A 144,179-nucleotide genomic window follows, 5' to 3' on the forward strand; every position below is an offset into this window, starting at 1 on the left:
TCAATTTCATCTCCATTTCCTCTTTTCTCTCCTATGCATCTCAATGAGCTTGACACAATATTAAAATATGGCAGGGATGAGAGGAGAAAAAATGAGCCTGATGCCCATCTGGACCGCTGCTGGTTTCTTCCTCACATGTTTTGATTGCAATGAGCATACAGTAAGCAAAATCCCACACAAACAAACTGACACAAATGCATGTCCATGCACACACACACACACAAATCAGATGCATCTTACATTGAGGTCAAAAAGGTCAAGTGTTGCATATTTCCAATTATTGGGAAGCGTAATGGGATTAAATGTTTTATCTACTAAATATGCTTCGTTATTGATGCCTTTCTGGTTGTTATAATTTATTTTCTACTTTCATGCCTCTGTTAAAGGCCTTTGAGAATCTGAAATATTGTACTTTCTTCCTACAAAAATCTTTTTTTTTATCAAGAAGACATCAAGCATTTTCTTGGGGTATGTACTATACACAGATGGCAAGATAACAAAACAAATCAGGAAGAAGTCAGAAAGAAAGGGAGCACTGTGTTACATAAAGTGATCTGGAGGATTTGTTCCAGAAGAATTCGCCTAATCCAATCAACTGGGCTTTTTGCGGATGAGTTCCCAAGCAATTCCAGCATCTCTCAGGAGCAAGTGTTCAAGTTAACCTGTCTCCTTGGCAGTGAGTTGAAGATATTCAAAAATGTGTGTTCATCTTACCTTCCTCTGTTTCTCTTAAATAGGATGCTCAAAGGACAATATGGCAAGCAAAACATCTAAATCTAACATGCATTGGCTGCTGTTATTCATTTAAATGACAACATATCGCTCTATTTCTCTAATTTTCCAATAGCTGAAGTTGTCTCTCACTGTAGACTTGGACATCTCTGATTATCAATTTGATGAACAGAGTTCATCCAAATGACATCTAGCCACCATGTGGACATGTCAGAGGGAACAGAAGAAACGCTGAACGGTACTATCAGACTGTTGTGAGTTTGTGTCTGTCTCTGTTTACAGTATGACAATCAGTTCCTCTGTCAATTCACCTGAATCAATCCACCTCAATTATTTAATGGATACAAAAGAACTAAGGTCCTATTGAGTAAATCTCTTCAATTCCATGACTGTCATTATTTCACAGTACCATTTGAATTCCTTCATTTGTTTAAGTGTGAATTAGAAAACTCCACCACACCTTGATGACAAATAGTTTTAAAACGTGCCTTAATCTACAAACTGACAAGTGGTTAAAATATCTGATTACCCCGGACTGCCAAGTGCCCCAATCAGACAATGTTTTGACAATGTCTCTATATTTTTCATTTGGGTGACAAATGAACAAATACTTATTGGCACACAAAAGTAGGAGAATGAAGTAGCATGAAAGGAGAATTTGAATTAAGCAATGAGGCCAGAGAGGCCAGGTTTTATTAGGGATTATAAAGGATTGTTAGAGCCATTATCGAAATCTGATTGGTTGACAGTTGTGAAATACTTACAGGCCTACAGTATATCACTGGTAAAAACCTATTCACTGTTGCATTATAAATATTACTGTCCCACTATTTTCTATTCATAGCTTAGAGTAGCTGCTGCTAGCTAAATTATCATTAGATTATACACCAATATCCGCATGGCAAGTAAGTTGTAAGGCAGCTAAATAAAAGCAGAAGACTAAAATAGGGCTACACTACTTGAACTATGCTACTAGCTGAGACTGTCAGTCGCTCATCTGACCATGAGTGACAAGTATATCCAAATAACAGAAATAAGCTTGAAATTGATTTGGAAAGCCTAGTATATCCAATTTCCTACCAATTTAGTTTGACAACTAGACAATTATGTGTTGCATTGCAAGTGAAAGAGACAAGTTTGTTTGTGGACAGGTTTCTATCCGAACTTTCCCAGGTATTCTGCCTTCTTATTCTGTAGTGTTTAACAACACTGGACTCCAACATAATTGTGTGTTGCTGCCACCTACCGTGTTGGGGTCTCAACCGTCGTGACAAACGGAAACGTAACACCGATTGGATGCTTTCCCAGAACACATACCATAGTTTAATTTGACTTACTATACATTGCATTTAAGGCTATTTAAATGCAACATGAACCTAACCTGCATCTCCACCTGTCAGGTGGTACCAGGTGGTACGTCACTTGTCCTTGTTGGGCCGTCACTGCTAGCCATTGTCATCTTAGATGCAGTGGCATCGCCCCCATCTCTAACAATAACACTGCCACAGGGGAAGTCCCCATACACGATTTAAGGGCCTGTGTCTGAAGTTCATCAAGTTGACAGCTCGTATTCTGTCCTGGATCTGGCAGAGGCACTGGTCATGCGGTTGAGACTTTTTACCCTCCACGAGTCAAGAATGAGGACATTGACAATGTTCTCAGAGGGCTATATCCATACTGAAGTACCTCAATACACGTCCAGAACACTTCATTGCCTGAAGATATTCTATAAGGCATGTGGACAATAGGCCTACTGCTTTAGGGGTTCACAAGGACATATTGATGGTGTCGAATATGCTGAAGACCTTGGCCTCAGTCATGTCAGTGATCTCTTATTCGACCCTTTGCATGGGAGTTTGGGGTCTAAAGAGCTCTTTGATAAGATTAACTGGAATGATGGTCTCCAATCTTCCACACGGGCAACTTTGACTATTATCTCGCTAACTTTCTGGTTTGTGGCATTAAAATGTTTGTCCACTGTGATTTTCATTGATAAAATCAAACATCTATAATCAATTAAAATGTTTTTAGTATTTCAAAATAAGCATGTCACATGTATCCAGGGTCTCCGAACAGGCCCAGCTTCATAGTGTAGAAGTGTATAAGAATTTGATGAGTGAAACTTTTATCTGTCATTTCAAGAACATTATGAGGCAGGATGAACAGTAACCAGCATGTCTATAAACGTGTCTATAAAGATTGTTGTATATAAACAATCTTAACGTTTTAATCATTTTCATAAACTTTCCAGAGAAAACGTGTTTCAAATCTTCTGGATCAAATTACAAAACTTCTCAGCTGTGCCACTCCTTGGATTAAGACAACAGCTATTTAATGACCTGCTAAATCATAATGACTGCTCGAATCTGATTTAGTAAGGGCCACTCTCTAGATTACTAATTAGCACAATTAATGGTAATTAGAAGATGTCAAAATGAAAAGTGTGATTTGCTGTACCTGAATGCCTTGTGCAGGTCTCACTGTTTCACTGTACTGCCCGTTGATGATATGGGTGTGCTTCTTATAAAAGGTTACTAAGAAGGTGTCATAGTGTGACAGTGTAAAATATACTGTACATGGAATTCTAACAAGTCTATTCTGCAATAGCTGTGAAAGTGATGAATTCAAAGTGAAATCAATAGTAAACTAAAAACTCAGTAGTTGGGTTAAGGGTCAGCACCCTTATCAGTGAGTTTCTTCATACTCCACCCTAAGTATTTGAAGTATGAACAAATCCAGTTCCAGTAGCAAGCATAAGAAAAACATTAAATATAGCATGGAGAGTTTGTGAAGTTTAATGTTAAACTGCATGACTTTCTTTTCACACATCAGAGATACAGTACATTGTTATATTTACATCAAACATAATTCCAAGTAAAAAATACAAGTTAAAATCTCTCACTTAGTTTCCTACTGCAGCAGTGGCGAGACACACAGAGACCATAAGCTCAGGTTTCCACAAATCAGATATTTTCCTTCTACAGATGTGACAAAAGAAATAAACTTAATGTTAAAAAATAAACCAAAATCCTTCAATTTACACATAAAAAATAAATTGGGAAAAACTGCAAATAAATTCAGAGCAATCATCTCCAGTTGGACATTAAAAAGTATTCAGTGCTGTGGAAAACAGGATGCAACTACATTTTTTTCTACTGAATATTGTACAGTATGCAAATGAAAAGGTATGCACAAGTAAGCATATTCAGTAATAATAATAATAATAATAGTAATAATAATAATAATAAGATTACAAGGAAGAAGGAAAGCAGAAATAGTAAACGTGTCACAAAAGGACAAATGTGTTTCAGTGTTTTCATACAGCGGGTACAGCAAAAATACACTTCTTCAGTAGTCCTGAAACTACTGATAAACCTAATTAAATACTAGCACACATATCGAGCCAATGCAAGACAAAGTGAGCACAGGAGGAAGTCTCACAAGTTTAACTCTATCCCAAGAACCACTGTAAAAGTTACATTTTATTACCTTCAACACCTCTACGGTTAATCTTTTTTTCTTTCACATTGAGCACAAACACAAGTAGTTTCATTTTTTTACCTGAACATATATCTGGCATGGCAAAACAATGTGAACCTTCGGTTTTTATAGAATGGCTGTGAGGAGGATGGTTGTGTTTAGGTGGCAGAAACCTAAAACATGTTCTACAAACCTATCTGCTCGTGGTTTGCATTGACTGTCACAGTGTAAAGTTGTGTCAAAGATTTTGATTACTCTAGTTTTTGTGATTATTCTCTAAAAAAATACAATAACTATGCTATTCTCTGTACGGTTAATGTTAAATTGTTTGATCGGAAATTCTTTATATCAATATCATTAAAAAAAACACATTTAAAAATACTTAAAAGAAAAGATGTGGGTTGTCCTGGAAAAAAAGTCAATTCACTTTGCTCATTATATAGGCATGTTTAGTACAATTTAACACAAATAACGCCTTCAAGTTTTTCAAGGACAACCCGATTATATGATTGTCATAATCGGTCTAGGGAAGAGGCTTTGTTTCTTAAGAATACTTTGTTCCACATCATCATGGACCTACACTTAATGTGATGGAGCTTAAGTAGAACTCTTTGTGGATCCACAGTAATTAACTTACAGATATGAATAATAGTATGGCAAAGAAGCAATGACGTAAACTTGGAAAGTATAGACACACATTAGTCATTTCCAAAACCTTCCATCCAACATAATTGTGGTTGAACGTAAACATTGTCAAAAAAACAAATTAACATCAACTGTATGGTTTGCTATATTTCTTTGGCAACTACCCATTAGGAAAAAAAGAAAAAAAGAAATGAAATTGATCAAGCAAAGTTTGTGTAGAGCAAATATTCTCTAGAGTCTAGAGCCCTTTTCTTTTCATACTGTTTAATAGTGAGGTCAACATTCATTGTTTGTAATCCAAAATAATCTTATCAGAGCCCAAATAAGTGATGACTGCCAATTCATTTACTGTCAATATAAGGATAGTACATGCCAATATTATTCTGATTGCATGATTAGCAACAGAAAATAAATTATATCACACACTCAATCACACATACAGTATGTAAGTTCTTGAAAGATACAAGAACAAAACAAAATAAATCATTACATATAAAAGTGCAACAATCAATGAAAGGTCACGACCACTGAGGAAAACATAAATAAAATGGAATGGAGAAATCTTGAGAGACACAATGGTGCATACTGCCCACGGTCGGACACTCGGCAAAAAAAACATACTAAAGGAAGAGGAATCAATCAAGACAGGGCGGATCACAGGGCACATTTTAGGGAGGAAGGGCAGAGCTACACGTGGGGTAGTGGAGTGAGATGGCGGTGGTTTGAACTCTAACAACACAAGACGAGGGGTCCTACAGACAGCCTCTGTGGAGCATGCAGTGCACTATACACATGGTTTCAGATCCACACACTACTGATACTTTCATTGTGGCAGGGGATTCTCACTCTGTAATGAATCTAACAGGACAAAGGGAAGCAAGGTGGGATGGTGTGCACCCTTTCAGCATAGCTTAGATTTTTGAAAGCATTGTGGCACTATCATGAGGCCTGAGATCTTTCAGGACGTCACACAGACTGCTCCTTGGGGAATGTAAAGGTGGGGCGAGGAGAGTGAGGTGGGACGTTGGTGTACATTGGGTCATTGGATGGATGCTGCTTGTAAGGGTTTTGGGGTAAGAAAGTAACAGGAGGGTAGGCCTGAGCGGCCTGCGACTCTGGACAATGTCCCTCGTTGAAGACGCGATGACAGCTCACATATTCAGCCGGGTTTGATAGTTCTTCGTGGCGCCCCCCACAGTTCTGTAAAGACAGGAACATGAAACAGACAAGGAAATACTTCTGGAAAGTAGGCATTTTCTTATCAAAGAGAGAGCTGGGTTGATCAAAATAAGGGTGTGTGTCGTGTCAGCATTCAACATGATTGGGCACAAAGAACATTAGAAGCATGTTGACAATAAGAACAACTTATTGTAGGTCATCTGACAACATTGACATTTTCTTCTTGGTAAATCATTACTTGTGCTACTGTACTTTGCTTGAATTTTAGGTTGGAATGTGATGAGGGACTCAATTAAGAGAGTTTTTTCTACTATGGCAGTACTGTCTGTGTGTTTTTGTGTTTGTTATCCCACAAGTTTAACTTAAAATGGCAATCAACCTGTACACTAATCATTTTAAGAAATTAAAAACGGATTCACATTAAACTCTATGCAGACATACAAATAAGAATGGATTACAAATTATACATGGAGATGAAAGTGAAAATGAACTTACTCTCCAAGCATCTTTAGATCTAGGATAAGGATGATCCCAATTCTGCAAGTATGTGTAAGGGGCAGCACAATAAAATATATATTCGGAAAAAATGTGAACACACCTAATGCTTACTAATAGCAAGGGTGGAGTCAAAGGGAGGTTTGCAAGTTGACTAGTAAGTGTAAAGGTCTGTTACAAATATGCAAAGCATGGACAATGTGGTGGGCACCATGAACAAGGGATATTAGACAGACAGGCCATTAGGGCTGAGGTCACTTCCTGAAATAAAGTGCTTGTAGAATACATTTCATTGTAACTAATACATTATAAAATGGCTGAAATTTTTTGTCTCAAATCTTAACAAAGATTCAGATTTATGTGTGCTACTCTGCCTATTCTAGCATTAGAGATACTGAATGCATCAAGTTATTCCTTGTTAGCATGCAAGTTTGTGGAGAGTGTCTTAAAACATGAATATTATAAAAAGGCCATAGATGAACAGATACAAAACAGATAAAATGAACACTTAACTTGCAAACCTTAACTTTGTCAGGTGATAAATGTATTAATTTTGTTGTAAGATCTAAGGTGCTTTTGGAGCACGACTGCAAGGAACATAGAATTGAGTGGTCCCTGTTGTTAATGTGTGCAACTAAAATGTTTTGTGAAAAGCGGTGAGGTCCACAACACGTAATGTAGAGTAAGTCTTTCATGAAAAATAAATAAATAAACACAAGTCAGTCTGACCATAACAGAAGCATTGACAAAGCTAATAAATAATTGTCAGCTATATTTAGAGCAGGCCCAAAGAAACAACTCTAGTTGTGAAAATTGTGAAGAAGACTGATTTTTGAAACAACTTTCAGGCTTCATTTATGAGACAGAAAACACAAACAGCTGCTTCTTGAGATAACTGACTTACATTTTAAAAACTATGAATGTAAGAAAACATCCAGAGGACGTTTTTCTACCCTCAGCACCTCTTCCTAGATGAAAACACGAGGCAGTGATATTCAATAGAGAATAAAACTGAAGCCAAATCTAAATGTAAATCCTTTAAAACTACAGTACAGAAAAAGAGTGGAGCCTAGGCATCATTTAAGTTTTTCTTAAAATGCCATCCTTTTAAGTCAAGTATAATCTCTTTGTGGGGAGAATAACGCCTTTCTATACCACTGAGAAAAAGATGTCTGAGAAGTCTAAAGTTAGTGCAAATTGAATTGCAATTGTTCTATCAATCCAGATTGACAGCAATCAAACCTTCCCACAAAATTGACACATTTCCATAAAGTGTGGTGTGTACCATAAGAATGGTTCATTCCTAGATCCATGTTACAAATCTCTGCTCTTCCGATTATATGTTGTAGGTTCAACTTTCTGCTCTTCCGATTATATGTATCGAGTGACATCATTGAACAAGTTTGTGATTTGATATTCAAGAGAATGTGTTGGCTAGTGGTGGAATTAATGTGATAATTAAATGAGCTTTGTGTGTTTTTCTTCAATCATGTGTATTGGGTTTGTAATGCAGCTGGTAACATTCCCAAATCCCCAGTTGTTGTCTGAAAAGGACCAGTTTTGGATTTGGGGCTAGTATTTTGCCTGTTTTACTGTAACAGTGAGTGGCCCTCCTTCCCAAGAAAGTTATTTATCATCATAGATGGGTGAAGAGTTTCTGAGAATTGTAAATTGTTTGTGTTTTTAAGGTACCTTGCGAGCCACAGCCAGCCATGGACAAATCATATAATGTATGGAGTAACCTTTCCAACATGAATGTGTTTTGGACTTGGTTTGATGAAAAAACAATAAAAAAAGGATGTACATGTTTGCCTTATTTTATAACCTTTCTTTTTTTCTGGTTTCATATATACATAAAAAAGCCATTTCAATCATTTTGTGGGTCAGATATCATTCTGGGTTTCTTAAAATAAATGTACGTTGGCGCAAAGAATTACATTTATATTGCTTCACATGCCTTCAAGATCACCATGCAAAAGGCATGCAACGTCTTTTGTCGTCATGCAACAATACCTTCACTTTTATATCTGCTCTCAAATACAAGACCCTGAATGCCACTAAACGTTTATATAGAAGTCTACTGACAGATTCAGACACAAGTCATGCAGAAATTAAAAGGACAGGGAGGATTTGACAACACTCTTGACTCTTAACACTGTTGAATGTGCTAGGTTTGTGCCATAGAATGTAAGTAAACGGTGACATACTGAAATTGTATTGCCATAATCAAAATGTACATGCCTATTTATTTGTTAAAGATTAAGATCAAATGTCCAAATCTCTTATCCACTACCTGTTTATTATTGTAGGAATTCAAAGAGAGGTATATAGTCCTACCAGACATTGCTGATTGCATTTTACATACCACTCCTCTTGGTGAGAATTAATAATCCTGTATTCGCAGCAATCCTGCTCTATGATATGAAAATAACTGCTGTCATCTCCAAGTCAATCTAACATTTTGGAGAAGTGTTATGGACAGTGTGACAGGAGACACAAAATGGCAAGCAAAATGGCGGGGGGGGGGGGTATAGGGAGCCAGGGAGCCAGGGAGTGAGACAGAAGACAGAAAGTGAGCTCAGTGCAGTGTGTAGCAGTGAAGGAGTTATCTACTCTAGATGACGGGAAGGGAGGAGAGTGCATCAGTCTGTGTACCTTTAGGCCAGAGTCTGAGGGAAAAAGGCCTACAATGGCATGCGCTAGTGTGAGCTAGGCTGGATGGTTGCATACTCGACAAGGTCCCCGCCAGTGTGAACAGAGCTTCGTGGGCTGGGAGAGGAGGTCAAAGCTGCAGTATCCAGCTCCGCATACTGGACATCACAGTCCTTGTGGCCAGAGTTCTGGAGACAAGAGAGGCGAGAGGTGTGTGAGGAGTGAGATTGAAGGGGACGATGGAAAGATGGAGAAATATTTATATGGAGAGACATAGTGGGAAGAAGAGTGAGTACTTATATATATAAATATATATATAAAGAGAGAGAGAGAGAGAGAGAGGGGGAGAGAGAGAGAGAGAGAGAGAGAGAGAGAGAGAGAGAGAGAGAGAGAGAGAGAGAGAGAGAGAGAGAGAGAGAGAGAGAGAGAGAGAGAGAGAGAGAGAGAGAGAGTGACTTCAGATGTGTGGATGTACTTTACTTGCAGGTTGCTATTACAATGAGAACAGGCACAAACAGGTATGTGAAAAAAAGGTGAAAAGGTGAAAGGGAAAAGATTCCACAAATAGATAACAGATAAAACATAGTCAGATAAAACGCTGTGAATGCACAAAGAAGACATGACGACATACAGTTTTGGTGGACCATAAGACACAATGAAACTTCATATAAAAACATTACTACACAGTAAAATAACATAGACACACAACTGATGTCTCAGACTGTCAGATACACTTGAACACAGAAAAGGAAAGACACATGTAAACAACCATTCAACTGGGTATAACAAAGACATAGAGCTGAGTGTGATGTTTTGCATTGATGTTACATAAAGATCCCCTTAGATTTCAGTCATCATATATTGACAATCTGAAAGGCTGATAATAACCTCAATCAGTCTCTATAAAATATGTTTACAGTCTGCTCAGCAATGCACACCAACAGACTCAATGACTACAGGTCAAAGGCTGAATATATGCCAAGACAAACATGAAATGAGGACAGTTGGAGATACGACAACCACATATAAATGTAGGGACGTGGACACTGGAGACCATCAACAAGTTCCAATGTATTATCACTGAAGTAAGACTGCTAAATGTTATGTGTGTAACATAAAATCGGATCGGTAACATAAAACAGATAGCAAGGTAATACACTAACATTGTAAGAAACATAACTTTTGATTTCCTTGGTCCATTAATATTTTTTTCTGACAACATCAATCAAGAAATTGAAATTCAAACTGAAAAGTTGACACCTGAAAACGTATCAAAATATTATTGTTTAGTTTATATGACCAAAGAAGTCAAAAATACTTTAGGAATAGTTGTAGGAATCAGAGTACACAATGACACAATGAGATATTCTATATTGTCCCCACAACATGAGAGGCAGTACATTATATTACCGATGAGGTATAGTAAATCCTGAAGATAAAGATTGAATTGGAAAATTCCCAATTGTTTTACTAAATCAGGCATAATTGCCACAAACCGTTATTCATGTGTGCTTGTCATGTAGTACATGTTGTCAGGTAGTGACGTTTACAGAATCACACTTTGCTGTTTTGCCTTGTCTATGTTCAATGCTTTGTGAAAAGCCCAGAGCTTCTTTTACGAATGGCATTTTGTAGTTCTACTGAAAGCAAAGCTATGAGATGATATTGATTGGAGAGGATGGCAATGGCTCTGCTCTGAATCTGTCAGCTTGTCTTTTGTGATGGTCTTAATGAAGGAAAGTAGGGAGAGAGGGAGTTGTTGACAAAGAAAATTTAGGGGAAGGAAAATTCAGGTAAATCTATCCAAGTCCTCTGGAATGGGGATACAATTGAAAAGAATTCAAACCCCTCTGCAGAAAGTGACATTCATTGTTTAAACCTGGTATTTTACCTTCTCTTTATACAGAACGTTCTGTTCTTCTTTGTACTGAATTTTAGTATGACACCAAACACCAAGACAGAGATCTCTGATCTCTCATAACAACAGAGCAATCACCATTACAACTGAGCAGTTGTAGTCCAATTACAGCCACATAACGCCAGAGAACTCGATGATTCCTCAAGAGACAGGGGGCTTGATCCTAGAGAAGCTCACTCATTAGTGTCACTCCTTTAATCAGTCGTCTTGCAAAAGCTACCCAAGCACTTTCTTAGCAAAATCGGTTATATCCTATGTCCTATATTATTGTGAGGTATCCTCCTTTAATGTGAAGTCTTTAGAAGACAAAGCAAGGGTCTAGAAGATTTAAGCAAATAATATTTTATAGTCACACATCAGAACACAGAAATGAAACTTTTCTTTTTTCAGACCTTCATTATCAGCATGGAGAATTGATTATTCATGGAATAGAGTGATAATAATTAGGTTATGCTTGACAGATCAATTAAAAAATATGAGTATTTTGAAGGCCTGGCATGATCAAACCAGTATTTGCTTGATGTTTACATGTGGAATAAATACAAATATATTTGGCACAGTTTGTGAGAAGACTGACTGATGCAATATTATATGTTAAAATATACAGATACAAACACAGATACAACTTAAGGCACATGGCTTCTGGTTTTAGTTCATACATTTGACCTGAGTATGTGGTTAAGCTTTAGGCATGTGTACAAGCCATGAGCGCCAAACACACAAAAAAGAAATGATTTAACGCGACTTAACTTGAAAACTGAACATTACACCCATGACAACACTCTTCCTTCAGTACATAACTGCAGGTAAATCCTTTGCATATAGGGGTAATAGTAAATGTACCTCCACCTTGCAACAAACAAGACATCCAACAGTGTTGATTGCCCAACCTATGGAGCACTATATTCTTCAGCAAATCACATGGTTCGCATCCAATGGTTGGACATCACAATTTGCTATGAAGGAATTTGTTTTGCATTCACAGGAAATGTTTATTATAGGTATTACATGGTCTTGGACCTTGTCCGTAATGCAAAAGGCAATTACAGTAACTTCTGCAAATTCTAGTGCATAACTGTGTGATACTGCTGAGATTCAGAGTTAAAGTTGTGAAACTGAAATACAATTGCTGCCAGTTATAGTTTTTTAACATACTTTGGTTCAACAGTGAGCTTGTTTCTTTGTTGGCTACTGTACAAATGGTAAAAATGTGTTTTCTTTCAAATTTCTGATATCATTTCTAATCACAATGCAACTAAATGAAAGGGAGCAGTGAACCCCAGGAATTCATTTATATTTGTGTATCTTAATCAACTCAAACTATTTTCACTGTGATTATAGTTTGACCAACATGGACAGTTTGGATGAATTCCAGGATGGAATGAACTACTTGCATTTAGAGGCGCCTGGTGCAAAACGAACCAACCATGCTGTCAATCCAAGTTGAGAAACATTTGTCAACACAATGCAGTATTTGTAACAATGTAAGAAACAAACACCTGGAATCAGTTTGTCACTGTGCAAAACCCACAGCCAGCAGAGACATCCATACAGATAAACATGGCAAGCAGTTTCTAGTGAACAATGACACTGGAGACTGATAATATATTACAGTGCAGTGCAGGAGAGCTGTGTAATTACTGCAGGATTACTAACTGATTTGAGGGGAGGGGAGGTGGAGAGAAGAGTGGGTGGTTAGGGGAAGGGTCAGAGTCGGAATTAGCATGCACCCAAATGCACACTCACACTTACATACACGCACACACACACATGCACACGCACACACCCGCACACACACACCCACAAGCAGAGGACAATGGATGGACATAAGAGTTGTGTTAGGAGGTGAACGGTGCTGATGCGAAGGATGAGATGAGAAAACGTCAAACTACTTATGAGATTTGCACACTGTGTGAGGCCTTGGGCACTGCCCGACACGTCAGCGGGGGGACCTCTTAATAAGGAGACGGTAGTGGTCAAGACGTGCTCTGTAATCATCCATGAAATGTGCCATGCAAAGGATCCTCTGCCTCTGCCTGACGGGAAAAGGACTTTGAAAGAATCCATCTTTCTCCTACTGATACACCCACCAATGTACATAGAAGTTCTAATTCCTGTGATCCTCCCTCTCTTTCCATCCATATATGACCTTAGCCAGAGGCACTGCTGTCTAGAGAGGAGCCAGGAGAGAGCGGGGGCAGGGGGCCTTCCAACCTGCCCAAGACAGAGCTACTCACCGGCTTATCAGTGAAGGGGGTGGACTCAGAGGGCGCCATGTCGTAATAAGGAGGCTGAAGAGGAAGCTTCTGCATTTCCTCATCCTTGTCCAGATGAACCACCTACAGGAAACACCAGAGCTCAGGCAGGAAGTGACCATGTAATGAGCTCAATGCGATCCACCACTAATACTCTGAACAGTTATGGGATTAAACCATGTACTAATGGTGTTTCATCCACCTTCCTAACCTCTCGACTAACTTTGTGGTGGGACCAGTATAAATGACACCATCGATGTATCCTTTAGACTAGGGGAGGGTGCAGTCTGTCACAGGAAGTTTATTTTCACATGTTGGATTTAATTGTCAACAAGCAGCAATGTGACACCACACTGTTGTAGATTAGTATTTTTCATTATATTTATTAAGGTGTGATATACTGTACTGTGAATTGGTATAGTGATTTACAAACTTGTTCATACAGCTGTTTGCTCTAGTGGCAAACACAAGCCTTTATGATATTTGTCACACTTGTATATTGACAAGTATATTGTTGGATTCAGTTACTGTTTCTCAATGAAAATAAATTGGCATGTGAAGACTCTAAATAGCTCTAAATAGCTGCTTAGAAGATTAAACAAAAACTAAAATGTTTATTGATTGTAGTGAAAATGAAGTACAAATAAGGAAAAAGTGAACTTATAAAGACAAAAATACAGTGTTTTGTTTTTGATTTTGGAGAAAAAGGAACAAATAAAAACAAACTTTCTTGATATGAGAGACCCTGTAGTCGTTTGCTTAGAGGGGAGTTTAAATGGTTTGATGTGACTGAATTGAAATGTTAAAATGTAGGATAATCCCTTTGAAGAAGCATCCTTTGAATAAATATTTCCAACAATCGTGCCTTCCTATGCAATTTTTTTTAAGTATATCTATTCACAGTAGAGGATTTGAAGTTTACAGGACATATCTTGCGACACAAAACATTTCACTTAAAATTCATCAAATGCATCCTATCATCGGCACTGTTTGTGTTTGGTGTGTACTTATATATGTAAAAGTCCACAATTCAACTTCCTGTTTCAGCTAAAACAAAGTTCCTAGAATGGTATACACATTGATCATTATTGAGCAACACAGCACCATCCATCTCCACAGTGATGAAAAGGCACGTCTAGTTTATACACAGAGCACTGTTAAGAACACATGCATAACGTATGAGAGAGCCATCAGGGTTGGCACAGGGCCGACGGTCATTTTCGCTCAAATGTCATATGTTCAATGACAAGGATTTCATACACTTGTAGCCTTTATACACCCTTCTGTTTAGAATTCAAGGTATTTATAGAGAAGTGATGTGCTGGAACAAAAACGTCAACGAGAAGAACAAGCTGCAAAAAAAAAAGTTGGATGTAAACAAAAGTGGAAAACATAGAGAAACATCCCAGACAGTTTTGTGAAGAGGAGTATACAAGATCCCAGATAGATGCTTCCTGGTTGTCAATAATAAAGGGTCTGATCTCCGCATCACTACGTTCCAATACCAAAGCAGGGTTTGGCTTTGATTTGATCCAAGAGGATTGTGAAGGATTCAGGGCACTTTTTTGGGGTGCTGATGCACCAGACACAGTACTATCACCTGTTTTGTTGTGCGACTCACAGAAAACATGATGATGCAATTAGACAGCTCTCTGTTCTATCAAGATGAACTTTGACTGCATAAATCCAACACCGAGCATTAGATAGAAATACATACATGAACATCATAATACAGTGCTTTGTGGCATACAATATTATACTATGACATTATAGATATATTGCATAGTCTATGTAAAGCAGGAATGAGCTCAAATGATGTCCTCAAATGATGAAATCAGGAGTGGGAGAGATTATGTAGTTTGCTTCTACTGCTATTGCCTTAATGCAAAACTAGCTGTATTTGCAAGATATTTGAGGTGTTTTTCCTCTATGCAACAGTTAAAAAGTTTACACAGAAAGTTGGCAAGCTGTCAAGCTACATGTCAGCCCGGCCAAATCCATGCAGAGAGGTTGAGAGAGAAAGACAGAGGGAATGACCTACCTGGATGTCATCAGATGTTAAATGGCCCTTCATGTCACTGTTCTTCTTTTTGGGTGGGGGAGGGGCCGGCTTGTGGGCTGGCGGGAGGTCGGTCCTGTTAGGAGAGGGAAAGGATAACATGACACTCAGCACAGTAAGGGCTCTCCTCTTTCCATGGCCCTCACCTTCCACAGCACTCTATAATGAGAAGTCCTGCCTGCACTTGCCTTTTTCCACTCTTTCCTTGGATTTTGATAGACATCCTGTTCGTGGCTTTGTTGCAGCTGCAGCCATTTCCCCTGCCCTTTCAATGGCTCTCGCTGGGGAGAGACTGCACTAATGAGAGCGGGCTGTAATTGGACACTGAGTTAAGGAGATGGAGGGGGTGTGGGGGCAGAGAGGGGGCAGTGTAAGTCAAGTCCTCTCGGCGGCTCTGCCTGGTCCAGAGTGCCACGAGGACAAACATGCCGCCCACTGTGCTGCCAGCGTTTGTTTGACATGTCCTCCTGAGCAGTGAGTCAGAGAGCACAGTGGGAGACAGGAAGAAGGCACTCCTTTCCCCCTGTGCCTGGATCTCCAGCACTAACATGCCCCCAGGCTCCCCAGGCTGTCGCCCAACGCAAGGCCCAACACCTGCGGTAGAGCGACGCCCGCCACTCTGGCACTACCTCCCTCTATCTGGTTCACCTGTGCTGATTCTCAATGCATGCCTTTATTAAGACGTTAGCAAACCACTGATATTTATTCATGTTGATTTCTGTAATCAACAAGTGAATTTTCGGGTAAAAGAAATGTCATAAAACCACAAGAGAATGCAACAGAAAGAGAAATAAACAAAACATGAAAGGACAAACTGGGAAAAATAATTGAAAGCTCATCGTTCAAATTGTTTGAAGAGTATCCAAATAATTATTTCAGACAAGAACGCAAAAGGGACGTTGCAATGTAATTGCAACAAAGGAAATTCCCTCCCCTCAAACATGTTAACAGTCAGATGTCATCTGCCACATTCTGACACCACATCATGAGTGATCAAAGATAATGAATCTGAGTAGACACACAGAGCTGTGTACCTCCACACATTATCTCCAGCACCTCCTGCCTCTCAGTTGCACTGGTCCATGTCCTTATTGAATAATATGACCTTTCCACCAGGCCAACCGAGGTTTTGATGTTGGGGGCAATTTGTGCATGAGTGCTCCCCTTAACTCTTTCATTCATGCACATTATTTCCAGTTCATATCACCTGGTCTCCAGACAGGGCTTCTCTGGCTCTTGCCAGAGATTCATGTGTCCCTGTCTTCAGACAGGCAGCACCAGGGGCATAGCATCACAACCACTACAGCACAGCACACTGGCAATAACAAAGACACACACACAAGCTGTTCAATGGGCTCCCATCGGAAGGAAATATCCATTTACTCGGAGGAAGGCTTGATAATGTAATGCTTCAGCACATTTAGCAGCATGCTCACTACGTTATAAAATGTTGGGATTCATTGCCTTGGTGATTGATAGCATTTTGCCTTCACTGGGAACATTTAACAACGTTAAAAGTGAAATAAATAATGATGCTAAGATGATGCCATCTGCTTGTAAATCTAAATTAAGATTCATTGTTCTCAATTTAATGTTGAGATTAGAAATTCTGAAGTATCAGTCATTTTTCATGTTTTTATTGTAACTTATTAAAATATATGAAGGGAAGGTAGGTAGTACAGAGGAAAGGTAATGTCATGTTATGGGGCCCAATAAAAAAAAATCTAACTAAGGTCATTGTCAAATTGTTTTTCACTCATACTTATATCAGTATTTATTTCAAGACCTCTCTGAGCTCGCTGTCCACTTAAGTAATTTCATTGTTCATGCATGTTTGAAACAGACACTGCTAACGTATGATGCACAGAGCAGAGTTGGATATTTGTTGCTTTCCAAAGATAATTCAAAAGTAGCAGCCGTAGTATTACCAGTCCTCACCAATTCTTCCGTGTAATTTTAGCTGTTTGGTTTACTCAGTTCTGCACTCTACGATGAATAAATATAATTTTTTACACAGTGAAAACTGTGAAAAATTCAACTCTTAAGCCTTCAATTATTGTTATTACTCAGGTTCTGGATGTAATAGCTACAGTAGTGTTGTAATCATGCTATGCCTAAGGAGAAACCTTGAGGGAAGGAAATCTGAGAGAGGGAGGCTATCCAACATTTTATACAGACTAAGATACACAGACAAATAGAGATACAGACAGACACAGACAGATATTTCAAAATAGGTGTCTGCTTTGCTCAGTTAACATCATGGAGAGTGCTGTCAGGACCCAGAGAGGCTCCACTTCAGCATATCTCTTCTTAATGGCCTCTATGCTATTTTGATGAAAAGCAACAGCACTGCCCCAAATGAGTCTGTCATCAATTATCATGTTGGATGGTAGGAAGTTTGTATTTTATCAAATAACAGAAAGTGTTCCTTGTGTGAGGGAGGGAACCACAGTGATTGCAATTGGCAGAAACAGCTTCAGCCATATATTACATTATCCTGCTTCAAAGGAACACAACAATGCAAGCCAACTAAATAATACAATATTTTTTCAATTTTCAGTCAAGACTGTTTTACTATTCTATGAAGCTGTGGTGCCACAGGTTCTGATGTGATTTTTATGTATTTCTTCTCATGTGAACTTCATTGAGATTAATGAATTCAATAGATATACAAGATGCAATGGATTGTAGTATTTTCATTTGGTAAATCATTATTTTGATGTATGATCTTGATGGTTGAAAACAATGATCATGGATCACAGGTCTGGACAATGGATTGAAAACAGTCTTTGAGCAATAAATCGATGGTTATCAATGTCAGTAAGGTGTAACACCAACACAACTTGTTGCATGTACCATGTTGAATCAATTCTGTGTCTTCAGCTTAACCAATATCTAGCTAAAGCGGTTTAAATCGCATTTCACAAAACGTAAAAAAAACAAACAGAAAACTAATATAACAGTTCTAAGAATAGTCTCTACTGTACCTGGCTTGTGCCCAATGTTTGTTTAGAGTCTCCTTAATAAGACACACCATTGCTACAACAGGGTTCTCTGCTCCTGCATTACCACAGCAATGTTCTTTCTGCTGTGTGATTGCATGTAAACCAGCTTGTTACATCAGAGCTGGATGTGATGCAGGCAGGGTGTGGGCGTTGGCTTTGTGAAACGTTAATGAAAGCCGACAAGCACCTCAGGCCTGCAGGGAAGATGAAGCACTGGGCAAAGAAGACAGGGCCATGAGTTCCATTCAGGTTGCACCACTTGCTACTTAAACATCCACCTTGAAGACCTTGCTCTTCCTCGGTCTGCTGACTACAAAAGGCTCAGGGCAGCTTAGAGGGGAGATTTAAAGGGGATAGCGAAGAGAAAACATAACTAATCCTTAAACTGAAAAGTGTAATCTGTAAGAGAAGGTTTATATATAAAAATATATAAAAAATAAAGGACTTTTAGGCTGCTTTGACAAAAGGGAACCTATTAGCCCGATATTTGGCTTAAGGAAAGCAGATTTTTGAATGGAAAATATTCAAGTGAAGATGTCTCTTAGTTTGACAAACTTTGAATTGATATTTTTGTCTCCAACCTCTTTTGCATCGGAACGTGGCCATGCTTCCAGCTTCCGTATAAGAGAGCTGGATTGTGGACATCGTCCTCCCAATAGAAAGCAACATGAAGTACTGGAGCTGATCCTTGGTGCTCCCATTGATTTCGGTTGATCACAATCTTATTTAGCAATTTAAATGCTAATGATACTTTTAATTGCATGATGAGATCAATGTAATCTGATGTTGAAGAGCCAATTACCACCATGTCTTGTCTGGGGTTCCAATCTCTTCAAAGGCGAGACCACAATTCCTTTTTTTCCATTCAGTTGTCACAAGTGCCCAATTTATCTGATTCTGACCAAAGAGAATAAAAAAAGAACACTACATGATTGGCTCCTGAAATGTTTATCAATCATATTTCCAGTTTTGTAAAGCAAAGTATGTTGTGTCCAGACATCTTTGAGCAGGTTTGAAGTCCAATGTAGTATACAAAGCATAATATTTAAGATATGTTGTAATAGTGAGACATTTTGATGTTACAGTCGACAATATACTGCACATGACTGTACTATGAGATACTAAGCATTGTATCTACTCATATACAATACTCAAAAACAGAGAACAATTCATATTCACTCTCAATACAACAATAATTATCCATGAGGAGAGGCACAAGATAATAAAGATATAATCCTTAAATTTACGGATAATTAATGTCCAACATCAATAACCATTTATCAGCTTTTATAGGTCTCCAAAGATTGCCTGGGGAGAACAGCCGATGACTGCTCTGTAGATATTCTCTAACGCACACCAATTCCTCTGGTAAACACAGAGGATAGTAGATGCACGTCCAAGCTGGCAATACAAAACTATGTATATATAATTATATTTAAAACTGACTCTCTCAACCCACAATGGATAATGTATATCTTTAATACTTTCATGGGTCCTTTAAATCACAAAGTTGCTGTTGGCAGCAGCAACAAAAATGCATTTTCCACAGTTAAACTGAGTATTCCCTTTTTTCCCTAAAGGTAATTTTCAGAGACAAGTGCCTAATCCCAGGAGAGACAACGAGATACAAATGCACTCCTCAATCAACGTGTCTGTTGTTGACACTGACATCTAACTCACATTTCAAGGCTGTATTACATTCTGCATGTGATTTGTCATATACAGTCAGGGAGTTGACATCAGAATTATTCATACTGACTGTTTTGCAACTCTGTCAATACAGACTGCACTAGTCTTTGGGATGAGTTGGACATTTTGGAAATGATCCATCAAATTGCACCAACAAGCAAAGCGATGGACACATTATACTGAGAACACCAGTTTTGACGATGCACATCTATTCTGATTAGAGGATGACTGCTGTGCCAGTGCAGCCTCCAAAGGGGCAATGATTTATTGGAATTGACCAATTTTGAGTCTCATCATGTGCTGCCGTTTGAGGGCAAACACAGGCGTGACTACGGGAGCATTCAGGCATGCTATCAAATGCCCAGGCATGATTAACAGCTTCTCAACATGCAGAATGAAATAACATGGCTAAATACTCCCTATTAATCTGACATTATACACTCTGATGGAACTTAGATTGTCTTATCACACTTTCTTTTGATTTCACATTGTCTGCATTTACATACAGTTGTTCAACATTTTAAAATGCTATTTGATCACTTCTCCGTAAGAAAACGACTTGTCTGTCTTTATGGCAATCTCTTACATATTGACAGTGATACAAAATCATTACATTGACAACAAGCATAAAACATACTGAGATCACAGATCATTCCATGAAGTATCACCATACCATGCGAATCACAAATATTACAATAATAACAATGGAAAACTCTTTGACATGCTTATTAGACAACAACCATGCAAACAGATAGGAGGAGAGAGGTGATTGGTACAATAGACAGTGGTGGTAGACTGCACTGTTAACGAGGACCAAAAACGGTTCTAATTAGCAATGAAGATTTAATGTTACGATATGTACAATAATCTTTTAAACATACGTTCCGTTCTTAAAATGATTTGGCATTATTTATTTTCCTTTAATTCAGTTTCCTTTTTTTTTCTTATCTCAGAAGATTAGGATGTGTTTTGTTCTACACATTAGGCTTAGCAAAACTGATAAACTGGGTATTTTCCATTTAATCAGACACCATTTTAATGAATTTTGGTTTATCTTGGCACTATTTTCTCAGGGGTTGCTCTCTACTGTGGATTCTTATTATCAATTATATTTCACTGTGTTTCATCATCAAAACGTATTTGAGTAACATCTGGAGCAACACAGACTGAAATAACAATAAAAAATGTTTACACTTATTTCAAGTAAGCATCTTCATGGTAGGCATGATATTATACGTATTGGCTCTGGTTTGGTGCTACAGGATCTGCTCATACTTGTTGATTTTCACAAAGGTGTGCTCAAGTATGTCAGTTGTACACCACCATTACATGCAGGCAGCAAAATGGAGGAACCAGTGGGAGAGCAGGGTTCAGTAGGGGATTGACTAGGGGTAGATGCCTCTACTTTCCTGGTGGGGGATTCTGGCTTCTCGGGAGCCTGTGTCACACAACTATCAGCCACAGCAGCAACAGCAATGCTGAGAGGGGGGGAGTGGGAAACAGAAAGCAGTTACTTTGGCAGCAGACTTAGAAAGAGAGATAGATTGGCAAAGGAGAGAGAAAGAGACAGAAAGCAATAGGATGGGTGAAGCGTGTATTTGCTTCATTTGTCTTAAAAAGCACTCTAGAGAGCTGAAAACAGGTTGGTCTGTTCTTCACCCTATGGGTCTGCTATAGACATACTTATAGCTTAAGGGAAAGTTCTCAAGCCGAACATACTGTTGCACATATTATGTGTATCCAATATCATGTTCTAATACGATCTCCATGAATATCAAATTTATTGTATGGTTCGAGGCCACCTACAATAATAATTCTTAATCAAGTTTATTAGAGATACAAGTACATTCAGGCACCCCCTCCACCAGTCATTCTGGTGATAGTCCCTGTGTGGAGGAGAGCCGACCTCTGTACACAGCAGAATCATTCCCCTGAGTCAACGGTGTAAATTCAGAGAGCAAGGGATTATGGGATTCCTGGCAACCTGACACCACACATAGCCAGGTGTTCTAGACAAAAGCAATTAGTATGATAGTCCTGCCATGTCTCCTGCTTTTTGTTCGAGAAAACATCTCCCAAGACTCTTGCCAGATGGCTGACAGGATATAGACACCATGGGAGAGCTGGAGGAGAGCATGTGAATTCCCTTTCTTTGTTTCGGAACTTTCCTCCTATTGTCATAACTACTGCTTTACACTACTTCTCTCTCTAGTCGGTGTGTGGGCCACAGCAGGTCATCTCTAAATTCTCATGGTTCCAGGAGGCAGTTTGAAATTACCTGGCTAGGGGGTGGCTAGCAAAGCAAGTTAAATACAGGGTATCTCCCCATATCTCTCTTTAATATCTTTCCACTGTCTTAATTAAAAGGAAACCTCCTTCCGAGAATAATTATACAGTACCGTTTGCCATCTGATGAGAAATGTCTCTAAAGGTATGACAAGACGCACTGACTTCCAAACATTAGGCAATGTTTTCAAATCCACGCATATATTCAGAAAAACGATGACAGCTGAAAACATTTACAAGTATTCAACTGCTCATTAATATGAAAAACCTTTATTCAGCACCCCCATACCACAAAGCTACCATAAGTAGCTTTGTGAATCTCTCCTCGTGCTAAAACAGCTCTGAAGGGCCAAGCATTACCCAGAGTGCCCATGGTGTAGGCCATGCAATCAGTCATGATTGAAACACCTGTTTTTCAATGGGAAATGGTCAAATCAAGCTCACATCGCAATCAAGTAACAATTTAATAGATGGCTGTGAGCACTTGTATGTAATCAAGCCAATCTATGAACCAACAAAATGGAGACGATCCCCAGTTTAACAATCGTTTTTTAAAGCATAAAACCCCATTTTCCTCAGCTGACCAATTCTTGTTGACACTGAACCTTATGAACTCCATGACTGACCAAGATTTTCACACTTGAAGTATTGCAGACACAAGCCCCTGGAGATGTGTGTATATACTGTATGTTACAATGTTTGGTCTTTCGGGAGAGTCCTCTCCAGTGTGCTGACAGATTCGTTCTAATCTAACCTCCGTCCCGCCCACTCAAGCTCCTTCAGATGGCCCCTCGTACTCACAGGTCATTATCTGTCTCGGTCCTGGTCTTCTGCTGTCGTCGGTAGACCAAGAAAACTGTAACAGCCACTCCAATGATGAGTCCTGCGGCAACTACACCTCCCAGGATTCCAATGACGCCGCCTGGGGGACCCCGTGCCATAGGCTTCTCTGCAGAGAGAGAGAGAGAGAAAATTAGTTTAGAACATCTGTTCTAAGGAATACTGCACTAAACAGCCCTTTCCAAACACAAAACTAAACAAGGAAAAGAAAGGTAATACAGAACTGTCACCATGATGGAAATGATGTGCTACGCGTAGCACATCAAAACGGAAGCAAACCTAGAACATTATTTGACTGTCATCACATTGTGAGAGACAGTCACAATTGTCAAATTCGCACCTCCCACACACATACAATAAGCATGTATTTCACAGACACACAGGACACACAGGCATTTGTTTTCTTTATTTGGATTTTGCTGGATGAGAGCATTGTCCTTGGCCCCATATGAATGGCACAGTGTTGTGGAGCCTGCTGCAGCTGTTGCAGAGTTCATGATGTCTATTCCATTGGGGGGAAAACAGCACACATTGGCAAGGATTTAAATACTGAACCCAACTGCCCTCTCAATGGCATTGTAAAATGTATGCTTTTTAGGTACTCACCAGTAGGGGGTAATCATGTAAAATGACATGGGACTAAATACCAAGTCCCAGTGACAGCAATTTAAGTCTGTGAGAACATACAATAATACTCACAAAACTAGCATTGCTTTGCTCTAGTCAATGGATTAGGTAAAAACATATCAAATACAAATAAAAGGACAAGGCGGCAACTTTCTTTTCTTTTCAAATCTTCACAAGGCCATATGAACAGCTGAATGACCAATGAGCAGACGGCATCCCTGATATTTTCCACTCAAGATATGGATCATTAGAGTATTTCTCTAACTGCTGAAGAATCCAAGTGTTTGAATCACTAGGTTTGCATCTGAAAAAACTCATTAGGTTTATTGATTCATGTTTATTTATAAGTGGATTCATTGGGATATTGTGATCCGGCAGATCCATTCAAAGTGAACTTTGACTTCCTTTTATAACTATCTGTTCTAAAAGGAACATTTCTCAAAGACTCTGAGAGTTATCTGAAAGAGTGTCAAACATAATCTAGACTAGTGCCAAAAAAGACATTTGAAGCACAAAGAAATGGGTATTTTGGAAAATATGTTTAATGCTTGCTTAAAGTGTACAAATTATACTTATATAGTAAAACTTTATGATCCTTTTAGTGACAATTTAGGGACATTTCTTATCTGATATGATTATAATACAAACCTGAGGAAACAAGAACCAATGACAACAGCTTTATGCTTTAAGTGAACTATTATATTTGATATTCGATTTGATTTCCAAAGTAGCCAGTGTGTTGCCACTTTGACAACTTCATCACACTTAAAAACAGAAAGAAAGAAGAAAAAGACTAACAAAGAGACACCCTAGTGTTGCAATCTGCCACAATAAGAGTGTACCTGTACACCTTAATTATATCTGCCTGTTGCTCTGAAATAACCTGATGCTGTCATTCAGAAAAAAACACACAAATAACGACAACACTCCAATCAAAGACAGTACATGTGATTCTGGCGAGCAGAGAAAGAGAACAGTTCTCACCTTCTCGACAATGAAAAGCCCAGCCTATCTCCAGCCCCAATGATGTCTCCATTATTATCTCCCCATCCCTCCTGCTACTGACAGGACAAGGCCTCTCTCCCGTGGGGCCTTTTCCCGCCAGCCCCTGTCTGCTCCACTGATTCTCTCCCCACAATGATGGATCCACAGAGGACTACTTCACACAAGGCCACACAATAGCAGGCACGTTACACACTTTGTACCCAACGCACATCGCCTCAAAGTAAGTGATTACATGTCACTCCCATCAGATTGCCTCTCACTATGTCGGGACTGCTGTCACTCTAATTCCCTGCTTTGGTAGTTAGAAGTCATGTGATGTCAAATCTACACATCAAAAACAAATAAAAAAGGTTTTGTGAAGTTGGGAAACCTTCTTTCCCTTCTTTCATAGAATACACTTAAAAAAATAAAAAATATAACTCCCGATAGGAAAGGCTTTGAAGAGGAGGAGTAAATCTGATTTCACCGTAGCATGGCAACAGATAGCTGAATGCCCCTGCTGTTGTCTCATTACACTGGACAGGAAGTGCCAGAAGGCCTGATTTCTCATGGCTCTAATACAAGTGCCAGACACAATAGTAGACGGTGTAACACTAATACACACAAGGGCATAATCTGAATGCAATTTCCCCGTTGTGGGACCCCAGGCACTTAACAAAAGAGGATTGGGATTTTCACCTCCAAATACAGAGAGGTGGGATGTGGTCTCAGTTAGACAATCTAAGTCACACAACATCACCGTCGCTATGGTGCCTAGCTGGGTCAAGACATTTAGAGTAGGCTCATATAGTTCAGTTAAGAAAAGCTCAATTCTTAAATCTATCTTATATATATTAAATGTAATATAATATGTCAACTGGATTGGCACTGGTCCATTGCAAAGACGAGTCATTCATTTTATCTCCAAAAATACGTGGTCCTGTTTGTCTTAAAACTGTATGTAAGGTCTACTGTGTTGATTGTGTTGAACTGAGACCATCACATCCAAAAACAAAATAAAAGTGGCTCTTTGCAATAGTTGGAACCTTCTTATTAACAATTTCTCTCAGGAATTGGGGTAAAGAAATCAATACCATGCTCCAAATACATGGCCAAGCTAGACAGCAAAAAATTCAATTAGTTCAAGCACCCAGCTATAACTATGTCTGTCTAGTGCCAGAGGATTCTATTAAATGTTGGATGTGTGATGCTGGTAGTTGCTTAGAATTCCAAAATTCACAATTAAGCCTTCAGAGGTCAAATAATTCTGTTAAGCAACACTATTGTTCAGTCGGTTCTTTCTGTACACAACCTTTCAGAAACACATTCTCAATTTAGAAGGGCTCAGGAAAACACCTGTAAGTGTGCAGGATTTCTAATGTTGTCCATGTGAAGGTGGATTTGATGCTGGAGATAGTACAGAGAGTATTGAAGCCAGCTTCTGTAATCATAGCCGAAAGCTTGAATCGTTCACAACCTCAGTCTGTGAGGTGGCCAGGAGATTGGGGTGTATGTATGCAAGGACTACCGCCAGAGGTCTTAGACTGCTTAATGACATAACCGTAGTGACAAAAAAGCTGCCTGAAACTTTTCATAATTGCCCTACTACAGCACTGGGGGTTGACCAGCTGCCATAGATCACATTTATGTTGTGATAGCGTGCTCTTGAGCCTGTTCAATCACCTCTGTAAAAGTAATGACCTTTTGCTCAGATCAAATTACAGACTAAACAGTATTGCATGGTAAGAATCTTCCGTCTGCAACATTTCTGCACAACAGCACTAAATAGGATTGTAATGGATTGTAAACCTGCAATGATGTAAGCGCAGGAGACTGTGAGAAAAAAAGTCACACTGGATTGCCTATCAAGCCTACTTGATAGTTCCATGAAGATGGAGATAACTCATGTCTTTCTGGAGATATCATCCCCATCAGTAGCACAAACCATCATTACTATTATACTAATGATCAGCATTATCACCATCAACGGATGCAACTGAAATAATTGACGTGTATACACATATGGGTATTACCATATATTTCTGAAGTCATTTAACAAACTGCTACTGTAGCCACTGTCTTTGTAATAGTGCATTTGATCTTGACTGTGTTGAGTCCACAGCAAAAAAAAAAAAAAAACGTGGAGAAATGACAACCACCCAAAGCACTTAACTTGATCACTTTTAACAGAAAAAAAGCTGTTGAAGACACAAAGCATTGTGCAGTCACCATTGAGTAAAGGGTTGTTGTCCAACTACATCTTGTTGCTGCCACAGAAAGATTGTTATTGATTTTCAATAAGAGTAAAGCATCCAACCAAACAGTGGCTCTCGCCTTTTGCTGTCACTCGCTTAGTGAGACCCCTTAGAGCTGACGGACTTGACCTAACTATTAGCTGGACGACCCCCTGGTAGGTGGCACACACCTCGATTCCTTGTCAAGTCCACTCCCTTGTGCTCTCCTGGCTGCATCCAATGAGCACTCTCCATCCCTCACGTCTGATCCATGGTTCATCTCCCCAACCATTTAGCAAACCACTCTGGAATCCCATGACCACGTTGTCTTTGATAAGCTTTGAGGATTTACGTTTCCATCAAGCAGGCACCCAAGGAGAATCAGAGTTCCCCAGCGATCCATCATGGAAGCAACAGTGCTTCAGTGCAACGTGTGCCCAGCAGGTCGTTGTGCTCACAGCGGAGTTCAGGCATATGAGCAGCCAGAGGGGCCCTAGGGGAGGAGGGACACACTGGGAGCCATGTGTTGCATGTGGTCATTACTCATTCATTCCTCAGGCAAACCCTAAGGAAAGCTTCCGCCTCCTCCCATCAGGGGAGCCACGACTAGAGGAACTAAGGCAACGGAACGTCTTATTAATAGAGTTTGGAGACCAGACCACTGTGTGTAAAAGCTCCTCTAAGACATTAATTTGAACACAACTACTGCACAGGGCCTTTTTTTGTCTTGTGATCAAGTACATAAAAGCTGGCACTGGTGAAACACTTATCCGAGTAATGCCTCTACTCTCGACAGGCATAATCATCAGAGAATATGCATAGCAGAACAAACAAAAAAAACGCTATCTTGAGTCTTGACACAACCAAGCCCAAAGTTGTGGGCTATAGTGTTACCAGGTTCCCATGGACCATGTTAGTCACACATAGCAAAGCAGTAAAGGTTCAGAAGCAGGGCCAAAGGGTGAGTGATCCCCAGCTGGAAGAGGCTCTGTACCATCCAAAGCCAGAAAAGCTGTTGCAAGCTGTGGCCATGCTGTAGAGTTGAACTGTAATCTGGAATGTTCTCTTCACCAGTGCAACCCATTGACTGTCTGCCATCTTCCTGCAGAGGAAAAGCATGGTTCCTCAGACGTTGGCAAGTGTGTCAAACAATCACAAGATGATCACAAGATAATCACAGTACTTCCCACACCATGAGTGCAGAAAATGCTGACAATATAGATATGAGTCATTTCAAAAGCCACAAAGGGGCTGACACACTGGAATTATTTGCACCCACATTGCTAAAAAGTATCTTCATACTCCACAAAAGTTAAGAGTTTTGTGTTTTGTGACAATGTTCCAGTCATAGTTCTGATCACATACCAGGCGTGGACGTGGCTGCTGGCTTCCTCTTCTCCCATCAGAAATTTTAAATGGTGTCTTCTCCGCAGGGGCTATAATACATTCCAGAAATCCTGGGGAGTTTTCAAGTGGACAGATTGTGAGTCTGGCTGCTAACCCTTGCCAGCCCAAGAAAACCAATGCCAGTTCAAGACTGCCACCTGTTCCAGAGACCAGTGACAGTTAGGCTACTGCAATATCCAGGAATCAAAACCAGTGGACTGAGACTGAAAATAATCCAGCTTGCTTTACACCCAACACATGCAAACTAGAATCTGTTTGCAATTTATTCAGAAGAGATTTTTATATCCCCCTTTTTTCCGTATGGGCCCCAATAAAGAAACAGAAATGTGGTTTAATGAAGTTCATAAATCTGTGTTTTATGCTGCCAACTCGGAGCAGCAATTGGTGTTTTCTCTCCTTCTCCCCAATCCCCTCCTACAGTTGAGAATCTCATTAAAGTCTTGTGTTTCCAGGGCTGTCTCCTCTCCTCCTCCTCCTCTGATGTCATCCTCTCCCCTGTAGTAGTTTACTCAGGGGAGAGGATGATTCCTATTCCACCCGCATGCACGTGCTGACGGACCGCTCCTCTACTGCCCTTCAGACGCAGAGTCAAACCTGAGACAGGGGAGCCCAGGGGAGGGACACACTGGGATTGTGTCTGATTGTTGTTTTACACCACTCCACAGAGGGCAGCACTTCATTACCAACAAATTGCTAACACCTGGAATGTGTTTATTAAGATAAAACCAAACCCATTATGGGCCTAATTCTCTGGAAACTGCCAGGACGCCATAAAAAACACCTGCGGCCAGTGTTGCTTGGTGTCTCGAAAAAACATAAAACAAAATGAAAACCATCCAACTGCTACCTCCATTTCCCAGACAAATGGGAATTAATGATGAAAAACACATTTTATATTCTTAGGTCTATTATAGAAGAAAAGTCTACTGTACAGTGGCATAAGGGAGTACCTCCACATGTAGTTGTACACAGGTAGTTTGCCTAACAGCTGCAGCACACTGCATACAACGTTATTAAGTATTAATTTCCTTTGAGCCCTAGGATACCTTACAGAAAGTAACGTTGAATACATTAAATATATGTTCTTTTAACCACCACACATACAAATGACACACCACTTTTCACTGTTTCCACGATTCTCTACAATTCTCAACAAACAAAAGAATTGGGCAAGAAGAGACTGAGGTCATGCATGCAACCATGTAGCCTGTTTAGATGAGCTAGGAGCATCTGGTGCACTACCCAGTCCAGCACGCAACAAGAAGTAACTACAGTCACCAAAGTCTGTGTCAGCAAATATGAGATTGCAGGCTGTCTGGCTGAGGCTGTCATGAGGCATTACCTCCTGTGACAGCCCAATAACAACAGTTCTAATTAAAGAGTGATTGGAACCGTGGACCGGTGCTTCCTAATGGGGGAATAAACTGCAACATTGCTGCTGGATGTGAAATGTGCTCATTTATTAAATTTAGCAACCTGGTGGTGGCTGTCAGAATGTAATAGCTTATTTCGCGCTGTGTGTGTACCTTTCTCGATCCTCTCTATTGCCCACAGGCCCCCAACACCACTCCATCCCACACCTTGATTATAGTCTATGCTGCCTGCATTTCGTTGGTGAACTTCATCACAGGGCACCGTGGACTGTATGACATTCAGATACTGTATGATGGCTCTACACAGTCCTTCACTATACTGGCCTGATGAGGACTGACAGTCAGACAGCTCGCTTTCAGTGATGTGATGGTGAGTTTTGAAAAAGATGTGGCTGCCAACTACACTTGCACAGGGAACCCCATACTGTAATTAAAATAATGTGCAGTACGCATCACTAATCTTACACCAAGCAGTGACTGTGAAGAACAGAATCCCTATATGCAGCACGGAATGACGGACGTGCAGCCCAGACTGAGTTCACATAAAGTGTTGCCCCCCGGCCCTTTCAAGGCCCAGCTGGGCTCCTCCCTGTGTTGAATGTTAATGTGATGGAGGCTCATGGCTCCGAGCTCAGGAGCCACAGTATTTAGACAGATCTGTACCTTCCCCTCCACCTTGTCCGCGCTCTCTCTCTCTGTTCCCGCTTCCTTTCTCTGTGAGCAAAATTACTTCTTGGTGCCCAGACTATCTTCCTGCCAAGCATCAAGAGGTCACTGGTGTAATTTCCTTCCGTGGTCAAAAGCTAGAGGAGCAGGGGCCCAGTCAGCTTGAATATGCTGGAGAACAGCTTTTCAATTTCACAACATTTGGGCCGATGTGTTTTCTGAGCCCATACCAATGGCCCTCAATTCTCTTTCCTCCACCATAGCTGAACAAGTGCATCATCTCAAGCAAAAGACAACATCCAATGCATAAAAATAACATGACAGGGTATTAAGTTTAGAATGGCATCACTCTAATATGTCTCTGTCCATTTCCATGAATTTCTTTGTCCATTCAGTAGTTGTAACCATCCGTGTTTCTAGGGGAAATATAATTTAGCTTTTGATATTCAATTATAGAAGACATTTTACTGTCAGTGACTGATTTAATCATTTTAACAGCCGATTACCCATTTCAGGAAATCTGTTATCATGCGTGACTGTACGCTAGGTTGTTTGCTCATCCCTTTTAATGTACCTGCCAGTGTACAGATGAGCATGACTGATCTGTTTTCCTTTTTGAACCCTACATATCATTAGCTGGTTTGTGACGTCTTCTATGAATGCATTCTACAGTAACAGAGTAAACTATGAACAAAAGCATATTTTCGATGCACGATCAGACATTCTATTGTAAGGAGGAAACAATTCAAAGTCACATAGTTGTTAATGAAAATAAATTGTTGTGAACAATGAAGTTCAATCAACGTGGATGGCGTGGAATGATAACATGCAACTATCTTTATAGAGATTGGTTCAAGGATCATCAATACAAAAGCAGAGTGAGCACAAGAAATCTATCATTGGATTGATTCTCATAAATAATCTAACACGGTTTGCTGGGTGTGTCAACCTCACCCACAGTTCATGAGGAATGTCCATCCCCTATAGACTGGCAGTAAAATGTGGTTGATTGTGGTTTATGGAAAGGGAGGACTACAAGGACTTCACTGCCTGTTTGTTTACAACACTGGATATTCCAGACAGAAAACTTCAGAAACAACATGGTGAGTCAGTATAAGGAGCCATTATTGTCTCCCTCGACCCGTTTGCTTCCATTCCACATTAGAAGAAAAAACGAGTAGAAGAACATTGTGCATTTGAAGTGTTCACAGAAAGAAGTCAACCCTCTATAAATCACAAATGGAATAAGGTGAATCTCAGCCTGGCTTACATTATGCAGCAACATACCTTTGGTGTGAAGGTAAAGCTATTGTCTCTCCAATTAAGTTAACTCTGCCTTAACCTAAGCCCAAAATCTATGGTTGGACATAATTAGATAACAATGTGAATACAAGCAAATCTAATTGGGATCTTTTTTTTTACACAATTTGGCCTGCCAGAAAGCAAGATGATAACGTCAAAAATGGGAATATGTGATGTAATTTGGAGTGCAGCACTGATTAGGGTGACTCAAGAAAAAAGCCAATCACCAAACAATCTGCATGATTGTTACCTGTGATGAAACACAAAGCCTATCATACTGATTTGCAGTTAACTTGAACCACACCAACCTTGTTCAACCTCAGAAAAAAGGTTTCAGTTAACCGCAATTGTTTGGTGGAAGGGTTGGCCAAAAACTGGACATAGTCTAAATGGCGCACACATGTACTTTAACCTCACAGCACAAAACATTGCACTGCCTTGTGTTAGGAACCCATCACCAGGGACCATCATTTCATGATTCATTGAAGTCTGCTTGTTATGCATGGAATACATGATGGAGAATGTTCGTTCACTGTTCTTTTCCACAAAATGTGCTGAAATACAAAGCAAAAGACTAGTACATCACTTTGCACCCATCCATCCTGATCCAGTCTGCTCTCAGTTTAAAGTTGAGGGTTGAGTCAGGTCCTCTTCAGCACAGACAGGAAAATCTCTGCTGTCAACCAGGGAAGCTGCCTGAGCTCAGATCTGCCTCAGACCAAGTAATAAGGGTGACTATTACAATTCTGCAAGCATACCATCACCTCTCTCACTCTAGCCCAGCTCAGCCCTGCTTCAAGCAGCCACACAAAGCTTAGGGAGACACTAGAGTTTCAAAGACATTTTCATCTCACCACTGGAGCTGCTTACTTCTACCACCACCGCCATGGAATCTGAAGCCTCAGTGCTGTGGTCACTGGAAGTAATCTATGTGTGAGAGGAGGAAAATGAGGAAGATGATCCAAATAAATACTACTGCAATGCACTGGGGCTGAGTTTAAGTCCTTTTCAAGTAACTTGAGAGAGCAGTTGAGGAAAAACTGGGATATGCAAACGCACACAAACTCAGTGTTCTCACAGTGCTACCTATGAAATAATCAGCACCATATTTGCATTGGTGTCTTTTTTAGGTCAGGTTTGTTGCTTCAGGGATGAGTTCAATTTACCTTGAATAAATAAATATAAATTCTTATGGCAGGAGAAGTTAAGATATTGCAGTCTGCCCAGTAAAAACAAAATTCAGTATTCTGAAAGACCCAGGAACTCACATGTGCGCAGACACACAGGCACACACACACACACACACACACACACACACACACACACACACACAGGCACACACACACACACACACACACACACACACACACAGGCACTCCAATGCAAACAGTCTTTCCATGCCTTGATGAAAGGGACACAGTTGAGTTCAGTCTACCACTGTGGCTTGGAAAAGCAGTGAGTGATGATTTCCAATGAAAACCATCGCACCATATATCTTATTTTAGCACTGGAAAAACAAATTAGCTACATTTCAATGCAAATTATTAGAGGCAATGCATTCTGTGACTTACTGTAATTAAAACATAACAGGTATTGTGTTTTTGACTTGAGATATGATCCTTCTCAATGACAGCTCAAAAGAGGACTTGAGAAACCTATTAGCAGTGCCAAGCATTTTACACAAAACACATCCATTAATAAAGCACACAAGGCAGGAGACGGCTTACTGTAGCCATAATGAAAAACTGGACTCAAAGCTGAAGCTCTGAATGACCCTGCTTTGTTTGTGAGTCTCCATATGGACTGAGCCACTGCATGTGTCACAAGCACTCCAGACTGTATTAGAAAAAGTCCGGACACCAGCCACTGAAGGACAAATGATGATTAATCCACCCAACAATGTAATGTTTTGTTAGGTTTCAAACATAACAGGCTCACCCTCCGACAGACTACACTTTATCAAACTGATTGCTCTGCTTGGATTATCTGGTATGTGAGTGTGTGTGTGTGTGTGTGTGTGTGTGTGTGTGTGTGTGTGTGTGTGTGTGTGTGTGTGTGTGTGTGTGTGTGCGTGTGCGAGCATGTCAGTGTACTCATGTTTTAATTAAAGTTTCCAGAGGACTAGGAAAAGTTTAATTCAACGGAGGCAGGATGAAAAATTTTCTCATTTTCTTGTCTTCATTTCTGTGGTGTTTCTTATCTTCTTTTAAGCTTGGCCACTGCACAGGTTATCTCCAAAATTACCAACAGAACTCATTTATTCTTCAATTGAATTAGGTACAGGAGATGAGGTCTCTGCCACCACCATCACTCTCTCTTCTATAAGAAGCCACCAACAACACTACTCATCCAAAGCAGCCCAGATTAGACCTGGATCACACACTTCAATCAGACATGCCCACTTGCGCTCTCGCTCTCTCTCCTCTCCCTTTCTTCCTCTCGCTCTCTCTTTCTGTGGTCTCCCTCCACGCCAAAGCTTGGCACTTATATGTTTTGTGCTACAGTACATTCTTATATTTAATCTAGCAACATGGGCAGTGATTGGTAGTTTGCATGTGGGGTAGGGAGAGTACCCCTTGTTCTTGATGAATGCTTTTTTCCCTTCTTTTTTTCTTCTCTCCCTCTCGCCATCTGCTTTCATTTTTCCTTGTGTATGACAAACAGCAAAGAAATTCCAAACTAAGGTCCCCCTAACCCAACCCCCCACCCTCCTCCCCCATCTTTCTCTTGGCAGGATGGCTCATGTCTCACATTTAATCATGATGGCTTTGCCAGGGAGCCAGGGCATGTGGGGATTTTAGAGGAGCAGGAGAAACCTGATTTGCAAGGGCAGGAACCGACAAGCCTCTCCACTACAGTAGACCTGGGAGACAGGCCATGCCGACACATCTTGTCTAGTCACTGTAGCCACACTTGTGTTTAATCAACCTTTTTTGAACCTTTGATAAGGAAGAAAAAAAACAAGGAGGGAAAAATCACAGCCATTAAAAACTCCTCTGCAGGTCTCTATCCACAGATCGACCGTTTTTGTATTCATCCCACTGATAGAAGACTCACAACACAGTCTGACAGCATGTTATGAACTGTGAACTCTTTTAGAGGACAATCCAGGCTGATTTCCTGACATTCATTTTCTACGTCTTTTATATTGGCACATTCTTTTGCCGCCTATGCAGCTATGCCACAAATTGCTCTGAAGCTCACAACTGAGACATTGAGTCAGTTGGAATATCAAAATCAAACCTTGTTGATTGTTATAAATGTGTGAGGTGCTTGATTCTATGTGTTCCATGTCATGATTAATTTGCAAAACTTCTAGTTACCATGTCATTACTCAGTCCCACGCTGAAGAGCTGACAAAGCTCTTCTGCAGGAGCCTGTGTAGCCATGGCAGTCCTGGTTGACAGGAGAGTGAGCGAAGCCCAGATGGGAGGCTAAGGCCATACACTCATTATCAGGCAGTAGATGACTTGTGCTGGGTGAAGCTCTGAGGTGAAACGCTCCCACTCTAAAGGTAGAGTTGGAATAGATTTTCAGTGAAAAGAAATGTTGAGAGAAGAGAGTGTCCTTAGGAGCAGATATGTGAAAGAAAGATTGTATTTTTGTTAAGAGCAGAATTCAAACAACCTTCACCAAAGGAAAATGGAAGAAACAGCCAAACAGGGCTTTAGCAAGTGCTTATCATGAGTCATTACCACCCAGAGGACATCTAGACTATTCAGTTACAAAAGAGATTGAGATTGAATTGCTGCTCTGTCCACATCAACCTCATTCTCTGCAATCAAAACTAAAAATGATGATGTTGCCCCCATGTTCTGATTAGATTTTTGAGACCATGGTATCAGAGAGAAAACAAAAAACACAATTCAAAATCTACAAGATGAGAGAAGGAAGACTGGTTCAAGTGACAAGCTTTAGATAATTACAGACTCTCTATAACTCCACAAAGAAACAGAGAACATGAATACATTTAGTAAAACACATCCTTTGCATAATGTTACCCATTCATCTTTAAGCAGTCATTTATTTGAAAAAATCGGCCATCGTGTATTCCACTCACATACATGAAAAATAAATGAAAAATGTAAATAATCAAAGACCCGCACCTTGTTTACTCACTGTTCCAGCCTGAAGAACACCTCCAGTTACTGACAGCACCAGCAAATTAAGTGGTACTTCTTTGAATTCTCTAAAGCTTTCGAAACTAGAGTGAATGTGCTCAACAAGTCAAGCCACGGGGCTCTCATCGATCAGTTGCAACATCAAGTGAAAACGGCTGAATCGTCTTCTGTTTCACTCCGTTCCAATGTAATACCATGCCACCATAACCCATCCAAACCCCATCCAATCAGCATAAATATGAGCTCCATAGCTCTCTCATTGGAATGCAACACTGTACCCGTGTTGTCATCTTTCATGTAACGACTTAAATGTATTCCAGAGTTTGATGGCAGACTGATTGGCCAATTCTAATTAACGAGAGTATCTGTTCTGCTTTTTTCTTTAAATGGAAAAAACGGGCAATAAAGGGTATTGGCAGTAATAGCCTCATTAAAAGAGAGATGGGCTTCCCTAATCATGTTCTCATTTGAGTGCTTGATCACGTCCATGGCTCCATTTTCACTGACTGGAAAATGACAAAATCATCGGAGGTACAAAGGGAGGGATTTCAACAGAAGTTCTCCTCTATTCTGTCTGGGTCAATTAAAGAGATCCTTGCCATGGAAGATAACCATATGAAAGCATGTCAATATAAAACCAACTATGTGAAAGGCCAGAAAGTCCCAATCAGAACAGCTTGTCTAGACACTATAATTTCAGCTACAATAGCAATGAAATGTAAAGTTCAACTATACTGTATGTTCTCAGCTTTGATTGACGCTCCTGTAGATTATACTGACCATAACAAACTTTCAATGCCCTCAAGTCATCTGCTTTATGAAGCAAGTCATGCAATTCAATACAGAAAGGTCCTACACTAACACAATAGATCACCTGATTGATGGGCACTCTTGAAAGAACTGCCAGAACAAAACAAGACCCTTGATTCCAATTCCCTCAGAGGCGATGAGTTTTGTCGGGTGTCAAAACAGACGATAAGGAAAAGAGAGGCTGATTCAGTCTTCCCTGAAAAAACGAATGACAGAAAAGATCTAATACAATGTACTCCTGTGCAGCATAGTGCAATTAACCAGAAGATGGACTGTCGTCTAAATGCCATGTGAACAATGAAAGGCAGCTTATTCATACAGTGAAGACTTTCCACAATCATTTTAAACAGATGCATTCTGCTAAACTTCCATCACTGATTCCATGCACTGCCACAGACCTGGCAGCTATGATTGAATTACTGGACGTGGAAGAACCTTGACAGAAAAAAAGCTGAAAAATAAGTCATAAGGAAATGCTCTCAAGATCCCTTCTGTTTGGCATCCCATCTCCTCATCTTGGGAAAGGTTACATGTGATTTGTTGTCCGCATCTTCAATTATGTTGCTCTATGTGAAAAAAGGATTCTCACGACTGAACATGTAATAAATAAATATCTCACTAGATCTGGGTCACACACACAAAAAAAAAATATCATATATAATTAGTTAAAAATGCATTTCTTTTTTTGGGAAAGTATTATTATGTTTTTGTATCTAACTTGTATTCACCCACAGATACCCCTCTTTGTTAAAACAGTAAGGTTGCTCTTTTCTTCTGCTGTTCTATAAGACTTGTGTAGGTGGTAAACTTACTTGTTCTCTACACAAGAAAACTCTCAGATTAAGAAAAGGAGAACAAAAAACTAAAACAAACAAGAATCTGTCATGTAAACAGTGTTTACTAGGTGGCAAGTAAATGCTTGTGTCTGTTTGCTGGCATGTAACCACGCAGTCCCTCCATCTTCTCCGCCCCAGGGTTTCAGTCATGTTTCCTGTAACAAAACCTCCTTGATGGAATATCAAATAATAGTCGAAACAAAAGACCATCAAAACAAATCCATCTTTCATTTTCAAAAATTCTACAAACAAAACCTTGACCAAGGCTCCAAGCCTGAGAGAATCAAACAAGAGTAAAGCCTATCATTTATTCTTTAAATTATAGTACCTTGTTTTACATTAATGGGTTCTATATTGCATTACGCAATTACACAAATCCAAAATCCCAGTAGATCCTGTTTTAATAGTTTAGAACCTAAACAGGTTAAACCACTTGCATGGATGTGAATCATGAGTCAAGCCAGAATGTTTACTCTGGGGTTAAAAGTGAAGCTTAACATTCTTTTGTCAAGAGTCACATTGTCCGGTGTTTCTTAGGGATCATTTCCATGCAGCTCAGGGGCCGGATGGCACTTCATTGATGAGCACTATCTCTTAAAAATCTATTTAAACAGGAAGCTTTTAGCCCATGGCGGGCATTTGTTGTACAAGATGAAACTAGCCAGACCTAACAGGTCATTGTGTCATGTGACCCTTTGATGTGATGACAAATGCTTTTGTTCCTGATAGATTACATTTTTGTTAAATTGATACTTATGAATCAGTGGACATGATTTTAAAGCAAAGAACTTAAGAGTGGATTCTGACCCTGCTCAATTTTGTCATAAACATAATTGCAAGCCAGTGCCCGCATTTCTTTTTCTATCGCACTTGTCAGACACATTATTTGGCCAATTTATGACACCATGTCTATTTCTATCTCAAGCTTATGATTTTCTAACCTCTTTTGACAATAATCCAATTAGAACAATCACTGCCTCAAATCATGAGGAAGATTCTTGAATTGTGCATGTCGAAGACCATCAAAATGACAGCTTTACCAAATGAGTCAGAGGTGAGATTAGAAGTTGTTAACTAACTGTTGTGCTAACCACTTCCCCCCCTGTCCTCACCTCCGCCCTCACCCCCGTCCTCACCCCCACCTGCCAGTATAATGGTAACCCAGACAGTCTGGGTTAGGAGGATCAGTGTTCATGTTTTGAATGGATCAGCATTTCAGAAATGGCTTTGCAAATGCAGCACAGCAACCTAATCAATAGAAGTCTTACAGGGTAGGGTTAGGAGGCTGTTAGCAGTAATATCAAACCTTAAAAGGCACCTTGGAGGTTGCCGTCATCACTCCCCACTGGTTGACATGGCTTATAGGTAGTAGGGGTGGTTTTGCACCTGTGTGACAAATACTGCGAAAAATCAGAAAATTGTTTGCTTGAAAACCTCAATTTGATCGTTTACATTTCAACATTTCAAATTAAGGTAAAGAAACCTTTAAGACTCAAAAAAGAGCAAGAGAGTGAGAGAGAGCAAAGAAAAAGAGAGCGGCAGAGAACACAGTAAGCAATAAATCCTTTGCAACCACTCCAAATACCCACATTTTTGTTGGTCAAGGAAAAATTGAGGAACTCATTGACAAGCCTTTTTATACCCATTTTTTTGTAGCTTTACCAGCTTTTTTTTTTGTAACTAACCTACAACCTTTAATGAAAGTTACTGTATGTATGCAGGACACACACATACACACAATAACCCCTCCTTCCCTCTGGTGGACTGATCATTGACTGAGTTTTCCCAGCAGGACCTTACAGAAGAGGGGTGTCAGCATTTCTCACCAGAGGGTTTTTAGGCTTTTCGTTCTGCCTGGCACTGCTGAAGTTTAATTGGAGAAAGCTAATGCACAGCTGGATATCATGGCTGCTCATGCCATGCCTGGCTCTAATGTGAGGGCACTGTGTATGTTTGTGTGTGTATGTGTGTGTGTGTGAAGTGTGTGAAGTATTCTGTCTTCTCCAAAACGGCAACCAATTATTTTGAAATGTTTGTGCGATCTATTTATTTTTAAGCCTTCTTATTTGCAAAATCAAAGGCTTTTGTAAATGATTAGGCTTTTGTAATCGCTTTGTTTACTGAGGGACTCTACAAGCCTATTGCTAAGGCACTGACAAGGTGGTTTCATTTTGTGTCTTTCTTCTTCCAGAGCTTTACATTTACAACCCTATACGGAAGTGGGATTTATTAATCATGCCCTTAACCCTTTTATCAGTATGCTTGATTTTATGAGTCAAAAATAATATTTGCTTCTAAACGGTAATGAACAATATTTTAGATGAAGACTCATGCACAGGTTGGGTTTATTCAGGACCCTGCACCTATCACTTGAGGGTTAATGGCCTGATTTATGCAATTTTCTCATGGTTATACACCAGTTCCAAAGATTGGTCTGCAATTATAGATAACCTCTTCCTACAGAGATTTATTATGCTACCCTTTATAAAGAGACTTTGTTTATCACAGATTACAATTATTTGTTAAATATTTTACAGTCATTCTATTGTACTCATGGGAGAGGGGAAGGAGCAGGGGATAACTGTTACATCTGCCCCAGCCCTGAGACCTCTTAGGACTCCCACTCACTCAGGGGTTAAGTTAATTAGGTTGTTTTTATGTAGTTTAACATAGAGGGACAGAAAAAAAAGAAATGAGACCAACAATATAATAACATGCGAGAATAGGAACATGTTGAACCTCCTATGAAAGATAACAAAGTCTCGTGTTTCTTGAAAAATGTAAGGTCTTCAGGGCTCCATCCCTCATGTAAAATAAAGAATAAACCCGGTGTCTGCTGATGTGTCCTGATTTGATGCTGACTAGTCATCCATTAGTTGGATTTATTGTTTCTGTACCTGTCAATAATCCAACATTAATAACTTTGAGTTTCCAAAATGCCATCCCTTTCAGGAGCTTCAGGGCTACTATTAACATCGGCTGACATTTTAGCTGATTGTCATTACCACACAACTTAGAATTTGTCCAAATAACATCAGGTTTAAGTATTTGTGAAGTAATAGTCGCAACCCTTGGAAAACAATGCTCAAAATAGAGTTTATATATAGCTTAAATGACGAACCAACTAAAACCGTTAAAGTCCATGGTACATGTCCATGGTACACATGCTGCACTGAATAGGGCAGAAGGCATAACAATAAAATACTTAATAAAAATAAAAATCCCCTTTGTTTTGTTCATAGAAAATTTGAGAAGCCATCCCCAATTTGACTGCACAACTTTGGGTCTTTTGTTCACAAACAGACTCTGTTTCCCTAAACAAGTACTGTAAACAACTTTACAAACAATTGCACAAAACAAGCCAGGAAATACTTAGAATTGTAAGTAAAGTTATCCCTAATTACATATGACTGAACACAAAAAATGACTCATAACAGAAATTAGTATTCATCCAGATAAATATAATTATCAGACAGTATCAGACAACGTGTTCATAAATGATCAGGGCATACTTGTCATATCTGTCTTTTCTGCCTGTTTGCAAAACATTTCTTATTGTTATTTGCACTACATATCAATGAAACGAGACCTTACTGTTGTAGTAACACAGTTAATTCTGACAGCTACGCTGAAAGCTAAACATCTATGTAGACTGTCTGTATCATGAGGCTGGGTATTTTTGCAAAAATGCTACTCAATTGTGTATTTTTAGTTTGTGTATTATATTTTGTGTAAAGGCTTTTAACATATATCAATGTTTATGTAGTGTGCATTATCACAAACAACACAGTACTTTGAATTTCAGCTATTAAAACGTCAAGTATGTTAGCGACTGTGGTTAGTGAACAAATAATTTACTAAGGAAATTACTGTATGAGGGATAACTGTTTAGAAGCTCATGACATAGCCTTGTGTATAATGGCCATTGAAAATGTATCCTCTTTGAAGACTATGAAGATAGACATGTAGATTAAATAAACAGTTTGAGATGAAGGGTTTCAAAAAGGTTTGTTTTGAAAAACTATCCACTTCACACATTAAGATTTCAACATTGTTGTGTTTACAAGAGGAAATAATTCAGTGTAAAGTTGTGTATTTTCTTTTATTATGGACAGCTCCATGATACCTTCAACTGTACACATTTAAAGCAAGTATAAGAAGCAAAATAAACATATATTGATAAAAACCATCAACAATCTATATGTCCCAAAAATGTTATCGGTAAGAACTATGCTTTAAATATACCATGGTAACAAAACAATTCACATCTCCTTTAGTTACAGGCTACGCCATACATGTAAGATAGCTGTACCTTTCAATTACGAGAACAATACTTACTGAGATCACACCACAGTTCAAACAGAGGATTGCACTGTAAACACAAATAGTGCATACAAATTTGGTTTTACAGATTTGACAACATTGCTATGGACTGAGTGGGTTAGAGATTGTATGTCTCCCCCCCTGGGTATGTCTGGCTAAGACAGGATATTTCTCCCCATAAACTTGACATTTGTACCTTCTGGATTAATTTTAAGTGTTTAAACTGTTTACTAATGAAAATGAAAACGTTACAAGGTATACAATATGGTTAACAATATCGGGATCTATCTGAAATTGTTGAGTTGAAACCCTATGCCCTTCAATCTATTCTCATCATCTATGATGATCATCCTCGTTGATGAAGTAAGGACCCAGTTAATTTCAAAAGAAATATGTGATGTCTTACATTTAAGGCTCACATAATGTGAAAAGAAATTACCCATAAGGCTAAGAAGTGAAATATAAGAAAACATGACCATACCAAATAAGCAACTGCACCATAAGAAACATCTTCACCAATATATCATTTGGAATACATATCATCAACATTTGATTTACAATGAAACTGATTGCAAGGAATACCATATAGGTTACATTACCAGTGGTTGAATTTGGAGTAGGATTTTGCCATTACCTGATTCTGCGGTATGACATGTATTGCAAATATGGACCAGATTTTATTAGAGACATTATCAAATGTAAACCATTTAGTGATTGGGGACAAAACAGTATTGACTATTGAAATCATTTAATGCTTTAAAACAAATACAAGTTACTTCACTGGGTCATCACATGTGAACAAGATATTTTCTCATATTTGTAACACCCTCAGAAATGTACATTCACATGGCTGCGTACAGAAAAGATCTCTTTTTTTATTCCTCCTATATACAAAGTCAACATAAGCAACACCCCCTTGTTAGACACTGAAGCCTTCGATGGCATATCAAAACTTACTGGAGTGGCATTTATGTGGATTATGATAGTAAGATCGATCAATCAATCCATCATTGTGATTCTCAGTTTTGCAGTCAAAATAGATCCATTATACATTAACTGGGTCCCTATGCAGTTGTCCCTAGATAAAACCAACTATAATCTCAACATTATGTACATTATTTACAGTGGAATGTTGAGCTCTGAAGCGGACATACTGTATACAACAGTAGATGGGCATGGAATAGAATTGTGGTCAGTTATACAAAAGAGAACATCATCATCACGTTATGGATACAATGTTTACACCAACCAGAGTGTGTAGACGGAAAATACAAACTTGGTTTTTGTGTTTTCAAGAAGAACATATGGCAGTGGTTTTATAAAAGCACAAAGAGTATTTCCATTTGTGCTTTGATAAAATAGAATTGACCTTACTTACATTAATGACTTGCACATGGTCCACAGTTGGATTTGGGTTCATGAATTCTAGACTAAAATCTCAATTATGAATATTTCACTACAAAGTTAGCAGTTTGTGCTTTCACAGGGATTTCCAAATTTGCAACTCTATTTGTCCTTTCCAAATGTGATATTTAAATTTTTTAACAGGGGAAAAGTGCTGGAGATTTCCTACGCAAATTGTTATTATTTTTTATATAAAAAAGGTCACTTTCACAATCACGGAGAATGAGGGAAAATTGATTAAATATTATTTTTCTTGGGTAATTGTCAAAAGTTTTTTTTTTCTACCTTATTTTTTATGAATTACAGTACAATCCATGCAACACTTGAGTGGCAATGCACACTGTGCGTATTGGATGACAAGGGGAGCAGCAACTCTGTTTACATAACCTCATATCTCCAGAATTTCATAGGCACTGAATGATAAAATCTCAAAGCAATTAATCATACGTTACCTTTTTTGGTAAAGAATGTTGGTTGTATGCGGTTATAATAATGACATAGAAAATGTAAAAGAAATAAAAGTGTCCATTAAAAACTAAAGTACCAGTTCCATTTCATGTGATTATGTAAAAAAAAACAAATTATGTAAAATACTGCATGTGTGGTGGTTTATAACCCACATTCTTCTGAACAAATACAAGCATTGTGGATGAAAAATGCAGCTGATGAATCTGCAGATAAACGTGCACGCTTAAAGTTAGACTTTAGTCTTTGATCCTGAAATCCTTGTTGTCCACCAGTTTACAAAACCTGAATGTTTACTTACCACTTTATAAACATTGGCATGGTGTTTTCTGCCGAGCTGCAAACCCACATACACAATGGTCTGGCTTGACACTGAGGAAAAACAGTACACACACACACACTTCCACCCCCACACAAAATCACATGCATAAAATAAGGCTTAATATCTATATTGGTCAGTGTGTCAGATGTAGTTTTATATATCTTTCATATTTTGCAATGGTAAATCTTTCTTTATAACAAAGCCTGCCATTTGTGTGGCAGACCTCATATATATGGGCAAAAAATAGGAACCACATTCATTGGCATTCGTTATTGTGGTTTATAAAAGCTAGCAAAACAATGCTTCTATAAAGGATGATTAAACTGCCATCTGCAGATTCCGCTGCCAACATTTTGGGGAAGGAGAACATGTGTTTTATTTTATTTTCTTCTTTTTTTGAACCTGAAAATAGTTGTTGAAGTCAAATTTATTGAGAAAAACCCCCACTACAGACTAATTCCATAATTCAAGGTTCCGCAAAATATCACTTTCAATATTGTTTCCCTTTTCTTTACAAATCACAACCCTGCATGCAGAAACATACAGACTGATATTTCCCCAATGTCCATGTCCATCAGACACTCTAAATAGATGGTGCGGTGTTCCCAAGCACATTTAGCCAGTTGTTTACAGCCAAGAGAAGCCAGAGTCATAAAAAGGCAAAAGTCACACCACTCAGCCATCAGAGTAATTCCAAAGGCAATTTTTCTCTGATGTAATCTTACTAGAAATAACCATTATTACGGAAAAACACAATTATGTCCACTCAACACAAAATTAGACATTTCATTACAGTGGTCAGATGTCAATTACACAGGAACACTCTTTCAAGTTTAAGTGACACAAATGGCATGTCAGAGCATAACATGTTACGTTGAAAACAATGGACGTGTCACACCCCAATTTAATCCAAAAGGGAATGTGGAACATACTGACTTAAAGGCAACAGTCCTCCTCTCTCATGCTAAAGTATATTAGTCATTCAATGTTGGGCACCAAACAAATGTGGCGATTGAACATTTGAAGCATGTTCTGGCATGTCATCCATTGGTACTGCCATGCGTATGGAGTATGACTTCTGGTCTCTTGGTGTAAGAGCATTACACACTGAGTTCTGACCATTTCAATGTCTTGGAAGGCAGATACTTTTTCTGTATCAGTCTACACATGCCTTATGTTGATGTTCAATATCAATGTCTTGCCAATATGTGGATGGTAAAAGAAAAGCTGAGAGAAAAGGGCTGTCAAAGCAAAAATATCACTTTTTCTAAAATAATGAATCGCAAGGAATTTTATTTTTAGTTTCTGATTACCTTGAACCAATACAAAAGTAGATAATAAAAAAACATAAGCACAGAAGGCAATGATGAGAATTACAAAAACTGTATCATACATCCAGTGTAGGACTTTCACAAATGTGCTCAGCAATACCCCATTCCTTATTGTCTCTTTTTGTACATTTAATACATTTACAATAACATAAAAATTCACCAAAAGCAAAATACACCAGTATTGATAAGGTAGCCAGCTCCCTGGCCTTTAGTCAATAGTGATTGGCATGAGTCCAATATTTTTTATACATATTTTTTGTATTGTTTGAAGATTCATCTAATGGAGTTCCGATATACCATGAAGTATTGTTGATGAGTTGACGTTGCAAGCTCTTTAAATCGACATTGTGTTTGCTAACACGGATTAGTTGAATGGGCCCTGATGGGAGATGCTAGGTTGTGCAACTGAGGGATGGGGTTGAGGGAGGGGTGGGGTTGGGGGCAGACAAATGGAAGGGTAGGGTTGATCATGAAGGTGGTGAAGGGGGGGGGGGGGTGGGTGGGATGCAGGAGGGTAGGGGGGAAGGGGTTGTTTGGTTTGTTGCATGCCCCTACACATACCACTCTTTCTTGGAAATGACTGAGCCATCGGTTTGGGATACCATGTCATCAGCGATCTCAGGTTCAGGGTCATACTGGAAAGTGAGAGTCCGTTCGTCATATTCTCGGCTCTCTCCTTCATCCACAGTGAAATAGGGCCTCTTCAGGTCCTCTGCATCTCCATCAAAATCGCGCTCGCTGGCCTCAAAGCCTCCTGGGCCACTAATCTGGGCAGGCTTCTTCTCGTCATCTGAGTCGTCTGGGTACTGGAGGTTCTTGGGTATAGGAGGATGGGCAGGTAGGCCCCCGGCCTTGCTATAGCCATTCCCAAACACATGTTTCTTGGTGCTGTAGTCACCCTTGAAGGTGCGCTGCCGACGCCGCAGGAATACGAAGAGGAGGGTGGCAGCCACCCCCAACAGGACGACTCCCCCCACAGCACCCCCGATGGCGGCCCCAGCACTGTGCTGCTCCTGCGGGATCTCACGGCCCCCAGGTGGTGGGTTGTTAGGGAATTCTGGGTAGGAAAAGACAGATGGAAGGGGACAGTGTGTCAGTGCTCTGGTGGGAGGAGGTGCTTTGTGCAGGTGCTCTTTTTTTTGGAAAGATGAGGGAAGGGAGACAGGGAAGGACAAGCAAAGGGGAAAGGAAGGACCCCCCCGCCCCACGACGGACCCCCCACCCCGAGAAACCCAGAAAGACTTCTGTAAAAACAAAGATTAATCATCAACAGCCACATGCGTTTCCAGAAGAGCAGGAAGGATGAAACGTACAGCCTGTCTAGCACACGCTACAACCAAAGCCAAAGGGGAGAAATAACAACCATTTCTGATATGTAGACCTCATGCTGATGCTCTTTCTCTCAAATAAACAACTATTCTGACAGTCTTTTTAATCCCTGTGGTCTGTAAAAGACCGTAAACACTTGTGCTTTGAAAACAGCCTTCAAATAGGATTTTTCTATTTGGTTAAAAACCGATGTGGTGAACACAAATATCCTCCAAAAAATTTAAGACAGTTAATCACCACGATCATGTCAGAAATACATTGAACACACTTACAATGATGAATAGCACACAGAACAGTCTTCGAAAGTGATTTAATGTATGTTGCAGTATACACACAATGACTATGACAGGGGAAAGGACTAATCAAATGATGCGTGTCATACCACCTGCTAATGGAAAACTGTGAACTTGGCCCCAATTTACCACTTGTTGTTGACCTCAAAGATTACAACACATGAATAGCAACCAAAAACCTTATAGGTAATTCCCTTCTCTTGTTAAAGCTTGACTGTGCAAACATAGCGTTTGAAGGCGGTGGTGGATTGTGATGAGACAGAGTGACTACTATTCGACAACATGATCAAAGCCCTGCTCAGAGGTACAACAGTTCTTGTCTCAACCTGCAGATATCGCAGTGAATTGAGCTTCAGTCGCGAGAAATGTTTTACAGGAAAAAAGAATCAAGGTGTCTACTACAAGGATTGTGGAAGAGAGGATTGGGAAAGAAAAGATTAAACCTTGAAAAGACACACCCTAACGACAGCCCTTAATGAAATCTCTGCTGAGAATACAGTAAAGAACAGATTCACAAGCACATGCAATGTAGGATCATGATACGGGGAGCCAACTCAATCTCAAAGCAAAAGGACCCAATACATCTATCAAGGCAACATCTCAGTTCTAAAATTGCTTTGGAAAACGCACAGTTGTAAAAGAATGTAAACATAAAGAACACATTCGTAATGTTAATGTATGTTATAGAAAGGTATGCAAGTGTGTGAGGACAATGCACGTGTAGGTGACCAGAACCTTGGCCTTTTGAATGAGGTTTCATTTTAAAACAAATTAACATGCATGACTTGCAAGTGGCCAACAAGGCCAAAGAAGGCTCATTTTGTATAGACAGCTTGATCGGATTTGCAATAATACATGGAGAAACCTTGGATGATTCCACAAACCTTACATACAAATTTCACAGAAGAAAAAGAGTGAGGAAGACTGCATGATATAATGTGTGTTAGTAAACATGGTAACAAGAAACAGCATGTCCTCATTATCATTATTTCACACAAGACAAAAGAAAGACAAATTACCCTTATATCTTAAGTAATAATTGGTTTTCAAATGATTTCGTTTTGGTGTTAACTCAAAGCCATTACATTCAATTAGAACTGCAGCCTCATTAGCAGGATTTATAAATGCATCAAGTGCAGGGGCTCCAGTTGTCTAGGGATTGTTCTAGTGCCTGTAGGGTGGCATGACTACTCCTGTAGTCTTCCTCTCAGACACAATTACCAAAACAATCTATCAGTCGAGGAGAAAGACCTTCCAAAAGGCCAATGTCTTTCTATCTCCCTCCCGGTTCCTCTCCCTTCTAGTCTGCATTTCTTCTACCCAGACTGATGAGAAAGCTCTCAGGTTTCCCTGGCTGGGCTGGCCACAGTCTCAGATAGCAGCTCAGGTTTTAATCTGACCACCCTAATGGGATTATTCAGACACAGGGCCTTCATTACACACATGAATGAGAGAGCAGAGCCAGGTCACCTCTGCCCGGGAACACATCCTCCCACCACATCCATGAAGGAGCTCAAATCCATAGGATTGGAGGAGTGGAAGGAGAGAGAGAAGGAAAACAGGCTTGTGTAATCCTCTCCTCCACCCTTCACTGCTCCCTTCTTTTGGCAGCAAGCACTCTCATCAGTCCCTTCACATACTCTAATTGGTCGGATTCTATAAAAAAAGGGCCACAGAAGGCCATTAAACCACTTGAAAGTTGACAGTGAAAAGATAATAGCAACAAATGTCGGATATAAACCTTAGTTCAGTCAAGACAATCACGTATTAGATTTGAGCATTTATTGTTACATGACATGAACATGTAGATGCTTTGGCGGAGTGGATGATCTAAGGGAAGCACTCCCTGCCTTCTCGTTGCAACACCTCCATACATGACATATGAGGCAGGGAGCAATAGAGATATAATCCCCCTGGTGGATAGAACATACAGACAGCATGTGGGAGAAGGGGATGGTGGAGGGTGGCAGCAGCACTGATCATACAACAACCGGGGTGAGTGTGTGCGTATCCGCGCGTCTTTTAAAGACGCCTTATCGGACGTGGCCCAATGGATATGCGCTGCTAACATGGGTGTGGTAGTGGGCGGAGGAAAGGAAGGTGGAGTAAGACGCCTTACGTCCCCGATGACTGACGCGCGCTGCCCGATTGCCCTGCCTGACCTAGCTGCGCTTATTAAGTCGTTACTATTTTGGGAACGATAGTAATACAAATATGTAAGGATTCTCACTGACACTTTGTGTTTCAAGAGCATGTGTTCCAGCACTAATCATTCCAGAATCCGTTAGCTCATTCTGATAATTTATGTTAAAACAACCCTCCAACTTTTCATAAGTTTTTGTCAGACTCTTCCAGTGTTCTGTTTACACAACATAAAGGTCATAAAAGAGGGGCCTTGATGGTGGCAATGCCAAAAATGATCAACAGCTGCAAGTGGCAAAATTCTCCAATGGAGTTATTATATTGTCTCGCTTTCATTCCGGCCTGGCAATAGGAGTGTGAAGACGGAACTCCTTAAAGTAATGGAACTCTTACTTTCTGAGGAGAAAAAGGATAAGGACCAAGCCTGCAGATGGAACCCCAATCAGCTTGTTCTCCACTTCAGTTTACTGCAGAGGGAGGAAGATACCTCCTTTCATATGACTTTTATTAGGTGCGTCAGCATGGGGGATCTGTCTCTTCCTGGTCGTTCTCAAAATATTAAATGTTTATTGGCTTCGCTCTCTCTCACTCCGTCTCTCTCGCTTACTTTCTGCCTCTCTGTCGGCCTACCAAGGTCACTTACAGCCATGATCTATGAGACACACATTCTATTTCCCTGGCCTGCAAACACATGGAGATAACAAATGTCAAATAATTTCACACTTTCTACATCTGCCTCCAGGCATCCTCTCCCTGGTGGGAGATTCACGTACCATACCCATTTGAGTATGTGAAATTAAAATGCTTATGGCACACACTAATCTTATTACAGGAACACTAATAATAACACACTGAGAGGCAGGGATATGGCAGTACTGTGAAGAGTACCAAGGAGGAAGGGAGGAGGTGTTTCTGCAGCCTTCTGTAGCTAACGGCAACACCTGCCAGAAGATAGATAAAAAAGGCCTCAAAGTAGCACAACAACAGCCCTGATACTGTTCCTGCCAACAAAAGGATGCGTCTATTAATGGGCCGCTGGGACTATGCAGATTGCAAGGTAACCTTGAGTACCAACAGCCTTCAAACCTTCTATTGAGATTAATAGGTGCCAAGATGGACCATGAAAGGATATAACTCAATCTAGGCATGATAGAGTCATGATAGATTTCAACAGAAATCCATGCCATGTCTCTAAATCTTTAAACAAGAAAAATCCCTACCATGACACTTTCTATTTCAATCAATTATTCTATTTGAGGTATTTACTCAAATGATAAAATGTAAGTATGTTTTTTACTATTTGTATCTGGAAGCCAATGACATAAACACATCTCCATATACGATTATGATAAAAACATTGATGTTAGTTTATTACTAACAAAATATTTAAGGAGATCCAAAATTCTAATTTCACAAGGCCATAAACATGGCAATGTTTATCTAATCTCAGATCAATAGTGTGTCCTGTCATACGTCTGGTTAATGAATGTTGCTCCACAGGAATACATAAGACAAGATTTGTTGTTCCAAGTACGCTCCCTGCAGCCACCAGTGTGACATGTCAAAGATGTCTCTCACAGACAGAAAGTGTTTCACAACGCTAGCCTGCGGGGCTAGCTCCCGGGTGTTCTGCAATCCTGTCTGCACATGCAGGAGGGCAGGTACATTCCTGAGAATCAACAAAATCACTCAGACAAGCTCTCTTTAAACAAAGCGAGTGAACCGGGGTTGAAGTTGAATAAAAGTAAAGGACAAAATAATGAGACAGTACGAGGGAAATTGGGAAAAACTAACAAAAAACATGAATTCAATGACTTGAAAGATCTTTGCCATTCTCCAATTTGATTTTGTCCCACAGTCACTGGGTCATGATAATGTAATACTGCCACTATAAATAAAAGCTCATCAGTGAGCCTTTTGTGCCTTCCCTGAGAGCAGACAGAAAGGAACAGCCTATTTCCTCACATCACCTATCCTCCTTTCTTTAACTTGATCCTGTGTTTGTCAACACTTTTTGCTGTCAGCGGCTGTCCAGCAGCACAAGCTTCAGTTATATGTTGGTAAATGTCACTTACGCCATTAAAACCTTTGGACCTGAAATTCAAATCCAATCCCCATAAAAAGCCAAAGGACAGGGGGCAGAGTCTGTGCCGAGTGAGATAACGCCACAAAATAATACTGGCATCAAACACACATGACAGCATCACTGACATGTCCTTAACATGCTCCGACTTCCCTGTCTGTCAAGGCATACATGGAGAATTGTGTTTCCCGGTTTTCACGTTGTTTCACTTTTACGGCTGCATTTTCTTGCCACTTTCCATGACTTAACAGTCATCCAATAGCACTTTGGAGATAGGATGGATGTCTCTGGTACAGAGCTGATCTGCATGAGGGTGTGTCCCATGTAATGAGAGGATAAATAATTAGGCTAGCAGATGCGAAACTTGACATACACAAACACGTCTTCTTTATCAGTGTGTCAGCAAGCGGCGGAAAGAAAGGAGAGGATGGGAGTTGTTTACCAGTAGACCATCCCTCTCCTCGCTGTCTTTATTATTTTTGGACTGTGCGTATGGATGTGTGTGTGTATGTGTGTTGCTATTGAGTGAATCACCACAGCCACAGCTCTGGAGCCTGTGGTCTGACCCTAGGACACTGTCTGACCTACTTAATCAGTAGCCTTCCAGGGAGATGCCAGTGCCAACGCCTCAGCCCTGACAGCGGACACTGAGGGAAAGGAGGAGAAGGCGGAGGAGAACGAGGAGGACTAGAAGGAGGGGACAGAGGAGACGAGCAGAGCTAAACGGGTTGGGCCAATACCCATGCTCCATCTGTCTCCATCTCTATGCCATGCATCTCCTCTCTAAATCCCCCGGAGAGCCGAAACAGCTAGCAATGCAAAAACAAATGTTAAAATAAATCACTAACATGTCCCCCTTGCTCACACACCATCCCCTCCTGACTGGGAGCCCAGTAGCTAGCCTATCCCTCCAGTTCACCCCCTACACCACATAAAAAAATACCCCCTTCCGGTCAGAGCAACGCTGCCTCCATTTCATGCAATGCAACCGACGACTATAGACTCCCTACTTTTCCCGGTGCAGGCACAACGGACGCTTTATCAGTAGCCCATGGTGTGTGAGCGAGGCATAGAGCCTCATGCTAATGTCTCATTTGGATAATGAGGCGTGAGCTTGGCGGGATCGTAGCCGTGAGAGGCCCTGCCTGTGGAGACAAGAGGAGGGCTGGAACGCTCCATCAGCCCACATGCCTGAAGCCACCCAGGTATGTGCCTGGGAGAGCTCACGGGAGGCAGGGAGCTTGCCCACGGGCCGGCAGCCCAACCGCGGACCCCCACCCACAGTGCTTTGAAAGTGTTCAATTGACTCGACGGCACATGGCGACTTACAGCGAGGGCTTAATGATATACAAGATATCCGTGTGGGACTGCTGGAGTCGATGAATAATGCAGAGATGGCTGTGTGGAACCACGGTGCAAAGCGCCATGCCAGGCAGATTGAGATGTGCCCTGTCATGACAGGACAAGACAAACAAATTTAGCATTGCTTGGGGAGCTTCCGCAAAACTGACATCATAATGCCTTGCGTCTTAGTTGGGTAAAAGTCAAAACGACAAACTGCAGTGTGTGACCTGGCATGTGAAGTTTGGTTAATACAGTGTAAGACTGGGATTATTCAACGACATTGCTGACTCTCGGAGTCAGGTGGCTGAGCGGTTAGGGAATAGGGCCAGTAATCAAAAGGTTGCTGGTTTGATTCCCGGCTGTGCTAAATGACGTTGTGTCCTTGGGCAAGCCACTTCACCCTACTTGCCTCTGGGGAATGTCCCTGTACTTACTGTAAGTCGCTCTGGATAAGTGCGTCTGCTAAATGACTAAATGTAAATGTAATAATAAAAATAACACAAACACAGACAGACATTCAAAGAAGATGCAAATCCCTTTCAGAGTTTACGAAAATTGTCCGCACCATAAGAAGTACTGCTGTTACCAATCGGTCAAGTCCCTGGAAGGTTCAACAGTTTGTGCAGAGTGACACAGAGATGGTGTATAATGAAGATAGAACTTCATAGAAGCTGCCAATGAATTTGGAACATCAATGGAAATTAAATCATGTATAGGACTGTGCCATCCTCTCCCATCTCTTCCCCTGTCTTTGCCAATCAGGCCATGTCTTGGAGGATAGGATATGTGACAAGCAGTGAGAAAGAGGTTGGATCATCCGCTTATGTAAAAGTATGTAAACACCACTGGTGCAATCCCTTCTCTCCCTTGCTTCTCCCTTGTCCTTCTCCTACCCCCTCTTCATTGACCCATCCCTCCCTCGCTCCCTTTTCTCCTCCCTCCATCCCCATCTTTCTCAACATCCCTGGTTTTGCTGGAGCCTATTCCTGGCATCCATTTTATCTCTGAACTTAATTCCAATACCAGATCCATTGACGCATTTATTTTTGTCACATGGATTCCATCATTTATTTATATCTTTCGATGGTGTATATCTATGTTTTATTCATCTCATTTTCACCTTGTGGTTCACTTTCTTCCCTTCATCTGTCTCTCTCTAGAAGAACGAGCGATTGCTTGTTCAGGCGAGCGTGAACAGCTGTCTGTGCCGGTTGCCTGTGCCTACAGAGGCATCACGTCCCCAGACTTGCTGGCTAAATTGAGGGGAACTTAGTCACTCTATTGCATATTTAACCTTAGTGACGAGTCCAAAAGATATCAAGCCTCAACCTCTGCAGTCAAACCCAGGAGATTCCTCAATGGCTGAAGATGGAGATCAAAGTTTGCCTTGGATACTGCCAGACTAAAAGGCTCGCACTCCGCCCGACCTTACTGCATACTACTCCCATTCTCCCTTACACATATGATGACCTTAATGTGCCAAGAAGGATTCATCTTCTTTGGGTCTTTGTAGCCCACACTAACAAAAGTTGACCTTACCATGTGTGCCTCCAATGCTCAGATACCCTGCAATCAAGTGGAGATCATTATCCAAAACATGTTCAGAAGAGGGTAAACAAATTAACTTCCCATTGAATGGCTGCTCACCCATTGGCAGTCATTCTCCCATCACGCCAGTGTCACTGTTTACAGAGCAGCCCTCAGCAGAGAACCACTCACTGCTCTTTTCTCAGGGGTGATAATAACATAATTGTTAGGGCAGCCTGACAGAACAGTCATTCATCGTGACGGTTGTGGCCGGGTGGATCTCAAAATCACACTGCAGAGCTGTTCATTTCCCATGCACAGCCAAGGGAGTGTGAGGATGGAAAAGTTGATATTCGTAATTAAAGGCTCATTTCTCCCTCTTAAGTGGGAATCATCTTGATGGTTAACCACATTATTCTTCCCTTTGCTGTGAGTCGTGACTGACTCATTCTATATCCTGTGATTTTAGTTTTCTCCCTATTCCCAGTAGATGGAAGCACAGCAGGGATTAATACTAAAGGTAGGGGCTAGGGTCATATAGTGGACAGTTACTCAGTTAGATGGAAATTATCTTTGAACTACAGTGGCTTATGTACAGTGTGCTTTTCAATATTCTCGGTTTTTAAAACTAACTCTGTGGGACCGTAGAAACTGGCACATTCATCTATCCTTTTGGTATTCTGATGGGACTACATGTAAATTTACTCTCGGTAGATCTTTGACCGGAATGTAAATAAGAATGGTAAAGGACGAGAAGGTAAAAGTCCTCCAATTACAAGACCCACCTCAACCACAGCTCTCTTTCACCTGCACCTTCCCCCCTTCCTCTTTCTTACACTTCTCCCTTTCTCCCCTTTGTTCTCTGCGTGTAGATTGATTAAAACAGGAGAGTGGTTCATTAGATTCCGACAAGTGACACCATATCTCCAGAACACGTGTCCTTGGAGAGAACCACATCAGCCCAAGCTGCCCGCCGCAGTCGATGCCATCCGACTAACACTACCTCTCAACTAATTGAAACAAGGTGCTCTGTGGCCCTTCAAGAATAGGTGACAGTTCTGCAGCTCCTTGAAATTCATCTGAGGAAAGCGGCTTCAGTAGCTTCATTTAAATGCTCCATGAGTCATTATTGTTTTCCAGTTCCCAGGTGTGGTGAAGTAACAGAGGTAATCTAAGCCAGTGAGTTCAAAACAGACTGAGGCAACTAGTTATGATACTGTTATGTACTTTTCTTACCTGCCTTTCCGCATTCACACTTTACTGAAAGGTTTAGGACCCCCCAAATAAATCAAAGAGGTACAACATCTCAATTCAGGCAAACAACATAATTGCCCTAAAAGCTTTTGTGACTCGACACCTCCAAAAGGCGCCTTTCAATAATGCATGTAGCGATTACAAAGCCGCTAATTGCATGCATGGGACAGGTAGACCTACTGGTTTCGAATGTATGTGTTATTTGCCTTGGTCACCTTCCTTTAATGCATAGAGCACTTAGCGAGCATTCTTTTGGAACCACCTGCCAGAACGTGTGCTGCAGCCTTGAACATGAGCCAGCGGAAGGCTCTCGTTTAAACCTGACTCGTTTAAACCTCCCCCCCTCCTCCTCCTCCCCCCCCCCTCCTCCTCCTCCCCCCCCCCTCCTCCTCCTCCCCCCCCCCTCCTCCTCCTCCAACTCCCTCCTTTGCTCCCTCTCCCCCTCTGCCGGGCCTATCCAAGGCTGTTGGGAGGCGCAGAGATGCCTTTTGAAGTTAATGAAGCATCAGCACACTCTTTTACCTACACTGCCGGGTCATTATGTAGAGCCAAAGTCAAGAGTGCACAAAGCACATGAAAGAGCTAAGGGGCAGTGCTTCTCCAGGGTTCTCTCTTAACGGGGGCTTTTATTCCTATCATCGGTGAATGGCCGGCACTAAAACCGACCGCTACCAAAAAATGTCTTGATATACGGTGCAGCACAAGGCTGTAAAACATCTATATTCAATTCAATATCTTTGTCTCTGAGGTAAGAATTTCTGGACGGTTTGAAGGAAGATGTGAGACCTTGGCTGGCAGTCTCCGATGAGACTGAGTGTGTTGCATTTCACAGGATCAGCGAAGACAGAGGAGGAGAAAGAGAAGACATCCTGATCCCCTTAACTGTTACTATGGAAACAGATGTGCTTGCAGAACTGCATGGGACCCCTTGGAAATCACACCTAAAACTGTGATTCTAGTTTTTTCGGAGGTGGGGGGGAGTATCTAATGAGAGCAAGCACAGAGACCACACCGAGACATAAGACACCATCACTGTCTTGGTGAGTGACTGTAATGTGCCGCCTTTCGAGTATGGAAAATGGAGTTGCACATACAGCAAGCACAGCTACACACAGATGAACTGAGAAGTAAAGAAACAGCTACAACACAGTGCGTACCTGAATGGCATATGTTTTTTGTCCAAGAACATAACTTGAATCGCCTGCATGGCTACAACTACAGCTTCACTTTGACAGGAGGTTGTATAGTTGTTGAGAGAGCATACCTTGTCTGTATTAATACTCATGTTGTGCAGCCGACTTAGTAGCCTCCAGTGGGTGTCTGTAACCTACTGTATAGACTTATTTTCCAAGCTCAGCCAACATGGAGGACACAAACCGGAAACATTTGGTACATAATGATGCCTGTTATGGTGTTTGGTGTTGGTCTAGACATGTACAGTATAAATCCATGATCTCTCTACGTAAACATGTAGTACAAACATTCCAACAAGCGAACAAGCTGTTCTCAGCACACCCATTGTTAATAGTTCTTCACATTCAATGAAAACAATGCCACAGTCAAATTCAGGATGCAACACACACAATGAAGAGAGGAATCTTGACCCACACTAGGCTGACACACACACACACACACACACACACACACTAGGCATAATACTAAGACACAAGGATCACTTCTGTCTTCTGTATTATCCTTCCCATAATCCCGTTCCTGTACACGTGTACGCGTACACACAACAAAACACACCCCAAAACAGTCATTGTCTGATCACAGTTTACATTCACAGTGATTAATATGCTACTGAGAATACACTGAACAAAGATGGGAACAAAGTTTGATATAAAATGTGTGGAAATGGAGTTAGAACAGAGTGAATTCAAGCAACCTAGGCAGGTTATGACAAGAAAACGATGACTTCACTGATGTTTGTACAGAAGAATGACATCTGCTCTCATTCAGCGGCAGACACTCTGCTCACCACCACTGTGATACACATGTAACACCTCTAGAATCCTTCATTGCTTTCGTGCTTGATTGGTAAAGTCTATGTTCCCATTTTAATGATCACTGCTGAAGGTACAGGCTCACGGGGTCATGGCCTAAAAATGTGTTTATGAAGACATCTCAGTGCCTCCCACACGAGAGCAGTGAACTTACATTAGAGGCACTGACGGTGGAAGAACACCACTAACCAAACCAGAAAGAAAGAAAGAAAGAGAAAGAAAGAGAGAATGCTCAGCCGTTGATACCACACCAAGCACAGCGTCGTCAGAGACAAGACATGAATCAACATGCAAAGCAATGCGAGTTCGAGCCATCCGACCCCCAGGAAACCAAGCAGACAGGGAAGTCTCTCCTGCCCAACCAGAGCAAAACTGTCACAGTCTCCCAGCTCCACGCACAGCTGGCAGCAATAGATAGGATCTCTCCTTCTATGTGTCGTAATGGAGAGATCTGGGACATATTGCAGTTGGTCCTTTTATTGCTAAATGCCTTTCCCTTATGGATGAGAACCCAAAGGAACCACTGCAAAGCGTGAGTGTGCCTACAATTAAACTGGAAGACAAGGGAACTGAATCAGTTTTGTTCTGCATTTTGCGTTCGCCCCCCCGGAAGACAGAGAAAAATACAGAAATGAGAAGTGCTTGACTGCGAAGGAGGCAAAGGCTGTTCTGAGAAATGTGAGCATGTAGCGAAAAACTATGATCAATACGGCAACCCCCCCCCCCCCAACCCCAACCCCCCTCATTTCCTAGATGTTATTTTGGGTTGAGATGACAGGGTTGCTTTATCCTGCTTCTGCACATGTGTCTGTGTGTGTAGGGGGATGTGGGATTGGCTCTGTGATGTGACAATGAGGAATGCGCTGAGAGACAGACGCAGTGTCGGCTTCCTCGAGTCTGTCACACGGAGCTGCAGTGAGCCTCACGGCCCTGGCAGGTGGGCACCACATCCTAAACACACGGGCGAGACCACCACAATCACCTGGACCACTCTGCCTCCGTATCAGTGTGTGAGTGTGGGTGCGTGTGCGTGCATGCGCGTGCATGTTCACTATCGACAGCGGCGGGAGGAATTTGTCAGCCAATGCCCCCGGATGTCATTGTCACATTTCCCAAACCCCCGTTGCACAGACGCATGCAATGCCAGAGTCATGAAAAACACATTCCCAAAAGCCATGAGCAAAGAGAGAGAGGCGACCGCCAGGGGACCTACCTGTGATGTTGACTTCCACGCTGCCAGTACGGGTCCCAATGCCATTGGTGGCGTCACAGACATACGTGCCAGCCAGGTCATAGGTCACAGGCCCTTTGAAAAATAGGGAGTTGTTCTTGATCTCAACAGTGTTGGGCAAGGAGCCATTCAAACTGGAAAGCAGAGAGAGGGCAATATTAAAGTCACAATAAAAACACCCTCATAACACAATAACTTGTTCCTCTCCCAAGTGTAGAAAAGCAATTCAGACATTGTGGAAAATACAATCTCCAGAGAAAAACAAGCCTGAATGGGATCACATACCAGGAATTTTTGACAGGGATTTATCCACCCATCATCCAAGAAGTCAAAATAAAGTTACGAGAGAAAAGAATGCCAACAGGTTCAGGCAGGTATGACACATACAGCTACAAATCATCCCTGACAACACCAAATGTTTTCGGGAGCCGAAAAAATATATATCTTGTAATTCTATCTTTTTTTTGTATCCCCCTCCATTTCCTCCCAGGTGAGTTCATCTGGCTGGGCTCAAAACACAGGAGAACTGTTGGGTGAAGCAGCTGATCAGGCGATAAATGCCGAATCTATCAAACGCCAAGGAGTCTAAGAAAACCGTGGCCCCGTTCGGCCTGGCTGTTTTTCTTCCTCTGTCTTTCATGGTTCACTTCTCCAGCGCAACCAGACCTGCCCTGCCCTTTATCAAAGGTCACAGAGGTCACAGCTCCTTAACAAATCAACCCTGGATGAACTCTTCACTTGTCTTATCAGAACAACCTTTTACGTTGCCTCACGAGATAAATGAGATGCAAGATTAAGGATGACTAATCACATTTCAGTTCAGTTGCATATTCTCGAATAACTTTAGATCATTCAGCTATTTAAAGCGTCAAAAGCTCCACTCAGACAAGTCAGATTTTGGTTGGGGTAAAAGGGTGGGTGGTGGTGGGGGGGGGGTGATCTTATTGGACGCTTCCCCAGCACGACGTGAGTAATTGTGCAGCCACATTTTTATTCTGCAGCTGTTGGAGTTTAAGCCCCGTAATGATCTGCTCTCCATTCCTGTAAACAAATTGGATGCAGCTAACATTTCCCTCCTGAAGTCCTCGGCCTGTTTTCAATTGGAGGAAGAACGCTCCAAACCGTCGGAGCATTAAAGACAATGAAATGCTTCGTTTATTACACCGAGAGAGGAGCAAAATGACATTAGAGAGAGCTGACAAAATCAGGTCAGGGTTGGAACAATAATGCCACATCAAGTACTTGAGCTTCACTAAATGGCTTCATGGAAGAAAAAAAGACCTCCATCTTTTGTGGGAATCACACACTAGTGTAACATTTGCATAATTAATGACCATTAAAGGTACATTAAAAACAAATTGTATCCTGGCAAAAATAGACCTTTCTTGTAAAGTATTTCTGGTTGCAAGTGTGGACAGTGAACCTGGGTCTCCAGTGCTTTCTTCATCAGCATTGCTGATAAGTTACAGCTTGTTTTCTTTGCACATACACATCCATGTTACATTTTATTTATTTATCTAGCAGATGCTTTAATCCATAGCAACATACAAATAGTGCATAGTAAGTGCCGCAGATAAGAAAGTGGATGGTATTACAGTGGGGTTAGGGCAAAGCAGAGAGCAGCAGTCTGTAATTTACAGTTGCATAGCATCTTTGATAGCAATGGATCATGTGAGTTTACAATATGTTTTTGCTTAATATATGTTCAAAGGATCCTTATTGAACCCATCACACTAGGAGTCACAATCCAATTATGGCGGCCTTGCGGGCCTTATATCGTCAATCTTACTATATCAAATAAATCCTGACTGCTGCATACAGCCATTGATCTACTGCAGATTTGAAACGCTGGTTAACAGAATTAAAGAGTGATAAGGGTAGTGTGTTGACTAAACACTAGTGTGTGTCTATGTGTTGAGGTAGCTATGCTGTGCATAGGCCTGCTTGTTCCGGGTGGTTCCGGCAGTCTTGTTCTGACCTCCACAGTGAAGCCCAGGGGAACCTTCACAACAGATTTGGCATCTCGTTCCCACGACGGCAATGGCCGTCCCCTCCTATCTGTCAGCCCACTGCCCTCGTCGTTTTGCATCACCATCTCGTCCTCCCCTCGTCCTCTCTCTCTCCCTCCTGCTCTACCCTATCCTCTCTATCTCTATCCATCCTAAAACGAGAAAACAAAGCAACATATCCCCCTTCTCTTGCGTTCCTCTGTCACTTTGTGAGTTTCAGTGTTTCTGCCCTAAGAGTCTGTACCATGACAAGTCCCCTCTCCCTCATTAAAACCCAGCAGTGGCCTGCAGAGCAAATACAAGGAGTTCACAATAGACTATTAATCCACACATGCTGGAGTCCAGTGACATGTTTCTCTTCCCAACTTTCACTAAGCAATTACAGGACAAATTGCTACATTTATCTCTCAATTTTCAGTGGATAATTCTTTCATTTTTAACAGTGATAAACTGGGAAAGTGCCGCTATATCAAATTGGCTTTGGAAACAGGTTTATATAGCTGACAAACCAGAAAAAAACTGCATACAGGCACAACACAGTTAAAGCAAATTAGTAACTGCCAACATTTCCACGTTTAATTGTGCTTCACAAGGCCAGGGTACTGGATACATTGAACGTGCAGTTTGCACAAAGGCCAATCTTTACACGATTAGTCAGAGTGAATCAAGCCCAGAGTTATTTGGTGAATCCCCACGAGGGGCTCGGAAAACATGTACAGTCTGTACTGCCTCACACACAGCCACCCTCCTTGCCCTGATCATCTGTGTGTAGCAAAGCACTGATGTCATCTCTCCGGTATGCAGACTTAGTCCATAGCTCCTACTTCAGCCCAGTCCTGAATGTCTTCTCTGAGAACTACAGCCCTCCTCAGCAGCCTCCCTTAAAGCACACAGAACAATAACAGCAATCTCCTCTCAACCTGCCTCACCTGCATGGGGGTATGTGGCCCTTCAAAAGGAGACACAAAAGCAAAGCTGTCTGGCTACGTTTTGTTTGCATTTGTCTCACGGTATCAGTGACCATCTTGCAGATAGAGCTGTTTGCAGTTGCCTTAATAGGTCCATTGTACTCAGCCTCAGCTACACGGCTTATCTTCATTACCTATTTTGTAAATAAACCAGGAGATGGGAAAGCTGAGGATTTCAAGAATGGAGAAAACGTGGAGAGCATTTCTCTTAATAGGGCAATCTATTTCAGGTAGCTTGAAAACCAAAGTAGAAGTAGTGTTTACTACCAGCTGAACCATAACAAAACACCACTGTTCAGTATGATTTCTGCAAAGTGAAGTAAACAATCCTGTTGATTTTCTGTGCTGTGAGCTGTTTTAGGACATGCAGCTTTAGTGTGTGTGTGTAAATGTACATACGTGTGTGTGTGCGCTTGTGTGTGTGAGTGTTGGTGTATAGTATGTGTGCGTGTGCATGCCAGTGGGCGCGTGAGACTCACAGTTTCCACTGGTACACGGTAACGGGTGGGTTGGCATCAGCGTTGCAGGTCAGCTGGACATCCTGGCGGTTCAGGTACCAGTTCCCGTCAAAGCCCTCAATCTTCACCTCTGGTTCATCTGCAGGAGAAAGACATCTCTTAGCAAGACAGCCACTCGGCCTCCCAGACTACTAACCATATCCGTTGTATTCAAGGAATTCTACTTATGAAAGTGGTACTGTATCCTAAGAAAAAAGCATATGTGTTCATCAAATTGGTGTTGGTCAAACTACAGTGGGAGATCCTGAGTGTGTGAGAGTGCGAGAGAGCCTTACACTGCACGTTCAGCACCACGCTGTCTGTGATCCTCTCGCTGCGGTAAGTGACGATGCAGGTGAGTTTCTGCTTGTGGGTCTCACGGCTGGGCACCACCACATAGTTGCTTCGCACCGTCACGGTGCCGTTAGGGTTCCGGGTCTCCTGGAAGGTGGCTTCTCCCTTCAACCTCGTCTCCCACTTGATCACACTCGGAGGTTTGCCATTGGCTGACAGACAGGTGGCCACTGTCATCTTTCGCTTCTGGGCTCGGGCCACGATGGTAGGCGTGGTCAGTGTCATACGTGTCACAGGTCGAGCTGTGGGGAGAGGTAGAGAGAAAAAGAGAGATCGAAGGACATAGAGAGATGAATTTATGTTGACATGTTTGAACATTTTTATTTTAATGCTCCAACCTCTGTCCTTCATCAAGAAATACTAATCATGTCTATGAAGATTTGAACATATGAATTACATTTTACTTTATAATTATCTGCTCTTCCCCTATTGTGAGAATTTAGATTTAGTTAATAACAGTCATTTGAAATTAAAGGTTTAAAGAGAGGTAAGATGAAAATAGTTTGCAGAGATTGAATTCAATATTTCTTTTTGTATTTGCTTTATATGGCTCAAAGCAACAACAAAAAATCAAACATATGCAGACGCCATTTTCAAAGTCATCCAATTCAAATCCTTTGTGAGCTGCCAATTAGCAATTTACCCAAGCAACATCAAAAGGCAGGCTCGAACAAGAGCAAATGCACAACTGTAAGTAGATATGAATAGCAGGTTTGTGGGAGCTGCAGATAGGACATGAAGAGCCTCTTTGAGCACTGTCAGTCAGTTATCTATACAGGTTTCTGGCAACCACTGAGCCGCAAAAAGGCCTCAAAGGGACTGGGAGGCTCACTGACACAAAATGGGGGGCTTGGAGTTGACAAGACACGCTGGCAACAGGGACTACTTAAGCCAAGTGCTTTTCCTTTGCTGGGGCTTAATGGAAAACAAACCAACACTCTATTTCTAATTAGATCTCTAATCAGAGTCAGCATATAACCTTTTCAAAGCTGCCTCTCTGTGAGATAAAGTACACTTCTGCTCCCCCCGCCCATGAGATTATTACACTCCAGTGCCAGCAAACACAGAGGATCAAAACATGGTGCTTTATTGATTTATGTTTTAGTAGCTCCTCTATCCTTTTAATTATTTGCTCTAGGAGCGAAGGAAAGGACGCTCCTTAAGTTCAGTGATGTCTGGGGTCCCTGAGGTCTTACTGTGTAAATGGTTTCATGAAATTGCCAACACATAGAGCAAACAATTATGTACAGAGTACAGTAATACGTGTTCAGAGCCAATTACAGGAAGCTTTCATTGACCCTCCACAATTGAATGATTAAGGTCAGTCATTTATTTTTGCCATGTTATTGTTCACTGTACTGTACCCCCCCTTAATAAATGACCTTTTTAAAATGCCGTCCTACTGAGCAGTAAAGATATTGTGTCACTGCGCTAACTACCTTAGGACCTTGATATAGTAGTACTACAGTGTAGGATTTCAAGTCACTCCATATTAAGAAACCCCACTAGATACTGCAATGCAACACAAAAAAAAAACAATCTGTAAGTGTGGCACTGTGGCACAGCTACTGGTTGGTGAGGCTTACCGAACACAGTGAGGTTGACCATGTTCTCGCGGTTGCCAGCAGGGAAGGTAGTATACTCGCAGATGTATGCAGCCTCGTCAGACAGCCGCAGGCTGCTGAACACGATGGTGGTGTCCTCCAGAGAGGGTGTGCGGTGTCGCACGGCGGCCTGTTTAAAGCTGACCCGCTCCTTGAAAGGCGGCAGGACAGACACTCCCAGGGCAGGGTTGGCAATGGCCACGTTCTGCTTGGTGCCGTTGAGGAATTTCTGCCAGGTGACCTGGGAGATCTTCACCGGCGGGTTACTGTTGACGAAGATGCAGCGCAGCTCCACCTGAGAGCCGACGAAGCCTGACTTAATGGAGTCCATCTGTACCATCTGCCCATTGCCCTCTGAAACAAACAAGGAGCGAGAGGAAAAAAAACAATTTCATTACTATTAACAGGAAAGCAGGGCCAAACAAAACACTGCATTCAATACCAACGACATGCACTGCAAGTCAGCAAGTCAATTCACCCTGCTAGGCAGTGCACGCACGCACCCATACACACTCACTCAAACTTAATCACATGATAACACCCAACCACCCGCATCCATCCCTTCACCGAGACCCTGTAGTCAGTACGGTGAGTTAGGTTTGTTGCAGGCCTGAGAGATGGAATTAACATAACAGGCACATCTCTCCCCTCCTCCCATTTCTTTACCAGGGAACCGCTTCTGATGAGATGGGAAGAGAAAGGAGAGGAGAGGGGGAACCAATGCATCGCTAATGAAGGAGTCCAAGGGCAGTGATCTGGAGCCAAGTCATCCCTTTGTCCCCCACCCCATACCCCTCCCTCCCTCCACCTACCCTGCGCCAACCTGGCCAGCCCATTCTAACTTTAATTACTTTCCAGTCACAAATAGTTCAATGACCGGCTGAAGCATCTGTTAAAAGACACAATGTGTATCCCTGTGCGAGTGCACCAACAATGAGAACGCACACATTAGCTACATAAAAAGCGAGCAATTAGCAAATGGAAGGGTTCTCTGCCTCTTCATCACCGCTGTGAGTCACAAAAAAGGTCAATTAGAGAGGTGGCGCCTCGTGCAAACTTCCCCGCGTTTCAAGTCTCTCACGGCGTTTCTGGCCCGCAGTCAAACTCACCCCGCTTCTCCCTCTCCCTCTCTCCTAGCCAGTACTTTGTCACCTGGGGAATGGCACACGCACAAGTTTCCTGATAAAAGCCTTAAAACCGCTGTCACTTCTACTGCCAGATCCCTCCTTCCCTCTCCCCCCTCTGCTCGTCCGGCCCACCTGGGTGCCGACGCCCAGGTCGCCCCCCCCTGTCCCAGAACAACCCCGACTCCCTCCGACCTCCCCCCAGTTCAGCCTGGGGGGAGGACCGATGTGGCTGTGGGTGGATCTAGGGGCCCCTGTGTCCTGTTGTCTTTGACACATTGGTGTTATTTCAGCTAGATTCATGCCCCTCTCCAGGTGATGTCTGATTTCTCTCTGTGCTTACATTTACGGGCAGCCAACGCTATAATTATCTCCCACTGAGAAGCTCCAACCCACAGGAAGAAAGCCTGGGATTCCTGTGTTAATCATGTTGGACTCGTAAAAAACTAACAACTGAATGAAGTTGAAAACAGAGTGGAAATCTAGTCCAGCCCCTAATGGGTACAGGGTTCTGGTGTTAGCACATGCATCCTCCTCGCAGCAACTTCTTAACAATGAGCAACAGCGACTCGCCCATGGATAATAGCTGTACTCTGAGATAAATCTCCCAGGCAGTCTTTAAAATGTGTAAGAGGATCTGAGAGGCCTGCATCTATGGAGTCACTGAATGAATACAGAATCTGATCCTACAGCTAGCAGCCAGAAACTCATTGTAGTTCATCCAGCGTACTCAGCATACAGCATACTGTACCCATAGCTGAGCGAGGGGGTGTCTGTGTGTCTGCTTAAACTAAATAGAATGAATAAGTGTTTGGCTTGGGCCTTGGATGAACTGCTTAACATGTTTTTTTTTCTTGAACAAGGGCAGCCACATAGGTCCTCTGCTTCTTACATTGAATACCACATCATTCAAGTGCAGTATTTTACAGTGAGCGGAGAGGAATAAAAAAGGGCAATTTTTTTTTAAGGGACAGAGCACATCTTCTTCCATTCCTCTCAGACCACATCAACTACACATTCACTATAGAGATTCAAAATCACTTCAGGGAATTGGAGATGACAGATTGATGGACTAATGTAGTTTGACAGGAAGCACTCGCAACCTTGTCATCCGTACCTTGAGAAACACCTGTGTCCTTGTGCACCCCAGGGCTGTAGTTTAGTTCAGTGTATTACCGTGTAAATTACCAGTTATGGCGGTGGGAAATATAGTGCTATGCCTTTTTGAAATACCAATACAATTTAGTGCGTGCCAACAGTGGTTAGTATTGTCTCTACAGATGAAGTGAAGGGGTGCGGGGGAAAGGGAGGGAAACTGATAAATATATAACTCCAGTACTCTTGAAAACTAAAACTATTTTGTCAGGGGTTGAAAACGGGAGCGACTGTCGTCCCCCTCTCACTCCTCCTCCTCCTCCCTTCTATTACTGCACTGGGCCTGGTGGTCCCCTCTCAAAATGCAGCAAATAAACAGAAGCCCACGCAGATGAAGGCCGGGAGGAACGGCGTAATTACACAGCCACAGCCCCTGAGCCACTCAGCGGAGGACTAGGGGCCTCCGGGGGCCCCCTCCTCCACTGGAGGACCAGAGGGGTCCTTGGCAGAGTGCGGAAGAGGAGCTGTAATTAGAGCCTACACCATGGTGCTGCTGTACTGCAGAAAGAAAGACAGAAAGGAAAAGAGAGAGAGTGAAAGAGAGAGAGAGCCAGGGCTGTGCAGACGAGAGGCAGAGAAAGAGCAGAAAAGGATATCGAGAGAGAGGCATAGAGGTAGAGAGCAAAAGTTGAAAAATAACAGCTATTTCAAATAAAGCTTGGACAACGGGAGACAGAGAGACAAAGAGAGAGAGAGAGCGCGCGAGAGAGACAGAGAGAGAGAGAGACAGAGAGAGAGCACGAGAGAGACAGAGACAGAGAGAGAGAGAGAGAGAGAGAGAGAGAGAGAGAGAGAGAGAGAGAGAGAGAGAGAGAGAGAGAAATACCGGATAGTGGGAATATGTGGGCTGAGAAGAGTTAAGCGAAAGTGTGTGGTATTCCTCTTCAGCAGTGAGGCATGTCTGCAGGTAGGTGGGGCTCTAGGGGATGGTCGCCTGCAGCTTTGTTGTAGCAGGGGGACAGTCAGGTGAGGGAGGGGGGGGGCTGGGGGGGGCTGCGGGGGGCTGGGGGGGTGGCAGGATAGGCACCACCAGAAGGATGCCTGTGGGATGAAAAGGGAGTTTTTATTTCTTAGAGAAACAAAAATGACGGATGGACAAAAAAAGCAACAACATCCCCGAGCAGGAAGAGGAATGGCAGAGTGATCTGATTCATGCCAGGTGAGCTGACTGAGATTGGGGAGGGATAGGGGGGTGAGCGAGGGTTGTGGGGTTACCAAGAAAACAGCTGCTCAACCGTCTGGCAACAAGGACCTGCTCTTAGACAATAACGCCGAGACAGGGAGGGCCCTCTTAACAGCACTGTTCTATGAACAATTCGACTGTAGTCAGACTGAGGCTCTCAGGCAACAAGGGGAAAAGATGTACCCTATGATGTCTGCATATGGTGTCTTTGGCCGTGCACTTGAAAACGTCATCCGGCAGTAGCTTTAGAATAGTTAAATGACCTTGTGTGGTGGACAGGAATTGTGCAAAGTTTTAATCCTGCTACAAGATTGTCTTTCCAGAAGGTGATTGAATGGAATTTAATTACATTGATTAAAACTTTGCTCATCCTTTTGGGATTTGAAATACCAGAGTCTAACAAAGAGATTCACACTTCGTACACAACATATTTGTACAAGGCAACATTGTTGCAATCTACAAGGCACAAGTACATTTTAGCCAATTTCCTAACATAATACTACACATTGAGACATATAACAGCAAGGGTTTGTACAGCGTAAGGGAAAAGCAGGACTGTTTTCTTTGTGCAGCTCAGTTGACCAGCGACCAACTGTCTCTGAAAAAACAACTGCTTCGGCTGCACACAATGATGTTCCTTTCTTCATCTATGAACACAGTGCCCGATTCAGTTTTAGAGTTCTATGTAATTTAACTCATCATACCCAAACTATATTTGTATATTTGTAATGTTCATTGAGCATTATTGGCCATTTGGAACCCCCTTTCCCCCCACCCAGACACTCCAGAGCAGACGTCTTATTGTCTAGATCCTAGATTCCGTGACGGTACCGTACTGGCGTCGGTGCATTAGTGGGACGGCACCGGGGGCGGCATTGCCTGCGCCACAGTAGATAATGGCTGCTTAAACCAGCCCCAGTTCCCACGGCAATGACACAGGGCCTTGTCCTATTCACAGGGCCGTGTGGGCATTTCAGGGGAGTTTGCATCGAAAACATTGGATCCAACAAACACATATATACATACAAGCATACACACACACACACACACACACAGTGACCATTCCTTCCCAATAAGCTCTGTCTCTCGATCGAAGCAGCTTTTCTCCTGTGTTAGTCCAGAATGCTAAGACACATTTCCCTATTCTGGGAAAACAGTGGCACGCTGCCCACCCCATTAATTAATCAAAGACTGAATCGTTTGGAAACCAATTAGGAACTGAAAGCCATTGTGCCCAGATAATCAAATGGTATGACTGACTGTCGGAAAGAAAGAGAGTGTTTGGTCCTGCCTAAAAAAAGTATATTACCTAAGAGAAAGCTAGTCTATTGTTTTGTTTCTTTATGGTTCCATGTTTGTATGGGGTGTGGTGGGTGTTTGAGGGAGGTTTTGTGTAAATCTAGAGCTAAGAGTATTGATAGTGCCTGGTCTCTTGGGTAAACAATTGTCAACCATCTTCACCAGCTTCCATTGCCCTCCGTGTCTCCCTGAGCAAACACTCACCGCAGCAGCAATACCCCTTACTGCAACAGATGGTTAGCAGCTCCGCTTGTAATTTCCTCCTCCGCACCCAAAAAAACCCTCTAGTTTGAATTCAAGATGCTCTTTTGTATTACACAAAATACCCGCTGATGAAGCTCCATGTAACAGCTGCTGTACTGTAAATGTAAAAAATTATCCCGAATATGTATTCACTGAACGTACTTCCCTTTTCAGGGTAGCAAAAGTGGGGGGATTGTGGAAAAACTACCACATTTTCTGCTAGTGAGTTAAACAAAATATATGTGATAGGAGAATGTGAATGACCCAGCTCTAAGACAGAGATGTAGTAGGCTACCCACAAGGGATATGGAATTACAACCTTCAGGCTCATAGAGCAGAACTTTGGCCAGTCAACCATATGCTCGCATCTCTCACCTCATGCGTACAGATCCCCGCCCACACGACTATCTGATGCAACCCGAGCAAAGAGCACGAGCCTACAACAGCCCAAGCAGCTGGAAAGCGTTTTAAATGTCAAGGGGATGCATCAGACTGCCTACAAGCTGCCTACAAATGAATCATTGCTTTTGCCACTGGACGCAACAGACCTCCATCTTGAAGCATTTAGAAGTGATACGTTTCAATTAGCATCATCACAGCTTTAGACGTGTTTCTCCCTGTGTTTTCAACATTCTAGACAATTCAGCACATTTTCAGCCAGGATACTTAATGTTGAAAGTATTTAAATATGAAACAGTAATCTGGAATTTGGCTCTTCTATGACCTTGGAAAAGGCAAATGCTGCTGGGCCAAAAATAACTCTTTGCCCCGGGAGTCTCTAGTATCAAGTGTAAAGACAGTATCACAGACCTTCCCTCTCTTTTGTGCCTCACTTGTACTCTCTTGCTCTTTATCTTTCTCTAAACAAGGCCACTGCAGTTTCAGTACTGAAACAAAAATAAACAATGTTGACATTACCTGACCAAATGGCTGAATGACATCACCCCCGATACGAGATAACAGAATAAGAGGACAACTGTCACCAAAAGTGCAGGCAAAACAGGGGGGAGGAAACGAGAGTCAACAACCTCCAAATGGTCAATGATTACATGAACAGAAACTGAGGTAAACTTTTTTTCAATACTTTCAAACATTGCAGTGTCTGGAATTTGACTGCACTGAGAAAAAGTATAAAAATATCTCTGCTGTAAAAACATTATTTGTTTCCACTAAAGCCAAGAATGGTGGAAAAGTCCAAAATTATTTACACAATTTGGGGGGGGGCAAAGCACATCATCCTCTAATGTTGAGTGCTATTACATAGTGATGAGGGCTGGTTATTTTCAAAAATGCTAATGTATCCTCCGGCTTTTAATTTGGGGCAGCTGTTGAACATCTTAATAAGAAAATGTTCTGATCAATAAAAAAAAGGTCATGGGTATGATACAGACTGATGTATTAAGAGCCGGTACTGGCCGGACCCTGGAGGGAGCAGATAGCCTATTTATCCATCAGGTAGCAGCTAAAGTGGTTATATAAATGGATTTCAGAAGTGATTTGGCAGGGAGGGGGTAGGAGCAGTAAGAGTGACAAGCAAAGGGTCAGGCGTAGTGACCAGCTTACAGCACTCAGGATATTAAAGTAAAGGAGGCCCCGTGGGTTGGGTCTGATGCAGGGAGCACACCTCATGTGGACAGATCAGTATTAGAGCAAGATGAAAGCATGTCTAGGCAGCAAAACCATAAATATCTCCTCACACACAAGATGGCCTGTATTACTTGCACGGGCATGATTAGGCAAGCTTAAAGTGCTTAAAAAAAAGTTTGAAAGCAAAACTGAATGAACTTCTAGCCTGTCTGAAACTTGCACCAACAAATGACACAGCATGTTGATGACAACACCATGATAACCCTATTGGAATGGGAATTGGACTTGGATGTTTATTGACATAGTGCCTACAAACCTCTATTCGGAATCTCCATAGGCCTGCATATTTACATTATACAGGATTACCATGAAGCATGGCTTGAAAACGAATGTTCAGTGACACCTAGGCCTACTCCTGAGCAAGCAGCCTCCCTATACCTTGCACTTCGACGCACATTCAGCAAATCCAGCATGAAATTTATAAAAAGTCATGCCAAAAAGTGCTGAGAAAGAGGCCGGCCATGGACAACCATGCATGATAAATCCTTTTCCCACACCATCTGTTCTATTGTCCAAAAGTAAAGATAAGTCTAGCAAAAAGTACAAATGCCACATTTCCATGTAAAATTGTGAGCAAGTCGCCAATATATTGAGCAAGAAATATAACTAATAATATACATTTAGCACAAATAATTATGAAGTAACACCTCTATTGCTGACCTTCGAAAGTCAATACAAATTCACAACTTATTGATATTGCATGTGATGTAAATCCATACAACACATGCAACCTAACCTTTGGGAATGCACAGCACAAGCTCAAAATGCCTTTTTTCAGACACCTGACCCATGGAAGCATGACCTTTCCTGGCTGAGCAAATGATCCATCAATTCCCCTTTCTCTCTTTACAAAGACCACCTTAGGTCTACACCCAGTAAGTACCCTAGAGAGAGAGAGGTCACCCCCTTCACAATAGTAAGAAATACTCTTGCAAGACCACAAGCGTATAACAGCAGTGGAAAAAGTTACAAATTCAATCAATATTTGATTAGAGTCACTTGTGATACTTCAAGACTCTCCACGGTGTGTTATTATGGGGGTGGCCTCCATAGATTTCTTGAAAGAAAGTCATGCCGTGCGAACTCATGCATTATTAAAGATGTGTGAGGAAAAATTAGAAGAGCTCGCTGTCATCAAAGTGCATCTTTAATGGTTCTTGGGACGTAAACAGGACAGTCGGGGGCACTGAGCACACAACTTTGCTTGTTGGCCTAGCGTGTAATGTTGTTCTTCCTCTACAGAGTGACGAGCTGGGGCAGACCATTTATTCCATCAGAGACATTAACATGTAGGAGTGGGAATTCACACTCCAGTTGGAGTGGGCAGTGGGCTGAAGACCCCGTCTGCTGCTATCAATTAACAGGCGCACTTAGTATGTGTCAGACTAGTCATCCACAGGGGACCTTGACAAATGTCATCCTGCTGCCGTAGATCTCAGCTAGAGCGAGCCAAGCCATCTGTAAACCAACAGGGCCATTCAGGTAGCCTGTTAAACCAGGCCGATTGTTAAGCTTGACTTCGGTTTCACTCCTCTGTTATAGATGAGCATCTTTTTTTTCAACTGACCTATTACTACAGACTAATATCCTGATAGTTGGTCTGAAAAATGTATATCTAACATATGTCGATTTTCTGATTGAATGAAGATCAATCCATTTGGGTATTCCGCCAATGTTGCCAATGCCCAGTTATAACTTATCTTGGTTCAAGCTAAATATGTCAGACTAATAGTACTAAGTCAAAAGTAATGCTAGTGTAGTCAGTAAGTAGTAGTAGTCACCCCAATGAACAAATTCTAACAACAAAAACATCAATGAAATTACTCAGTGGTGCTGCAAAGAATCCACGACAACAGCTGTACTTTCAAAGGGTCGAGCTAGAGACTGTGGGATGTTCAATGACTGAACTAAGACGTTACACATAACAGATGATATCATTATCTGCCAGAGAAAATTGATGGTAGCGAGACCCTATGGAAATGAACACCCCCTAGGGGCATGACTTCACAAGGGATTTTAGAGTGTTTTAAAGAAGCACATGGACCCAGGCACCCCCCTTCCCTTTGCATACTTTTTGATCATAAAGCTCTACAAAATCCAGTGGTTCTAGGCAGGACTCCCAGACCAGAGCTGAACCATTTCCTTAACCATGACCACAGGAGATCTTTCCAAGGGGATTCGGGTAATGCTCCATGTTCCACACACACAACCATAGGAATGCTCTCCACATCTCAGGACTGAACTCACTCTGAGAGGCATGTGCTCCCCAGCTGTGATCAAGTATTGACTTTCCCACCACTCACTGAACTTCAACACACTGTCCACACACTCATACTCGCTGCCTTCTACATCCTGCTATGAGATGTGAGGCATCATCTCACATGTATCTTGTGATATAGAAATCCTTCAGATCAGATCAAATCATTATGCACAGCAGGGGTATTTTTTTATATAGTATCTGGTACAGTGCTGAATGCATTGTAGGATCAAAGACTCACAAATTCGAATACTACAGCAACTCTGATCGAGTTAGACCAGGCAATTAAGACAGGGATGATATCCCAATTTGGCCTTGCAAATGTTTCTGGGCACAGTTGTTCTACTAAGTGGAACATTGTTGTTGTAATAAAATGGATAAACTGTTAACCATCAGAAATTTCAGCATTTGACCTGTTGCATGGTATTCAGCAACAGGCCTTTCAATTAAGTGAAAAGCTACTGACAAGGGAGACATAGGCAGGGAACAACAAAGCCACTGCCAGGGGAAAGGGGAAAGGGGGAAACTGAAAAACGAGAAGGGTGGTGTGGGGTTACACCAGTCTCTGCTGGTCTTTAGATGTCGTACAATGTGTATTGACATAAAATACCATCAGTAGAAGGGAATTCTAATGTTGACTCCTTATACAAAAGATAAAAACGACTGAACCCAGTAGCCTAGCACTTCAAAATGATTGCACAATAGAGTAGGCCTTTCGCATTTTGGTACTCTCTCACACCAAATCATGAGGTAATTGACTTGGTTTTTCTCTTCATGTAGTCTGAACGCAGCTGGCTGGGTGGGCTGTGGGTTCATGGGTGTATGGAAACGCCAGGAAATGAACCCCATAGGTTTACAGAGCCAGTGTTGAAAATCAAGTCGAGGGCCTCAACATGTTCAGCCCAGACAGCCTTCAGCTAAAAGCAAAAAAGCACTCTTGGGTACATGGTACATGCTGATGTATAAACCATTCAATTCACCACTTTAACCATGAAAATGATCACAAAGTTTCCATGCAGTCTAGAATCTGCAATGAATTGTGCTTATGCAATGCACAGGAGAGAAAAGACTTACAGATGTCTATTGCTGTAGATAATTGAGGATTTTATGGTAATTCCAGTGAAGCCAAGGGTCTGCCAACAGCTTTGCCATTAACCGCCATCAACCCTACATTGTAATTACCTCCCATATTCAAGATTTTCTGTAGCTAAACTTCAAACTGCATCAATCTGGACTTGTGGGATGCATAATAACAACGACTTGAGTCTTCCATCAGGTGGTATATCTCAAACTGGGTGAAATGAGCCAATGAGATTAGAATGTGTTTTGGCTGGTAGGCTTTGATGAGAAAAAATAAGAAAAATATAAAAATAAATACAGCTGAAAAATCATGATAGTGTGTTACTATTGATCAGAGACTTGTGCGAGTGAGAAAGGAGTCACAGGGAGATTCAACAACTCAATTAGGCCATATTGAAATTACTGTCATTCACTTCACTGTGCAGCAAATGGAGAGGCTTGGTTTTCCAGGGGAGAGGGCGATTAGAATGCTAGGCTTGCCATCAGGGCAGAGAACTGTCTCCAAGGATGACAGGATCTCTCAAAGAGCTGTTCATGATATGGGACTCAACCTCCAGCTTTCCACTCAACAAACAAACTCCTACCCCTAACGAAATATTTCACATGCACACCTTCGCTCTGATATGAACCATATTCGAAGTCTGCTGACACAGGCTGTGGACTGACTGCATTGCCAGCTCAGAGACACAAAAGGCCTCACCCATGGGAGCCCAGACCAAATAACCTGCTAACTGCACTTCCCCCAACATTTCAGAGGGTTGTTTTGGAGCTCCAGCTTTAAGTGTTGCCCTTCCTGCCTGCGCCTAGTCTGCGCTGTTCATCGTTTGACAGGATTGACAAGCTCCCGGGCAGAGCTGATTAAAAGCTTTAAGGTCAGAGAAGTGGGACAGCTATCGAGCGAACACCTGTCTCCTGACTGTGAGCCGGCCCCTGCTGGGTGTGTCCTCCATGCGTGCTGGATCAATGGCTCCATTAAGGCCCCATACACTCTCCCAGCTGACAGCCCTGCTTTGGCTTGCAAAACAGCCTTTCACCTGGGAATGTTTCCTCTTTTTACTTCTCCTTTCCCTCTGCTGCTAAGTATACATGTTGGTAGACAGTCTAATTCCATACAGGCAGGCTTCCAACAGGCATTGGATAGAGTGGATCGAAATAGGAGAGCTTAGGGTTTACTTGGAAAATTTGCTAACCTAGCACAGCATGCATTATAGCACATCATAGCATATTGTTCTAAAACTTGTTATGGTGTTACTCCATGTTATGTGATCTGTTATTGAACTTACAAGCTACAATGCATTTATTTACAGCTGGCAGCTTCCTAAACATTAGCTTGTGGACAAAAAACTGGAATTCAAGATCTGATTCAAAGAATCAATATATGACTCATGTGAAGTTCAGACAATCTTTCCAAAAGTAAAAAAAAGAAGACAAATCAGAGTTTGCCATCCCTTGTAACACATCCACTCACACTGCAAAAGTTGGTCTGTTTTTCTTTCTTGTTTTTAAGGGGGATAGGCAGGAGGGGGGGGGGTCCCTTTGCCACAGCTGGTGCTATTCTATCAAACTCTGTGGTGTCCTAATCCAAGAATGGACATTTCAATTTAGCTCTGCTAGAGTTGGTTGATAGTGGAGATACCACCCAATTCTGCAGATATCTATACTGACTTCATTTCTGTGACCATTTCCAACCCTCAGAGTGCCACATATCTTACAGAAGCTCATCTCTCCTTTGACACTTTATCTAACATTCATCTGTTTTGGTATTCAATCTGGTTTGTACGGGTTGGATAAGACTAGTGAAGGATGCGATTCACTGAAAATACCTCTAAGCATGTTCTGCCCCTCACATTGCAAGCATCCCACAAAAATCTCTTATTTCAAAGGTTCTAACACTCTCTCCCACACAATGCTGCAGTCTAACCGGTGTGTTGTGATATGATTCAGAGCTGGAGCACAGAGGCGTATTGTACTTTAGCTTCCTCCATATAAGAAGACCTTGGTTCAGTCTCTACACATAACGAAAGATGCTCAGTTGATAATGAAGCACATGCAAAAATGCAACAATAAGTTTTGACTATTCTAAACTACACCATGGCGATGACATCCGTGTCTACTTTTAGATGTGTTTTGAGAACTGACTACACAACAGAGAAGTGAGAAGAGAAAGCTAACACTTTCCTAGCGGAGTGTTTTTACACAGATGTGAAAACAGGCTCCCTCGAGCCAGGAGAGAGGTGGGGGCAAAAGCAAAGTGCTATCTATAACCATCCCCATGTTTAATCTGGCTATGCACTCTAACAATATCCAAGTTGCATTGAAATCATGTTGTCAAGCCAATGTCATAAGTTACTGATGCGGGCCGAATGATGGTCACCTTAAATGCACTGTTAAGTTATGCCATGTGTTTTTCTTAATCAGTGTCACAAACAGATTGCAACCTATTTGGGTCTATACAATCAAGTCACTGCTAAAGTGAAGTAGTCCACTGGTGCGTTGCCATGGAGCTGCCAGTTCTACATTAACATGGGTTGGTTTGTGGTAGAGAGAGCGTTATTTGCATGAAAGATGGGTGTCTCATTCTAATGAGCAGCATCTCTAGTACCAGTGCATGTGTTTATGATGCTAATGTAGCAGCTGGAAAAGAGATTGGTATGCAGAACCCCCCAAAAATACAAACAAAGCTTTTTTTTTTTTGGTCTATGTTCTTTGCTGTGTGGCTTTGGATACACAGCAACACCTATTCAACATGCTGACATATAGCTACCTTTAGATGGCACTGCCTTTACTCTCCAAATGGGTGTATAGTACTTACAATATTTATGAGGCAAAGGGTTCATTTCATTGGAATTGTTAAGCTCTGGCTGTAACAACTCCCACTGATTGTCTCTTGGTCACTTAGTGTTGAAAAATGCCCTCTAGAAGGCATATCTCTAACCACATGTGTAATATCCCATGTAAAGCATTTCAGAAAAAAAAATGCACTAGTGTATTGTAGTATTACCAACCAATTTAAAGTAATAATTCCAGAAATTTAATTATCAAAGGAAATAATTCCCTGGAAGTGGTATTGATGTTGTTCTGCAGTTAACTTTGTCTTTATATTACCAAAGTTATTTTAGCAATGATATTAACTGGTATCATCTAAAATATAACGTATTTAAATGAGTACAAATGTATTCTTTCTTCTCTAATCTTGCTGTTGTATAGCAAAAACTATAGAACAAATAAAACAATTAAATATGTATGTGCCCATTTCCAAGCTACAAGCAGAATTCACTCAGCTGCACTAAAGCGAGCCTTGTAGTGACCTAGTTAGGAGAATGCCAGATGACAAGGCCATGCCTCCTTTCCATGCCCAAGACCAGCCAAGCAGAAACAGCTATGCGGAGCATGATATTTTGCACAAGCATCCTTATCGTTAGTGTTGTGGAAGGATGCGTCTGGGACAGCCAGTTCTGTGCCCTAGTCCTTGGCTGATTAGGCGGGTGAAGGGCAGCTCCTTGGTTCTCCAGTTCTCAGTGGCAGGCAGGGCGTCTGGGCTTTGTTAATGTGCTGCCACTCCCCTGCCGGGTGTGCAGGCCCGGGCAGGCTGAGGTGACGCTCCCCTGTTTCCCACCGCTCAGCCAGCCTGACTTTGCTTGGCTGATGAACTGTGACGAGACACAGCTTCAAGGTTGTTTGAGCTGCGTTTAGCCACGCTGGCCAGCAAGGAGGAGCGTCGAATATCGTTGCTCGCTGCTGACGGCTCTCAGGCTTTCTATCAGCCTCACCGGTGACACTTCACTGAACACCTAAATGATATCTTTTTTCTTTTGGACTGAAAGTAGAGTCAGTGAAAGGGGCTCTGAGAGCCAGAAGTTTACTCTTCAGTATGTACGCAGAAGAGATCATAAACCACGTCACCTACATGCAGAGACATGATCAGGCAGACACACCCTCAGAGTTGATACAGTTTGCTCTGATCCCAGGCTTGAGAGGAATTGCTTCACAAATGACTCAGCCTTGACATGAGTGAGTGGGAGGTGCACTTATTTTCTTTGCCACCCCAGAGGTACTTTAGACTTGGACTCAGGTGCTAATTCCTCCCCAAAGTACAGTTAAGCCAATTCTAGACATAATTTAGAAAGCACTGGTTGTTGTCATGATGTTCTCTCAACAACCGGTAGGTGTTCTAATGGTCTGTTGAGCCCCAGCTGTTGTTATTCGGAGCTGTGTTTCCAATCAGTTAGCTGTGAGTCAGAGAGAAGACTCATGTCGCACCACTGCGGTGCCTGCCTACCACGGACATATTGAAACAGGACCCAACACGACTGTAAGCTCACAAGCCGTCACAGGGTCATTTGGGGGCTGCCACGAATCAATGGGCCAATTGTGCATTTTAGAGGCCACTCGACACCTTTAAAAAAATGCATTAGATTACGCTTTCCACAAATAGAGAGCAAGAGCGCCTGCCAAAATGTTATAGGCTGATTATACAGCTGTCCTCACGGCATTATCTTAGAGCGATAGAAACAATAAATTCATGTTTGTCTAAAGCCAATTTTCATTGTTAAGGAGTAAACATTACAGCATAAAATCACTCAACATGACCCGAGCACTTCTCCCATCTATTTTGAATATGTTAACGTGAAACTGACCACCTGTGCACTCTTGGTCAGTTTGAAATGCTTCTGAAATAGAAGGTACATTCATTCTCCATCTTGTCTAAATGTCCTCTTTGGACCAGTTGTCAGATGAGTCAATAGATGCCCCACATGAATAAACCAGCAGGCCTGAGTGTTTGCATGCCAAGGTGTGTGAACCTGTCTCCCTCCGACAACACCGTTGCTTGTTGACCTTGAGCATAAGGTCACCCTCAGATCTTTGTTATGGAGGGCTCTATGAACCAAGCATGCAGTCTGCTCTCTGTGGCTGCCGAAGTCATATGGCTCACCCCTCAACAGGGATGACAAGAAAACTGATGACAGTGGCAACAGAGGACGATAGACCGCCAAATACAGGCCATCCCGGGTCTCCCACCCAGTACCACACATAAACACCACAGTCAACTCGGCTTCAATTGGTGTGTTTTGTGACAGTAAAAGGGGGCTTTGTCTATCATTCTCAACTCTGTGATATGTCACAGACCTTGAAAAATGTGTGTAGTTTAAGCAATATAGTATCACAGTTTCTTAAGTCTAGAGGCACTACACATACTCTTCATCCATTATCCATCTCACAAATAAACAAATAGTCAGCCAGGCTCCAGTAACCTGCGGGTATCAAATTGTGCAAAGATGGCACACTGAAAGCTGAGATGTAGCAGGTTCATACAGAAAGACAAGGTGATAAAAAAGAGCCATTGTGAGGAAAGGGTATGTCTTTTTTTCCCTTTGAAGTGTGACAGCGTTTCGCCATGTGTGGCTGTTCCAATGGCTTGCTTTGGGCCTGTTGACCTATGTGTGCTCAGTGTGACACATATCCCCACCCCTCACGCTCCAACACCCAGGGGGAGGGGAGGTGGGCAAAATGGTGAAAAAGAGAGTGTGATATTGGAGAGAGGAGAGAGAGAAAATACTGAGTATGTACAGTATGTGTAAGACATGTGTAGGGAGTCAGGTGGCTGAGCAGTGAGGGAAGCGGGCTTGTAATCAGAAGGTTGCCAGTTCGATTCCCGGCTGTGCCAGATGACGTTGTGTCCTTGGGCAAGGCACTTCACCCTACTTGCCTCGGGGGAATGTCCCTGTACTTACTGTAAGTCGCTCTGGATAAGAGTGTCTGCTAAATGACTAAATGTAATGTAAATGTAAGACAGAGAAAGAAAGAAATGAACTGGAAGAGACAGAGAGAGACAGAGAGAGAGACAGACTGACAGACAGACAAAGAGAAGGGGTGAAATAAAAATTAGGGGGAGTAACAAGGAGTGTGACTAAGAGAGAGAGAAGCAAAGGAAGGCATAGTGTGAGAAGAGGTGAGAGGTGGAGGACAGAGTGCAGCAGAACAGCTGGGGTGCCAAATCAGGGGGAGACGAGAGGCTTGTTTTGCCCCAGTGCAGTGATGAGGGAGAGCGAAGCGTATAGTGCATCACAATTTCATATAAGCATCAGTGCGCAGCTTAGAACTGCATTATGGGAGCAGAGCAGCAGAAAATATCCTTGAGGAATGGCAGCATGAAAATGCGGTATATTTATAGACGGGAACACAGCAGAATGATTTCATTAAGTTAATTAAAGGGCAGCTACGAACAATCAAAAAGTGTGCGCTTTGTATTTTATGAGTGATTGTAGTTTAGCCATTCTTTTCTATATATATGTCATTTTATGATCCAATAGACCTTGATCTTTGTCTTCAGTTTATACTACACTCTTACTTAGCACACAATGTTTTGGGCAAATGTCCAACCAGGAAGTCACTGGCAAAATACTCTCAAACAAGTTTGGACAGGGAAGGTAGTTTACTGTCAACCTTGTCTACCACGTAACAACAATGGAACCTGTCAATCTGAAAACTTCAATTACCCTCCTGAAAAACCTCTCCAAAGTGCTTTTAGGATTGATCAAATAATTACAGGCGATACAGGCTATTCACTATGCCAAATACTGGAAAAGAGGAGAGGAGTGGAGTGAAGCATTTCCTCCATGTTTGGGCTGAGTTCCATAGAACACCTGGTTCCCCCAGCTTTGGCACCCTCTTCCCAGATGCCGAAAGCAGATGTGCTGATGAGAGGGGCTGTCACGCTGTGATGTGGCAGTGGCTCCAGTGTGAAAAAGTGAAAAAACAGACCACAGAATTCGCTCCAATGTCCAGGTAAATAAAACAAGAGTATGAAGAGGGAAGACAGGGCGCAGTTACAAATGTTTCTTGAGGGGCATATAAAACACACCATAGGAAACGTTGAAGTCTGAGTCCCTCCCCTTTCACCTCTCCGTGTTCTGTGTCTCGGAGACAGGATGAAGGGGCGGATTTGGCTTCGTAAAAGGTCAATAAAGCAATACACAGTGGGCTTGTCGACACAGGATGCAGCCCTATCAGTGGGGTAGTACTGCAGACACCTGTAATTTACCATGGCCTGGTTTCCATATCTCCACTCAGTGAATACAATTCATTATACAATACTGAAGGGGACTGGCCAGAAGAAAGCCCACAGACAGACAAACAAACTGGAGTTTGGCCAGGGTGGAGGGAGGCTGCAGGGGGGATTGGGGGGGGGGGGGGTGAGCACACTTCCACAGCAGGAGCCAGACCAGACACACCATACTTTACTCTGACGAAGCAGACAGGTCAAAACTCCTCACAGAAGGCTCACTGCCTCTCAATGAAAAGAGCAAATGTGTGACCCCATTTAATACTGGGTTCTGCAAAGGATCATTCTCGGCTGCTGCAGTGTGAAGGTCTTCCTTCCCAGCTTCTGTCCTGTGCTACATCACCACAGATCCTCATACAAACACAAGGTAAACAAACACTCCCTGAACAAATATGATGTGGGCATAAACCTCCATGTGCCTAAGGACGAGTTTAACGGCTTCTCTACGTGACAAAGTTCCCAGCAAAGGAACAGGCTAAACAGACCCAGCGAGATGATGTCACCCACCCTTGTTTCTATTCCAGTTGGAGGATCTGGGTTGGGAGGGTGTGGTGTCCTATGCCACAGGCCTACTCTCAGGGCAGCACTCTGTATAATTTCTACACATTTCCCTAACCGCAACATGGCCAATATGGGATGGCTACAACCCCATAAGAACCACCGCCAGCTAAGAACGCCCCAGCTGTCAATGCTATGTCTGTCTGGGTCCCTTAAGGACGTCAGGCCTGTCTGTGCCATGTGCATTAGGAGCAGCAGGTCGGTTGGCGCGGCGTGTCTGTGCGTAGAGTGACTGCGCTGTGTGTGGCTGTGCGTAGAGTGACTGCGCTGTGTGTGGCTGTGCGTAGAGTGACTGCGCTGTGTGTGTCTGTGTGTAGAGTGACTGCGCTGTGTGTGGCTGTGCGTAGAGTGACTGCGCTGTGTGCGTGTCTGTGCGTAGAGTGGCTGTGCTGCGTGTGTCTGCGTCTGTGTGTCTAGGAGCGGCAGGTCTGTCCGTGCGCAGGGGCGACTGAGCTGCGTGCGAGGAAGCCGTGTCTCTGCTGTGCGTGTGTGTGTGTTGGTGCATCCGACTCCGACAGACTCTTAGCGGCCCATCTTCTGCCATTACACGTCAGGGACACGGGCGCCATGCGAAAGGCGACAGAAACGGGCTATAACCACAAAACTGAAACATCTGTGCAAAGGACATTCTGCCTCAGGAGGGGGTAGTGCAGTAAAATAATGGAACCTCACCGAGGAGGAAGGAGCTTACTGTTCCATCTGTCCTTATTTGATCACAGACAGCTGTGTGTAGGTTTTGGCCAGGGCATTATACAGACGTACATCTTCCGCTGACATGTTCTACCTTAATCTTTCATCAGGTCTGCGCTGATTGTGAAACAATGTGGGATCACGAAAATGAATCATACACAAAACTAGAACAATAGGCTCCATTCATTGAGCCAAACGGCCGGTGATGTCGTTGTTTCCGTAACCGTTTTTGAATGGGGGCCAAGAGAGAGTCGGTTGGTGTGAGGTCGTGAATGCAAGCAGGGACTTGTCTTTCCTGTCGTAGATCAAGTCCGAACTTCCTGAGGTGTTGGGGAATCGGGAAGCAGAACTGTCATAGGATAAGTGCAGTTGGTGATTATTCATTTAATACTTCCACTCATGATTGTGGCAGTGCCGCATTCGGATGTGTGCGCGTACGTGGCCGAGTGTGTGTCTGGGGGAAGTGTGCGAATGAGTGGGTAGTGGGGGGGGGGGGTGTCTGTGTGGGGGAAGTGTGCGAATGAGTGGGTAGTGGGGTGTGTGTGTGTGTGGGAGGGGGGGAGGGGGCGGATGTCGATCTGTAGGTGGGCGTGTGGGGGGGTTCAACACACGGAGGCTAGAGAGACACAGCTGAAGCAAGCTCAGCTCTCTCCAGCCTCCATACATCAGAGGAGCTGACACTCCCTTTCCCCCCAAGGTTAGTCTGTAATATCCGCTAAGCTTGTTTGGTGTTTTCCCTGGTTTATCTGTGCTACTTTCATTTGATTTGACTGCGTTTCTAATTGGTTCACCTACCTAGACGGATACCTCAAAACAACTGAAGCAGCCCTGCTGTCCCATGGTGCATTCCAATTTGCTGAAGTAGCAGAGAGGTAGCTAGCGAGCGGAAGGCATGTCCCACAGTGCACCCTTATTTCTGCCATGGCTACTTATTTTGTGATTCCTTGTTGATAGTTCTCTCATGAATAACCCATTACAAACTTATCATATATCCTCTCATGCTACTGCAGCTCCAAACTGTGTGTCATAGCGATAGAGTGCATTTCAGGTTCAATCCAACTTGAGCTCCTGCTTTTCGTATCCGCTAACTTGATCCAATTTTATAGTGTGTAGACTTGTATTTCTTGGTCTCTAAATGGGTTGGGTAGAGTAATTTCTGTGACTCTCTTCCCCCTTTATTTCAAGTACAATTTAAAAAACACATTTTAACTGTTACATAAAGCCAATGTGTAACCATTTTTGCCCATTAGGACCAATGTATTTCGGTTCCTTAACCCTATTAGAATAGGCTGTTGAGTCATCCTTTGTTCCTTTAGCACTGTTCTACAATTCACCTATTAAAAGTACTGTCCCCAACTTCCCCAGATACGAGATCTAAGGTGCGCTCAGCTGAATACCTACCTTAACATGACAGAACAAGGTTTTTCCAGGTATAATGACTCGCCAATAGTAATATTGTATATGTATCTAAATTATATACATACTGTAGATATCAATATATTGCTTTTCTCACAAAATTCATGCTTTGTAACAATAACCTCTTGTCTATTTATCGGACACATTTGACAATATGAAGAGAACCAAAAGCTATACTTTGAGTTTCCTCCCTTCTCTCTACTATCAGAAAGTGTTTCCCCAGTAGTCTTCAGCGAAAGAATCAACGCCATACCACTGCTGTCAACACAAATTAGAGTTTAATGGCCACAGAAATGTCCATTCACTATTGTTTTCCCCCAGTGTGGTCTCCAGATCCCCACCATCTGCAACACCTCAATAATATTTTCATGTTACACTGAGCAGGCTTACTTTCCCACAATGCCCCTCCCATAAACCCTAATGTTGTAGTGCATTCTGGGTAGAGACATCCCCCCCACCCTTCCAATTCCAGATCATTGTTTAAAACACACTGGCCCCCAGCCCCGGGACGGTGCTCCTGGCCTCACTCTGCCCCTAGCCCCCACTACAGAACCACCATAGAGCTTTGCCAACACTTCTGTGTTCCATTAGCGTCTGGCAGTCATCCACTAATTGCATAAAACTGGGTCCCCAACCTCTTTTACACCAATCAGCAGGGGCAGAGGGCGGGCATCCCTCTGTCGATTATATGCCATAGGACCAGGAGGCTTGTCGTAGGCTAGCAGACATGCATGGGAGGGAGGGAGGAAGAAAAGGAGGGTTTGGCCTGATCTCCTTTTACCTCCTGGTGTCACTGTTTGTCGTCATTCACAACAGTGCCGGGAGCTGGTGGGGGGAAGGGGTGACCAAGCCAATTATTTTCACCTATCTGCCGCTCCCTGCCAGCAGACATGTAATCTTAAATGGTCCCGGTGATCCTTGGGCAGACTTTGAGCCCACTGAGAATATGGTTTCACAGATGAAGCTGTCACAGGAAACAGCTTGTGTTCAGCAAGCTTTTCAACCCCTTCTCCTACCTGACGCATATAAGGGACTTTCTAAATTCTGAGGACTCCTTTTCACATCATCAATAACAATCATTTAGCGGTGGCCATATCAAATCACATACATGTTATATTACGCGTTTGGATTTCCTAAAATGAATGCTAATGGTAGTTTTTCTTTTTCACCTCCATGACATGAACTGCCAGTTAAAAAGCCTTTAAGTGTGTTCTGTTTTGTCCAAGGAACAAGGACAGCTGCAGGGGGGCGTATGAAATGATAATAGCAGCAGTGGCATCTCTCAGAGAAAGCAAGGTGGAATTTCAGCTCAGCGGACTGAGGCTGAGAGTGACGAGATGGAGAGGAGGATGCTGTTACAATCGGTGGATCAGGTGATCAACAGAAGCCCCACAAAAAGCAGGGGCACAGTACAAATCGTGTCCTGGTTATGACTTCACAAATAAAATCAAGGAACTATTGAATGTGAAATGCACATGGTTCACCTTTACTCTTAAAGTCAACTTGAGACATCTTGTAATGAGTCAGCCTTCCCCTATGGCAATCAGGAAATAGAAGATGAACTGGTTTAGGGCTGCTAAGGCGCTGTTGTGGCTGAGGCAAGGGAGGTGTGCTATCCAGTGTGCTATCCTTTAGCAGCAAAGAGGTATATGAAAAGACGGTAAAACACATCACAAATGCAATTTCTTCATCACAGTAGGTCACTCACTGGAAATCCTAGATCTCATTCAAAAAGTAGAACTTTTATTGTACAGCAGTACTTTATATGGAATATAGGGACAGTGAGGAAAGGTGGAAATGGGTAGGAGGAAGGGCTCTGTATGTGTGAAGAGACCTCTAAAGAGGAAAAGCCTAACTTCTATTTATTTTTTCTTCTTTTTTCCTGGTGCCGTGAACCATAGCAAAAATATGGGCAAAAAAACCAACAAGCACAGAAGTGATTCTATCTTTTCAAGATTGAACTCGTTACCTCTCTGTTGGCCCCCCAAGGGTTGGTTTCATTCTCCATCACACAATAGTTCAAATCCTTTAACGGCAGTTGCTAATAAACGGGTGTGGTTAGCCTTTGGTGTATTTAACAACAAACCCAGTGAGACACGGGCATTCAGTCCCCATGGTTTCTCTTCAGCCCATGCAAGGTGACAGCTTTACAAACCCTTAGTGTCTACATGGTCTCTAATTGTAAGGCTGCCTTCAAAGGCTCAGCAGTACTCCTTTACAACGAGGGTAAGAGCAAAAGCTGACAACAGTTGAATCAGTTGGCCTAATGGCTCATAAAATACTCTGTGCAGTAAAGCAAAGACAATATAGGTTGATTCTTAGGGAAATGAGCTGATGTTTCCCACAGAAAGTACCTACTTCTTCTATACTTACTGCAGTAACAGTATTTCCTAAGCTAAACTATTATACAAAATGGATGCCATTTTGTGTAAGGGTGCAAAGACCATGTGACATGCCAGGGATGCACTTTGTGTTGCAACAACTCTACTCATTGGAAGAGAAGAAAGTGTAAAATACATATTTGAAGAGTCCATTCCAAGAGTGTGATTCATAAGCTTATTTAATATGCATTTAGACACTGATTCTTGTTCATTTGATTTTGGACGTATACTTTGTGTTATGAAAGAGCATCTTTAAATGTGACGTTGAGCTGTCAAGGTTGTCTCTATGTTCCGTGTGTATGAGACTAATGTTAGGTTGTAATCTGAAGGAATACACCCTGGAGAGCCACACTATAGATCTATAAATATCATGCTTTAATTTTAGATTCCCTTTACTAGAGGCAAATAAGGCCAGCTTTTTTACTTTCCTAATGGATCTTACACAATGAAAGTGACAGGACATCAAAGTTGCATACAGAGGGCTTTCAGAGTCCATTAACATCTGTCTATGATTCTCCTTTTTGCCAGACTCAGTCTAAGAACACATTTAAGAAAATAAAGTACAGAACTGTCTACCTTGACTTTTTGCATTTGTGGTTAGTCTGAACATGAAATAACAATACCTTTTGTGGATTACAATAATACTTTTGTATGCAACCTTGAATTACACTCATATTTTTGAATAAACCAAAATAATAAAATATCAATGAATAAAACCATAAGAATAGAGTACATAATGAAATACATGAGACAGTTTCTCTGCCTCGTGTCAAAGTTGAAATCCAGAGAATGGTGATTTTGTTCTCGGAACAACTGTAACACCGCACATGCATCTTTTATGATCATGTTCATTTTGTGAATACCTCTGGTGTATTTTGGTCACACCACCCATCACCAGACAACCCTGATCTGGTCACATTTTAGTTTTTGCTTTGCAAAAAAGCACTATAATGTACAATATGACCACAATGTGCAGCATTGTAAGAGTACATTTTATTCTCCAGATCCAAACCACAAATATCTGACTGGAGTTATCTGGATGTATTATCCATTTATCATGTTGGCTCACAGACCCGAAGCAGTAATTTCGCTCCATGTGAAAAATAAACAAGAACGACATAAAGCCATTCATTGTTGAGTGTTTATGTTTACTATGTATTTAGCTCACAGCTTGTGGGGGGTCAAAATCTAGCTGAGTAAAACATTGCATTCGCTCGCTTTAACTGAATTATGGCTTTATCAAACATTGTTGAGGTTTAGGCAAACACACAGTGCCAATTTCACTTTCCTCCCTAAAGTCGAGTGAAGCCTCTTTTCTGTGGAAAACAGCACTGTCAGGACCTGTGTTTCAGGCCACCTCTTTGTGTCACTGTCATTTAGCATCTGCGCAGCTCTGTCAGATAGAATGCCACCCTAGAGCTGGCTACCAGCCCCCATCTGGGACAGGATGCTGAACAAAGGCCCCCGGATGATAGATGATGTTATACCACCGCCATTGTATTAGTGAGTAGAGGGGAGCGCTGCCTGACAACTTTTGATGGATAGCATTCTGAGAGTGTGTCCTGTTAGAGCACAGGGGAGAGAGAGAGACATCAAAGACCTAGGATGGACAGACAGTGAGAGACAGAATACGATCACACATTACAACCACCCAACTGCCTCGGCAACAGTCAGGTGAGACCAACTGCCTCAGCAACAGTCAGGTGAGACCAACTGCCTCAGCAACAGTCAGGTGAGACCAACTGCCTCAGCAACAGTCAGGTGAGAACAACCGCAGAAACTATAACAAGGAGGGTATTTTTTATTTTTTTTAAACACCTCAGCACTGATACCGTCCAACCACGCTTCACATAGGCATATTTTTGGGCGTTGGCTCTGGCAAGGACTCTGGGCACCCCTGTCTTTATTGTGAGTTCTGGCCGCCACCCAGAGGGTTTGTGTGTGAGTCATATGCTTGCTTGATAGAGAATGACAGGCCAGGCCACGGGCTGACGGCTCAAATGCCATCATGCCACACTTGGTTCATGGAGCCGCAGTGCACGACACAGCACCGCACAACCAAGCGCTACAGAGCACGGCCATTATGGCACAAAACATCTGCGTCTAAAGCACGCAAATATGTGTGAAAAAGCTAAAATAGTCAACTGCACTCTGATGGCCAAGTGAGTTCTATGCACACAGGGTAGCCTTGATTTGCAGTTGATTTGTGTGTCTATTTTGTTCAAAAACAACATGTAATGGAATTTTTTGCAAATTGAATGATAACATTTAGTCATTTTTTTAGCAGACGCTCTTATCCAGAGCGACTTACAGTAAGTCGATAACGATAACAACATTTATTTTCACAGTTTGATGGCTGAGATGATGGCTGATGCCGTTTCTCTGTTTGACGGCTGCGCTATATTCAGAGCTCTGAAGTCACATGTTGCCTAATTGTATTCAAATCCTGCATGCTAACAGGCAAACACTACAGACAGTCTTTCACTTCTGGAATACCAACTCAAAATAGAGTCCATGAGCAAGAGACACAAGACTGGGGTGAAACCAAAATAGAACCCTGACCTTGCTAAAAAGCATCATGTCATATCTTATCACATCAAAGCTAGGCTGCGGTACGCAGAACACTCAGCTCCCTGGTGCAGAAAACGAAGGCTATGGCAAAATAAAACACAATCCACGGTAAAACTCCCTTTTGTTGGATGTCTCTGTACATAGCAATAGTGGTAAATCAAGTATGAATGTGTGCCATGATCTTGACAAAAAATGAAGACATTGTAGCACTGAGGAGGACATATCAACGCTTTGGAACGCAAGGTCAAATAGCAATGTGTTCCATGTGGGACATCACCTTGAGCTCAGAAAATGTCAATATTTTCACAGAAACACATCTCATTGTCTGAGAACTCTCGTTATCCTCACTGACACTCGCTTCCTCAGTTTGGTCAACATGGTTTAGTCATAGGAACTACAAACCATCTGTCCATGCTGCTGATGTTTTTTTTTCTGTCACACTGGCTGTGTGGCAAGTACATGTTGGTTGGTGCATAAAAGACATTTGACCTCTAACAGCACCCGCCCAAATGCCAAGTGTGATTTGAGTTTGACACACCTGGCAACAGCGCAACAGACCTTTAGACATGTGCGATTGACCCCCGGCTGTATTTTGTTCCGGCGGCAAGTGGCCTGCTTCAGGGAAGCAGCTCAGGCAGCAAGAGCTAATGTAGCAGCAAAGGATACGGACCAGCTGCGCTCTCTAAGGGTCCAGAAGGAGGAAATGGAAGTTCCTTCTGGCTGAGAGACGGGAGAGACTGAGGGAGATGCATCCGCCAGTTGCTGCACCACCTCTGACTGGGTGAGGAAGGAGGGAAGGGGGGTCAAGAGAAGGCTCCTCTATTTACGCCTGGATGTGTAACTAGGGAACAAGGAGCTCGCAAAAATGGGCCACGCTCATTAACCCCCATGTTTACGCTGGGAAAATGTGGTTTTAAGATTGCCAGGGTCCAGGTGCTTTACCCAGTGCATGTTCGAGCTGTGCAGCCTTTGCACATAGTTTATCTGCAGAGGGCGGATGGGGGCGGTGAGGCAGAGTAATAAACTGTGACAGTTCCTTGCCAGGGATGAAAAAATATTAAATCTTTCCATTTTCCGAGATGGGGGTCCATTTTCATTTTTCACTGCTTCCTGTGCTCCGCAGATAGACATAATAGAGGGAATAAATGTCTCTCTGTCTAGGATATTTGTGCCAGACAAATCAATCAATTAGCTGTAAGCGCTCAGAAAAGTCCCTTTCTCATTATGCGGGGGGGGGGGGGGGGTGGGGGTGCAGCACACAGAGGCTCACACTGCAGAGTGCACTTACTCGTGCGCACAATGAGGTCAGCACGTGACCCCCTCCAGCACCGGGTACACACACACACATCCCTTCTGCAGAGCTCTGGGCAAAGCGTTGAGGACCATCTGAGTGAACCCATAACATTATGCCATCCTGACACATCTCAGCAGAACACACAGATTGCTCACTGTGCATGTTGCGAAATGCACGCTACTAAAAATATATATACGTCTGCAACTGTGCTCAAGAGAATTACATAGTAGAGTATCGTCCGTTTGGGTGAATTTATTTTGCATGGAAATGAAAATGAAATGGAAATTCTGGAATTCAAAGTTTTGCTTTTGGAAGCATCCCTTTTAACATAGTGGCCACATTGTAGTAAAACAAAAAACACTAAAGGTCTCAACGGATGTGATAATTTTAAATAACCAACAAAGTGATACTGATGAATTGCCTTGCTTTTCTTAATTGCATTGAGATTTGTCTTGGGCTCTATATGTGTACATCACACAGCTTGGTCTTGAGCCCTGAGGTGTCTGGGTTGAAGTCATTTATTGATTTATAGGTTGCTGACACCTTCTGACATTATAATGCAAATATGAATAATACATTTACATTCAAAGACACTGAGAAAGCAAGATAGCAATGACATATACATACTCTAGTTGTGGACTGCATTAGCTGAGTAAACAAATATTTTAGTCGAATGTCCTGTGATATTTTATTTTATATTGACTGATTTTAAAACTAAATATGTGGTGAGAAAACAACATTTTCAAGAACGGCTAAGCAGTTACTAAGTTTAAAGTTTAAGGAGGAAGCTTGTCTGATAAGAAGGAATGAACTGATTATAATGGATTTAATTCGTAATTTAGGAAAGGATGCAGCATAGGCATGAAGTGTAACCTAGGGGAACAGTTTTCTAGTGTATGAATCAAAGGGAATTAAGTGGATTGAGAAAGCCACCTTTTGTTTCAGAACAATCCAGTGTATCTCAAATCCACACCATGCTAAATCAGTTGTGTTAACATTATCTATATCTAGAAGAGCACAACAAATGAGTCTGAACACACAAAGCATTCATGCATCAGAGCGTCAGATACCCATCCTTGAAATTTCTTGAATTCAAATGCTACAGAACACTTAATGGTGGTTTATCTCTCTCCCCCTCACGATTCTCTAGGGCATTCAAACGGGTGGAAGACTTCATCTCTGTCAGATTAAAACTCTTTTCAAGGCGTGTGGGATGACTGAACCTCAAATACAAGAGACGAAAGACAGTTATAAAGGATTTAGCTCTCAGGGGGTTTAAGGTTCTTCATTATGCTGCATTTGAGAAATATAGAGAAAGATTCTTACTGTTTCTTGTGAAAAGCGATACATTCAGGGTAAATACAAAATAAATAAAAATGCAACACCTGCCATAGCCTCAGTATGGTCTATATAATTTTTATCCTGGTTTATGGAATTTTATAAAAAAGGTTTTCGTTGGGTATCATGTATTATTACTCTATTTAGATTAATCAATTCTTGTTATTACACATATTACCCAGCTATCTCTGTCTCTCTCTCTCTCTCTAGCCCCCGTCTCTCTCTCCTCTTCTATTTAATCTCAATTAATATGTTGCTTTGCTCTTGCTAATGGCAAACACAATGACAGAGGGTTTTTTCAGGCACCAAGGGATAATATGGAATCCCATGGGAACATACACTATAATTTGCGCCAAAGCTGGTAACTACTTCCTGTCTCATTTATGCATGCATTATTTCAGGAAATAAAAGAATTCCCACCTGCCTATACACTGCTTCTACTACTATAAACACACACTATCCTACTTGAGTAGCTATGCACTTGTGTTGCTCATGCTGCAAATTAAATTTACAACACATCATAGAAGATGAGCAAATAAAAAGAATAAATGATCACGTAAGACCAAGTGACACAAGAGATGACAGAAAGGTGCACGTCTGCATGGATAACAAGGACTGCATCGTTGTGGAGTCTCAGATGGCATGGGTTTTCTGCATGACAGAGTTTGCGAGCTGTGCGCATGAAAAGTGGTTTGTAATGTTGAGACTCCCCTGACACTCATTCACTGATGATCAATTTCCCATCCTCCATCGTCTAACCCTGCCCTCACATATCAACATCAATCCAACACAAGTAAATACAGTGAGTGGCTTAATGCATTTTCCTCTCAAGGGATTCCGTCGACCATCTCAAAGGTAAATTAATAAATAAATATCCTGGCAGAGTGGTCGAGAGGTGAATTGTCCTCTTCTGAATGCTAATGCATCCCACTGTTTTGTTTTCTCCCAGCCAATAATTGACAATGTAATTCTGTAGAGTGTGACAATGTTATACAGTAATGCATACATTGCTTCAAAAGCTTAGGCTATAAGCACAAACTGGTAAAGTCCACTTCAAATAGGAATGGTGGTCAACCCTCATTAAACCTATCAAATAGTATGACTGCAAAGTCAGCGCGTGCTCTTGTGGAAGACTAATTAGTCTGACTTTGCCATTCAAACTGCAATCAGAACTTATACAAAACACAGGCTGTCACAATCATCTTGATTAGGCCTAACTAGTTTTATCTACACAGACACATCCTTGGTTAATTCTGCAGGTTTTTTGAATCATTAAAACAATGTTTACTTCGCATTATGGCTCCAGTCCAAGTATCCAAGTCGAATATCCATATAATCCCTTGGCAATGACATGAAGGACAAACAATGAGCTGAGGAGGTCAGAAGCAATAATCAGAGGTGCTCAGGGCCAAAAAGCAGATAGAAACATAACACATTTGCTTAGGCTGTGCTTAGCTTCTTTATCTTCCACCCTACCACTACAGAACACTATGATTAATCCCTCACTGTAGGTAATCCAGAGCACTACCCCCCAAGCCACCACAGGCCTCGGCCTGTATCAACCTTTGGTCGTCAACAGCAGGATAAGGCATCCCACTATGAGGGGAGATGGTGGCAGATCTCCCTAAACCGGTGCTCTTTGACCCCATCTGAAGACGGACAGACAGGTTCCATCCTCTACATGTCCAATTACAGGGACCAGGTGCACTGTTTTGTTAACTCTGAGCTCGCTCACTGTAGATTTGAGCAACTGGAAGGATCAAGCGTTCAGACTGGGCTAAATTGACAGCCCTGGCTTGTTTCCTGTGACAGTTTGCCTGTATTTCTCTGTCTAAGCTGTCTCGGATGGAGTGATGGAGAAGAGGAGCGGGCTGTCTGGAACCAGAACATTTATGCTGATCTCACTGGCATCAAACATGGCAAGAAATGGCATGCCTAGTAGGTGGTCTGAATCTAGTGCAATCACAGAGGTTTCTTTATACAGAGCTGTGCCTCATTATCGTCATGGCACATATACTGTTTTGACTACACCTGATGCTACAGGTCTTTACATGTTTTAATCTCTTCCTACAACAGCTAATCTTATGAATGTTTTAGACATGTGTTCTCTGCTATACAGTACCTGCATATGTTTATGTACAGAACAATGTATTATAATTTACAGGTTGCATTGCTATCATTTATAATTGTAGAGCCATATGATAGATATGTTCTGGGGAAGAAAAAATATATATGTGGCATTGTACTTAACATATTCTAAAAACACATACAAAGCAAATGTCTTTGCCATGGAAAAGGAGAATGTGGAAGTTCCTTGTCACTCGGGGAACAACGGCTGCACTAAGGCCAACTATTGGGGCACTGATGAGCTATTGACCTATACATGACACTTTCGAAAAGGACAGTTCCAAATATTGACCTTTTAAGAGGGAAAATAAACAAAGCTTCTCAAAACTAGCAACAGTTCTAGTGCCAGAGGTCAAAAGCAAAGATCCAAAGAAGCCATTTCAGTTGAAACATTCCGCTAAAAATAAAATGGCAACTAGCTATTTGCCAGTAGGAGCCAGTGGAACAGGCAAGGAATATTTTAATATTTAAACATTGCACAGGGCACAGTTGATGCAAGTGCTGCTGACAGTCTTGTTGCAAGAGGCAACTGCGACGTGCAAACTGTGGCTCTGAACTATGCATGAGTGTTAATTGAAAACATTGCACAACTCCGTCCTCACTGAAGCGTGTCATTGGGAAGGAAATAAGGAGGAGCTCCAATAATACGGAGAGACAGCACTGATGATTTAAGAGCACCTCTCACTGTGCCATAAGCAAACAAATAAGGCCAATGTTAAGTACACATCTAATTGAGCCAAATGGGGATCTAAGCTGAAAGCTTCTACAAAAACCTGTGAAAATGTAATGATTACCTGTCAAACCTTTTCCAAGTTCAAAAAAGATACTTGAGTGTTGAGGGCCGTTTAGGAATACATATCCTACATTACTTGCACCTACACGTGTTCCTAATCAATGTTGATAAAAATTGCAATCTGTTGAGGGGCAACTCTATTCCTTCATGCCATTGCAGCATAGGTGTGTGCACTGTATGCAGGATGGTACACCCTGATAGGAGTTTGTAAACAAGCTGCAAAGACTGAGTCCATCCCTTTTTCCTTCAGTCACAACAGTACTGATTTAAGGGGATCACTATAAAATACCTCCCATTAACCAAGCTTAGTTATATCCACATTAGTTGACACTTCATCAGATACTGTGGTAACAGATGAGTGATGAGTACTGCTCTACTATCAGGGGGAAAACAAAGTGTAACAAAGCATTCAGGGTATGGGACACTGTTTCAGGTCTAGCTTGCAGGTGTGGTATTGCTCTACCAATGACAATAAGTGATAGGAGAATCCCATGACACAGTTCCAGTGCCCCTCTGACTCTATCCAACTCCCCGCCCCCATTCCCTGACCCTTATTTCCCTGTTGGTCAGTCCGTCGCAAATCCGAAAAGCCTCCCAGCATCTCCATGGCGACGGGCCCCAGTTGAACAGATGGCCTCAGTGTGCCGAGCGGCAATTAAAGAGGGAGCGTGGAGCTGGGGAAAGAAAGTGGGTCAGGATCAGGGGGAGTGGGGCGGGGAACGTGAAGCTGCCTATGCCTCAGGACTGCGTGTGGATGTGCACTCGCGCACTACAGTGCACACACATACACTCACAAACACACACACATTCATGGTCCACTGCACTGCTTCCTCTCTCCCCATCCCCTAGCAAAAACAAATAGCCTCCCGTCCCCCCCACCATGAAACATCAGCAGAATGAGCCGGGGAGGGGAGGGCTACCGTGCTGAGGCAGAGCAGAGGGCAGGGGCATCAGCCCCCCTATCCCTAAACATAACATATCTATTCACAGAGTAGACAGAAGTCAAGGAAACTTCCCCCAGAATTACACATTGGCAAATCCAAGCACCCTATCAATAGGCTTAACCCTTTAAATCCCAGAGAACGTCACACAGAATCAGACCCCTGTTGTCAGGATTACTTCCACAAGAGCACCGCTCTGGCAGGGATTGCATTTTCTCTTTCCGAGTTCCCATTAATTTACAAACAGCAGGGATAAAACACCCCCTCAACCATGTGGGGCGAGTCCAATTGGTTTCATCCTCCCACTATTTTCAGCTAGCATTTTCAAGATCCATTGAACCTGGTCTGGACAGACGTTCATCCATTCCAGTGCATAGGATACCGTTGCTTTCCCCCTTGTTCTGCAAGATCTAGCTAAGCTTTCCAATCATTTAAACTTATAATTGCTTTAATTAAACCAATTCAGCCGACCACATTATTACCAGAGCGTTACTACACTGATAATTAATTTCCAGTTCTATGTTTTCATACGAACTGGAACCGGTAAAATGTTTGTTTCTGACGGCAGCATTATTAGGGTAGAGGCGGTCTTTGGAGGTCTGCAAATCTCCTAAACTGAAGCTTAAAAAAAAGTGTAACGAGCTGGAAAAAAGTTGTACAAACTTTTATTTGCAGTTCTGTTCAGCCAGCAATCCCAAGGTGCTCAGTAACAGAGATCCAGCCAGGAACACAATTTCATGGTGAACTGGAGTCAACCCTGAAACACAGCCTCATTCAAAAAGCGTGGCCTCCCCAGCCCCCTTCTTGACTCCCCTTAGTGCCTTCATGTAAATCTGCCTTTCTCTTTTACCTTTTGCAGTTTTCTTCCCCTTGCAAATCATTTTTCCATGAATCAGAGAAGGAAGCACGGTGCTCTAAGTCATTCTACAGTACAACTCTGAACTTGGCAACCTAAACGTCGACAAGCAGAAGCACAGTATTTTGTTTTAAGGGGCCTGCTGCTAAATAAAGGATAAAATGGCTGCCGTTTCACATTTCCATTTTTTATCACTTGCTCTTTTGTACTCATCCAGTTTCAGCCTTTATGAAGCTGAAAGTGCCGGTATGACTCCCTCGCCAGAAGCATATACACTACATGACCTCTTGCAACTGGCAAGGAACATTCAGCACAGAACAAGTCCACATATCTAGGCAGGAAATAGAGTATAAGATTAACATAATATAGAAAACGTCTAAGCTAAATCACTGTACTGTTACAGTATCATAGCTGTTCTTCATTATCAGCCTTGATTCAGCCTGTGCTTTTGCAACCAGTCATGTGGGTGGGGGTCATTGCGTAGGCTTTCCAGTGCATGCCAGCGCAGTATGTACACATGTGCAGAAACACATGCCGTCGTCGAAACCTATGGCCAACTTGAGCTGCCCCCCACGCCCAAACCTTCACTCTCACCAGTCCTGCCTGACGCAACTCCTGGCACCGTGCATGCCAACAAAGACTTGGCTGGCCCAGCACAGACAGCCAGACAGGCCGATCCATACCATTCGCAGACTTCTTAGCCCTCTCCAGCTCTCTGACTGGTTAATTCCACCACCGAGCCTACAGTCATGCGTAGATTATGCTGGAGGAGAGAAAGCTCCCATGTGGGATCTCCTGGTAAAGATATTCCAAGCGAGTGTGGATGCAGGATGGGGTGGAGGGATGTAGAGATGGAGAACAGGAAGAAGAGACAGTGCTCCGGGACACAGCGGCCTGGAGAGATGAAGGAGGAGAGACGGGGAGAGCTATATCTTCTCTCTGGGGAGAACTGCTCCCCCCCTCCCAGCGTCTCTCTGTGAAAGTCAATCCTGAGGCTTCATGGGGAGGTGCTGAGCTCTGTCTGTCTGTCTGTCTAAATGTGTGGTGCAGACCCTGAGAGGCTGAGCAAATCACATACAGTATTTATGAGGAGGAACATTAGGAGCATCTTACTTCATCACCCTCAGACAAACAGCCTCTCTAAACTTTTGATGACAGTGGATCGGGCACTCCCTGTTCTCTCATCTGAAGAGGTATAACAAAGGATGAATTATTATTCTCCCGGTCCAGAGACGTTTGTGACAAACAACTTATCCAAGGGGTGGTTTGATTGTTCCGGACACAGAAAAGAAAGAAAAGTACACAGAAGAGAAAAAAAAAGAACAAAAAAAACATTGGTAGTAAGAGGCAATGCGCATGAGAATCAGAAGCTTAGCCTAAATGGGTGTGACTCACTGACAGTTGTGTCATTTGCAACTCTATAAAGCCACCTCCTCAGGTAGCCACAACCTCACCCATACCATGCAAAAAAGACTGCATGGTATGGGTGAGGTTATCGATTTAAGCTTCAACCCCCCGAAAACTGTCCATTATCTATTTCTCTCTCGTTATCCCTCCTCTCTCTCACTCTCTCTCGCTCTCTATCTCTTTCTCTCTCTCTCCTTCCATATTCCACTCTCTCTTTTTTGTATTTTCTTGTTAATTTTTCTGTCATTCCATCCCTATCTTATTCAAACAGGCACACACACAAACACACAGAAAGAGCAAAAACACCACACACATCTATCCACATACACACACACACAAAAACACAAAAATGTCCATGCAGAAACCCTTCAGTGTAGAAACATCCACACAGATACACTTCAATGACAGTGAGAGGGAGGTGAACATACAGGTGTGGGCAGATCTGACTTCCTGAAAACGCTGCAGCTTTAAAATGAAACTCGGTCGAGCTTGAAACTGGGGAATCGATAGCAGACTACATTAGTTACTCTGGATTTGGACCCTGCTGGGCACATGGAGGGATCAATGCCAAACGGCAGGCCATCTCTGCGTTTATCTTCATCTCTCTGTAAAGCTGTCTATTTGTCTATATCTACAATTCAGTCCAGAGGGCAGTATCAAAGCAGGGAGATAGGCAGTGGGCATCTTATCTGAGAGATTTCACCCGATACACCCACATTCTGGCTTTTCATGTGCAGTCTCACAGGGCAACAGAAAAAAGATATGACTCTGCTAAAGATCTCAACCTTCATGTTTTAATAATCTGTGGTTAAATAAATACATGTGAATAGACTGACAACACAGATTTGCATGAGAAGGCTGTATTGGAAGGTGAAACCACATCTGCAGGATGGAGATGACCTCTGCCTGTCTGTTTGTCTGTCCCTCTTTGGGACTAGGGCATCGAGGAGCTTTGCACGAAGCTTCAGTGCTGTGGGAGCTTAGCTATCTGTCAGGGAGAATAAATAAACCTGTGTTTGTGTTTTCTAAGCAGACCCCCCTCCCGTCCCCTACCCCTATTTACAACCAAGCTGTTGCTTTGAAGCACAGTCGTCTCCCGGAGAGTTATCGTCTCAGAATATTAAATGAGAGAACACCATCACTCATTAAAAAGGGAAACATTTCATGTAACAGACCCCCTTTTGTGTCCCGCTTTAACCAGTTGCCCTTGCAGCACGCATACATCCAAATAGAGATCCTCATGGAGAAAGATATGATAGATATAACAAGGAAAACTGCAGAAAACTGAATTCATGAGGATGTTTGGTGATTTCATTGAATAAAAATTGATAAGAAAACAAGCATGGACAGTTAATTCAACTTGTCAGGCCTTCTCCTAGAGTCCTGTTTTACATATATTCCACAGGGTTGTTCCCCATACCATATTGTTCTCTTATCCATAGACATTGATCCTTCTGGCCTGGACTCTTTTATGTAGGCACATCAGTCCAGATGTCTGTCATAAATTGACTACTCAGACAAGAAGAGAGAGGGGGTTGGGCACTCCTGTGATCAGATCTGCTTTATTTCAAAGGCATAAAAGCTTTAGCGAGGAAACCAAGAATTATCCGTTCCTTCAATCCCGGATCGGCCTATGACTAACCACCCCCACAAGCAAATCCTGACACCATGTGCCAAGGATGCCTTGTATAGTGTGTTTATCTCTAAAACTACAGCAAAGAAACCCAAGTCTAAATTAATCTGAAGGATGAACATAACACATGGAATATGGTCTCAACAACACAGAATGGACCAAGCTAGCAGTTTCAGTGAGAGACTGTTTACAGTTGGTCACTAATTCCGACACCTTGGACTGAGAAGTGTGTAGTTACTATGATTAGTCTTCTGGGAGCCATTGGTGAGTAAAGCCATCTTGTTAGTGTGGACAGAGTACAGTCAGCCCTCAGACGTGGGTTTATTTAGTTTTTTTTCAGAGAGGATTTAGAGAGGACCCTAACCCTTTACATTATATTTCTTAATAAGTCTGCATACTGCCGCTGGAAAGGCACTTTCACAAACAGCGTAAAGGTACAAGAACAGTCAGTCAAGCTCCTGTTCTATGAAGAATCTAAGCATATAATCTGTAAAGCAAGACTGGAATCAGCGAATCAGATTAATACCAAATCAGAACGAGCACTGGTGAGATTGGATTCCCTTTATTGATTCCCTTTTTCCTTACTTCAATGATTCTGTGACTTGAGCTGAAACAGAACAGGATTTCAAGGATTTGAAGCAGAAAATTGCAACTGAAGTTTGCAGATAAATATGGGCTCCATCCTGATCCAACATGTGTGCTGTGATGTTAGGAAGGTGGGAGATCGTGGAGACACTTTAGCAGTAAAACAACCACAACCAACCAGCCAACTCGATGGTAAACTCCAAGCCCATGCGCTATTAGAACAGAGCCCACTGACAATGCCCTTTATTGAAATATTTCCTGGTCAAACAACTGAGCTGAATGTTAGACTCAAACACATTTTGAACTGTGCTCCCTACTGGATTGTATGTGAGACAAAGATAGAGAATGTGTTACAAAGGCCTAGACTATAGGATGCCTACTAAAGGAGTCGATACAGGACAAATATGAGGCAAATTCAGGGAGTATTCACATAAAGATTCGAATAACAGACTTCTTCCCCATTAACAATATGGACTACGTACACTGCAGGCTCTTAACAATAAGGAGGGGAACCTAATTTAACATTCAGCCTTTAATACTAGTTGTGCTTTCATCCGTGAGCAGAGAACACTCCATTCTGCCATAACCTTTCCATTATTTAGGTTCAGGGCTTATCATGATGTTTTATTCATCTGTTGGCCGATACACTGCTTCTGTGCAGGGGACCACAATACCAAAAATGCTACAAGGAAATAATGACAAAAAGAAAAGCTTTTAAAATTAAACATCTTATGTGGTGCATTTGGCAGATTTTATTCAACTCATCCCTTATTCTCCTACAGATATACTGATGAAATAATCATTAAGAAATGAAAAATTGGGGACCATCCATTTGCAAAAAGAATCAACTGTGATGCTGAACGGAAAGTGCATTCATGCGTAGATAACCCAACACTGTTTTGACAAGGACTTACTTTATATCTGACATCCAAGCCATAATAAGTTCAAATACACAAACAGGGTTGACAAAGTTAGTCCACAATTGCCTCCATATGCCTTAAGGGAAAAAGATGGATTAAATGTGCAGTGTGTGGCCTCCTAGCTGCTCACCCAGGGCTGGGAGCTCTCTCCCATCCATCACCTCAGCAGGGACTACAGATAGACTCCCCAGGGGAGAGGGCTCCCTCCCATTTGCATTCACACTCAAACCATCAGTCCCACTGATACAGAAAGACTCTTTCTGTATCTTTAACAGCCCTGACTGTGGTCCACCAAATTGCATGCAATGCGTAATGGTTTAGTAATTATGGGTGTCTTGACAGTGAGGAAAAAAAACTGTGTTAAAGAACACAGCTTTTCTTTCTGACTGCATCCACCGAGAATGTTCCTTTCTATGGCCCTGAAGTGCTGCCCACATCACACACACCAGCACTTTCAGACACTTTCTGCTTCCTAGCACATCAAATATTGATGACAGTTCCTTGACCTCTGTCATACGTATCAGTTTGTCATTACTGAGATACCATAGACAGAAACACATAGAATAAACACATGAGGATGCACTCTCGTTAGTTTTTGTGAGCAATCAATACAAACCTTTTTATGAGTTGACCCAGAGAGCATCTGAAGCAGGATAATTTGCTTGTCTGCTGCCAAGTTATTAGTGGGATTACATTTCTAAACGAGAACATTGAAATTCATAGTATTTGTGTATGCTGTGCATCCAATCTTCTGTGCTCATTTCCCAAATGATTAATCCATCTAAATGAAGTAAGAAATCTCCTTAACCTGTCACTGGAGCTGACACCTACTGTATATGGGCACAACCACTTGGAGACTACAAGGCCCTGACATGTCCAAAACAGGGACTGTACACCAAAGCAGGTCACAGACAATTGAATACTGAATTTGAATTCAAAGGAAAGTAAAAGAAATTAATGTGAAACCAATAAAGCTGCATATTACCCACTATAAAAGCTCAACATTTTACAACAGTGAACTGAACGTTTACAGTGAAGATCATACTACTAAAATTGTATTTTAGGATTCGAGGAAAGCCTCTCTCTCCTCACAGCGGAATAGGCCTACTAGAAAGTTAGCTATAACTGAAATGAGAGCAAAAAGAACTCTTCACAAAGCCTGTGAGAAAATGAGGTCATATCTTCATACGATAGATTGAGATCTCAACACTCTTGCAGACAACAATATGTTGGAAGAGGGGAGATATTAGGTATTCTGAAGACATTTTGATAGAGAAAATTTGATCAATGTATCATCAGTGCCTAAATCCTCTTAATCCAAGATACACATTCATGAAATTGCTGCATGACTTCTAAGATCATGTGCTTTATGAACATTATCAGATGAATCAATCAACACCCTGCATATTAGTTCTGTGTAATTGCGTATGCCTTACACATGAGTTTATAGTAAGTGGTGTCATACCATCACCCTATCTTTACTTTTGATGACAAAGTTCATACATGTTCACTAATCTCCTTTTTAAATAACCAAAGCTTCCTTTGTCAAGCATGCCTGTATTTAATTAGGCAAGATGGATGGGGATTGTGGTGACATGCATCTGTTTGAGCAATTCCACTTGTTTGTGCATTTGAGAAATCCAAGTAGTCTGCAGAACATGTTGTATATCACTTAGACCATCAAAGGCACAAGGCATTTATGGCGATCCCCTTTAACCTTGGGGTGAAAGACCAATTCCTGCCAAAGCATGTCAAAAGAACCAACAAAGTATGGGCACAAACAAAAGGTTTGCAAACCCTTTACATCTTGCAAACATCAGTTGACATGAATTACCTAGTGTATACACCAATGAGTAATAACTTGTCTGGCCTTTAAGCAAGATAACATATATCATGTTGAAATACAATAAAACCCTGTAAAACATGGACACAATGATTTCAGTAATAAACAACACCACTCGCACTATTACTTATAAAGACCCATTTTCTGACATTTTGATGTGCAATATTCTCAACTGTTTCATTCCTTTGGTTGAACAGCTTCAAAGATATCCAACATGAATCCCAAGAGAACCAGTTAATCCTGATCTTCTCCACAAGCAAAGGGATCATCTCAATGTAAATCAGACAGGGCTTTTGATCAAAGGCGAGCATCAGTCTTAAACAAGTCATACCGCATAAGACTCAGTACCGAGCAAGGTCAACATCTTAAAGCACTATTTCTGTGTTCTGGCCAGTCTAAAGGAGGTGAATGGACAAGATCTAGAGGAAACTTGGTGTGTCCCATACATGAGGGACAAATTGCATACAAGGAAACTGCCTCTACACTCAATCTGCAGTAGATGTAATTTTGCAGTTCATGGGTATGTAGTTCAAAGAGATATCAGGATACATCATGAAATCAGTCAAATTATTTACCATAAATCAAGCTGATTGCATCATTCAGATGACAAGAATTACATGACAAGGCATCACCAAGGTCAAGCCCTTTTAGGAAACATTAAAGTTTCAAGGAAGCAAGCCTGTTAGCTGAAATCCCTTTGCATAATGGATTCATGTCTTGGGCTCCAAGCTACATGAACAGACAGGATTAGCTACCCTTCTGCCACACACATATCATTATTGTGTTACTGCAAGGCTATTCTCCTTGACACACTCCTGATGCCTTCAATTTGGATTGACACATCACATACATAATCATGTATGTCCCTTCAACCTGACATAGAAGCACCTGATGTGAAAGTTGTGATTGTTTGTCCTCTGCATTGCCAGGATAAAAGCCTGCTTGATTAGTGTACTTATATCTTAATTGTGACCACAGTCGATAATTATTTTGTTTTAACCATATCATTTGACACTTGAAACCATATTTCCTGTGCCAGGATGTTGACCCTGTTTAAAAAGTACCTTTAGTAGGCTTATATAGTTTTCCATAGAGCAACAACATTCAAATCTTCAAATGCAATCCGTTTAATGAAAACAGATAGGCGGAGACCTTGCAATAGAAGATCCATACAATTCATAAAATTGCTTTTCTTAATCTTCATTGAATATAAAGGGAATAATCTCTGCTTTACCTGCAATCAAGGTACATTTTGCATTGATGACATCCCAAGGCTGAGAGTTTAATGTAATCCTATTAATTTGCACAGGTTATATTTGAGTTGGTTGCTCATTAAATGGTTTGCATACATTGCTTTGTGATGCAAATAACTCAATCCTGTATACTGTAGCCTCTATGCAATTGCAGTACTGACTCAAATAAGTGTTTAAAATCATTGTACATCTTAGGACTAGTTTATGCTTGGCCTTGCATGTTAGAGCTACCTAGAAGAATGTTTATGAAGTTTTAACGGCCAGATGCCTCGCACATCACTATCGCCATCTATCTTTCAGCACTGTTGTTGCGCTGTGAACAAGCAGCCAAAGTAGCAGCCTATTTCTCACTCACTGGGGATTTTTCTATTTAGATTTTCAACGTTTTTCAAGTATGCATCTATCCTGTAACCTCAAGAGATGAGTTGAAAATAAATGTTACTGACCTGTAAGGGGTGATTAAGGTATTTAGATGTTGAGTTGTGTTCCAAACAATAAACAAAGACCACAAATGTGAATGGATTTTAAGCTGTTTCTGAAATTAAATGTGTACTTACCTTGGATGTTAAAAGCCAGTAGGAGTATCCAAAGAGTTGTAGACATCGCCATGGCACTTCAACCACACGGACCTTTTCTGATACCCTTAGTGGATGGCTACGTTCACTCGAGACGATATGGACTAGGCATGCAAACTTCAGCGCAAATTCCTGTCCGTCTGGACTGCTCCGTTAGCTTGAAAAGATGCTGTACTTTTCAAAGTATATAGGCCTACTTAAAGCATCAATAAGAGTCCACGGCTATTCCAATAACAGCTCTGGTAGCTTTGAATTGTGCTTCGTGATTCAAATCGGTGATCGAGTAGATCGAAGAAAGATTAGATCTCCCTTACAAAATGAATCCAAAGCGCGTTAAGCACAAGCGAACGAGATGAGCTCAGTTCTGCAAAGGGCACAACAGATGAATAAAGGCAAACAGAAGATGATCAAAAGCCGTATAAGTTCTGTTCAGGTTGTAAATTACATATTCCTCAGTCTACCTTGAATCCCGTATTCATCCAGTGCTGCAGTTCGGAAGTGGAGGACCCCCTTCTGGTATTTTAGAGTACAGGCTAGGGGGCGGGAGATGCTCCAATGACAAGTTCCAGAAACAGTTCGTTCTTCTAAATGGCGCATAAACCGCAGGATAAAAGAACAGGAATCCAGTTGCCTATTGTATTGATCTGTCCTGATACTTTAAAATTAGACAAATTGAGATTGCGGCTCCGTGCCTATGGTAAACAGTAGTTCGCTTCTATAGGACTTTTTTAAGTATAAAGAAAATATCTGAGCCCTTTTCACGGAATAGGCTACAATGTAGCCTATGATCCTGCGATGAAGACTGTCCTTAAAACCGCCACAACCTGAACTGCCAGAGAAGCTGACAATCGCCTACGCTGAGAGATGAGAATCGTATGACGTTAGACAAGGAGGAGCCAAGGCGGCAATGCTGGCCTACTATGGGCTATAGCCACGGAAAGTTTTTACTCAGAAAACCTCGCTTTCCATAAGTTTTTGACTTATGTCTCACTGGCTGTCGCCTCTTATTGTAAACACACCAGTTCCTTATTTTGGATCAGTCAATGAACCAACATAATGCGTTTATCTAAGTTTACTTTATGTTCCTGCCTGGTAGCCTACATTTCATGCTGTTCATTCATTGTATTGTGTATGCTATGACAAGTTGTTTTGCAGTGCAATGTAGTCCAATATTTTTTTCTCCCTTTTTTTCCTTATCTTGCAATGCTCATAATAATACCAGATAAAGCTGTGTGACACAATGTTGCTATCTTTACAGTCTTTGTAAAATGTGACACTATCAACAATTAATTCTGAATCGGTCAGATCTACTCTGAGATATTCGTGCTGTGAGTCATTAGATTGGGCCTACTCCTCAGAAATTATTGACAATCTGTTAAATGACAAATTACAAATGAATTGGCAGATGAGTGTGAAAATACTTCCCTCTTGTGGACAATAGGCCCTTGATGATTGTTATAGATCAGTTAATCAATCGTATCTCCGTGAGTCCTATTTTTGTATCTGTTTCCTATTTTCTTGGTAAGAGTGTCATTCTATATCCATCTTAATTCTCAAGTAGTATTGTATTATCTTCAATCCACAATGTTTTCATCATCAAACATTGTCCTAATAAAGGACACGTTTTCTCTGCTAACAGTTGTAGTACAGCCATATTGCATTTCTGCAGCATTAACCAGCTCTGGAACAAAAGTGGAATACCAACAGGACTGTACAGACACTGATAAGCCATGAGGAATTACCTGACCACATAAAATAACCTTGGACCTCTTCAAAATTGTGGTCAGTGTCTTTTTTGGATGGTAACATTAATCACACATTTTATAGAATAATAAACAAAAAAGTAAAATTGAGAAAAATATGGACTAGATTGAATGTAAGTTTCATAACTGCAAACATGTCCACTCTACATATGTTAAAATGACCAGTCTAAATGGAGTGGAAATCATCATAGCGTAATGATCTATAATACTGTTTGTCATCCTTACTACTCTCTCTGGAGTGCAGTAAGCATGTGGATACCATCAAAATGGTGTAACAGTAGAATTAAGGTTACATTGAGCAAATGTTATGAAAACTGAACATAGAGTGCACCTTTCTCACTTCTTCTAAATCAACCTTTAGACACTGGTGCTTGTGTAACAGACGTGGTCTTGCAAGCTCCGTCAGAGGTATCGGGCAAATCGTCCCGCACTGGGTTTGAACTTACCACCTCTGGCTTCCCAAGCGCCACCACTACCAACTACGCCAACGAAAAGCTAGCTATTCGTTGATGCGGGTGGCCTGTTACATACCTGAGGAGTGAGTTTCACCGATACACATCGGCTACATTCACCCCTCAAACTCACTCCGGCCGGTTAGCTGATGCTAACCTAGCGATCCGGGTCACGGCACCAGTGTAACAGACGTGGTCTTGCAAGCTCCGTCAGAGGTATTGGGCAAATCGTCCCGCACTGGGTTCGAACTTACCACCTCTGGCTTCCCAAGCGCCACCACTACCAACTACGCCAACGAAAAGCTAGCTATTCGTTGATGCGGGTGGCCTGTTACATACCTGAGGAGTGAGTTTCACCGATACACATCGGCTACACTTGCACCACCATGCTTTTTGTGGATTAACCCCAATGACCCTTTACTGGGAGGCAGTGATTGATTTAATAGCTATTTGATGTAATTTAATACACTCATTCAAAATGCAATAAACTGCAATAATAGTCACTGTCAGGTCTCTGGATAAAGCATGACATTAAAATCGAATGAAGTGCAGGTCAGGCGAAGGAGCTACATATTTATAAGTACAATCAGAGGTATGGTCTTTTTCAAACTTTTTACTGTTTCACTAAACTTTTTTATTTTCATCAGGAAGATATGGACCATTCAAGTAGTCACACAAGTGACTTATTCAGCATCTGCACATCCAGATTACCTCTCTCTCTCTCTCTCCCACATTCATACTGCATCCCTCCATGATTTGCTTCTTTGTTTTTAGTTGTCTCCCACCTCATCCTTTCTGCTCTGTCACTCTACTTTCTCTACAGAGAACAGTTCTTGAGGGTCAGGTCATCTGTCTGTCAACCACATGCGATAAGAGTAGAGACAACAGCATGCTTCACTGTCATTCTGCTGTTGTCGGCCCATGCATCACGGCGGCCACACTATTATTGTAAACTGTCCTTCACAGACACGTGATGTTTGTAAGAAATGCACCACCATCATCAGCTTGTCTTTAAACCTTTACTAATTGATGTTTAGTACTGTGATGAGATGCCCAACCTTGATGCCCTTTACCAACACATACTTCTTTTTGTTTGTTCAGCATTCTGAGTCAGTTACTTCGGCAACATACTCTGTGAAGCTAACATGCTAACCTGCCTCTGTACAGTCATTAATCTTTTTTTGTTGTAGTAAAAGTAAAGTAAAATCATCCACCTATGGGCACCCACACACCTTTTGCTGATGTTCCAGCAGATGTGTAGGAAGTCACGTAGTCCATTTCCAAATCGCGTTTTTCTATTTGTTTTATAATACAGTAATATTGTAAGTACACCTTGTAGCTGTTTCACATGGAGCTGCAGGAAAACAAAAAGGGGCATTGCATATCAGTGCAAGATCTAACTAAGTTCCATCGTAAATCATGGGCCAATGCAAAACAACATCTTGCAAGATGCAAATTGTGCTTTAGAGTAGGATGGACCGTCTTCTTCATTGTAATTTCCAGCATTGCTATGTTAGGTAAAAAGGTGCAGCTGTTATTCTAGTGCAACACTATTATCAACTGCTATATGTGATTTAAGGAGTGAACCTCAATCTCTGTATGTTCCATATGGCTAAAATGAATTTACAATTTGAATGACAAATTTTAATATACCTGGTAAGCAAACATTTTGGGACTTGTCTGTCTGTAAGAAAGCATTTACTTTCAAATGGACAAAATTAAATACTGGCAATGTGGAGATGGCTGACAATTTAAAAAGGTCTCTCAGAAAATGGAGCCACTGAATGCTGTTTATGTAATGAAGCTCAACAACAACTCAATTGCTTGGATTGGTATTTTGGTATTTTTTAAAGTTTCATCTTCAGTTGCTGCCAAGTGCGGTTGGTGCCTGTTGGGTTGCACCTAAATAAATATAACAAGTGTGTGCACACACACACACACATACAATGTTGAGTAAGTGGAACACTCAACATAAAAGTATTTTTACTCACTCATTGACTCAAGAACTTACGTTCTTTTGCTGTTGGGAGAAATGGGCAGGAGCAAAGACCTGTGTGACTTTGACAAGGGTCAAATTGTTATAATGAGACGATTGGGTCAGTGCATTTCTGAAACAACACGGCTTGGTGGTTCTGGTCAGCAGTGGACAGTCTTACCAAGGAGGGACAAACCAGCAACAGGGTGTTGAGTGCTCATTGATGCGCGAGGGAAATGAAGGCTATCCTATCTGGCCCAAACTGACAGGGTCTACTGTAGCACAAGTCACAGAAAATATGAATGATGGTGTACAGGAAGAATGTGTCACAACACCCAATGCATCACACTGTGCTGTGTATGGGGCTTCACAGCTACCAACCATTCAAACGCCGAACCCTGTCATGTGTTGAAAGTGCCTATAATGGGCACGCGAGAGTTGGAACTGGACCTTGGAGTCAATGAATATCGCCTGGATCTTTTCTTTTTTTCTTCATTTGGACTGCCGTGCACGTGTGCATGCGCCATTTACCGGGGGGAACCCATGTCACCAAGATACACTGTGGGAAGACAACAACCCAGTGGGGGAGTGTGATGCTCTGGGCAATATTCTTATGGGAAATCCTGGGTCCGAGGTATTTATGTCGACATAAATTTCCTACAAGTTACCTACCTAAACACCCGCAGGGGTGGACCTGACACCCGTTCATGGCAATGGTATTACCTGATGGCAGCGGCCTCTTTTTGCAGGATAATGTTCCCTGCTACACTGCACAGATTATTTGGGAATGGTTTAAGGAACATGATGAAGTGTTCAAGGTGTTGCCTGACTTTGCCCAGATCTCAATCCAATCGAGCATCTGTGGGATGTGCTGGACCGACAAGTCTGATACACGGTAGCTCCACCTCACATGTTACAGGACTCGAAGGATCTGCTGTTAATGTCTTGTTGTCAGATTCCACTGGACACCTTCAGGGGACTTGTAGAGTCCATGCCTTGGCAGGTCGGTGCTGTTTTGGCAGCACAAGGAGGACCAAAAGCATATTAGGCAGGTTAAAATAATGTTTTGGCTCATTGGTTTGATGATCATGGTAGCAGTTATTTTGTATATGTATATTAACAAAATAACTTACCATTTACCAGTAAACTATGTTTTTAGTCTTTGACTATGCAAAGACCCTGCAAAGACTGGCTATTTTTTTTAATGTTAAGTGCATCTTGTCTAAACCATTCCAGGCTTCAGCCTGAGGGAATAATTGCATTTCTTTATTTCAAAGGAATACATCATTAGTCTTTGTATACTACCACATGCCTTTCTATAGGCCTCCATTAGCTTCTGTTTATATTTCAAATGTACTTCTCAGTCAGTAGCTCAGTGTATTGTATAAGCATAAACATTTCTGAAATTTGTTGTTTCTAACCCAACAATAAATCGAATTCTTGTTTCAGATTGAAGAGAAAGTCTGGCTGGGAACTGAACTAGGGCTTCAAAGTCAACCTGACAAGGCGTTCTGTCCCAGCAGGGCTGAACATTTAGAGCAGATGAGACAAGGGTGCCACTCAGTCTCCAGAGACCTAACAAGATGTGAAGCTCAGAACAGTTGCACGGAATAAACAAAGTTTTAAGGTTGGATTTATGTCAAAGGAAAAGAAAATGAGAAAACAGGTGCTCACATACTACAGGATAGCGATGGATGCGATGAATGCTAGACACTGGACCCATACTGTTGAGTTTTTATGACAACACAGCCAACAGTTTCTGTAAACCAATCCCCAATTTGAACCTGGTTGGCACATCACACATGTACACCACACAGGTAATATAAATATGTAGCGGGTGTACACTTTACTTTTCTTCACAGGAAAGGCCAAGGAAACCAAAGTCATAGGCCAATGAGTTTCAGGTTGATTTTTTTTTTGATTATAGTAAACATAATGATCTTTTAGTAAACATAAAAATAGGTCCCACAGACCTGAACACCATACATGGGTGAATAGGCTTTTTCAGAATCTAGCCCTACAAAGCTTTTATCACTTTGATGCTTCATATGGTTTATAATGCAAGGCTTGGTCTCTCTCTACTGTCTAAATTATTGATGAAGAAATTGAATTTGACAGGTTACTTCCACATTGGGACTGAGTTAGTGACGTGAAAAAAAAAAAAACACTTTCTCCACCCACAAAATGTACATGTTGATCAGGTTAAACACTGACATATCACAGTGTAGTGAGACAACGTTTTCATCAATGTTCTGATGTAAATCTTGGAGATTTTTATAAGCATTAGGTCTGAATTTCAGTCTGTCTACTGTATATTAGTAGGAAGCTGAAGCATGCAATGTTTGGGCAAGCAGGACATGTGTAGCTTGACTGGTTGGATAATGTTTTCTGTTCTGCATGGTGGGCAACAGTGAGAAGTATCCCCCCCAAACCACCATGTACACATTAACACAACCAATATGTTGCTAATAGGAAGCGTGGCAATGGAACTTCTGTCATCCCCTCTCACACAGCTGAGTGTGATGTGACGCAGAGCTCTGTGTGGGTCAGTCCACTCCAGATGGTAGATCATCTGGAATATGTGGTCACAACCTGGGTTTCAAGGCACTGCCCACAAAGTAGGGAAATAGCAGCACACACGCTCGTACACACACACTCACACACACACAGAGAGAGACACACACGCATACATACACACACAGATACACAGACAGACACAAAGTCATGTAAAAACAAGAACACTGTAAGGTTGGCACACAGTTTACCCCTGTAAGACCAGGTTTAAAATAACAACATCACCTTTAGCTCTCAAAAAAAACACATTAGCAAATAAGATTTGTTTTGAAAGATCACATTTTCATAGCCAATGGGTCCTATTGTCTTGCCTTGCAATGATATTGGGTAAATGTGGTCTTTCAAAAAAAAGAAATTAGCAATTAAAGAGCTAAAAGTGGTCTTACAGGGATGGATCTTTTGCATTAGGTACCAATCATCAGATAAAAATCAATTATTATCTATCTAGGATTATTTAGACACATACTACATGGTTATTCAGCACCAAGACCTCAAACCTCTTTGTATAATTCCATCCCTCACTTGTCCAAACATTTCCAAAACCCTTTCACTTAGCAAAGTCTCTGAAGTTAAACTGCTGAGGCAGGATGAAGTGAGTCGAGTCGATCTGCTGCAAGGGAGGAATTATATCAGTGGATCTTTAATTTAAAGCCTGAGCTTCAAAGGCCTTTAGAGAGAAATGAGAGAACTGGTGGCTGACCATTGAGCTACCATCAGATGGGTGGGCTGTGACATAGAGCTCATCAAATGGGTCATTCTGTGGACAGAGGAAGGAATCAGTAGCTCCTTGGATCTGATTAGCTTTGATTGTTACCTTCACACAGCATAGGAATATACTGACTAACCTCAAACATTAAGAAAAGTTTATAACACAAATGTAACGTTATTGTGGACAATACAGTTACTGGTCTACACAAGCTGCAACTGTCAGCGCATCGTCTTGGAAACCAGAAATCCCAATAAAGTATACTAGAACAGAACCATTTGATGTTGTAATGCTTAAGATACTGCATAGTTAAAGAGACTGAAATAAGATTCCTTAAACATTTTGCTCCCATGACATGCAGAGGAAGAGAATTAAGCCTATTTAACAGGCACAGAGTCGGTTACATTTGGGGGACTTCAGGTGACCCAGTCTCTTTTTATATCATCACCGCCGGAGCAAAGGTTATGTCCTTGAAATTGCAGAATCAATGCCAAATCAATCCCCTTTAATGCTTATGTGAGAGAAACATTTGGTTTTCAATTAGATATCCACCCTGCCCCTCAGCAGGAGGTTACCTCGCAGCAGCAGTGCAGTGTCGCTGGGCCTGCAATAATGATGCGGCTAATATGCCTATCGAACCACATGCGGATTGAGAGCTCAGTCTGTCGCAGTATCTTAAGATAGCTCTACACAGTCTGTTTCTTCTGATAAGGTGCAATCTGATCCAGAAGGAGATCAAGCCTGCTGCAGAAATATATCTGTTGTCTAAGAGAAAATAAAAATCCAGTCAACAATCCTTGGTTTAATATATTGACATTCCTTACAAGGGGAGCAGCATGATTCTCTCATGTCAGTCTCATGTTCCTGTTGGAAAGCATAAAATCCGACACCCTATCTCTAATGCCTTTCTCCCCGCATGAGTCTGAATAATGGCTTCTGAAGGTGGCAGGAGGTTATCAGCTCTTAACTCCTGGTAAAGCCTGCCTTGAAATGTTGTGAAAGAAACATTTAAGCATAAGGAGATAGCTAAATAAATAAATAAGAAATATCTGCTTGTGTCACTAAGATTTCAGGGTGAAGACATTGATTACCGCCTGTAGTCCGTCAGCATGTGTCCTTGATCCAACCTAAAAGCACTGAGATTACAGTAACAGCATGCAGGCTGTACCCTCCTGATAATCCACTTCCACATAGACCACTGCAACCTACTTTGTTTGCACTGTTGGATAAAACTTTGTCAATTGCATGAATTTGACAAAGTGGCTGTATTCAGAGTGTAAAGAAAGTGAACAGTATTAGACAAGACTCCCTGCTGACCATTGACAAAACACTTTATATTCAAACAATTCAACAGTTCATGTAGGAAACACTAACACATCTTCAGTTTAAGATCAGTTACCATAGATTAGTCATTTGTAGTGTGCATGAGAAAGTAGCAAGCTGGCTCATTGCTGACATTGACTCTGTGTGATCCTGACACAACTTTGTGTGAGAGTAGTAACAAATAGAAATCCCCTTTCAATCAAACGGTTAAAGACAGAAGAAGAACTGGAGTGAAGAACTGTTTGTTTGAGAAAAAGAGATGTAGAAAGAAAGAGACAGAAAGAAAGCAAGAGGAAGGTGATGTATTGTAGCCAGTTTTGAAGCCGGTGTCGGAGACGTGTGCAACATTATCTGTGAGCTGACCGGATCCCTTGGCTGTGCTTGCTGTGTGATGATAACGCAGACAGGAGCCGGGAATGAAGCAGGCTAAGACTCCTCGAAAAGTTCTCTAATCAGTCTGATGCGCTTACTGAGCAAAGACTGAGGGAATTGAGGGGAGGAAACACAGGTCAGATAATAAGACTTACATCTGCACTGAAGAGAGAAAATTTGATTTTCATGAGGGATTCCTGGTTGAGGGATAAGAAAAAGTAAATTCTTATTATCGCTCTTCATAGAGGCAGGATATTGATAGTATGCAAACTGTATTTTGAGACTCTCATTGGAAAGTGTCAAATTCTTCTATCGCAGTATATTTGTCCCTATTTGTTGGCCTACTTGCATCTCATGTATTCTCGAGCTTGCAACCCCCTTTTCAGTTTGTCTACTGAGTATATCAAATGTTTTGATAAAGCTGCCAGTAAATTGAACAGATGGATGACAGTGTTGTGGGTCTAGATAACCGTGTAGTTCAGTTTGTCCCAGTTGCTAGCTGCCCCAGGAGTCTTCTCTGCCCTCCCAAAAGGGAACATTCTCTGGTGATTTTCTGGTGATATTATTTAATGATAATAATACAGTACAGTAGCTTGGTAGCTAGTTTAGGGAACTAATGCTTCCATGTTGTTGCAAACAAATCAGGTCATGGTCCCACTGACGTTGTCACCTTTAATGTGTGAAGGCCAGTCCTTGTACATACTTTACAATAACCTTCTGGCTGTTCAATGTGTTTCACAATCTTTTACATATATTCAATAAACAATTATCAAATACAGATATGGAATGGAAGTCCAGTCCAGCAAAAAATAAATTCTGAGCACACAGTGTCAAGTGCTCATCTGTCGGATTTTGAATGATGAACTGATGAAATGATGTACTGTAATTGGCCCTGAAATAGGATAACAATATTGAATACAAAATCAGGAGCACGCGAAGACAGTAAGCAGCTTCTTATATCAGAACATTTTCTCCCTTTTCGTCCATCTGAACAAATCGAAGAATGCATTTCTTCCCAACAGCACTTTTGCCCGTATGGATTTGAATGGCAATTCAAAACCACATTTAAATGGATACATGAGAGAAAGTAAGTTTGGCTACTGTTTAAAGTGTGGTGCTCCTGATAATACTTTGTCAGAAAGTTATTCTTATACTAAATGCAGGAATACACTGACTGCATATGCATTAAATTGGGTCATCTGAAATCATTTATTCACTTTTGGACTAATGAGTAAAATATGAACAAAACCAATTGGGAAAATACATCATTTATTTCTTGATTGCTGTTAATGTTAAATGGATGATTCAGAATGGTTTTTTTTAAAGGATTTTTTATCTCTAAAATTCCAAATGCTCTTTGTGAGTCACTGAAGACGATCTTGTGAAGGCATTCTGCCCACTCTTGACATCACAAATTACCAGCTGCCTTAAGGGGTGTTTGGAGGTTAAGGCCACAGTCATTTTTCTAATGACTATCTTCACTGATGATGACCCATGATAATAGACCACCATACCAGAGCTAAGAAATAAAGTAGTCTTAACCTTTAACTTCACTATACAATAGTCTCCATAAATGAGGAAGTACAGTTAAACAGTGCCCTGTGTAGATTTGTGCTATCAATTGAACTGAGGATTAAGAGGCATGAGGTTGAGCCAGTAGATGACAAAGGATGGACTTTAGGTCACTTGGTCTTTCAAGGGAGAGTCCAGTACTTAGATAAGGAAAATGAAATGACTGGAGGTGATGATAAATGAAAATATCAGGGCTATTTTCATCCTCAAGGTATTGTTATCAGGTACTTTGAGGAAGCATCTCTCCAGGATTAAAGTACCATTTGCCATTGTTGTATCGTGTGACCTCTGAAATGAAACAATGACACACGTTTACCCTATAAGAATATCTTGTCAGATAAGTATTCGGTCTGATAGCTCGATGTGATCTCTCTCCCAGCCCATGCAGTAGTAAAAACAACCCTCCATGGATGTCTCTTATTTCTATGTTATCTTAGATATGTCAACATTGGCTGAGCTAGTGTTCCCTGGGTCTCACCTAGTAGCTACTCATCCTTGTTTTACATTCTCTTACTGCACCATATAATCTGTGGCACAGTGAGACTCTTTCTTTTCGAAGTCTTTTCGTTGTTTTTTTTTAGCAAAACTAAGCAACACCTTGCAGGTGTGCTCCTGAGGTCACAGGGGCTGTGCTGATGTTTTGGTGGTAATCATATATATATACATACCTCCAAGTTGTATCACAAGGGTGTACGTTTTGACCTCAGGGAAAAATAATAATAATAATTCCTGTGTGAACTTTCGTTTTTTATTTTTTTGATATACGTGAACAGTTTGCATCAGCCATAACATGATGACCACCGTGAAGTGAATAACACTGATTATCTCATTATCATGACACCTGCCAATGGGTAGGATATATTAGGCATGAAAGTTAATTTATTTTCCTCAAAGTTGATGTGTTAGAAGCTGGAGAAATGGGCAAGCGTATGGATTTGAGCGTCTTTGACAACTGTTGTCAGAGCAACTCCAAAACAACAGCTCTTGTGGGCTGTTTTGGTCTGCAGTGGTCAATACCTCCCAGGAAGGAAAAGCGGTGATCCGGTGACAGCGCCATGGGTGGCCAGGGCTCATTGTTGCACGAGGGGAGTGAAAGCTGATTTGTGTGGTCTGATCCAGCAGATGAACTTCTGTAGCACAAATAGATGAAAAAGTGTATGCTGGTTCTAACAGAAAGGTGTCAAAAAACACAGTGCATCATAGCTTTCTGTGCAAGGGGCTGCATAGCTGCAAACCAGTCAGGGTGCCCATACTGACCACTGTCCACTGCCGAAAGAGCCTACAATGGACACATGAGCATCAGAACTGGACCACGGAGCAATGGAAGAAGGTGGCCTGGTCTGATTAATCACATTTCCCACTCAGGGAACAAGGAACAGAAACTACAGTGGGTATAGGGGAACAGTCAACACCCACATGTAAACAAAGCAAAGATCCTTTAGAAGATCCTTGCAAAAACTGAGAGATCAAGATAAAGAACTACAGTGAGTAAACTTTGTGTTTAGCTCCGGGATTAACAGTCTTGTTGTTGTGTTGGGAAAGACTGATGCATACAAAGCCACTTAAGCATACTCCAATACAAACCATCATGCTGCTGTACGCAGGAATCAGACTAATTGTTTGTAATGAACTGCACAACTTGAATTTCTCTTCAGTTTAAATTAAACTCATTGAGTATCAATTTATAGTGGCAAGCATATCATTGTTGTGCCTTGAATTGTACATCGCTATTGCTCTTAGCGTGACGCATGGAACTTTGATTTTGAACAATATCCAGGCCTGGACTGGTAATATAGCATATTGGACAAATGTCCGGTGGGCCGACGCACTTGGGACATTTTTTTTTTATGGCCAACGACCGGCCCATAAAGCAGGGAGAGAGCCCCATTGGTTCATTTTCCATACTGACACTGGGCTGGCCCAATCACATCTCTTAACAGGCTCCACCCCTCTGTTTCTTGTGTCAGATGTAGTGGCTCCAGAGTCCGACCGATTGTGATGGGCCGGTCTGAGCAAAATTATTTTTTTGTCCCAGTCTAGCCCTGACTATATCTGATGTTGCCAGAAAACTTTTGAGGATGTTGATTCAGAACTTGAGAAAGGCATTCTAATTTGACAATTAAACAGTAATAATCATTCAGTCAATTTAAGTAGGGTCTTAGCAAATTGGATAACAAATTAGGCTACATTATACGTTTTAGAGGCATTCAAATGTTCTTTGTGCAAATGTTTATGGATCCTCAATTTGGTAAATTAATCAAACCAACTGAAATTGTTTAATATAATTTAGACATGGTTGCCCAATGCTCATGCTCCAAAGGATTGCAATCGTGATGATATCTTTGTGATTACCCATACAGCGAGAGCTTTTTGAGGGGATAAGCAATTATAGATAACAGAAATCCCCTCCAGACTTTATTCGGACAAACTTCCATCCTTTTAATGAAAGTATTTTCTCCGAGCAACAGATTTCTGTATGGATCTGATGGCCTGCGATGCTTTCTCGATATACAATGTGTGGCAGTGCTCTCCAACCTATGTGTAGTAAATACCATCATGAGCTCTTCATGGAAACTCTGAATGGTGAAGTAAAAAGGAGCAATATAGAGAAAGCATAATCATTTAATCACTGATAGTGTATAGTTTCTCAGATGTGTGCAGGCAAAAAGATGATCTAGTCATATACTGTAGAACTCTGCACTCAGGACCAACCTGTCTGCCGTGCACTTTCTTCCATAAATTTTTTATTTAAAACACTTTGAGCCTTATCCTACAATTTCTTAGACATCTATATATTATATACATATCTTTGAAATACGATTTTCGTTATTCTTATAAATGTACACCGTCTCTAACATCAATAAATGTGGACATTTTTGTTTGGCATCTGCATAAAGTAAGGAAGGGGATCGCGTTTGATGATTCTTCTGTGGCCCCTAGTCCTCCCCCACACAGCTGAGCTGAGTAATTTTATGCTCTAATTCTTCCCTTTAAATTAGGCAGAAGGCATAAAATATGAAAAAGGAAAAGATATTTTGAGACCAGTCATGTGATTTATGGCATGAATTCTTAACAACCACTTTATATGAGACATTGTTTTATTGTCATATGTACAAACACGATATCTTGATTTTACATAGATTTTTTTTTTTTATCAATATGCACCTAATACTTTTTTACTGAAATAAAGCTTGTACCCTGCCTGTTTTTCATGGTAATCCAAATATGATAAGTGCTGTGAGCAAACAAATATGTTAATCCAATTGTCAACTTGAATTAGGAAATGATCAGCATATTTTTTTTTACTACTTCTAATGTGTGATGTAAAAATATGCAACAATAGCAAACTAGTGAAAATGTGAAACACAGTTTCTTCATCGATTAGTCAAATCAAATCAAATCAACATTTATTTGTATAGCCCTTTTTACATGCAAGCATGTCACAGAGGGCTTCACATACGCCCATAGAACTGCCCCTCAACCAACGTAAACCCTCAGGGAAGACAAGGAAAAACTCCCAGAAAAACTCACTACAGGAGAAAAAATGGAAGAAACCTTGGGAGGAGTATCCCTGATTAGTCAGGGATACTCCCCAAGACAACTTGCTCAGTCATCGTATGCTTCATATACTACATGGGATAATTTTAAGGGAAAATAAAGCATACATAAACAGCTGATGCTCAATTTCTAGAAGACATTTAAAGAAGAAACATTACTATTGTAGCGGGGTTTGCTCGTTTAAGATTAGCAATACTTAATTTATAATAAAGTATGTAGTTCTTGGGGGCACCACCTCTTATTGTTAAAGGGATAGAGGAAACCTTATTGAATAATATTTAAATAATAGCCTTCGTAATAATCAGTCTAATCTTGAGTCGTGAATTCTATGAAAGTAGAGCAGATCAGATAACGTGAGTGATACGCGAATATTATACACAATGATTTATTTAGGAGAATGTAATTATAATGAACAAATACCAGATAAGTTATGGGTTAGTCAGAGTAGTACAGTGGCTGGATGCAAATGAGGGCGAGCAACACAATGGCTGTGTAGAGCGCGTGTAAAAGGGGGAGGGAGAGAGAGGGGTAGAGGGGGACAGATAGGCCTTTGTGGGAACAATGGACGAGCAAGGGCAACTGATTTAGCAAGGGTTAAGCTAACTCATTTGTAAAATACAATCAAACATCAACAATTTAATCACAACATGCCAATATGTCACAGGTAAGAAATATTGCAAATCGTAGTTACTTTTGTCGGTTTGAAGAAAGGTAGAGTCAATGGTTTCGTTATCGTCCAACGAAAATAGAACAACGGAATCTTTGGCCAAAGTTCCGGGCACTCAGTGAATTTGCAGGTTGAGAGGAAAGTTTAGAAATGTAGCTAGCACTTCAGTTTAATCCTACGAACAAGCGGGGGTGATTGTACGTTTGGGGGTTTTATACTCCAAAGGAAAAGGGGGGGTCCCCGTGAAGGTGACCTCTTTCATTGGTCAGTTTTCCCCCACCTGGGCGTCGTCCTGAGATCTGCCTAGGTGTGAAGTGGCTGATAACTTTTCAGAGTTCAGCTATTTCAAATGTCCATGTATTGCTTATACTTCGAAATATAACAATACAACATTAATAAATGGTTTAGTTTGTAGATTAGAATCATTTTGATATCAAGATTGACTGATTTATCATAACAGGGAAGGAAGTTACATTAAAACATCAAATTATGTCAACACAGCATTAAAGGGAAAGCATACATTATAACACATCAACTACTGTCATTGAAATAGTGTCCATGAGCCATGTAGTCCTTGAGAATATGTTTGTAAATCCAGAAAAGTTAGTTCTTCCTTAAAATCCTTTGTCTCCATACTGTAAGGCCATTTTGGTCTACTTTCTGACCCCATGCTGGGCCAGAAGCTTTGAAGCTCCTGCTCTGGAGATAAGGACAAAGGAGGAAAACCCCCTTTCTCCTTGTCGGGGGTAGGGGAAAGGTGTGATGGTACGTGGTTTGTCTGTGGACTGTGCTACATATCCCCCTGCTGGCAACGTCCGGTGATTCGACGTCGTCGGGCTGTTGGCACGTAAGAAGAGCAGAGAACAGACAAACACGACAGTACGATAGCATTTCTACTGGACACATTGGCATGAGTGGACTCTAAACAATGTAGGAATCAATGGGGCTAACTTGGGTCCTATTACTAAGTTTCTCTGGGCTAAGGTTCTATGCCTAAAAATGAAAGGAAATAAAAGGAAAAAGGAAAGGGAAAGAAAGGAGAAAGATTAAAATAAAATAAAATGATAGGAGTGGGAGTGGGCTTTGACTTCCTGGAGTCATAAACCTCATTTGTCAGGGGCCAGGGTAGTTTGGTTATGAGGCGTTGTAGCCTATTATTTTGACAGTACCTCAAGGTCATTCATGTTGGGTTTTCTGGTAACAGATTAAAAATTTTGATAGATTGGTGGAGCCATATTTGTCTCATGACAGTATTTTCCTATTATTTTTGGTTTAAAGGAACATTCATTCTTGAACTTTGAGGCATTTTGGCTAAGGCACCTGTTGTGCACTTGTTTCGTCAGCAGTTTGACAGGGTCAGGTTGCTGGTATAAGGCCAGGCCAGGCCTCTGTGCATGGCCTGTTGTCCCCGCGAGTACTGATGGTTTCTTCCGGGGGTTGTGCCAGCTTGTTGCAGCTGGGGTGCTTCTTCTGGGATGCTTGGTGGCCATAGTAGGTCTTCCTACTTCCTGCACTCTCATCCAGTTGGCATCATATGACTTCTTTTGGACCTGTGATGCTTCTCGTCGCAGGTGGGTTTCTGATGGCACCCGACGGTCATGGCGTTGTGTTGATTTTGTTTGAATCTTGTGTCTTGATGGGTGAGTGGCGTAGCTCTGGGGCGGTCTGGAGCGGCCATCTAACTCATGGATTCGGTCCTCTTCTGAGAGATGTGGATCAGACGTGGAATCTCCCCCCCCTTCCACTGTGAAGACTGTGTTCTGGGCTTCAGGGTGAGGCAGTGGATAGGGCTTCTCGACGTTTGTCCACATCTGGTTTCGTTTGAAGTCAATGAGGGGTTCCAGTCTGTTGAGTAGATCGTGTCCAATCAGCAGCTTTTCGGTCTCAAGCGGTGAGACATGGATGGGGTGGATTAGGGACATTTCCCCAAACGTTAGCTTCAAGTACAGCGTCTCTGTGACTGGAGCTTTGTTTTGGGTGAAGCTTGTGATGTTGAATTCACTATCTTCACTTTTAATCCATCTTCTGTTTGACCTGGCTATTCCTTTTAGCTGAGCGGCCAAGGTGGGTGCAATCAGGCAGATTTCTGCACCCGTGTCCAGCAATCCTTCGCAGGGCACTTCATCTTCAAGTGTGATGGGGACATAGCTTCGGTTAGCTCTTCCTTTTCTGGAAAGCTCACCCAGAAATGTGTGTAACTGTGGTGCTTGCAGGGGTGTTGTTGGTTTTGGGGGACGTGTCCTTGTGGGTTTGTGTTGTTTCTGAATCGTTATTCCTTTTTCCCACCCAATGAGGAGCACCTGGGGTGAGTATTCAGTGTCGGGGCCTTCTAGTCATGCTGGCTTTGATGGAACTTTTTTGTTTGCTTCATCCATTTTCCTTAGTATGTCACTAATGTTTTTCTTCATGATGTCAATTTCCTCGTCACGTTTACTTCTTCTTTGTTGATACTGTTGGGGTTTGTCTCTTTTATAGTTGTCCTGGGGTCGTCCAGGGTTGTTGTGGTGTGGCCTGTCATATTCGTTTTGGTACTGTTTGGTTCTTGTTGAGTGGTCTCTTGTTTGGTGGTTGTGTTGCTTGTAGGCAGGTTTTGGATCCTGGGGTCTCTGGAGTTCTCTTCCTTCTAGTTGTAGGTGTGAATCTGATTCCACCGCATAGACGTTTGAGTCTGGAGCTCGGTTGTTGTTCGCCCATGATTTATATGCCATGTCCCTCAGCTGCAGAGCCGTCATGGTTTCCTGGTTCGCGAAGGTCGTCATGAAGGGTTTTATGGATTGGGAGAGGTTGTTGATGAACACTGACTTGAACATGGGAGTTTCTTCTCCTCCGGGTTGGTTTTCTGTTGCAAAATAGGCTTTCCGGAGCCTCTCATAGAATGTCTTTGGGTTTTCGTTGGCCTTTTGTTTTGTGTGCAGGGCGATAGTGCAGCAGGAGCCTTTACTTTCTGAGTGCCAAGCCTTGAGGGTCCGGCAAGCCATGTCATAGCTGTGGCGTTCTCCAGCAGGTTGCCTGTCAAGCAGGGCTCTGATTGAGCTGGAAGAGGTGTTCTTCAACAGGTACAGCTTGTCCGCGTCTGTAGCTGTAGGCAGGCGTTCGAGATTAGAGTTCAGTTGTTCTAGATACATCTCAATGCTCTGAGTGGGATTGTCTGGATCGAACTTCTCTATGTTCCTGCTAATTTTCAATAGCAGATCTAGTGACACTGCTGGTGGCAGGTCATGCATTTCCCATGCATTTTGTGGATAGGCTGAACGTGAGGGTTCATCATGGTCATTCCATCTGTTTGGGGCTGTGGTCTGACCGCGACGTTCAGGTTGGAATTGTAGCTCCATTTTCTGGTCATACAGTCTTCTGCTCTGCTGTTCCACATCTTCTGTTCTCCTCATCCTTCGTGGATTCGTGTCAGCTTGGTACAGAGATTGGCTGGGAGGGGATGTATCCCTATATGGTCTTCTTGTTTCGTATTCTGAGTGGAGCGGTGCTTCAGGTGATTGCAGCTGTCTTGGGTTTTGGTTTCTTGAATGCCGATCTACTTCTCTGTCGTCTCTTCCCCACCTTCGGTTGGTGTTGGGGTCTTCTGTGGACTGGATTGTGGCGTTCGCCTTGTTCAGCTTACGAATGGTAGATAGCAGTTCAGTTCTTGTTTCCTGTAACTCCTCCTTCATTGTCTCCCTGTCAGCTGTGATGTGTGAGAGATCTTGGTCCAGGTGTTGGAATTTTGTGTAGAGAGTGTGCAATTCTTCTTTTTGGTGGTCGTAGTCTGCTACTTTTTCATTAGCTTCATCCAACATCTTAATAGTGTTTTCCATGAGGGCGGTTGAGTCCTTTTTGCTTTTCTGAACCCCCTGCATTTCTTCTTTTAGGTCTCCCAGTTCCGTAGCGAGTTCCTTGTTCTCCTGTTGAAGTGTTTCCCGGATATCTCGTTCAGTTTCTTTCGCCTTGAGGGCATCCCTGAGGGTTGTTTTCTGTTCCATTAGCTGTTGTCTAGCTCTATCCAGTTCTCCAGTCAGGTCACTGGTTTCTTGTTCCATTAGCTCCCGTCGGTCCTGTTCCTTTTCTTTTTCTTTGAGGGCATCTTTGAGGGCATCTTTGAGGGTTATTTCCTTTTCCATTAGTTGTGTCTTAGCTCTTTCCAGTTCAACAGCCAGGTTGCTGGTTTCCTGTTCCATTAGCTCCCGTCGGTCCTGTTCCTTTTCTTTTTCTTTGAGGGCATCTTTGAGGGCATCTTTGAGGGTTATTTCCTTTTCCATTAGTTGTGTCTTAGCTCTTTCCAGTTCAACAGCCAGGTTGCTGGTTTCCTGTTCCAATCGTTTCCTCTGCTCTTGTTCTCTTTGTGCCGCCTTGGTAGCATCCTCTCGATCCTGGAGAGCCTGTGTCCATTGTGTTTTGACTTTTGTTATTGATAACCTGAGTAGTGCAGCATAGTTGAGACCGAGGCTGGATAGGCATTTGACAATTTGGGATTTGCTCAATATTTGGCCTACATTTTCTATGACCACTTCTTGAGTTTTCCTGGTGATCATATCGGAATTTAGATCGGTCAGCGTTTCCACATAATTTGGGTTTTCTTTTTCGGATAGGTGGACAATCAGTTTCTCAGCTTCCGTGAGGTGAGACATGTTTGGTTCGGCTACTGGAAGTTATTAACACAATGCTATTGTGATAATGTTGATAGGCACTTTAGTTTTGTAGTGGTTCTCTTTTTGGCAGCAATATATATACTTTTCTTTTCCCTTTTTTTTTTTTGTTTACCAACTTAATATTAAAATTAAAATCAGAAGTTAATATTCAAAGATTAACAATCAAAAACTGAGATTAATATTCAGAAATTAAAATCAATATTAAAGTCACCATCCAGGATCAAAGATTCAGAAAATAAATAAAATTGTTTACCAAATTAATATTAAGGTTAAAATCGGAAGTCAATATTCAAAGATTAACAATCAAAAACTGAGATTAATATCCAGAAATTAAAATTAATATTAAAGTCACCACCCAGGATCAAAGATTAAAAAAAATTGTTTATCAAATCAATACTAAAATTAAAATCAGAAGTTAATATTCAAAGATTAACAATCAAAAACTGAGATTAATATTCAGAAATTAAAATTAATATTAAAGTCACCTTCCAGGATCAAAGATTCAAACAAATTATTTATTCTTTTAGGCCTATATTAAATCTTAATTTCAGTAATCTTGTTATAGTATCTATAAACGATTAGAGAATTTAGATTGAGTAGCTGTTGATTTGTTTTAGCCTAAACTGGACTGAGAAAGTACAATGTATTTAAATACTATAGCACATTAAGTTAGCCGGTTTAGCTTGTAGAATCAAACAGATAATGAACTAAATTGTTGCTGCATCTATAATGTAGCTTTAAATTGGGCAAGGGTTTTATATTCACCTCGAATTGAATGCGAAACAGTGAAGCTTCTTTTCGAAAAGCTAGTTTATCAATTTCGGAATTGTTTAACAATATTGTGGCAGTACAGGCTGCGTTGTTCGGCTACTTCCAAACAAAAGTCCTTTTGGACTGATCGCAGATAGAGTGGGCAAACTAAAAATAATACACTTTACGTTTAATTATTATTTAGCGATTGTTGTTAAAGTTGTATATTGATGAGGGATAAATAGGATTACAGTTCAGTATGGTCAACAACGCCGATATTCTGACAACTTCCACTTTTAAGTGCGCGGAATGAAAATCAAATTACAGGTCTTTGTTCACGAAAGGTAACTATTTCCGGTTAAGCAACAATAAAGGTCCTTAAATAAGCAGCTTCTCCTGTCTCAATAATTATTTTACTGTTACTTTACTGATTCTAGAGGTTGAGTGTTTACATTAATGTTGAATTATATGCAAAACAAAGTGAAGCTTTTCCGAAAAGCTAAGTTAATCAATTTACCAATTGTTTAACAAGGTAGAAGCATATAGCTTAATGTAGAGAGCTGCGTAGTCTCCTTCAAAATCAAAGTCCTTTTGGACTGATCAATGTTTGTTATCTACCTCTAACTAGACAATGGCAACTTATCAGTTGCTTGGTTGATTTACTCAACCCAAATGGCCAACACTACTATAATACACCTTTCCGAAGCGTGTATGGTACCAAAATAGTAGTGTTGTGACTCTATAAAAAGGTTCTTACGCCTTCATGTAGAAGCGCTGCCTTTGTTTCACAAGATGAAATGAGACGGGTCGCAGTGTCACTGCGCACGCGCGTACCTCCGCTCAAGTCTAGCTTTTCCGAAGCTAGTTAGTTACACACAAATAGCCAATTGTTCACGACAAAGCCAATTCAATGAGTACGCAGCACAGTATTCAAACAGTGTTTAAAACCGTAGCTATCTGGGGGAATAGTTAAATACAACGGAGCGTTAATTTAACCAAAAGGGTGGGAGGGTGGGTTTCAGACGGAAAATGTATCTCCGTTATAGATCGCTCATTTCAATCTGTTTCAAAGCCTGTCACGGGGCTCCAATATGTAGCGGGGTTTGCTCGTTTAAGATTAGCAATACTTAATTTATAATAAAGTATGTAGTTCTTGGGGGCACCACCTCTTATTGTTAAAGGGATAGAGGAAACCTTATTGAATAATATTTAAATAATAGCCTTCGTAATAATCAGTCTAATCTTGAGTCGTGAATTCTATGAAAGTAGAGCAGATCAGATAACGTGAGTGATACGCGAATATTATACACAATGATTTATTTAGGAGAATGTAATTATAATGAACAAATACCAGATAAGTTATGGGTTAGTCAGAGTAGTACAGTGGCTGGATGCAAATGAGGGCGAGCAACACAATGGCTGTGTAGAGCGCGTGTAAAAGGGGGAGGGAGAGAGAGGGGTAGAGGGGGACAGATAGGCCTTTGTGGGAACAATGGACGAGCAAGGGCAACTGATTTAGCAAGGGTTAAGCTAACTCATTTGTAAAATACAATCAAACATCAACAATTTAATCACAACATGCCAATATGTCACAGGTAAGAAATATTGCAAATCGTAGTTACTTTTGTCGGTTTGAAGAAAGGTAGAGTCAATGGTTTCGTTATCGTCCAACGAAAATAGAACAACGGAATCTTTGGCCAAAGTTCCGGGCGCTCAGTGAATTTGCAGGTTGAGAGGAAAGTTTAGAAATGTAGCTAGCACTTCAGTTTAATCCTACGAACAAGCGGGGGTGATTGTACGTTTGGGGGTTTTATACTCCAAAGGAAAAGGGGGGGTCCCCGTGAAGGTGACCTCTTTCATTGGTCAGTTTTCCCCCACCTGGGCGTCGTCCTGAGATCTGCCTAGGTGTGAAGTGGCTGATAACTTTTCAGAGTTCAGCTATTTCAAATGTCCATGTATTGCTTATACTTCGAAATATAACAATACAACATTAATAAATGGTTTAGTTTGTAGATTAGAATCATTTTGATATCAAGATTGACTGATTTATCATAACAGGGAAGGAAGTTACATTAAAACATCAAATTATGTCAACACAGCATTAAAGGGAAAGCATACATTATAACACATCAACTACTGTCATTGAAATAGTGTCCATGAGCCATGTAGTCCTTGAGAATATGTTTGTAAATCCAGAAAAGTTAGTTCTTCCTTAAAATCCTTTGTCTCCATACTGTAAGGCCATTTTGGTCTACTTTCTGACCCCATGCTGGGCCAGAAGCTTTGAAGCTCCTGCTCTGGAGATAAGGACAAAGGAGGAAAACCCCCTTTCTCCTTGTCGGGGGTAGGGGAAAGGTGTGATGGTACGTGGTTTGTCTGTGGACTGTGCTACACTATCATGGCTTTCCCCTTCTTTCTCTGGAAAAAAAATGCAGAACTACAGCATAAACCCTCTTGTCATGAACTATCACACTACCACAACAGCCACCCATATTAAGAGGCGAGGGAAAAGAGGGGGAATAACTATGACAGTGCCAGTTATGGTTTATCTCAAATGTTCATGCATATAGCACAGAACTCTGTCTCTACTGCATCACGTAGCTCAAAGCATAGGAAGAGACTAAACAGAATACAGAAGAAAACACATGTATTAGTAATCAAATGAACTTTTACTGTATGAATGTCTCCACCTTTCAGTTTGCATGTCCCTTCCTCATTGTGGTGCTTTTAAGAGCTACTAAACAGATTTCAGTCCCTTTGTATCCATCAGTGGATAGCTGAACAATGATGAGAAAAGGACATTTAGCTCTGGGATGGACCGTTGGCCACCTATGATCTGTATGCCGTTTGCAACAAGGCAACAATCCAATTTCTCCTTTTATCAGTAATTTGCTCTATATGTGTGTAGATGTGTGAGTGTGTGTGTGTGTGGATGTTACAAAGAGATAGAAAGAGAAAGAGGGGGGATCTGAGATGTGTGTGAAATCAATTCTGTGAGTAACTAAGACTGCTTCTACAGACCATCCTTTGACAAACTAATGGCTGACATGTAACCACTGTTGGTTCTATTTTCAGAACCAACAGTGGTGGTTCTGAAACCATAATGCATTCCCAGTCCCAGTATTCTTCTAGTGAGCCACAATCAGAGCCCCACAGATTCCATTCTAAAATGTCTCACAGATTTTATCCACACCTGTCATTAAAAAGAGTTCACTTTGTATCACCCAGGGGCAGGAATAAATGTATCTTTGTCAAATATACGCTTTGCTTCTTGCCTATACATTTTTGAGCGGCACCATTAGTAAACAAGGTGCATGCAATTCATTTCCCCTCAAGGCATCTTGTCGTTTTTCTCATCTGAGCCCACTGTCTGGGGCAGTGAGCTATACAGGGAGATGTATTAGTGTCCAGGAGCAGAACACTGTGAGCAGGAGACTGTCTTTGTGATTTATTCCAAATGCAAAAGCCTCCAGAAGAGTGTTGTCAATCCCTTCGGCAGCACCTACAGGTCACATCAAAGCACTGGGTTGTAAAGAACATAGACAGTTGTTTACCAATGCTGCAGTACTGTCTGTTTGGTCAATGCTGGAGATTCAAATTAAAAGGTAAATTGTGGCTGCTGTGGTGGAAGTGAGGAAAAACAGACAAAACCATTAGGCAAATGTTGTAACATGGTCTTCCTCATTATGTGGCATGTATACCAAAGCAAAAAATAATGTTAAGTGAAATTAAATTAATTATTTAACAAATCAATGCATTCAATGATAGCTGAATTAATTGTCATGACATTAGTATTTTTCTACTCAATTTTAAGTGTACTTTATTGAATGTTCACAAACTTACTGACAGCTTTAATATACGTACATATTGTATGCAAGTATGTTTGTATTTGTACTTGTAAGTATACTTTAAGCTTTGCACTTCTTTTTATTGGTTAGGGCTTTCAAAGCAATAACAGTGCAAACGTAGCTGTTTCATCATGGTTTTCACTTGAGAAAATCACTGCAAAACATGAACAGGGATTCATTTATTCATTAAATAAAAACAAGTTTATAATTGCAGACATAAATCCTATGCACTTACGTTCAAGTAAGTTCTCGCTGCAGAGCAGAATATGCACAAATAGTAATGTTGATGTAGCAAAAAGAAGTCTGAGGGCAAATGAATCCCCCTTGAACCCCAACTTTTCAGAGTTGTTTGTATTCATGAACAATTAGAATGAACTATAAATAATGCAAAGTGGGTGCTGCCTCAACTAAGCAGCAGTGAGGGGGCTGGCTACAGCTGTTACTGCTCCCTAGACACTGTTTTTTAGTGTAAATTACTGTACCTACTGCAACAGATCAGAACATGGCTGTAAAATCAGCCAAATTCACAGAGCAGGTGGCATGCCCATTCAGAAATATATGTTGAAATGTGTTCCCAAAATTTCCCCAAACAGAAATGTATTCTGTTCAATTAGAAATGATTGAATGGGGCAATTTTTTTAAAGTTTTTTTTTAACATTTTGCTGCTGTACTGTGCTGTCTTACATCACACCACCTGAGCTTGGAGACTTCCACTGCAATGCACCATTAATAATAAATGACAAGTTCACATTTGTAATGATCATGGAAACCATTATGTAAAAAATATTTTTTAAACGTATTTCCTGTCAGTATTACCGGTATGTATTTTCAAAAGATTTACTCTAAATTATTCCATTAACCTACCGTAGCTATACTTGGTATTTTGTGGATGTGATTGCTGTAAGAAATGCTGTAAGAAATGATTTTTTTTCCCCAGGATGTCCCAGGATAACGGAATCATGGATATTAACCACTGCATATTACTCAGTCAAGCACAATCCAAGAACGAGGCTTTTGTTCTCTCCAATGAGGAGGTTTATGCGAGATGGCAGGAATATGCAGCCTGGCGTGAGTTATATGGAGCACAAGCATCTCTGCTTACTAAGTGCAGCATTATCTTGCTATGTTGCTTTCCTTTTCAGTATTGCCACCATTACATTGTGACTTTTAATGCCACATACGTCACTGAGAATCCATACTTTAGTTGTTATATGTCACCACTTTATCACATTTCAATGGTCTTACTTGCATGTTTTTAAACAATTTCAACCAATACTAGTATTTCATTGAAAATCCTCAAATGTTAAATGTTTAATGTTCACTGTGTGTTTTCATATGTTGTCAAGTACAGTGTGACTTTTTCACCTCGTGAATCATTATATATGAGGTGAAAATCGTTTACCTTCCCTTATTGTACCATGATGAACAAACGGCAACACACGAAGGAGCGTGTGAAAGATAGGAAGGAAGCGCTGCCACCAGCAATGTCAGAGTGACTTACAGTCATCTAGAAATAGGTACTGGAGATAGGAGGTGAACATGTCATCCTGACTTAGGTCAAGAGAACAAGGGTCTAGGGACAAACCAGCCTACCTTTTACTAAGCCTCACAGGGCCACACACAGAACCTTTGTGTAGGCATTTGTCTATTCAGCTCAAGTGTAGTAAACCAATGTTTGTATGTGGTGGCATTCATTACAAAGACGGTGTCAGTCTTTCTATCTCTTTCACACACACACACACACACACACACACACACACACACACACACACACACACACACACACACACACACACACACACACACACACACACACACACACACACACACACACACAATAATCATATATATGTATAGGAGGGTAGAATCTCTATTTTTTCATAAACTATTTATTTGGAGCAGTGTGATATGCTCACCCTTTTATAGTCTCTCTTAAATTATTCAATATTTTTTGGAACAAATTTGACATCTCACTGGTTTTAAACACAAATCTGAGACCCCCATGATTGATGTCCCAGTTATTTTATGAAAGTGTACAATGGACACCTCCAGTGAAATCCGATAATAATTGATTTGACCATTGATTACTTTTATTTACTTATTGTTAACTTTTTTACGTAATTGGGTGTGCTCAAGCCTTCGGCAAGAGCACAACCTTTGTTCTCTCACATATATATTTATTATTATTATTTATTTTTGCCCCCCTAAATCTTTGTCAATATTTGGCCTACATAGACAACCTAGGTGTCAAAAGTTTCGTCTTGTTAGCGATTGAGTTGCTTGTATTTTTATTTACGTTCCGTTGCATGGCTTAGGCTGAAGTTAAGTTTTTGTGGCGAAAAGTGAAGCTAACGGTGGCTAATTTGCTAACCACAGTCACTGACGTTACTAACGTCACTACGTCACTAACATCACGAAAACACGCGTGACTACCTGTAGCAGAACATTCGTTTCGCATCTGTTAACTTGGGGGATAGCTAGGCTAACTATAGCTTTACTGCAAGGCAGCTGCAGAAACGCCACAAGCAAAGAGGCCAGGGTGATAACTATTTACTCATTTTACTTTGTGATGGGAAACACAATTGTGAAATGTAATGTACAATATTAGCTGATATTATTAAGGAAGTAGGCCCACATCTACTTTCGGAAAACGGTAGTCTACTATTTCACTGAAGCATTAGCATGACATTAGCCTCTGTTGCCCGGGCAACACATACTACAGTGGTCTATGATGCATCTGTTTTCAATCGTTAAAATAAACATTCCTCACAAATACATTTTCGTTGTAGGATTTATTATGACATTACATTACAAGTAAACGATTTGTTGGTGAAATTATCATTACCTGTGGTTTCAAACCAGTGTTGCTCACTGCAACGCTGTAGCTTAGGAAGTCAAACGGCGACAGAACATGTTCGGCACTCCCCTTACTTAAATCAAAAGTCTTTCAATAGGTGAAACTATCTGACTACTAACCTGAACTTCATTGCCACAGCCTAAACTTTGTCAATCTGTTCATGAAAATAATTAATTTCAGCCTAAACCGTACAACGGAACGTTCAATCGAATTCAACCAGCGCAATCGCTACCAAGACGAACACAGCAGTAGTCTAGTGTACTGTAGTAGAATTTACCGGGGCAGCTTCTCCACACAGGGCTATATCGCATTTTGCGTTGTTACTGACAATGATCGCTACCAGTGAGCTTTTTATGAATGAGCGATTTTCCACTAAATAAATGTCAAGCTTATTTACTTTTTTGGGGGCATATTTTCAGTTAGAAGATGGTACTGTTTGAATCGCGATTCCATCTTCTACTGCCGGTAACGTCGTAGAATAATCTTCAAAGGGGGTTCTTTATTATGAATGAATGTGGTAGGCTAAATGCCTGAAAATATCACGAGAAGGGAAAACTTAAAAGGACGTTTTAAGTCATAGAGATTAGGTCAATTTTTAGACCGGTCTGCCAAATTTATTCGTTTTGATTCAGCTATGAGGCTGCCTCTTGCAGGGGAAATGACAAGACATCATATTTCATTCTACACTTTACTCGTGTTTTGAGTTGTAACTGAGCAGCAAAATCTATGTAATCTCTATAAATAATAAGTAGGCCATATGCATTTTTATATAAAATATACAGAAATATCAGTTGTAAAAATGTCATTCAAAAACGGACCCCTGTGCAACCGACGCAAGCAAGCACACCCTACAATTTCCCCAGAAATTGTACCCTCTCTAGTAATGTTTTTGGTTCACTAATAATATTGGGGCTGAAGCAAAGTGAGTAAAGTTTCTAAATACATTTAGAAATTTAGATTTTGCTATTACCATACAGAACAGACATTCTACTCCTTGAAAAATCCATCCAGAATTTGGAGGGAATTAAGTAATTCATTAAGCTTCTTATGTGACCTCCCTATTACATGGCTGAACATTTCTGACACACCAACCAAACCATCTCAGAAGACTTATCTGTCTGTGCCATGTATAACCTAAAGACAATAACCAATCTGGTTAACAGCTGGACCTGGGCACAAGAGGTCACATATTTAGATAGCTGTCGTAAGAATTATTAAAAAATAAAATATAACTAAGAAAAAAAGAAAGGTGGAGATAACATGCTTTGGAGTGATAATCCTAATCATCAGACAAACACTTCCCACATAGTGTCACATTGAATCAATGTGAGCGCCTTTCAATGTACACTTGGACAAAGAAGGGGGAAAGACAGCCCAATTGTCAGGGTAACCAAAAGTGAGTGATACCAAAGCTGTATGATGACCATGTCTTTGGAGGGATGACTAATTATGTGATCCAACAAAAACAAACATGCGACAATGACATGGATGTTTCCATGGCAATTAACACTGCCAACTGCCAATAATTGCTTAGCTGAATACAACTGTTCATGTGCTATTTGAAGGCCAGAACAGAGGGGGCCATTTCCATCCAACAGGAAAATGTAAATGTCTTTTCATTTTCAAGGTAATCCTTAAACAGACCAATCCAACTCAAACATCCACCATAAACAAGTGGAGCAGGGAAGTGCTAATGATACCCTATCTATTGAAGTTATCAAGCGTCTTGTATGTCTTTTTGTATTACGTAGTGTTTGATCTCGACTGAAATTCAGTTGTCTTTTCCTGTGCTCATCAGGTCTCTTCACCAGGTCTCCTTACTTAGTTTAAGTAAGGATGTTTCTAAAACATCTTAAACATCTATGTTTAAGATGACATTGAATGCAAATGACATGCTCCATTTGAAATTATGTTTTGCAACCTTGCAGCAGTGTCACAAATGGCATTAAGTATTTACAGTAGATTGACTTTTGGTCCGAGAGAAAAATATTTAGAAAAATAATTGTGTTCAATAATTAAAAAACATAGATCTGAATGTCGTTCTAAATGAAAAATGTAATCTCAATGCTACGGTCAGTAAAAACTACGGCAAGTAAAAAACAATGTAGACTGAAAGATTGCACGGAAATTGTTCTGTTTGTTTTTATGTGTCCTCTTGTAGCTTGAACATCCTCGACAGAAGGACAAAAAGGAAGTGTTTATGAATATGATGAGGCCCCAAGTAATAGTGTGTCTTTAAACATGACTTCAAACTAGCCACTTTTGTTTGGAGAGGAGAGCAATTTAGTGCAGCAACTGGAGGTAATTCACTGTGCCTCCCTTTTGCTGTATATGACTGATGTATAATTGACCTGGTCTTATCTGGAATAATGCCAGTGTTTGACGCTGGAGCCGTGTAGAGGACACACTGAAATTCTAAACATATTTCTTTTACTTGGAGTTATGGGAGGATACCCTGGATGTCACCGTGGATGTATGGGGAGGTAAACTGCCTTCGTGATTTCTATCCATTGTTTACTTATATATATGTAAACTAAATGGTGTTTGCAGTATTTCCACTTAGACTGCAGCTGATCCATCAAATGCATTTGTCATGTGATAGGAGTTAAATGAGGGTTATTTCTCATGTTGACCAAGGGGACGGGAGGGAAATAAGGCAGGGCTCTGTCTCAGTTGTATTGTTAGATTTATGACGAAATGGAAATAAGCTTCCCATACATTGTACTCATCTTGCCAAACACGGTTCAGCAGATATAATACTTTTTATATCTATTTAATTTTCATGTCGTTATTTTGTACAGTTGGAAAAATGAAGCTGTATCCTATAGATTATAATGTCTGAATGTCTGAACTGTAGAATACAACATACACTATATAATTGTTAAATTTCACCATCAGTATGTTATGTGTTCAATTCAAAACATGACAAAGTGCCCATTTTTTATGCCATAACATGTTATTCACAGGAAGTACACGACTACATTAAAATGTTTATGTAGAACAGCAGAGATGTCTCAGTCTCTTCTTATTATTCGATTGGTTCATGCAAATTTGAACATCAAAAATCAAATCCATAGCAATAATGGGATTACAAATAGGACTTGGTCTAAAATTAATCTTACCACTCATTGAGATTGGCACATTGTAACAAACCAGATGGGATCAAAGCAGAGTTGAGCAAACATGTTATGAATCAAGTTAGGACTTAAGTGGGAAAAATGTTGAGGTAAAATGTAACAAAACCATAAACATGCTGCCAAAATGTAATCAACTTTCAGTTGGTACAGCATGGGAGACATTTTTCAAACTGGGGAAAAAATGCTAATTTCCTAGCTGTCAGTATTATCAAGGATTGTCATATTCTAGTATCAGGTTCCTACAAGTGTTAAGCCGCAGTGACATGGTGGGCAAAAGGTTCCTCTTCACTTATTTATTTCTCATGGGAAAGACATACAGTCAAATCAATGAACAGGCTGTCAAACTGTTGCTTATCAGCATGGGTAGATGGGTTGTTTTAATCTCTGGAGTAATGACTGCTCACCTTCCCAGGGTTAAACTCTTTAAAGAATGTTTACTTGCTGCTTTCATCATTCAAGATAGTAAATGATGCATTGCAACCAAACACCCTGGACCTTGAAGAGACCAACACTACTAAGACGAGCTTGTGCAACAGGAAAATTGGAACATTCTGTTCTAGATTCCAGGTTTCTACGAAAATAACCTCTCGGTTCTTCAATGTTTTCCTGTTTTCCTGTTTTTACTGCCAATATGATAAGGCGTAATTCCAACAACAATGAGGGGAACTGCCCAGGCACATCTGCTTGATAAATAAGTCATCTGCATGATAGCCAGGAGACATCAAACTGCATTGCAGAGCAAAATATATTACATCATGTTAATACTGAGCGAAGCACACTGGAAATCTCCATAAAGGATGCCACTGACATGTTGCATCAAGTCTTGTGAACCAAAAAGCATATATATATATCAGATCCTACTAAGTATCAGGTATTATTTAGCAGCTGATGAAGAATATTTCTTGATTGCTCATTTGACAAACTCTATTAACTTGCATCAAAGGGGGCAGTGCATAGTTATCGAGTCTACAGCCGTGGCCAAAAGTAGGCTATTGGGAGCGACATACATTTTGTGTTTGCAAAGCTTGCTGGGCCTTGGCATAAAACGACTGCTAACATAATTTCAGTAAGTCATATCATCAGCACAGGGGAAAGTGTGAACTAGTTCTAGCCAGGTGAAATAACTATCATTTTGATTGGATTTTAAGAGCAGATTGACTGCTGTAAAAGAGGGGACTATTTGGATATATTGAAAATATTCGCCCCCAAAAAATCTTTACAAAATATGAAATGTGCCTTATTGTATTTCAGTATTCTATAGAAACATTTTCCTCAATTACTGAACCATCAAACTTTTCAAAACACAACATTTGTCATTGCCAAAATTTATGGCCACAACTGTATACTGATGTTTAGATTTGTTATCAATAGGAAAGTGATGGGTCAAAGAAATCAAGGACTGCAGTTAATGGCAGCCCCTCGGTCGGTGTGTCAGCATCTTTGAATGAGAGATTAAACATTTCCCCTGAATTTAGTTTTATAGTGCTGCTAGAGGGCTTGTATGCTGATGGTGACTATATTAACCTAAAGCCACACAGATATTAATGAGGTCTGGTCTATCTTGCAGGATATAATGATGCGAGATTGTTCAAAGGCTGGCAAGGTGGTTGTTTTATGCTTTCCATTTTAAGGAGTACAAAATCATAATGCGTGTTTCGTGTTCAGTTAAGACCTTGTACGTTATGTCTTTTTCCAACTTATTCTCATCATGCAAAATGAAACTTTATTGATATTTTCTACCAGCAGTGTATATTTATTTTCACAATGTTGCAGGCATTGTTACGGTACAGTTTACAGTACCTTAAATCCCAGCTTCTAAGAGTTTGTGTGCTTTTGAGTCCATTTCAATTCTTTATGTTTTCCATGATGTGTTTGTGTATTGATCCATTCACAACGTGTATAAGAGGGTGAGTCACAGACCATCAGACAAGCAGCCATCTTTGCAGCATAAGCAATTACAATTTGGTGTTACTTTGAGTTGAGGTACAGTAGATCAATAAAGTACTCAACTCAATTAAATGTTGTGTGCTTTGAACTGTTTTGTAGAGCTTCACATAGAAGGGTTTGGAAAATAATCAGAAGAGCGACCTCTCTTTCAGGCAAACATAGCCTTAACAGTAGCTCTGTTCACATGGTTTCTGAAGTACAAATACTATATTCCTTGTGTGTGTGTGTGTGTGTGTAGTTTGTGTGTGTGTGTGTGTGTGCAGTTTGTGGGTGTGTGTGTGTGTACATGCTGTGTGTTTGTTAGCTATAAAACGCTGAAAGAAATATATCCCTATTACTCTGCTGTTGCATGGTCAGCATCTGATATCTGCCATTGCCAGCTGTGCCATTTACTGCAAAAATGGCAGCTTCAGACAAGACAAGCCTGAGAAAAGTGTTATGTCCAGGAGAGAGAATTGAGAATGGATATATACAGTATTCCATTTTTGTTTCACATGGAGCAGTTAAAGATGACGTTAAACCTGTTTTGACATTTTAGGGCCAAACTGTTGAACACAGGTTTGATGTTGTAATAGCAGCATGTTTAGTGCGAGCACTATCTACAGCTTTCTTCAATTGTCTTTTTCTTTTGCTCTTCACTCTAAATGCAGTATTTCCTGCATAGTGCATGAGATGGAGATTAAAGAGGAAGAAACACACCATAATTAAATTCAATTATAAAAAATCAACGAAATAAATGACCCTTCATGGTTGAGTTTATAAAGGTTTGCCTCAGGCTTGAAACGCCTGGCAATACACTAAGAGACTCCAGGTGGAACCAGTCATCTCTTCAGTCTGTCCCGTCTATTCATCTTCTCAATCAGCTCCTCAGCAAACTGCCACTTGCCAAACTGCAACCTCCGCTCAAACACTCTGGGAGTCACAGGCTGTGATTTACAGTGGCGCGTTCCCCAGGTATTTGGCTGTGTTTTGTCTCACTTGGGTGCACCCCACTGGGCACACTGTACGCTGCCACGCGCAGGCTCTGCCGCCACGCTTGTAATTCTCTGTAAGGGCGCACCTGTGAGGTGGTATCTCATCCCCCCCATTTATCAGAAAACACATTGGACTGTCTCTGCCTCAGTTCCGCTTTCACCACAATGATAATGATGAGCGTGATGAGGCAGAACCACCGGAAAACATGTTGTGGATCAGGCTGATCTGATAAAGCGTTGCAATAACCTACCGGTGAAGTTAACTCTGTGATTTAGACCAGCGATTCCCAACCTGTGGGGTAATACAGATAGGCTGCCAAACCAATCAAAACTTAAATATGAAAAATGAAAAAAATATCTAAATGATTATATATAAACTATAAATATTTGGTAAATTGTTATGAAAGTTCTTACTCATTTTTAAATAACATTTTGCCTTTAATTCAACATGACTAAAACGTCATTAGTTACGCTTGGCAAGTTGACGAAAGACCAACTGACATTTCCGCCTTAACTTGCATACGCCCACTTCAATCCACTTTGCACGCATCACTTCCGCATATGATACCATGGACACTTCTATGGAGCAAAACAATAATGTCCCTTACATATAGACGTTATAGTAAGTAAGTAAGTAAGTAAGACTTTATTTATATAGCACATTTCATACAAGAATTGCAGCTCAAGGTGCTTTACATAAAATCAATAAAAACAATAATACAAGTGATAAACAATTCAAACAAAAATAAAAATCCCAATAAGATCTCTGTTCAAGAGAGAAACCAACTTTAAACATGCATCTTAAAAGTAACAATAATATAATTAATAAAAGTAGGAAAACCCTTTTGAGATAAAATTACTTAAATGCTTCTGTAAAAAGGTAGGTTTTAAGCTGTCTTTTAAAAATGTCTAGAGTGTTTGCTTCCCTAATATTTATGGGTAATTTGTTCCATAGTTTTGGGGCGTAATTGACAAAGGCCGAATCACCAATCTTCTTATTGGTGATTGCTTCTGGTGACCTCTAATAGGCCTGCATTTGATGATCGCAGTGTTCTAGCTGGTGTGTAGTTTATAAAGGAGTTAGCAATGTAGCTAGGTCCTTGTCCGTGTAGAGCTTTGTATGTGAGGAAAAGGACCTTAAAGTCAATTCTGAAGGTAACAGGGAGCCAGTGTAAAGTAGCTAGGACAGGACTAATGTGTTCTCTCCTTTTAGTTTTGGTTAATAATCTAGCTGCAGAATTTTGAATGAGCTGTAGTCTTTCAGTGGTTTTCTTGGGAAGACCAGTGAAAAGTGTGTTACAGTAGTCCAGCCGGCTGGATATAAAAGCATGAATTAACTTCTCTGCATCATTTTGGTTTATGAATGGTCGTACCTTTGCTATATTCCTCAGGTGAAAGAAAGCTGTTTTGGTCACTTTATTAATGTGAGAGTTGAAATTCAAATCTGAGTCCAGGATTACACCGAGACTCGTCACCTCTGGTTTAAGACAGGGGGTTAAACCTCCAAGATTCTTAATAAGCATCTCTCTTTTGGATTTGGGGCCACATAGTAGGACTTCGGTTTTGTCTTCATTTAATTTAAGAAAGTTAGCGTTCATCCATTTGTTTATTGCCAACAGGCAGTTGGTAATGGAATTGATGGCCGTTGCATCGTTGGGTTCAGTGGATATATATAGTTGTGTGTCATCCGCATAGCTATGGAAATCTATGTTATGTTCTCTGATTATGTCGCCGAGTGGTAACATATAAAGAGAAAAAAGTAATGGACCTAAGCAGCTTCCTTGAGCAACCCCGTAGCAGTTCTCATGTTTCTTGGACCTATTGTCACCTAAACTAACATAAAACTTCCTTCCTGTGATATATGATTTCAGCCAGTTCAATACACTATCCGTGAACCCAATAAGCTTTTCCAGTCTATTGATTAGGATGTCGTGATCAATTTTATCAAATGCTGCACTGAGATCTAACAGGATAAGGATAGAGACTTTATTTGCATCAGAGTTTAGTCTGAGGTCGCTAATTATTTTGGTGAGAGCAGTTTCAGTACTGTGATATTTCCTGAAACCTGACTGCGAGACTTCCAGGATGTTATTTTCTTCAAGAAAAGAATTTAATTGGACTAAAACTATCTTTTCCAGTACTTTACTAATAAATGGAAGGTTTGATATTGGTCTGTAATTTGCAAGTAGACTGTTATCCAATTTGGGTTTCTTTAATAGGGGCTTCACAACAGCTGTTTTGAAGGCATCTGGGAAAACGCCAGTTCTAAGGGATGTGTTTATAATCTCTAGCACCGGACCTGAGACACTATCAAACACTCGCTTAAAGAATGTTGTGGGTATAGGATCAATATCTGAGGTTGTGGAGTTAGATTCGCTGACAATTTTGGAAAGTTCACAAGTTATACATTTGTGTGAATTTATTTTGCATGTAATCAAATTGTGTGTATTTACTTACCCCATCAAGAAAGCACTTACCTAGTCCAGAGCTGGCCAGGTCAACAACTTCCGGTAGCGAGCAGTTGTGTTAGTTCTCAAACACAAAAGGCAGTTTTCTACAGGAGTTTGGGTTGTCTTCCCAAAATGACAATAAACAATGTACAGATGCCCGCCCTGTGTGTACAAAGTGATGGAACTTTATGACAATCAAACTCATTTACTTGAAATTCTAAGAGAGAAAACTTTGTAAAATTAGAATATATCGATCCAATTTGCCCGGAGCACAACAGGAGGGTTAAGATGTGACTTGCAGTACTAATTCTCAAAAATAATGTTGTGTTCTACACGATTATGGAATAATTAATATTCGTAAGTATACATATTCTTACATTAATTCTTGTTTGTCAGGTTTGTTTTCTAATTAATATGCAATGCTGTGCCAAAGGCATGCCATTTGTCCCTCCAATGACATTTATGTCTGTGGTGATATCTGCCCTCTGGCAGTCCACAATTATACCCGTCTCTCTCTGGAGACGCAGGAACCAGCACAGGGCATAACATGAGGCTGGCATTCTTAATGATATGGGTTTGTGCCTGACAAATCCCTGATCATCCCTCTGTATGACCCATTCTGGTTGGTTTTCAATAGTTCCCCTCTTCACAATGGACTAGTTAAATATATGCAAAAACTGTAAAGCATCTAACATTACTTCAGATTTTTGATATTGTGCTGCATCTGAGTAAAGTAGTTCCCCTTAGGTCTCACGCAAAGCATGTCCAAAATGTTAAACTTTAAATGTTCTACTCGGATGACCAGAATACGTACAGTGATATTACAGAATGTTTTTTACTTTTGGGGAATAGCTCAAGCTTATTTCTCTGGAGTGCAATATCTTTTGCAATTTGCTGATGTGGTGCAATTGCTTTCACTGTTATAAATGGACTGGGATATTAAAATCAACACCCCATTCTAAAATCCATTTACCTTTCTCCTGTTTTAAAATCATCTCTGAATTGAAATAAATGTGTTTTTCCACCTGCAGGTAACACTCATTAAAATAGTATTAATGAACACGGCTGCAATCCATGTTTTTCCTTCACAGCCCTCTTGTTTGAATTATACCCTGAAATGGCCTGTGTACAATGGCTACAGCCAGATAACTAATACATAAGGCATTGTTGCTGCCCTGTTAACATACTGTGAATGCCAGTAAGGTCTGACCCATAATCATAGACTGTTCTAGATCTTCCGTCTGACTTCAGTCCATCATCTAGCTGCTCAGACGCCCCATCTTGTGATTTTCTTCTATTTCAGGCTCCCACAGCTGTCTTGATAAGATTACATTTAGCCTAATCTGCTGGTAATGAATTTTGTGCTTGTTAAAGCAAATCAGACATTTATCAAACGTTGAGTATGGTGGTATGTTATCTCCAGTGTTCAGAGGAGAACAAGTAATCAGGAGAGCAAGAGCAACCTGCTCAGAAGACCACTATGCTGCTTGTTATGTCCCAAACAGTTGTTAGCCAGAAGAGACCTGATACATTAAAAGCACTAAGAGTCCCTCTCCCATATTTCAAAGTCCACATACAGCCTGCAGAGTTTCTTCTCTCGAAGAGGTAATGGTCATTTTTCTAATGCCTGAGTAAAGGATGTAAAGGGACAGGAATAGACACAAAATAACCCACTGAAATGTTTATGTAATGTTTTTTTAGTTTGTAATACACTGAATTGTGAGATGAAAACATTTTAGAAGAACATCAAACTACTCAATATTGTCATGTGATCCACCAGCTGTAGCAATTTCCAGGTCAGCACAGCAAATCTGAGGGGCATGGAATATGATGAAAACTCGAGAGCCAAGGTGCGACAAGCCTGTAGAGCATATTGAACACTACTACTGTACATAGAACACAAAATTATAAAAATAAACACCTGGAATAGGATGATGAGCTTTACAAATTTAGTTTCCAAACCAATTACTTTGTAGGCTAGCATAATATTCCTTTTGTTGGATTTCTCCAAGATGAAAGTATTTTGCAGATTGGGCAGATGTGTGATGTGTGTTTTCAGTATTCTATCACAGAAACTCTTAATTTGCTGAAGTCAGAAATGTAAGAAGTATAAATTAATAAAACATTCAAGTATGCACTTTCAGAAAGCTTTAATCTTCAATAATTCCATTTGTTTGTGCCACACCAGTGCCTTCAGCTGTTTCCCTGTTAACTTAGCAATTTTACAAATGGAACCTCAAAAGGTTCACTCAGGTGAACTTCACACATCAAAAGTAAAGGATCACATCTCATCCATGAAAGTGCTCTCACAGTGAACACTTCTACCACTCTGAAAATGTCAATATTTCCTTGACTGTTGAAGGTAGTTACAAGCATCTTGACAGTTTCTCCTCTTTTTGACCAGTCATTTCAAAGTTTAACTTGATCACAGAAAATTCACAAGACTTATTTCAATAATATGAAGGGACTATAGGGGCCCTCACTATGCACTGAAAGCAGCAAGGCAAAAAAACATTAATGGATAATTTGATCTCTTTTAAATCCCTAAAGTGTAACTTTTTCCACTGAGTGTTAACAACTCCCTTTCACCCATGATATCAACACCTACTGTCTACCTGTCTGAAAAGATGTTATTTCCTACATCAGTGTGATATATAGATACTTCTCCTTCCCGACAACTGAGCCCTGACTGCGGTGCTATCTGTTGTAATACCAGGCTAAGCCAGGCTAAGAATACCATGTAATCCAAGTTATCTAGTGATAATTGCACTTGACATTGATTCATGATAAATAAACATATTTAATGTTATTTAGATGCTCAGTGTCTGCCCCAGAGATCAGGCAAATATATGTGTGTGGCCTCCAGACTCACATACCAAAACAAATTACATATGCCATTAGCACCACCAAATGTGAGTCCAGTGAGTTGGAGATGAGTTGTCTGGCACACTAGTTCATAACAATGATTAGCCTTTTGACTCCATCTAGGGAAGATAGGATACTTTTTTCAACACTGTCTTGTATTTTTTTGTGAGGAAGCTATTAGGATGTGACAGACCGGAGAGCTTCTCTCCTCTCTTGGCCAGAAATACTGTATAAACTGTGCAACTTACAAGAGACATGGTGGTTTACCTTTATTGTCCCCTCTGCCATTTGAGAGTGAGCATGTGTGAGTTATTGAAATGTATTCATGCCTATGATGTGGAGGGAGCACAGGGCTGCAGTGATAGTTGTCAGTGGCTGTCACGCCTCAATGAACTGAAGACGGTGTTTTCTGTCTCACTGCCTGCTGGGATGTCTGAGTTACATAACCTTGCATGGAGATATCACAGAGGAGAATGTCATGCAAGCTCTGATGAAGAGCCACATACAGTTTCTGCAGTACAAGCTAAATTCCAAGGATCTCATATTTTGATAGAAACTCTGGTCGAAATGGCAGGGTAAACTTCATATAGCATACAGGTTCTGTATTCACCATTCATACATTCATCATTCATACATTCACCACCATGAATGGTGCTAGAGTAAGGGCTCTGATAAGGCTGAGTTTATCATCTGTACCCTTCTCCTTTGTTGCTGGGTTTACACTGTCCTCTTCAGTGATGCAAATGGACTGAAAATGAGATGGAGACACTGGAGACTCCTATTATATTAATGAGGCAGAAAACAACGTCAAGCATTTTTAGTGTATAGTTTTCAGTGGAAGGTAAAAGCAACCATGACCACAAAAGTGCACCATAACAATCTTCAGAGTTGTTTATTAACAAGTAGCCTGACCAGTCAAATGTATATTCAAAAGAGCCTGCTTTTGCAAACAACTAGCAATGAGAGGACTGGTCCAGATTCAGCAACAAACACAGTTTTGCTTTGACAGTAATATTACAAAAGTCAAACAACATAAATAATGAAAGTTGTCTAAATGCCACTGCTCAAGTGATAAACATAAATGTCCTTAATACTGGATGTTTAGCTGAATCAGCTATATATAACATCAGGTATTTGAGAAGCTGACAGCTCCTCAACATGAATAAAGATTTGGGGGGCAACCTAGAGGAGCTAAGTACCATTTACCTCCCTTGTCAAGATCCACTTCCTGCTGACAGCCATTAGAATGTGACTAATGAAAGAAAATTATCTGTATCCGTCTCTTCACCTGACTGGAAGTTCAAGTGACGATGGTTTAAGGTTTGGCCCAAACTCACTGCAGCACCAGGTCCCTGTTCATTCTGTTCTTACAAAAACATATGAGGTCATCAGGAGAAGCAGGGTATACAGTATACTATGTATCATTGAAATATTAA

The 144,179-nt window shown here is 41.3% G+C and overlaps 1 protein-coding gene across 5 annotated transcripts; it reads right to left on the reverse strand.

The window, feature by feature from the left end:
- Positions 1 to 5,330: 5,330 nt before the first annotated feature.
- Positions 5,331 to 105,158, reverse strand: nectin1b (nectin cell adhesion molecule 1b). 5 transcript variants are annotated; one of them, XM_062473598.1, is made up of 11 exons: positions 104,296 to 105,158; positions 64,064 to 64,435; positions 62,420 to 62,719; positions 62,106 to 62,223; positions 58,632 to 58,783; positions 23,197 to 23,344; positions 15,398 to 15,491; positions 13,339 to 13,440; positions 9,262 to 9,371; positions 6,532 to 6,573; positions 5,880 to 6,057 (listed from the first exon to the last, which is right to left on the reverse strand). In XM_062473598.1, the coding sequence occupies exons 1-11, from the start codon at positions 104,345 to 104,347 to the stop codon at positions 6,009 to 6,011; spliced, it is 1,539 nt and encodes a 512-aa protein (XP_062329582.1). In that variant the 5' UTR covers positions 104,348 to 105,158; the 3' UTR covers positions 5,880 to 6,008. The 5 variants fall into 5 exon arrangements, with proteins under 5 accessions (XP_062329581.1, XP_062329582.1, XP_062329584.1 ...); XM_062473600.1 differs by lacking the exon at positions 6,532 to 6,573; XM_062473601.1 differs by lacking the exon at positions 6,532 to 6,573 and having other exon boundaries at positions 5,919 to 6,057; positions 9,187 to 9,371.
- Between the last annotated feature and the right edge of the window lie 39,021 nt (positions 105,159 to 144,179).

Source organism: Osmerus eperlanus, chromosome 11 (genome assembly GCF_963692335.1).
Source record: "Osmerus eperlanus chromosome 11, fOsmEpe2.1, whole genome shotgun sequence".
Lineage (NCBI taxonomy): Eukaryota > Metazoa > Chordata > Actinopteri > Osmeriformes > Osmeridae > Osmerus > Osmerus eperlanus.

Coding starts and splice junctions, on each gene's coding strand:
- nectin1b (XM_062473597.1), bottom strand. CDS start 104,347: ATGGCGATGTCTACAACTCTTTGGATACTCCTACTGGCTTTTAACATC. Junction 58,784..62,105: donor ACCGTGTACCAGTGGAAACT/GTGAGTCTCACG, acceptor TCTGCTTTCCAG/TTTGAATGGCTCCTTGCCCA. Junction 6,058..13,338: donor CCCCCTTCACTGATAAGCCG/GTGAGTAGCTCT, acceptor CTGTCTTTACAG/AACTGTGGGGGGCGCCACGA.